The sequence below is a fragment of the Bos javanicus genome, chromosome 7, assembly GCF_032452875.1.
Source record: "Bos javanicus breed banteng chromosome 7, ARS-OSU_banteng_1.0, whole genome shotgun sequence".
NCBI classification, from domain to species: domain Eukaryota; kingdom Metazoa; phylum Chordata; class Mammalia; order Artiodactyla; family Bovidae; genus Bos; species Bos javanicus.
Window position 1 is genome coordinate 43,152,708 of NC_083874.1, and position 131,150 is coordinate 43,283,857.

The window sequence follows — 131,150 nt, forward strand, 5'->3', positions numbered from 1 at the left end:
CTGGAACCCCAGGGAAGTCCCTCTGCATTTCTTTCTATCCAGGGCCAGTAGTGAGCTGGCCAAGGTGGGGGTGGTTGGTGAGGGGAGCAGGAGTAGATGTAGGCCAGGGGTGGGGGGTGCTTACCCAGAGGAGGGTGGGAGGGCTGTGGTGAGGGGAGGAGGTGGACCTCAGCTTTGGTGCCATGCCATGCATTCATCCACTAAATGTTTATCATCCCGGGGCCAGGCACGAGGGATAGAACAGAGCACCGGACACATCCGTTATGCTCCTGGGTCATAAGGAAATGGGCCCCCTGCCCCTGTGGCGCAGGACAGGTCCCTGCAACACAAGTGCCAGAGGAGGATCCAGGCAGGTGGACCAGGCCCTGCCTTGCCCCAGCCTGACCTCCCAGCTATAAACCACAGCCAGCTCTGAGCACTGATGTCACCTGTGCTGGGACTTCCTGAACCTTCACCTTGGATCTGCCTGGACCCACAGGGAAATTCCAAGCCAGGCGGGGACCAGCTGACTCATGTCCAGGCTCCAGTGGCATGCAAGTGGCCAGGTTCCTGAGGGGCATCGGGGGCATTTGGATCACTCTGTGGGATCTGCCCCCAGGCTTAGGGAGAAGCCAGACTCCCCAGCCTCAGCTCAGGAGTCCCCATCAGAACCTGCTGGGTGAAGCCAGGAAGCTGGGTTACAAAGGGTGAGAATTTGGGGGTATCAGAGCTGTTCTCCAAGTGGGATACTGAGCTGGTCATTTGATATCCCCAGGGCTGTACAAATGACCAGCCAAGAGGATGGAGCTCCAGTAGCAGAGCATGAGGTTACTACCTCCTGGGTTCAAATCCCAGCTCTGCTAGTGGCTCTGGGACCCCAGGCAGGTTACTTAACCTCCACGTGCCTCAGTTTCTCCACCTGTAAAATGGAAAAATCACAGTACCTCCTTTGGAGGGTTTTTGTGAGAATTTGGTGAGGATCACTGTGAGCTTGGGGACGTTATGGTAAAAATGTTTTAAAAAAACATTCACCACAACACAATTCATAACAGAAGTGGAAACAACCCCATGTACTTCAGTTAATGTAGTCACGTACAGATGTGAGAGCTGAACCATAAAGAAGGCTGAGCACCAAAGAATTGATGCTTTTGAACTATGTTGCTGGAGAAGACTCCTGAAAGTCCCTTGGACTGCAAAGAGATCAAATCAGTCGATCCTAAAGAAAGTCAACCCTGAATATTCATTGGAAGGACTGATGCTGAAGCTGAAGCTCCAACACTTTGGCCACCTGATGCGAAGAGCTGACTCGTTGGAAAAGACCCTGGTGCTAGGAAAGATTGAAGGCAGGAGGAGAAGGGGATGACAGAGAATGAGATGGTTGGATGGCATCACCAACTCAATGGACATGAATTTGAGCAAACTCCAGGAGATGGTGAAAAGGACAGAGAAGCCTGGTGTGCTGCAGTCCATGGGGTCGCAAAGAGTTGGACACGACTGAACAAGAATAACGTCAACTTCAGTTAATGGGTGGACACACACACCAGTCCCTCCACACACAGGAACATCATTCATCATGAAAAGGGATGAAGCCCTGACACTCCGTACCACATGGATGGACCCCAAGAACATGATGCTCAGTGACAGAAGCAGACAGACAGACACACAGGGTGTGATTCCACTGATGGGAAACATCCAGAACAGGAAGATCCACAGACACAGAGAGTGGGTTCCTGGTTGTCAGGGGCTAGGGAGGGGGTGAAGATGACTGCTTATTGGGGATTCGATGTTTTAAAGGGGTGATGACCATGTTTTGAAATTAGAGGTGGTGGTTGTACAAGGTAAATGTACTAAACGCCACGGGACTGTACATTTTAAAATGGTCCATTGTGGACTTCCCTGGTGGTTAAAAGTCCACCTGCCAATCAAGGGACACAGGTTCAATATCCCTGGTCAGGGAAAATCTCATAAGCTAAGGGACAAATATGCCCATGTGCTACAACTATTGATGCGCAAGTGCCCTACCTGTGCTCATGAACAAGAGAAGCCCGCATACCCCAACTAGAGAGTAGCCCCTGCTTGCCACAACTAGACAAAGTCTGGGCACAGAGTAGCCAAAATAAATAAGCAATAATACTAAAACAGTTAATTGTATGTCATGTGAATTTCACCAGACTAACGAAAGAGAAAGCAAAAGGCAATCAACCCTGTAATCAAAGGGGTGACAGATGTCACAATCAAGTTGTCATGAAATCCTAAAGTTGCATTCAGATCCCAGGAAGGCCTCCAAAAGAAACAGGTTTCAGACACACTGGAGAAATTCCATGACCACTGACCGTGATCTTCAGTGTGGACAGCAGGGACCCTTGTTGTAATGGGCTGGGATAGCTCCTCACCCTGTGGTCTTCCTCCCCAAGCCCATCACCCTGGTCTAACCTTGAGAACAACATCATGTATGCTAAGTTGCTTTCTGTCGTGTCTGACTCTGTGCAACTCTATGGATTGTAGCCCACCAGGTTCCTCTGTCCATGAGATTCTTCCGGCAGGAATACTGGAGTGGGTTGCCATGCCCTCCTTCAGGGGATAGTCCCGACCCAGGGATCAAACCCACATCTCTTACATCTACTTGCATTGGCAGATGGGTTCTTTACCACTAGCGCTGCCTGTGAAGGTCTGAGAACAATACTGGAAAAAATCAAGTGACATTCTACAAGATATCCCACCAGTCTCCCTTCAAAGCTGTCCAGTTATCAAAAACAAGGAAAATCTGGACTTCCCTGGTGGTCCAGTGGTTAAGGCTCCACACTTCTAACGCGGGCGCACAGGTTCGACATCTGCTCAGGGGAACAAAGGTCCCAAATACCCTGTAATGCAGCCATAATAAATAAATAAATAAGTAAAAACAAGGTAAGTCTGAAAAACTGTCACAACCCAGAGATGTAATAACTAAATGTCATGTGGGATCCTGATGGGGAGTCTTGGGGCAGAAAAAGGACCTTAGGGAAAAACTAAAGAAATATTTTTTTTGAAGTGAGAAATTTAGTCGCTCACAATATAATGACATGCTCTACACTCATGGAAGATGTTAACGTCAGGACAAAATGGGTGCCAGAAGACGAGAACTCCCTGTACCATTCCCTGCAACTTTAGATTTCTAAACATATTAAAAATGATCAAAGTATAAAACCTGATCCATCCTCCCACGCCACCCCATGGGATGAAGCCCACCTTGGCTGGACGCCTGCAGCTTCCATTGCCAAAACCCCCTGCATGAGTCTTCCCTCCAAGTTTGGTTAGAATATTTTGGTTGCAAGTGATAGAAACTGCAACTGAAACTGGCAGTTTTTTTTTTTTTTTTCCTCTTTTAAATGGGAATTTTGGGCTTGTGGAACTGAAAGGTCCAGGGATAGATTTAACTCAGAGTTCTCCCCCTTAGCACAGCTGACATTTGGGACTAGATGGTTCTTTGTGTTTTACAGCTGTCCTGGGCACTATGGGGTATGGACAGCATCCCTGCTCCCTACCCACCCGATGCCAGGAGCCCCACAGTCTTGACAACCACAGATGCCCCAGTATCCCTGGGAGCAGGACTCCCTCTGATCCAGCTGGTTTCAGACTCAGCTGGATCCAGGACCCTCAAATAGTGTCACAAAGATTTGTCCACCTCTCCATCTCTCAATTCTGCCATCTTTGCTCTTGGTTTTTTTCCTCAAGTCTCCCCACCTTGGGACAAAGATGGTAGCAGCAGCCCTTGACTAAATCCCCACATGAGCTTAACAGCCCCAGCAAAAGGTCAGCACCTCTTCTGCAAGAGAAGCAGCAAAAGTCCCAGGGAAGGTTTTGATTGGCCCAACTTTAGTCACATGTCCTTGTTGAATCAGTCTCTGTGGCCAGGTAAGGGAAAGCCCTCATTGGCCAAACTGGGATCACATGATTGTATGGAGTCAGTCAATGGGGTTAGAACCCCATGATGTCAGCCAATGGGGTATATGGAGTCAGCCAATGGGGTGAGTACACTGTGGACTGGATTGGAAGCAGGGGGAGTAGCCCTGGGCAGTAGAGTCTCCTGCTGGGCAAGGTTGGTCTGTCATCCCACTGTGGGCTTTAGCAGGGCAGCATTAATAAATGAGTGAGTGGTATACTGCTGCTGCTGCTGCTAAGTCGCTTCAGTCGTGTCCGACTCTGTGCAACCCCATAGACGACAGCCCACCAGGCTCCCCCGTCCCTGGGATTCTCCAGGCAAGAATAATGGAGTGGGTTGCCATTTCCTTCTCCAATGCATGAAAGTGAAAAGTGAAAGTGAAGTTGCTCAGTCATGTCCGACTCCTAGTGACCCCGTGGACCGCAGCCCACCAGGCTCCTCCATCCATGGGATTTTCCAGGCAAGAGTACTGGAGTAGGGTGCCATTGCCTTCTCCAGTAGTGCTCAGTAAATGCATGCTGGATGTAAAGTAGTGAGTGGATGGACAAATGGCAGAAGCTGGGGTTATCACCACATGTGGCCTGTATTAGTTAGCAGCTGCCATGTAACAAATTTCCCCAAACAATAGAGGCTTAAAACAACACACACATTGATTATGTGGCCCTCCAAGGGCCAGTGGAGCTGGGTCCTTTGCATAGGCTGCATCACTGGTGTTGACCAGGGATCAGAGCTCATTGGGAGGCTTGACTGGGGAGGGGGTCACTTTCCAGCCCCCTCACATTGTTGCAGGATTTATACTCTTGCTGCTTTAGGACTGAGGACCCTTTTCTTGCTAGGTGTTGACTGGAGGCTGCCCTCAGCCACACGTGGGCTCCTCCAACTCGGATACTCACATTGTCAAACCCACAGGGAGGGGATATAGGTCTGACCATGCATGGCATGATGTCACCTTGTCCACAGTCTGTTGGCCCCACCCTCTCAAGGGAAGTGGCCAGCAGGAGGTAGGATCTGGGTCACATTAGGGTCTGTCATCCACACAGCCTCCAGGTTCAGCAGCGGAAACATCAGCCTTGTGTAGCTCAGAGCTTGAGTGTCAGAGTGACATCGCCTGGAGGGACATCCATAGATCCCGGCCCATGAGCCCGGGCCAACTGCCGTCCGTGTGTATGAGGACTGCATCACCCTATGAGTGATGTCTACGTTTCAAAGTAGGTGAAAAAAATGAAGGAGACTTCTTTCGTGACACATGAAAATGACATGAAATTCACATGTTGGTGTCCACCAGTAAAGTTTCCCTGGCAAAGATGTATACCTCCCACTAAGCATCTGTTGTGACTGCTTCCATGACATGATGGACAGAGGTGGACAATCAAGAGAGTCCAGCAAGTCACAAAGCTGAAAATGTTTGTTCTCAGGCCCTTGACACAAAGGGCTGGCTGAGCCCTGCTCTACGTGGTCCTATGTTCCTGGCTTTTGAACTGTGGTGGACAAGACTCTTGAGTCTCTTGGACAGCAAGGAGATCAAACCAGTCAATCCTAAAGGAAATCAACACTGAATACTCATTGGAAGGACAGATACTAAAGCTGAAGCTCTAATACTTTGGCTACCTGATGCAAAGAACTGACTCATTGGAAAAGACTCTGATGCTAGGAAAAACTGAAGGCAGGAGGAGAAGGGGACAACAAAGAATGAGATGGTTGGATGGCCACTGATTCAACAGACATGAGTTTGAACAAACTCCAGGAGATAGTGAAGGACAGGGAAGCCTGGTGTGCTCTAGTCCATGGGGACACAGAGAATCAGACATGACTAAGCAACTGAACGATGATGATGCCCCTGACAAAGGATGCTGTAATCTCTCTTAGCCCAGAAATCTCCTCTCTCAAATGGGGTGGTGAGAGGAAGGAAGGACCTTGGCCACCAGGCCAGCAAGAGGTGACCTTTGGGTGATGATCACTGTCGCTCTTCGGGTGGCCTGGGGCAGGGGCATCCACAGGCAGCAGGTGGGAAACGCAGCCACATTCTGCACATTCTAATGGTCTTAGAACCATAGCACAACCTTGTGAGATCATCTCAAATGGGGCAACAGGACCCTGCAGCCTGCATTGATGGGGGCAGCAAGTGTATATCAGGTGTAGGGGCTTAGCCAGGGAGGTCAGGGGACATGAAGCCGCAACTGGAATGAGTGAAAGAGGGAGTGGTGTGGACACTTGCAGGGAAGGGGCAAGAGCAAAGGCCCTGGGGTGAGGTAGAAGTTGGTCTGATGACTGGAGATGAAAAGACAATGTGGCTGGAGCAAAATGACCCCTAGCCAGGGCCACACCTGAGCACACAGAGCTGGCGGGGCCCTCTCCACCTCCAGTCCAGCTTCCCCCAAGCCTCACTGACCCCAGTTGCAGAATGGTGGCCAGAGCCCAGTGATGTCCTGGAATTTCAGGTCTGTGCTGGCCTGACTGTGTGCCAAGCTGGCTACCACATCTCTGGCTCCCCAGGCCAAACTGAGCAACGGAATGGGCCAATGGTCCGGGGCTGGGGGATGCTGACAATGTCCCTGCTCTCTGATTCTGGTAAGTTCTCTCCCAGAGCCTCCACCCTACCATGCAGGCCAAGAGGGATCAATGTGAGGCTGTGGGTGTCAGGGAGAGGAGAGTCCTGGGCACAGTTGGGGATGAATATCCAGTGACCCCCGCCTGTTAGGACCCCGCTTTCACGGGGCTAGCCACCTGCCTTGCCCCTTCCTTGGTGATTCCACAGTCATCCAGGAACCCTGGGTCCCAGTGAGTGGCCCATTGCACAGGTGAGCCTGCCAAGGCCCAAAGGAGGTATGAGACCCCAGAGCTGGGGCTGGGAACTGGGGTCCTGAGTGAGCAGGAGCAGGCATGGATAGTGTGGCTAGCACTGGGCAGGCTTTCTCCCCCTTGTCACCCTGATCGCCCATTCATCCACTCAGGGTTTCTGGTGCCCAAGCGTCTGAGTAGATGCTAGCCCTGATGACCCAGTCCGACCTGCTCATGCATAAACATGTAAACAAAGTGTAGCTGATGCCGCTCACATTTCAATTTATAACTTTGTACTCCCCTCCCCCATTCTTTTCTGTGGTTTGGTGGGTTTTTTTGTTCTTTGTGTGTTTTGTTTTGTTTTTTTGCTTGAAACCCGGTTGTTTTTCCTGTTAAGTTTCCCACAGTCTAGAACTTGCTGATGTGTTTCCCTGTGATGAGTTAAATTTTCAAAGATGTAGTTCATCCCCTTGTTTCAAAACTCGAGAGTCAAAAGTCCACCAAGAGGGCAGCTGCAGGGAGAGACTCCTACAGCTCCTCAAAATGTTGAACAGAATCACCACCTGACCTAGAAGTTCTTTTCCCAGGTGTGAGTCCCAAGCCCTGCAAGCAGAGACTTGACCAATTACCCTTTGTGTGGGACTGTTCCTGGTAGTGAGTTCACAATGGTCAAAGTTACAAGGAACCCAAGTGTCTATCGATGGATGACGGATGAACAAACATGGTCCATACACACAGTGAAATGTTACTCAGCCTTAAAAAGGAAGGAGGTTCTGACGCCTGCTACAACAGGGATGAATCCTGAGGACGTGATGCTCAGTGAGAGAAGCCAGACACAGAAGGACACACACTGTCTGATTCCAGTCACAGGAGGTCCCTAGAGGAGTCAGATCCACAGAGACAGGAAGTAGATGGTGGGGCCAGGGACTGGGGGAGGGGACAGGGAGTCAGTGTTTCACAGGGACAGAGCCTCAATTTGGGAAGATGAGAAAGTTCTGGAGATGATGGTGGGGATGGTTGCAAGACAATGTGAATGTGCTTAATGCCACTGAGCTGTGCACTCAAAAATGGCTGAGATGGTGAATTTTATGTTATGTAGATTTTTACCACAAAAAGGTATGCCCCCCTCATAAAACTCAGCATCTTCACCATAGAGATGTCCATTTTTACCATAAAGGCTTCCATCTTCACCATAGAGACTTCCATCTTCACCACAAAGACTTATATCTTCACCATAGAGAGTTCCATCTCTACCATAAAGACTTCCTATGAGTGGAATCACAAACTGTGTGTCTGTCCTTCTGTGTCCACTTCTCCCATTGAACTTTGTGTTCTCAGGGTCTGTCCATGTGGTAGCGAGAGTCATGGCTTCTGTCCTTTTCATGGCTGGGGATGATCATGGATATACCACGTGGTGTGAATGGACCACATTGTGTCTGTCCATCATCCATCGATGGACACTCAGTTGCTTGCACTTTTTGGCTGTTTTAAGTCATGCTGCTGTGAACACCAGCTTACCGATATCTCTTCAGGTCCCTGCTTTCGACTCTTTTGGTTCTATACCCAGGAGTGGGATTGCTGGGTCATGTGGTAATTCTATGTTTAATTGTTTTGAGGAAACTTCTGACTGCTTTCCACAGTGCTTGCACCCTTTTACATTCCCATGAGCTGTGCACAAGGCTTCCAAAAAATTTCTCCACATCCCCACCAATGCCTGTTATTTCTGGCTTTCCTTTTTCTTCATAGCCATTCTAAGGAGCATGAGGTATGAGTTTCCCAACTCTTCGCTGTGGAGTACTTCAGACACATGGGAGAGGAAAAGGTAGACTGACCCCTCCATCCCCCTATCTAGCTTCAACCAGTATCGACTCCAGATGAGTCTTGTGTTCCCTCTAGTCCACCCTTGGATTATTTTTTTCCAACCTTTTATTATGAATATTTTCAAGTGTGGAGAAGAATTGAAAGGATTTTGTGGTTAAAAACACAAAACCTACTTCCTACGACTAACGCTTTATTTAGCACATAACTGAACATTCATCCTTTCCTCTATGTGGCTGCATGTTTGTGCACGCATATGTTAATGTGCCACCTATCTGAATGGTAAAGCCAAAACCAAAAAAAGTAGACAAAACCAACTGCTGGCAAGGAGGCAGAACCACCGGGCCCCTCAGATGTTGTTGGCCAGTGGAATGCAGCCACTTTGGGAGATGGATCAAGGGTTCTCAAAATGGGAAATCCAGAATTGCCAGGTGATTCAGCTGTTCCACTCTTGGGTGTTATCCCAAGAGAAATAAAGTCTTCTGTACACCAAAAAAGCTGTGCACATGTATTCACAGCAGCAGGATTTGTAATCGCAGAAAACTGAAGACAGCCCAGATGGTCCTCAACTGGTGCATGGATGGAAAAAAACAACAACACAGAATGTCCATATGAACGGACATCATCCAGACCTAACACGGAGCCAGTGGTCACAACATATGCATCTCAGACGAATTCTGTGGGTGAATGAAGGAAGCCAGGATCATACTTTCCTACTCCATTGCATGGTACCTCAGAGAAGACCAAGTTATGAGGCCAAACTCAATGCGTGCTTGGGGAGGGCTAGGGGTGGAGGGAGGTGACTACAGGGGGCAAAGGGGACCTTTTGGGGTGATGAAAATATTTTATTTCCTGATTATGGTGGTGATTACACAACTATATCCTTTTGTCAAAATTCATAGAACTGTGCACTTAAAAAGGGTGAATTTTTCTGTAATAAATAATTCTCAGAAACTTGCATATGAGCTTTCTGGGTCTGCCATAACAAATGGCCTTTAAACAACAAAACTGTACACAGTCATACTGTGCAGGCCAGACTTCAGAGGTCAAGGTGACAGCAGTGTTGGAGGCTCCAGGGCAGGGGCCTTCCTGCCTCTTCTGGGGGCTGTAGGTACCCTGGCTTGTGGCCGCACTTCTCCAGTCTCTGCCTCCATCTTCACATGGCTTCTCTCTGGCAGTCAGATCTCCCCTGTATGATTTTTATAAGGACAACTGTCATTGGCTTTAGTGCCCACCTAAGTAACCCAGAGCTGACTATGGCTCAGATCATGAACACCTCATTGCCAAATTCAGACTTAAAATTGAAGAAAGTAAGGAAAACCACTAGACTATTCAGGTATGACCTAAATCAAATCGCTTATGATTATACAGTGGGAGTGAGAAATAGATTTAAGGGACTAGATCTGATAGACAGAGTGCCTGATGAACTATGGACTGAGGTTCGTGACATTGTACAGGAGACAGGGATCAAGACCATCCCCAAGAAAAAGAAATGCAAAAAAGCAAAATGGCTGTCTGAGGAGGCCTTACAAATAGCTGTGAAAAGGAGAGAAGTGAAAAGCAAAGGAGAAAAGGAAAGATATACCCATTTGAATGCAGAGTTCCACAAAATAGCAAGGAGAGATAAGAAAGCCTTCCTCAGTAATCAGTGCAAAGAAATAGAGGAAAACAATAGAATGGGAAAGACTAAAGATCTCTTCAAGAAAATTAGAGATACCAAGGGAACACTTCATGCAAATATAGGCTCGATAAAGGACAGAAATGGTATGGACCTAACAGAAGCAGAAGATATTAAGAAGAGGTGGCAAGAATACACAGAAGAACTGTACAAAAAAGATCTTCATGACCCAGATAATCACAATGGTATGATGACTCACCTAGAGCCAGACATCCTGGAATGTGAAGTCAAGTGCCTTAGGAAGCATCACTATCAACAAAGCTAGTGGAGGTGATGGAATTCCAGTTGAGCTATTTCAAATCCTAAAAGATGATGCTGTGAAAGTGCTGCACTTAATATGCCAGCAAATTTGGAAAACTCAGCAGTGGCCACAAGACTGGAAAAGGTCAGTTTTCATTCCAATCTCAAAGAAAGGCAATGCCAAAGAATGCTCAAACTGCTGCACAATTGCACTCATCTCACACGCTAGTAAAGTAATGCTCAAAATTCTCCAAGCCAGGCTTCAGCAGTATGTGAACTGTGAACTTCCTGATGTTCAAGCTGGTTTTAGAAAAAGCAGAGGAACCAGAGTTCAAATTGCCAACATCTGCTGGATCATCGAAAAAGCAAGAGAATTCCAGAAAAACATCTATTTCTGCTTTATTGAGTATGCCAAAGCCTTTGACTGTGTGGATCACAATAAACTGTGGAAAATTCTGAAAGAGATGGGAATACCAGACCACCTGATCTGCCTCTTGAGAAATTTGTATGCAGGTTAGGAAGCAACAGTTAGAACTGGACATGGAACAACAGACTGGTTCCAAACAGGAAAAGGAGTTCGTCAAGGCTGTATATTGTCACCCTGTTTATTTAACTTATATGCAGAGTACATCATGAGAAACGCTGGACTGGAAGAAACACAAGCTGGAATCAAGATTGCCGGGAGAAATATCAATAACCTCAGATATGCAGATGACACCACCCTTATGGCAGAAAGTGAAGAGGAACTCAAAAGCCTCTTGATGAAAGTGAAAGTGGAGAGTGAAAACGTTGGCTTAAAGCTCAACATTCAAAAAACAAAGATCATGGCATCCGGTCCCATCACTTCATGGGAAATAGATGGGGAAACAGTGGAAACAGTGTCAGACTTTATTTTTCTGGGCTCTAAAATCACTGCACATGGTGACTGCAGCCATGAAATTAAAAGACGCTTACTCCTTGGAAGGAAAGTTATGACCAACCTAGATAGCATATTCAAAAGCAGAGACATTACTTTGCCAACAAAGGTTCGTCTAGTCAAGGCTATGGTTTTTCCTGTGGTCATGTATGGATGTGAGAGTTGGACTGTGAAGAAGGCTGAGCGCCGAAGAATTGATGCTTTTGAACTGTGGTGTTGGGGAAGACTCTTGAGAGTCCCTTGGGCTGCAAGGAGATCCAACCAGTCCATTCTAAAGGAGATCAGCCCTGGGATTTCTTTGGAAGGAATGATGCTAAAGCTGAAACTCCAGTACTTTGGCCACCTCATGTGAAGAGTTGACTCATTGGAAAAGACTGTGATGCTGGGAGGGATTGGGGGCAAGAGGAGAAGGGGATGACAGAGGATGAGATGGCTGGATGGCATCACTGACTCGATGGATGTGAGTCTGAGTGAACTCCAGGAGTTGGTGATGGACAGGGAGGCCTGGTGTGCTTTGGTTCATGGGGTCGCAAAGAGTCGGACACGACTGAGCGACTGATCTGATCTGATCTACTCCTTGAAAGGAAAGTTATGACCAACCTAGACAGCATATTAAAAAGCAGAGACATTACTTTGCCAACAAAGGTCCGTCTAGTCAAGGCTATGATTTTTCCAGTAGTCATGTATGGATGAGAGAGCTGAACTATACAGAAAGCTGAGCACCGAAGAATTGATGCTTTTGAACTGTGATGTTGGACAAGGCTCTTGCAAGTCCCTTGGACTGCAAGAAGATCCAACCAATCCATCCTAAAGGAGATCAGTCCTGAGTGTTCATTGGAAGGACTGATGTTGAAGTTGAAACTCCAATACTGTGGCCACCTGATGTGAAGAGCTAACTCATTTGAAAAGACCCTGATTCTGGGAAAGATTGAAGGCAGGAGGAGAAAGGGACGGCACAGGATGAGATGGTCAGATGGCATCACTGACTCAGTGGACATGAGTTTCAGTAAACTCCGGGAGTTGGTGATGGACAGGGAGGCCTGGCATGCTGTAGTCCATGGGGTTGCAAAGAGTGAAACATGACTGAGTGACTGAACTGCACTGAAGTAACCCAGGCTGACCTCAAGATCCTTATCTTGATGACCACTGCAGAGACCCCCTACTTCCAATTGAGGTCCCATTCACAGGTTCTGGGGATCTGGACAGGAACATTTCTTTGGGGAGCTTCCACTCAACATGTTACATTTTACTTAAAAATGAAAACAGTAGTGACAGGACTTCCCTGCTGGTCCAGTGGCTAAGACTCCATTCTCCCAGTGCAGGGGGCCTGGGTTCGATCCTTGGTCAGGGAACTAGATCCCACATGCCACAACTAAGCATTCACATGCTGCAACTAAAGATCTTATATACAACAGCTAAGACCCGGTGCAGCCAAATAAATAAATATTTTTAAACACACACACAAAACAGTAGTGGCCACATCAGAACACTTTCTTCCAAATCCTTGGGCCTAAACAGCACACCCAGGAACATTTTGAAGGAAAACCCTGGACATTATGTCCTTTTATCTGTAGATAATTCAATGTGTATCTCTAAAGCTCTGATTGCCAACTGGGGGTGTGGGGTGGTCCTGCCCCACAGGGGTCACTGAGCCACCTCTGGGGGCATCTGCAGTTGTCACCACTGGGGACTCTCTTGGCATGCAGTGGATGTTGGCATGCATACTCACACACACACATACACACAGAGATACTCATACACACACACACACATGCACAGAAGCTCATACATATACACATATACATACACAGATGCTCACACAGAGACGCTCACACACAGACAAATGCTCACATATACAACATGCACACACACACACAGAAGGTCACACACACATACACACACAAATACATGCTCATACCACTCCAGGCCAGCCTCAGCCATGATCCTTACCTGCCCCCTGGTGGCCACACTAGCCCAGGCTGAGCCATCCCCTAACCAATGCCTGCTGGATTCCTGGTGGGGACTGACCTTGATTTTGGAAGGACCCCTCGGACTCCCAGCATTCCCTGGTGGCTCAGATGGTAAAAGCATCTGACTAAGACATTACTTTGTCAACAAAGGTCCATCTAGTCAAGGCTATGGTTTTCCCTGTGGTCATGTATGGATGTGAGAGTTGGACTGTGAAGAAGGCTGAGCTCTGAAGAATTGATGCTTTTGAACTGTGGTGTTGGAGAAGACTCTTGAGAGTCCCTTGGACTGCAAGGAGATCCAACCAGTCCATTCTGAAGGACATCAGCCCTGGGATTTCTTTGGAAGGAATGATGCTAAAGCTGAAACTCCAGTACTTTGGCCACCTCATGCGAAGAGCTGACTCATTGGAAAAGACTCTAATGCTGGGAGGGATTGGGGGCAGGAGGAGAAGGGGATGACAGAGGATGAGATGGCTGGATGGCATCACTGACTCAATGGACGTGAGTCTGAGTGAACTCCGGGAGTTGGTGATGGACTGGGAGGCCTGGTGTGCTGCAATTCACGGGGTCGCAAAGAGTCAGACATGCCTGAGTGACTGAACTGAACTGAACAATGGGGGAGACCTGGGTTCAATCCCTGGGTTGGGAAGATCCCCTGGAGAAGGAAATGGCAACTCACTCCAGTATTCTTGCCTGGAGAATCACATGGACAGAGGAGCCTGGCGGGCCGTCACGAAGAGTTGGACACGACTGAGCAACTTCACTTCACTTTCTCTGACTCCCAGTGGCCTCATTTCTCAAGTGGGGACCTCAGCTGGGCCCCTGGAAAAGGGGTGGCCCTGGGGCCAAGAGCTTAACATTTAAGAGACGCACCAACTGGGAGGAGACCCAAGGTGGGGCAGTCAGCCAAGAGAAGGGCCAGAAGGACGTCTGCCTCCTCGGTTCTCAAGGAGGGGGTAAGAGGGGACTTGGCATCAGAGGGAAGCAAGGGGGTCAGCCAGAGGAGTGCGAAGGAGCAGACGGGTCTGGGGATCAGCTGTGCATGCGTGTCTGTGAGAATTGTAGCGGGGCGGGAGAAATGATAGAGGTGTGAGGGATGGGGTAGGCAGAGGGGATGACTGAGCCCTAGAGGGGTCTGAGTATAACCTGCCTCTCCCTGTAAGCTACAGCTCTCCATTTATAATCTGAGGCCACCCATGTTTGCCCTGGAGTCCTCCACCTGTAACCAGGGCCCCCTGCTATGACCTGGGGCTCCGATCTATAACCAGGTGTTCCCCACTTGTACCTTAGCTCCCCCAGCTATTACCTGGTGCCCCTACTTATAACCTGGGGTCTCCACCTCAATCCTGGGGCCCCTCACTTTTAACATGAGCCTATAACCTTGGGTCTCCCAGTATAACCTGGGGCCCCCATCTATAACCTGAAACCTCCCACCTGTAACCTGGGGCTCTGTACCTATAATCTGGGACTCCCATCTATAACCCTGGACCCCTTGCTATAACCTGGGCCCCCAACCTGTAACCTAGAGCCTCCACATGTAACCTGGGGACCCCACCTAGAAATGGGCCTCTCAGTGATAACTTGAAACCCAACCCTGGGACCTCCAACCTATAACCCAGAGTCCTTAGTAGAACCTGAAGAATGGTGAGGGTGAGAGCATGCCGTAAAAGCTGTTTTTCCCCAGGGTTACGGAAGGAAAGTTATGACCAACCTAGATAGCATATTGAAAAGCAGAGACATTACTTTGCCAACAAAGGTCCGTCTAGTCAAGGCTATGGTTTTCCAGTAGTCATGTATGGATGTGAAAGTTGGACTGTGAAGAAAGCTGAGCGCCGAAGAATTGATGCTTTTGAACTGTGGTGTTGGAGAAGACTCTTGAGAGTCCCTTGGACTGCAAGGAGATCCAACCAGTCCATTCTAAAGGAGATCAGCCCTGGGTGTTCCTTGGAAGGAATGATGCTAAAGCTGAAACTCCAGTACTTTGGCCACCTCATGCGAAGAGCTGACTCATTGGAAAAGACTGTGATGCTGGGAGGGATTGGGGGTTAGGAGGAGAAGGGGACGACAGAGGATGAGATGGCTGGATGGCATCACTGACTTGATGGATGTGAGTTTGAGTGAACTCCGGGAGTTGGTGATGGACAGGGAGGCCTGGCGTGCTGCGATTCATGGGGTCGCAAAGAGTCGGACACGACTGAGCAACTGAACTGAAATGAACTGATAAAGTAATAGCACACCTCACTTCCAATGGCCTCTTATATTTCATGACATACGGTACTCCTACTCCTCACTCAGAGGAATGGGAAGCCCCGCCTACATCAGCAGCCATACACCCCCACGACTCCCATCCCCACCCCAGACACTGACAGCCAGGAATCCACTCTCCTGTCTCTGTGGACTTGCCTGTTCTGGATGTTTTCCATCAATGGAATCACACACTATGTGATTCCTTCCGTTTGGCTTCTCTCACTGAGCATCAAGTTCTCAAGTTCATCCATGTGTGTCAATGCCTCTGTCCTTTTCATGCTGAATAATATTCCAGTATGTGGACATGCCATGATGAGTTTGTCCATCATCTGTTGCTGGATATGTGGGTTGTTTCCACTTTTTGACTATTGTGAATTGTGCTGCTGTAAACATCCGTGTACAGGTTCTTATGTGGATGTATGTTTCTTTCTCTTGAGCAGAAATCTCAGGTTGGAATTAAAGGGTCATATGGTGATTCAGTGTTAACCTTTCTTTCTTTTTTTTTTTTTTTTGTTTCATTCACAAAGTGTATTATGACCTTTTATTCCTGCTAAGTCACTTCAGTCGTGTCTGACTCTATGCGACTCCACAGACGGCAGCCCATCAGGCTCCCCCGTCCTTGGGATTCTCCAGGCAAGAACACTGGAGTGGGTTTAGTGTTAACCTTTCAACTGGTTTTCCAACCTGGCTATACCATCTATATGAAAGTTCCAGTTTCTTCACATCCTTGCTGATACTCCATTGAAAAAAAATCATAACCATCATAGTGGGTATGAAGTGGTTTTGTTGTTGTTTAGTTACTCAGTTGTATCAGACTCTTGCAACCCCATGAACTGTAGCCCACGAGGCTCCTCTGTCCATGGGATTTCCCAGGCAAGCATACTGGAGTGGTTTGTCATTTCCTTCTCCAATGAAGTGTTACTTTTATATTATTTTATTTATTTTTTTGTTTGCGCCCTGTGGCTTGTAGAATGTTAGTTCCCCAAACAGGGGTTGAACCTGGGCCCAGGCAGTGAAAGCACCCAGTCCTAACCACTGGGCCACTGGGGAATTCCCTGAAGTGGTTAATTTTAATAATATATTTCTTTTAACCTAATATATCCAAAATTTATCATTTCACTATGCGATTAATATTGAGTGCTTTCATATTACAGTTATTAATAAGATATATACATATATTGTTGTTGTTGTTTAGTCGCTAAATTGTGTCTGACTCTTTTGTGACCCCATGGACTGTAGCCTGCCAGCCTCCTCTGTCCATGGGATTTCCCAGGAGAGAACACTGGAGCAGGTTGCCATTTAATCCTCCAGGGGATCTTCCTGACTCAGGGATTGAACCTGCATCTCCTGCATTGGCGGGTAGATTCTTTACCGCTGAGCCACCAGGAAGCCCCATACGTAAATATCATACATACTTTTTTTCCCTTCACATTAGGCCTTCAAAATCCAGTGTGTAGTGCTTCCCTGGTGGTCCAGTGGTTAAGAGTCTGCCTTGCAACGCAAAGACACCAGTTCAGTCTCTGGTCTGGGAAGCTCCCATATGCCAAGGAGCAGCTAAACCCACGCATCGCAACTACTGAACCTATACTCTAAAGCTCGTGCTCTGCAGCAAGAGAAGCCACTGAAGTGAGAAGTGCATGCACCACAACGAAGAGTCGCCTCCACTCACAACTAGAGAAAGCCCGAGCATAGCAACAAAGATCCAGCGCAATAAAAAATAAATACATTATATGTATATATATATACATGTATATATATATGTGTGTGTGTGTATGTATATATAAATCCAGTGTGTATTACACTCATAACACATCTCAGTTCCAGCAGCCACATTACAGGAGCTTAACAGACACATGTGGCCAGTGGCTGTTGTACTGAATGACACAGCTCAAATTGCTGAGGACACAGTAGTGGCCAAGACATATCCAGCCTCAGCCCCAGAGAGTTTCCAGTGCAGTTCCAGAGACTAAAGAAATATGGGAAAAGAAATATATAAATAATTTCTGCTGGTGACAAGTGTTAAGAAGAAAACTAAACTTGAAAAGGGCTACATTCGAGGGAATGACCAGGAGGACTTCTTGGAGGAGGTCACATCTGAGCCAAGATTTCACCTTCATGTACTCTTTCTGCAATGGTCACCAAACATTTCCTATGTCCTTCCATATGTCCTGCACATCAGGAGAGTGGGATGCCAAGATTATCAAATACCCCCAGATTCTAAGAAAGTTGGGCATAAGTCAGCAGTTAAAAACAGAAAATACCAAAAGGAATTTGAGTTGGGCAGTGTTGCCTCTTCTTCGTTTTCTGCAAGATTGTTTAGAACCAATGTCATTTCTTCTTAAAATTTTTTATTATTAAAAATTTTTTGGGGGTGCCCTGGGTCTTCATTGTTGTTTGTGGGCTTTCTCTAGTTGCATCAGAGTGGGGGCTTCTCATTGCTGGGGGCTTCCCATATTGCAGAGCAGAGGCTCTAAAGTGCTGGCTCAGTTTTTGTGGCACAGGGGGTAAGCTGCCCTGATGCATGTGGCATCTTCCTGGACCAGGGATTGAACTGGTGTCTCCTGTATTGGCAGGCAGATTCTCAATTAACCACTGGACCAGCAGAGAAGTCCTTCCTAAAAAGTTTGATGGAAATTCATGAATGAAAACATCTGGGCCTTAATTGTCTTTGTTGAAAGGTTTTTCCCTACAGATTTAATTTCTCTAAAAGATATAATACTATGCAGATTATCTATTTCTTCTTCATTGAGTTTTCATTTTAGTGCCTTTTCAGGTGTTGGTCTATTTCCTATTGAATTTTGGGCATAGAGTTGTTCCTATATCTAATGCTTTTAGGTCACCTAGTTTTCTTGGTTAATCTTGCCAGAGTTTTATCAGTTGTTTTGATCCTTTCAATGAATAGTCTTTTGGCTTCATCAATTTTCCCTGTTTTTTTTTTCTATTCTGTTTCATTGGTTTCTGCTCTGCTCTTTATGATTAAGGAAAAGGAATTTGGGGCTAATCTACATGTTCTAATTAGGGCTGGCTTGTATGTTGGTGTGACTTGTGGTCCCCCCATCCCCAAAGCCACAGCAATCTGCCTTCTGTGGGTCATTTGAGAATCTGATGAAAGTCCTAGATGTCCCCAAGAACACACACAAGGACACACTCAATTTCACACATAGATTTAGGCAGTCCACAGGTGTCAGGCTCAGAACTCGCAGCCTAGAGCCCGAATCTGACAGTGTCAGCTCCCATCGTTCCCACTCAAGACAAGCAGTTTGCTCTGGCAAAATAATCAAGTGATAAAAAACAGAAAGGTAGAAAAAACCCACAGGCCTGGAGGAATTTTCAATTTCATCAAGCCCTAGTATTTTGCCATCTCTGTATTTTTCATCCAAAGCACTTTGCTGGCACCATGCCAGCTGAGTACTGCGTTTTACCCCGTGAGATTCTTTAGGGTAGAGATGGTCCAGCGCACTTCTCGCCCCGTCTGGCCTGAGAGATGCTTAATAAAGGCTTTCTGCCTTCAATTGGCCACTTTCGGCTACTTTTTGACCCTTGACCTCGCTTCAAAAGAGATTTCGGGGGACAGGCCCTAGCAGGCGCCCACCAGCATCTGTGAGCCGTATCCGGGACAGCCAGGGCTGTGCTCAGACACCCTCCCTCCCACGACTCCCGGTTCCGAGGCGACCCTCGGCCTTCGCGAACTCCAACCCCAGCCTTCAACCCCTCCCAGGTCAACGCCACGGCCTCACCTCCCCGTACTTGCTTCCCGCCCCCTCCACTTGACGGGCGTGTCCGCGGACCAATGAGCGAGCAGTAACCACCCCTGGGGCGGGGCCGAACGAGAACCAATCCCCGCTCCGGGGCCCGCCTGGGTCCAGATGGCCCAATGGGCGGTGGCGGCAGGGTTCGCTGAGGGGACGGGGCTGGTAGGCTCGGCCAACGGGCGTGCACGTCGGCGCCGCGAGGGGCGGGCCCGCGGCGGGCGTGCGGCGGAGAGGCGGTGCAGGGCGGGGGAGGAGGTAAACAAGATGGCGGCGGCGTGTCGGGCGCGGAAGGGGGAGGAGGCCCGGGGCGCCCGCGACTGAGGCGGGGCGCGGCGGTAGCGGCGGCGGGCGCCGGCCGGCAGAGCGGCCGCTTTGCATGGGCTGGGCCCCCGCGCCGCCCCGCCTGCTCCACGCGCGCGGCGGCCGCGGCGCGATACGCGCCGCCCGGGCCCCGGCAACTCCGGGAACCCCGGTCCGGGGCCTGCGGCCTGCGCCGCCTCGGCTGCCCGGAGCCCCGCGCGCCCCGCTGTCCGCGACCGACGGCGTTCGGGCGGAGAGCGAGCGCGGGCTGCCGTTTGGGGCGAGGCGCCCGCCGGGCCCGCGCGGTCGCTGGGTGTCCCGGGCCGGTGTGCGGGCGCCCGGGCGACGGCTGGTTTGGACGAGCCTTGCTCCTTGCAGCCGGCGGGCCCCGGGCAGCCCCGGCGCTGGCGGGAGCCGGCCGAGCTGGACGAAGGTGCCCCGCGCGCTCCGGATACGCACCTGCCGGCGTCCCGGGCGCCCCGGACGGCGGGAGACGCCCCCGAGCTGCGCGCCCTGCTCCCGGCAAAGCTCACCTGTCCAGCTCTGGAAGCCCCAGAGCTGGCCTGCGCGGGACCCCGGGCGCGCGCCATGGCCCGCTGGTAATGGACGGCGCGGAGAAGACTCGGCCCGGCCGCGTCCGTGTTCGTTCGAGGGTCTAAAGTCCCTGGAGGATGACCTAGCACTTCCCGGCCCCACCGGCCTCCCGAGGGCCCCCGTGGACGCGCCTGCCCGCCCCGAAGCTCCGAGGTCGGGCGGCCCCCAAACTTGGGACGCTGCGCACGCCCGGCTGCCCGGGCTCTGGACCAGCCGCGCCTTTTGAACTTACGTTCAGTACAATCGTTTCTTTTCCAAGAGGGTTTTCCTTTGTTGTTTTTTTTCTTTTTCTCTTATTTTTTCGATTTTGTTGACTTTGAATTTTGGAGAAGGGAATTTTGAGGCGGGGCGGGGAGGGAGAAACAAAAGGAAGAACCGCTCCCCGCGAAGTTCACAAAGGGGATAAGGGACCGCCGGCCGGAGTCGGAGGCCTGGAGTTCAGGATGGAGGTGGCGGACCCGCAGCAACTGGGCATGTTTACAGAGGGCGAGCTGATGTCGGTGGGGATGGACACATTCATCCACCGGATCGACTCCACCGAGGTCATCTACCAGCCCCGCCGCAAGCGGGCCAAGCTCATCGGAAAGTACCTGATGGGGGACCTGCTGGGGGAGGGGTCGTACGGCAAGGTGAAGGAGGTGCTGGACTCGGAGACACTGTGCAGAAGAGCCGTCAAAATTCTCAAGAAGAAGAAGTTGCGGAGGATCCCTAACGGGGAGGCCAACGTGAAGAAGTAAGTCCGGGCTTCCTGGGTGGGGACGCGCGCCGCTGGGCGGCCCCCTTCTTCCCCCTTCCCTCCCTTCCTCTTCCCTTCTCTTCTCGGTTATTTTCTTCCGTCCTCCGTTTCCTTAAACACCCGAGTCGACCAGCCAGGGAGAGTCGTGGGCAACTCTTTGGGGAACTTTAGTGAAGTCAGGATCGCTCGTTGCGTCCTGCTCTCAGCCGCGGCGGGGCCCTCCTCGGAAGGGGGCGCCCCTCTCCCTCTGTGCCCTCTTAGCTGTCCGGAGGGCTCAGGTACCCGGCGGAGGCGGCCAGCGTTGGTTTGGCTTCGGAAAACCAAAAGCAGTTGGGTTCGGAAAGGGCTCTGCCTGCCGCCAGCAGGTTTCGTCCCAGCGTGAGGCTGTTACTAGGGCCGGGACACGCCATTTGTTTACCTTGTTGGAGGGGGACGCTGCGGTTGCCAAAAATAATTGTTTGCACCGGTTTATCAGTCTGCAGAGGGGAACTTGGCCTTTTCTCACTCGCCTGGGATGTGCCACAGGACACATCCACGACTTGCAGGCTCGGTGGCTCCTGAGAAGTGGGGGTCGGCTTGTGTCCAGGCGAACTTTTTACACAGATTTTTTTCAGGCGCTTATCTGGCCATAGGCATCCCCAAGGCGGTGGGAGCCCTGCCTCCGTCCTTTATGCTAGTTCTGGGAGGGGACACCCTCTCCTTATCTCTGCTGCCTGGGGATCCCACCCTACCCCAGCCCAAGGCTTTATCTAACGGGCCAGGCGGCAGGACTGGCTGGTGACCTTGGCCGGTCCCGGGAGTGCTGCTCCCTGATCACTCTCACCCCTCCCCCCAGCCCCCCTGCTCTCCGGGCAGTTTGACAGTGAGCGCCCAGCTGCTTTTGTCTGCTGTGGGACACCTGGAGAGCAGGGCAGTGGGGCCAGACCGGTTGCAGACCGTGCCCCAGCCATGGACCCCCAGCAACGGCAGGACCAGGCGTCCCAGAGCCAGCCCAGCCAGTTCTCTGTGCACATCTGCCACCTGCATGGTGAGGGTTAGGCAGGGGCCACCAGTGTCCTGGGTGAGACAGGCCAGGTGACAGTGGGTGCCAGTGCCCTCCTGCAGGCTAAGTTAGGCCACACTTCTGATCCAATCCCCACTCCCTGTTTCTCTGAGTCACCTTTTCTTCTTAATCCAGAAGTGTGTGGGGAAGAGGTGACCCTCGGGCTACCAGTTGGCCACCACTGTGGTTTGAGGGCCAGTGGGCTTCTGGATGCTGCTGGCAGAAAGGGAACCCCCCCACACACACATTCTCTCCAGGGCTGGTCCTTGTCCTCCTGGCTCCTCTTAGGCCTCATTCCTTGGTCTGTCCCAGGAGTGGGGTGCTGGACTCTTCCAGCCTGGACAAGCCCTCCTGGATGGAGTTGGCGCAGGTCGCCCTAGTGTCTGGTGCCTTATGCTCTGCTGCATCCCAAGCTGGGAGGGGCCAGGCTCATTTCCAGCACCAATTGATGTTTGGTTAGGGCCACCCCAGCCACTGCTGGCCATCCCGGGGGCTTCAGAGAAAGTGGGGCACCCGGAACATCTGCAGATGCCCCACCCTGAGATGAGGGAGAGGTGTCAGGTGGGTGAGTGCCCAGTTCTTCCAAAGGGTGATGCACACCTGAGGTAGCCCCTCCCCATCTGCAAATGTATGTGCCCAAGGTCAAGTTACAGGGCGATCACCACCCAGAGATTCCCTCCTGCTTGGCCATCCGACGGAAGATCACGGCTCCCAGTTCTGGTTTCCTGAGCCATCAGCTGTGGTCTCTGGAACTGTGAAGACAGTGTCCATTGGAGGAAGCCTTGGGGAGACTGAGCCTGGGGAGGCAGGGTGGTTGGCATCCACAGCGGCCTGGGGGTTGCTGTGAGGTGCCACAGCTGCAGGGTCGGGCCCTTTTGTCCGTCTCAGCCCCAGAGGCACAGGTCTTCCCCTCTCAGAGCTCAGCTCTGGCCCCGTGCCGGCTGGCCACCTGTGGGCTGGTGCTGGGAGGGCCTGCTGGGTATGTGCCTTCAGGTTAGAACCCCCGTGCCTCCTTCCTGAATGTCATGAGGGCGAGCCCTGCTCTGAGTGCCCTGTTCCCTTGTCCTGAATCCTGACGATATGTGCTGGACTGCTCTGTGCGGGCATTCAAGCAGGGCCCCAAGATCCAGGCTTCTGGGTCAGCCTTGCTGGCAGGCAGCTACAAAGAAGAAAAAAGGCTCCTTTGTCTTGGAGAGACTTAATAAACTCAACTCCAGACTCTTCTCATGGAGTGAAGTGTCCAGAACTTTCCAGACAAGCCTCAGGAGTCCCGCAGCTCCAGTTGGGATGGACGCATTCCTTACGAAATGCAGTGTGTGACAGAGGAAGTCTCCCCTCCTGTGACTCCTCCCAGGAGGGCTGCTGTGGTTTGTGCTTGTCCCTCTTTGTTCTTTTTTTTATGTGTGTAAGTCTCTCAGTCATGTCTGACTCTGCAACCTTATGGACTGTAGCCTGCCAGGCTCCTCTGTTCGTGGGTTTTCTACTGGAGGGTATTGCCATGCCCTTCTCCAGGATCTTCCCGACCCAGGGATGGAACCTGGACCCCCTGCATTGGGAGCTTGGACTCTTAGCCACTGGACTGCCAGGGAAGTCATGCTAACTTGTTCTTGTTGTAAAATAGGAACATTCAGAAAAGCATCAAGAAGTGAAAAAGAAAGCAGTTGTCATTTTAACACTGACACCTTTGAACTTCTCTTTACCAATCCAAGGACTTTTGAATGAAAAGGGTCATTTTCCATATAAGTTGTATCTGCTTGTTTTTCCGGTCAGCCACAGAGGCCATGCTGGTGCCTCCCTGGCTGGGAGCAGCCCTGGGGCTTCATGCCTGTACAGATGGTGGGTACACACCCCTCTGCCCTGACCCCTGGGAGGGCAGATGGGCTCAGCTCACAGGATTCTCACCTGTCACAAGGTCCTATTCTTTGTGAGCTTTTCCATCAGCTGTTGAGAAGCAGGGACAGTCTCCATGCTCCCGCCCCACGTTCCCTCTGTGAGAGGGCAGCTCAGGGCCTGTGCCTGCTGTGTGCCTGATGCATGTGCTCGGTGAGCTGTGCAGAGCCGGGACTGGCAACTTGGGGCCCTGCCAGCCTCCTTCTTTATCAGTGTTCCTGGTGCTCCTGCCTTGCGTCCTGGCCCAAGTGCCCAGTGCCAGTCTCCAGGCCAGCAGTGGTGACTGGTGGGCTCTTGGACCCGAGAGTGAGTACTTGGGATTGTAGCTTAGCCTGGACTTTCCTGGCCCTCGTTCCCATCCCAAGTGGCCTCTGCCAGGTCCTGGCATCTGCTGGTACCCCCACTATCCAGGTATTGGTAAAGCTTCCTCCCTGAGGCCACCTGTCATCACTAGGGCACAGCTGCTCCTTGAGGCACCCAGGATCTCATTGCACGTCCTGACTTAGGGGTGACTATATGCAATGGAGCCCAGGGGCCATAGGGACAGCCCAGGCTAGAGCATGGGGGACGCTGGCCCCTCACCCAGAAGCCTGTTGGAAGTCACAGCCCAGTCGCCCATCATCATGTGTCTACTACACAGCTGGAGGTGGCATGTTCTCTGAACAGCTTTAGTGAGACACGTTTTACATGATTTGAAACTCAGCTGTGAGCAGGTAACTCAGGGTCAGGTACTTTCCTGGAGAGTGCGACCACAACCTATCTCTAGTTCTGGAACAGCCCATGTCCGAAAAGGAAGCCCCATCCCTGTCATCAGTTACCCCTGCTCCCCCTCGCAGCCCCTGACAACCAGGAACCCACTCTCTGTGGATCGGCATGTTCTGGACGTTTCCCATCAGTGTAATCACACGCTATGTGTTCTGTGTCTGCTCCTCTCGTGTTCTCAGGTGCATCCACATGATATCGAGTGTCAGAGCTTCTGATGCTGCCCGTGTGTGTGGGGGGATGTGTATCTGACCCCATCAGTGGATGTGTGGGTCATCCCCTCCTGATGCCCGTGGGGGTGTTGTGTGGACGTGTGTATCCATCCTTAGCAGTAGACGTGTGGGTTATCTACTCCTGTTGCCCCTGTGTGTGGACATGTGTATCCATCCCCATCAGTGGATGCATGGGTCATCCCCTGTTGATGCCCATTAGGAATTGTGGTGCTTGGCAGTTGTGCGAGCACGTGTTGTGTTGAACTTCACTTTTCTTGAGTTTCTCCTCATTTTCGTCTCTTGCCCCTCGCCACATGATTGAAAGCATCAGCAGAAGGACCAAGGGGTGAGGGGGTCTTGCTCAGTGTCCCTCGGCCAGAGCAGCCATCACCCCTTCCTTGCTCTCTGTGGACCCGTCAGCATCTAGAGGGAACGAGGTGGCCGGTCCCGGGGCCCTGAGGTGGGTTGCCATGGGGGCAGCTGCACTCTTCTGTGAACTCCAGTGCTTTAGGACCCGGCTCTTTCATTGCCCTCCCCTTGTGGGCGGTCAGCGAGCCCACCCCAGCTCCACTCTGCTCCCAGCACCACAGGCAGGTCCCTGCGATGCCCGCCCTGAGCAACTGCGGCTGGACCGGAAGGCTTGCTTCCTCTCATTTCACTTCCTGCATCCTGGCTGAGCGCCCGGCTTTCCTCTTTCTTTAAATAATGTTTTTCTTTTTCTCTGGCCAGTGGTGCTATTCCTAGGTGACAAGAACATCTCGGCCCCTGCAGTGCATGTTTCAGGGATCCTCCTGCATCCCCTCACCCACTCGGAGTGTGTGTGCTGTCTCCGCTGCAGTCCTGGCCTTGTGGGCGTGCAATTCTCTTCTCATAGAGTTTGACACCGTGACCCCTTCCCTGGTGGTGTTGCCCCTTCCTTGGTGTTGACATCGGGCTCACTCACTTCTCAGGAGGCTGATGGGGATGGTCACCTGAGCTGTCCCTATGCCTCAGGAGTTTGGTCTGCACTGGGCCCTGTGTCCCATCCCCGCCCCAGCCTGCGGGCTCTCTATTGAGTTTGCCGCCATGTGCCACTTTCCCCTCTGGGCTGCAAATCCCGTCCCCATGGTGGGTGCCCTTGCTGGCCAGTTACCTTAGCAGACATCAAACACTGAGGGAGCTGCCCCAGGACCCCTCCCTGGGGCCCTCTCTCCTGGCACCTCTGCAAGGAGCTGCTTTGTACTCCGACCAGGCAGCACGCGGCAGAGACCCCAGAGGCCTCGTCACTACTGTCAGGACAAAGGCTTCCATTTGGGCGGCCTGGGGTGTCCACCTCTCCGTCGGATAGAAGGGGTGGAGAACTTAAAGGCAGGGGAGGGGCCCTGAGTCACCACAGTTGAGCTCTGGCCCTGGGGAGCCGGCAGCAGGCTGGGAGTCAGAGCTATGAGATGATGGGGGAAGGAAGCCTGGGAGCACAGGGCCACTGCCAAGGAGTGCTGGTGGGCCTGGAGCGTCTGAGGGGACCCCCAGGACAGGGTGCCCACGGACCCAGTGCCTGGCCCACAGCAGCCTGGGAAGGCCTGTTGCAGGAGTGAGTGGGACCTGCTGGTCCACAGTGGGCCCAAGCTGGGCAGGCTGAGGGAGGCCCTGCCAGAGGCAGGCTGGGGAGTCTGCTCCCACCCACCAGGACTCACCATACTGCCTTGTCCCCAGGGACACCCAGAGATACTGGGAGACATCGTGGTGGTTGTGTCACGATGTAGGGGGACTCCTCACATCAGAGTCTGCTCCCCACGTACCCACAGAGCCCGCACAGCCAGGTGGAGCTGCAGTGTGTGTGGTCCCTGCTCACCCTGGTGGCCAGATGATGTGAACCCGGGGCTCAGCCTCTGAGTCACCTCCCCCTGCTTCAGTTCAGAGGAGAATTTAGATGTGCATCCTCTTGGCCTAGAGGGGACCCTGGGCAGGGACGGAGCAGCCAGTGGGCTTGCAAGAAGCCACTGTGAAGCTGTGTTTCCTCCTGCAAGTGGAGGGCCTCCTGCGCACTGGCTCTAGGAAGTGGGGGCTCTGAGTGCCGGGCCATGATCCGCGTGGAAGGAGGACCTCCACTATGAGGGCCCAGGATCGTGCACTGGTCTGTGAGGGTGGGGTGTGGGTTTTCTGGAATAGGCGACCTTTTCATGAAATGTGGACAGTGGGAAGGGTGGGAGCTGAGTCTCAAGAGGGCGGGCCCTCACCTGCCCTGATGTTCTTATGTATCACGCATGGGCTTCCTGGTGAGGACTTTACAAAACCTTTATTGAGGTATTACTCACATATCATGCAGTTTCGTGGCACTTGGTATCTTTTTAGTAATGGTCATCTCTGTGTAGGTCCAGGACATTCCATCACCCCAAAAAGAAGCCCTGTCTCCTCTGTCACTCTATCCCCTCCCCAGCCCCTGACAACCAGGAACCCACTCTCTGTGTCTGTGGATCAGCCTGTTCTGGACGTTTCCCATCAGTGGGATCACACCCTGCGTGTCCTGTGTCTGCTTCTCTCACTGAGCATCGTGTTCTCAGGGCCCGTCTAAGTGGTAGCAAGTATCAGGGCTTCTCTCCTTTTCAGGGCTGAGGGATGCTCCTGGGTGTGGAGGGACACTGTGTCCACCCTTGGGCTTCCATGCCATGGATGGTGCTGCCATGAGCACATGTGCACATGTCGCATGTTCTCAGTCCTCCAAGGCACATACCCTGAGTGAAGGTGCTGGGTCAGTTGGTGACTGTTCGGTGTTCTTCGAAGCCGCCTCACAGACCTCCGACTTTTCCCCCTTTACTACCACCGGCTCCTGCAGAGAATCCTCAGGAGCTGCACTGGCAACGGGGTGGGGGTGGGGGTGGAGAGGGCTGTCTCTGGAGTCCCAGCTCCCACACCCCTTGTGCTGCCCCTGTGCGCCCTTGCTGTGGTCTCCATGCATCTTCAGTCCAAGTGTTGGACGTTCCTGGTCTTGTTGCTGTGTTGAAGCCCTGCTGGGCTCTGGCAGACCTGGCACCCTCCATGCGGTGCCCTCCACATGTTGGGTGTGCCCGGGCTGCCGGGACTCGACTGACCACCCGTCCTCTCTCCAGGGAGATCCAGCTGCTGAGGAGGCTGCGGCACAGGAACGTCATCCAGCTAGTGGATGTGCTGTACAACGAGGAGAAGCAGAAGATATATCCTGCAGGGGGTGGGGAGCTGGGCATGTCCCCACGGGTGGGTGGGCATATTGGCAGTCTGCTTGGCCTTCCCCTCTCCTCTTGAGCTGCGACTCCCAGAGGCCAGGTCTAGGGGCCTGGGGTCCTGCTGAGGGGTCTATCTCTGACCTTTTAGATGCAGAATTACTGGGCTTTTCACAAAGAGGTGTGGCTGGGGGGCCTCGACCTGACCCTGGCTCCCACCCTTTCTCACTCCCTCCCCACCCCCCCACTACTCCAGCCTTCTCTTCCCCAGGGCCCCCATGGGCCTCTATCCCTCACTCCCCTTGGGGGCGAGGCTTAAGCTCCTCCTTGGGATGGAACAACCAGGGGCCTTCATGCTGGGCTGTGTGGCCTGAGCCCGGAGGCGGCACAGAGCTCCACAGGAAGGCACTGGAGGATCTGTGGAGAGGTGGGGATCCACTGCAATGCCCATGATCCCTCCCAAGTGCTCCTACTCACTCCTCTGGTGCAGCCCCACCCCCAGCACTTGTCTGTGTCCCAGGGCCCGTCCTGTCCAGAGCGGGGTGCTTGCTGCGTATTTTCCTTAGCACAGCCCACGTACATGGTGATGGAGTACTGCGTGTGTGGCATGCAGGAGATGCTGGACAGTGTGCCAGAGAAGCGCTTCCCTGTGTGCCAGGCCCATGGGTGAGTGAGCTCGAGCCCCGCCACTGCCCCCGCCCCTGCAGGTCACTCAGGGCCAGGGCCTTAAGGGACCTGGTCCTGTGTTCAGAGAGGTTATTCTGAGCACGAGTGAGATGGAAGTTCAAGTGTGTTTTAAAACTCAGGGCTTTGGCGCCCAGTTTGCGACTGTGTACCCTGGCTGCTGTGCATGCCCTGTGACAGCCCACTGGCTCCTCTCTGCACACACACTGCCCTGCATGCCCGTTGCCTGAGGCTGTGAGGCCTCCTGGTGCTGGGGGAGCCCCTGACTGGGCCTCACTGCCCCAAGGCCAACTTCTCCTGGAGAGTCAGCCCCCAGTTGCTTGGAGGACCAGCTGGCCTGTGGTAGGAGGGGACGGGGGGCAGGGGCGGTGAGCAGCATGGCTCTTTCCAGGCCAGAGACTAGGGTGACAGCACAGCCCAGGTGGCTGGCCCTGGGTGGTGGTCACAGAGCTGTGCCCGCAGGTATTTCTGCCAGCTGGTGGACGGCCTGGAATACCTGCACAGCCAGGGCATCGTGCACAAGGATATCAAGCCCGGCAACTTGCTGCTCACCACTGGTGGCACGCTCAAGATCTCTGACCTGGGTGTGGCTGAGGTGCGTAGGGGGGCCCGGGGCGGACGGGGGACGGGGCACGGGGTCCAGTCCCTGGGGCCATTTCCTAAGGGCTACCTGGCGCTGCCACAGGCACTGCACCCGTTTGCTGAGGATGACACGTGCCGGACCAGCCAGGGCTCTCCAGCATTCCAGCCACCTGAGATTGCCAATGGCCTGGACACCTTCTCTGGCTTCAAGGTGGACATCTGGTCAGCTGGAGTCACGCTGTAAGTGCCCTGGGCCTGGTGCCTTTAGCCCAGGGTCCCTCTAACTCACCCAACCCAGCCCCAGGCACTCGGTTCAGACTCCAGGCCTTCACGACCTGCCCCTCCTGGCAGGTCCCCTATGTCTGGGGAGGCCACGGTCAGGAGGCCTGTGGGGAGGGGCACATGCACTGGGACCAGTTGTCTTCTTGCCCACCTCGGCCTTGTGCTGGTGTTCCCCTGCGCGAGTCACCCATCACTGTTCGGGCGAGGCTTTCTGTCCTGACTCCTGGGCCTGAGTTCTTAAAGATACCACAAGTCGCCAGTGATGCTTGGCTCCCACCCAGACTGCCTTGCATCTATTCCTCTATAAGCCCGGCAGCAGCGAGGGGGCCTGTGTTCTCCCGCCCAAGGCGAGTTGGTGCTGCAGCCCCGTGAGGCAGCCAATGGTCTGGGCAAAGAGGCATCCGTTTTATTCCACTGAGAGCTCACTGACAGATGTCCCCTGACCCATCCTGTTAGAGCGCGCAGTCCAGTGGCTTTCCGTGTCTTCACAGTGAGCCAGCAGCACTGTGTGTTCCAGACCATCATCCTCACGTCCGATCCCTGCAGGGGGTGGGGTGTGTGTGTGTGTAGTGGGGGTGGGGGAGTGTGGCAGAGGCTCCAGGGCCACAGGGCAGGCTCTGACTGGTCTGTCCTCCTGGGTCACAGCTACAACATCACAACAGGCCTGTACCCATTCGAGGGCGACAACATCTACAAGCTGTTTGAGAACATCGGGAAGGGGGACTACACCATACCGGGGGACTGTGGGCCCCCACTCTCAGACCTGCTCAGAGGTGAGGCCTTCAGGGTGAATGCTAGGCTGCAGGTGTGGGGGCTCCCGAAGGTCTTCCATAGACCACTGGCTTCTTGAGAGCTGAGCCATCTCTGTGCTGCAGCCGCCTGCACCACCCCCCCCGCCATGGGAGGTGGGCACAGCCTAGCCAGGCTTGGAGAGCAGCCCGAGTGGAGCATGGGAGGGGTCGCTGGCTCCTTTGGGCTCTGCCACCTGCCCTGGGTCTTGGTTCCACCCTGTCCTGATTACCCATCCCTAGGGGAAGTAACAGTGAGTGGGGGGGTCTCCTGCAGGACCTCTTTCTGCTGCAGTTCCCAGGATGCTCAGCAGGTGGCACTGCCCCCCCCCCCCACAGGAGCCTGACCCAAGGTGGCCCCCATAAAGCCACACCAGCATCCTGGGGTTTGGCTGAAGTTAGTGTTTTATGTTTTTGTACACCACACGTGGCTTATGGGATCCTACTCCCTGACCAGGGATTGCACCCAGGTCCACAGCAGTGAAAGCACAGAGTCTTCACTCCTGGACTGGCAGGGAGCTCCCTGGTGAAGTTAGTTTTGATGATACAGCACATCCAGGATATCGCCTGTGTGACTGGTACCGTCCTAGGTCCTCTGCCCGCAATCCCGGGGCCTTGTGTAACTGACCTGACGTTCGGCTTGTGCCGGACACCTAATCCGTGCTTTAGCCTGTATGTGGCCTACAGATGAACAAGCAGCTTCACAGTCCTGCGTGGCTCCGGAGCCTCCTGATGACGGAGTCACGCCAGTTCTCTGGTTGTTAGTGAAGGTGAAGTGAAGCTGAGCAGCTGCAGTTCAAGTGCTCTGCAGTGGTGCAACCCAGTCCCGCCCTCCGCATCAGGGTCACCCTGGCAGACAGGCACTGGGCTCCCGCCCTCCCAGGGTGTTGTTGGAATGTGGGAGGTGGCAGCCCCACAGACTCAGACCTGGCCCTCCCTGCCCAAGTGTTCCTTGAAGGCTCACAGCCCAACCCCCCACCACACACCCCCAGCCTCCCCCAGCTCTAGCAAGGACTGATGTTTTAGACCTTCCTTCATCGAGGACTGATGGGTTGGAATTCTCTCAGTTTTAAGCTTTCTTTGCTCCAGTGACACAGATGATGACCTGTTATTGCCTTCACACTCATAAAACACTTGAAACAGTCCCAAGTTAGGGGGACTTCCCTGCTGGTCCTGTGGTTACAACTGCAAGTTCCCAATGCAGGGGGCCCTGGCTCGATGTCTGGTCAGTGAACTAGATCTCATGCCTCACCTAAGACCCAGTGCAACGAAATAAATAAGAAGCAGCCCCAAGTCTGGCTGATGAGATGGCGGAGGGTCTTGGTTGTCCCTGTCCCCCAGGTCCAGGCAGTGTCCTGTCCTCTCTGCCTGGGCCTGCCTAGAGGTCTTGCCTAGCTGGGTGGCGAGCCTCCTGCCCACAGGTCTCTGGAACACCACCCCAGCCCTGCCTTTGCTCTCCCACAACAGGGCTGTGACCATGATCTTTCCTCTTCTGCACCACTCAGGCTCAGCTCTGAGTGCCAGCATCCCAGAGTTACACTTTTCTGAGAACAGAGCCACCTGCGGGGGGCGGTGGTTGGGGGGGGGGCGGGCAGACAGGGACTGTGGGCTCTGCACCCCTGTAGCCCTGCCACCTCAGGGCAGCCCAGCAAGACCTATGGGCTGCCTTGCCCATTCTGCATGTCCGGGTTCCAGGCAAAGACCTTCACACAGGTTCTAGAGTGTGTCCCCCTGGAGGCCCCTGGTTCTCCTGCTGCCGCCTTGGGGATTTGGGGTTCCGGCAGGAATTGCCAGTCACCGGCTTTGCTGGCCAGAGCCGGGTGGGCACTGCAGGGTCGACCCCTGTGCTTTGTCTTCCTGGGACGTGTGGACAGGTTCAGGATCCCTGGGGTGGGCTCTTGTCCTGTGTTCCAGCCTGCTCCGGTCTCCTTCCTGACCTCGCTTTGCAGCGGGGGCGGGGCTCCGCTCACATGCGCCACGCCCTCCGCCCCCACCCCTCCCAGGCAGGGGCGGGGCCTCTGCCCGCGCTGACCCCGCCCCCGGCTGGTCTCCTGGCAGGGATGCTGGAGTATGAGCCGGCCAAGCGGTTCTCCATACAGCAGATCCGGCAGCACAGGTGAGTCCCTGGCCCGGCTGGGTGCTGGAGGGGGAGGGTCAGGTGCAGGGGTCTTGCCGGCTCAGTCTTTCCTGTTGGCCCCACCCTTCTCCATCTCTGCACGCCACGTAGTTCTCTGTGGGAATTGAGGGTGGTCCCGTGTGGGGAGCCATCCTGGACACCCTGATGCCCTGCTCCCACAGCTGGTTCCGGAAGAAGCACCCACCAGCTGAGCAGCCGGTGCCCATCCCGCCCAGCGCGGACTGCAAGGACCGGTGGCGGGGCATGACAGTGATGCCCTACCTGGAGGACCTGCACGGCTGTGCTGACGACGTGGACGACGAGCTCTTCGACATTGAGGACGACGTCATCTACACTCAGGACTTCACAGTGCCGGGTGAGCCCCGATCGAGGGGAGGGCCGGGGGCTCTGCCCAAGGGTCCAGTGGCCCTCTTGGCGCCAGTGCCCTGCTGATGCCTGGCCTTCTTCCCCAGGTGGCGAGGAGGCGTCTGAGGCAGGGCTTAGAGAGAGAGGCCCACGGGAGAGCCCGTGCTCAGAACTTTCTGGAGAGGAAGCTGAGGCCAGGGCCTTGGAGGAGCTCCAGGCAGAGCCCAGGCCCTAGTGTAGCACCGCCCTGCCCGCACCCTGTGCACTGCGGGCTCTCGCTGACCCTGCCCAGGGTGTGAGGGAGGCTGGGCCACTGCCCCGCCACCGCGTCCGCGGTTCTGTGCTGCCCCAGGGCTGGTTCCACTGGCTCCGCATAAAGGTCTGCCTGCATCGCACGTGAGGTCCTGCTTGCCTCCTTCTGGCTCGTCGGCCAGGACTTAGGTGTTGTCTGTAGAAAGAGCCTGTGTGCAGGGTGGCCTGTGGGCACGGACCCAAACTCCCAGGACATGTCAGGCCTCTGGTGCGCATGGTGGCTGGCTGTAGCCATTTCCCACTGGGGTCTTGGGGTCAGGTCAGAGACCCTGTGCTGGGAAACTCGGCCACAGCCCAGTCCAAAGTCAGGCCTCCTGGACCTCTGTTCCTGGCAGGATAGGATCAAGGTGTTCTTTTGGGAGGCACTGGGGCTCTGGGACAGGTGTCTGGCTGGCTGAGTGTGGACCCTGCTGGGCCCCCCCAAGCCCCGCTGGGCACTGACTACACGCTGTCCCTTAAGGCCTATGCCAGAGGCCTGGGCTACTTTTCCTTGGTGTGGAATGTTTGTTCAAGAGCAGTTGTCTGGGCCCAAGCTAGACCCCTAGTCCAGAAATGTCCGTACTCCAGATGGGGGACAAGCCTGCACCGGGATCAGGCAGCTGCCCCTTGCCGAACTGCCCTAGGCCAACGGCAGGCTGTGTTGGGGCTGCTCCAGTCCCGTCTTATGATCTGCTCAGTCCTATCTCATGATCTGCTCACCAGGGTCTCCCTGGTTTGTCCCTCGTCCTGCCACCCACCCTGAGGGGTTTTGCTTGGGCCAGTGCCCTTGGTGCCTTGAGGGCAAGTGGAGCAGATTCCTTACCTGCCGGCCAACCCCCAGCTCTGGTTGCTGTGCTGGAGGCTGAACCCTGGTGGTCTGAGCAGCATTGTGGTACTCGGCGCCCTGGCACTCCCGTCCCCCATTAGAGCAGGCTCCTGACACCCGCCCACCCTGCCATGCTCTTGAGTTCTGACCTGAGTTGCTGCCTGTACACATGCCTAGGGGGCTTCCAGTAAGGTCCAGAGGCCGAGTCAGGCCCCACATGCCGCTGGTGGAAACTCATTCCTGTATGAGGACCAGACTGGCTCGAGGCAGCTGTGGTGGTTTCCTGGTATCCACGGGAGGAGGGTGTGCTGTGGTCAGCATGGGCTCCTGCACCCCTCCCTCCCCCACCGCTCAGCAGGCACGAAGCAGGGCCCCAGGAACCAGTGAGGGCTGGCAGGCCGTGCAGGAAGGCATGGGGTATGGGAGGCGCCCGAACCTGCCTCTGTGTTCTTTTGTGCCTGGCATGGAGAACCAGGGTGGGCTGTTTCGAGAGAGACATCAAGTCTGGACGCCTGGCTTGAGTACAGCCACTTGTGTTCCACAGGGCCCAGTGGGCTCTGGCCTTCACCCAGGTGAGAGAGCTAAGGCTCGGGCCCCAGGCCTCTGGTCCTCCACCACATTCCCACTCACCTGAGTGCGGAGCCCCTCTCACAGCTGAACGGGCAGGTGAGCGTGGGCTGGGCCTGACTCTGGTCGGTTGGTTCGAAGGCCCGCCCTCCCGCTCCCTGGATGAGGCCCTGTGGCAGGTCAGATGGGACAGGTGGTGGGGGCCCTGGGTTCAGGCAGGAATGATGCAGAGTGTGTGTGCTTTGGGATCCCCAGTCAGCACACCCTGGCCCTCTCCTCTTAAGGTCAGGTTCTGGAGGAGGAGGCTGGGCGGAGCGCACAGAACCGGGTCCTTCCCAAGGCTGTGTGCGTGAATGGCACCGACACCACCCAGCTGAATACCAGGTCGAGGGCAGAGCGCCGGGCCAGCGCCGCCTCCAACCCTGCCCGCAAGGCCTGCTCGGCCAGCAGCAAGATCCGCCGGCTGTCGGCCTGCAAACAGCAATGAGGGTGGCTGCCCGCAGGTAGGATGGGACCGGGACCAGAGGGGTCAGGGGGGTGGGGCACATTGTGGACACTACTGTCTTGGTTTGTGTCACTGTTCCTGGGGTCTGGGTTGCAGTTGAAGGAAGTCACTTTCTGCAGAACACTGGCTACTTGGTGTAAGGCGGGGGCTTGGAGGGGTGTGTGTGCAGGAGGAGGGCCCCTCAAGCTGACAGGCTGTTTTGCAGACCCGAGGGGCTTGCCTCCTGTCCAGCCCAGGGCTGCTCCTGGCATTGGAGGAGTTTGGGGGGTGGGGTAGTGCAGGGGGCTGTGCTCTGACTGAGGCTGTCATTTCTCCCTGTTCCCTCCTCCCAGCCCTGACCACCCAGTCCACAAAGGGCGTTTTGGGTGGGCCTCACAGGTGCTTGCACACTCATTGCCACTCAGGATATGAGCAGTGGGGTGGAGGCCTGAGAGTCCAGCCCCTGTCCATCCATGCCCCCTCTCCCTGGGAGCTGCCCCTGAAACGGCCCCCACAGAACTTACCTGCCAGTATCAGAACCGGTCAGGTAGGGTAGAAGCTCTTTGCAGGGAGGCCTGGATCTGTGGCACAAGGGCCCTGCTTAATCCCACCAGGCGACCAGAGATTCCTGGGGTGGGCCCTTGAGGCAGCGCAGCTCTCCCTGGCCAGTGGAGGTGTCTGACAGCACTGTGTGACTAGGTCTCCATTTCCCCACCCTCTGGAGGGATCCAGGGAGAGCATGCTGCCTGTGACACAGGACCTTGCTTGGCCCAGAAGTGACCCACCTGTGTCCTGGTCTTAGTCCGTCCCCAGGAGCCTGGCCTGGTCCTGCTCAGTCTTCCCATCGACAGCTGGCCTGCTGCTCACCGCCCAGGAAGGCTGCCACAGCGCCCTCTGTGCTGACTGCTCCTCTGGAAGCCAGAGGGTCCTGGAGGGCTGTGGCTGGGGGACAGCAGGGACTGGAATCTGGCCCTCCCTCGGTAGCCGGTGGACACAACCTCCTGCTGACTGCAATCCTGTGCTGAGCCCCTTCCCCCAGCTAGGGGAGGAGGGAGAGGGCCCGGCGTGGCCCCATGCCAGCCTTCGCCATGCACTTTACGTTGAGACTACTGGTTCTCGTCCACCCCAACTCCTCTTTTTACTCTGCCACTGGTTAGCACCTCCCACACCTGGTGATGTGTTCATATCAACCACAGCCGCAGCGGGATGGGCATGATGTGCAGGCCTGCTGACCCAGATGCATGCCCATGCCCAAGGGAACCAGGCGGCCTCCTTGTGTTTGTTGTTTGGTTGGTTCCTTTTTATTTTTATTTTTTAAACAAAAAATAAAACAGGTGGATTTGAGCTGTGGTTGTGAGGGATGTTTGGGAACTATGGGTGGCAGCATGCTGTCAGGGGATCTGAGCCTGAGCCTGGGTCCCTTTGTGGGTCCCACAGTGGAGGGGCTGGCCGGGCTACCTGCTGGAGACCTGGGCCTCCTAAGCATATTTGCTTCTAGCCATGCTGGATCTCTCTGCTCTCAGCGGGAGCCCGGCCTCCCCAAATTTCCACAGGCCCTTCTGCTCAGCCCAGGGCCCACAGCTTCACAGCATCGTGGCTAGGGGGTGCCTCATCCCCTTATCCCCAAGATGTCTGCGCTCTCGGGTCCCCAGAAACAACCCAGAGCAAGCAAGAGTATGCAGTAAATATTTATAATCAACCAGAAAACAGAACACAAATTCCATCACTGGATGGTACACAGACTGCAGGAAGCTTCGAAAGGAGGGGCGGGGCAGGGCGACTCGGCCGCTGGCGAGGGCTGCCCCATCTTTTGGCAATAAATAAAGCTTGGGAAACTTGAAACCTTGACCATTTGGGTTTTATGTCTCAAACACTGGTGAGTCCTGGCGGCTCTTTGGACGGAGCGGTTACGGGGCGTGCGGCCCGCTCAACATGCGGAGGGCGGGTGTGGGGTGCAGACACGGGGAAGGAGCGAGGTGGAAGGCGTGTGCAGGGCTGGGGGCGGCGGCAGCGGTTATTGCTCGGGGGTGTGTGGGGGGGGTGCGGACTGCCGCGAGCACTCGCCGCGGTGAGGTAAACGGCTTCGAAGGGTTGGTGGCTGCGGCCTTGAGCTAACCTCCTAGCCAGGGACGGCTCAATCAAGAGATTGAGCTTTGACGCCCTGCGGTCCCTGCGCTTGTGTCTTGGCGCAAATCGTGGCGCGTGCGCTTCGAGCGAATCTCGAGGCTTCATTGGTCTCTGGAAGAGGCGCTGTGCGCATGCGTATTGCGCGGTAGGCCCGTATCACACCGTCTGGATGCAAGCCCTGCGCATGCGCTTTCCGTATCTATGTGCCAGAGACGCAGCGCCGCGCACTTGGCAACCCCCGTCAACACCCCGAGGCCACAGTCTGGGGCCAAGGGAAGTTGAGTGTGGCCCTCGGGACCCCAAGGTTAGAATCCCCCACACTCCCTCTAGTCGACTCTACCAAGTGCCTGGAGGGGACTGTGCGTGCGCTCGTTGGGGCGCCTGGGGAACCGCGCTGGTGCTCCAGGCCCGCGGTCCCAGCGCAGGCGCGCCGGGGCGTCGCACCCCAGGTATTTTCGGCACCGGGGCCCCGCCGGTGCCGAATAAGCTGACGAGGTGGGCACGGGGCGCAGGCTTAGACCGGGCTGTGGTCAGGGGACGTGGGCGCGGCCGTGGCCAACGCAGGGGCCACGGCGACCGGCTGGGCCAGCCGCGGTGGGAAGAGCCTGTCGTCGAGGCTGGCCGCCAGCTTGTCCAGCAGCGCACCCGGGGTCCCAGCGCACAGGCCGGACCCCGGGCATCCACCACCGGGCTCCTCCTCGATGACAGGGATGGAGGACGTGGCCGGGTCATCACCTGCTCTGCCGTCGGGCGGGCAGTCGACACTGTCTCCGCGGCGCAGGGGTGCGCGCGCGAGGCGGGGGGCACCAGATTGGGCCGTGGATGGGGTGGGGGGCGCAGCGCGTGCTCCAGGGTCGCTGTGCTGCCGGCCCCGCTGCTGCCACTGCTTGCGTGCATGAGGGTGCGGGTGCGCGCGCGCCCTATGGCGTGCTGTGGCAGACAGGGCGTCGTCGAAGTGCGGGTCGTGGCGTAGAAACTCGTGGAACAGCGCGTCTGTCTTCTCATCGATGCTGTAGTCGCGGCGCGGAGCGCGGCGAGGCCAGGCACGCGGGCTGCGGGGACGGACGGGTGTCTCTGGTGCGGGGCTCTCGAAGCTGCAGCCCACGGTGGCCTCGCGGCCTGCACTCGTAAAGGAGGAGCGCTTCTCGGGCGCGCTAGGGGGCCCATCATCCCCCGCACCGCGGCCTTCAATGCTGGCATAGCCGCTGTCCATCTGCAGCAGCTTGCGTGGTCCGCCCGTCTCTCCATCCGCCGGCCGCGGCATGGGTGTGGGTGGCGGCGAGGGCGGTGGAAAGACGGGTGCGGCGCCCCCGGAGCCCGAGCCCGAGCTGTCGCCACTGCGCACCGAGTCACGGTCGTTGCCGCTGCTGCTGTGGTCTGAAGAGGCAGCCGCGTGCAGCTCGAGCGAGGCGCGCAAACTCCAGATATCGCGGTAGATGGTCGGGGCCTGCTCGAGCCCCGCGTCTCGCTCTCCATCTGAGTCTTGTAGCTGTTCAGGCCCCGCGATGATGCCACGCTCTAGGGGGGACTCAGGGCTCGCTCCACCTGCGGCGCCCACCTCCTCGGCTGCCTCTAGCCTACAAACCAGGCCGCAGTCAGGAGGCTGCATTGGCCCCCCTTCTTCCCCCCGCCCCGCGTCCCCTCCCCGCCCCCTCCTGACCACCCTGCTTCTCGGTCCAGGACGATGGGCACAGATGGGAACCCTTTAGGCTTGGCCGGGCTGTGGAAGATGATGTTTCTGAGTGCTGCCTGTCCACTTTGGCCTGGATGCTCTTGGGTTAACCCAGAGCCGTCCTGGCGCCTGCCAGTTCAACCAGGGTCTTACAGGAGAGATGGGAGGGAGGTTCAAGAGGGAGGGGATATATGTATAACACGTATATCTATGGCTGACTCATGCCGATGTATGGCAGAAACCAACACGATTTGTAAAGCGATTATCCTTCAATTAAAAACAAATAAAATGTTAAAAGAAAATGTGACCAGGGCATCTGCTGGTAGTGCAGGGGGTTGGCCCCTCGCCCTGAAAGAGTTAAGGTTCTTCTCAGGAAATGCCTTCTTACTAAGAACTTCGTGTACCAAAGGGTTGCTGGGGTTGGATTGGACCAAGTGGAGTCCACCTGAGCCCGGACACCTGGGTGACCCCTCCAGGGGCCCCCACCACAGATTGACAGGGACCCAGGAGGAAGATAACACATAGAAAGTGTTGTGATCTCCCTGACCAGGAAGCACCCAGGACTTGGAAGCCTGCCCTGCTCCTTGGGTCCAGTTGTCCATCCTGCTGACAGGGGCCCAGAGTTTCCTGGGAGTTGCCCTTAGGCTGAGGGAGAGGGTGGCACCCCCAGAAGTGGTGATAACAGTTTCTGAGTAGCAGCTGTCCAGCCCCAGGAGCACCAGCAAGCGGGAAGTACCCTGGGTCCACAGCAGAGACCTTCACGCCCTAGGCTTCAGCAGGATGCAGGGGCCCCACCCATCCCTCAACCCTTGCCCATTCTCCCCCACTTCCCTTCTGCAGCCCATGCTGGAGAGATGGCCCCAGTGAGGCAGCCTCCAGGAAGACTGTGGAGCCAGAGGGACTCGACCGCCCGTCCTCGGGGCCACCTATGGGGGATGGGATGGGGCAGGGGCCCACAGGTCCACCCCAGCACCTCTATCTACTGAAAAATACCTGCCGAGACTGGGGGGCGGGCTGGTGGGGCTGGCCAGAAAGGGGCGGGGGCTTGGGAAGACCATGGTGTCACCCGCGCTGGCAATGTACTGGATGAAGTCCACGTGGGGGGCATCCCCTTCCTCCTGCTCCATGCTCTCACTGGCTGCCCGCTGCCGCTGGAAGTGGTGTCGCTTGGGGGAGCCTGTGTAAAGGAAAACCGACCACCTGCCTAAGCCCCTCCTGGCACCAGGCCCACTGCCCACATCTGAGCCAGGCCAGCAGACACCAGCCTGGACCAGGTGAGTGTCCATCCCACCCTGTGGTGCAGCTGGGAAACGAAGGTGCTGAGGGCCGGAAGACCAGGACCAAGCCCAGCGGCCAGGGTGGGCATGCGTGGAGGTGCCAAGGCAGCAGGCAGGTGTGGCCAGAGCAAGGACTTGTCCTGGTCATCAAGTAAGACACGGCCTGGCTGAAGGGTGAAGGTAGGGCCAAGTAAGGGACAGGGGAGGGGGAGAGGTGATGCTCTCTCCTGCCAGCTCCAGATCCCACCTCACTGGTGGGCCAGGGAAACTGGTGGTAGAGCCTCAGGGGTGGGGATGGTAGTAACCCAGCAGACAGGTTCTGCGTGCTTCTTGTGTGCATTTGCCTGTAATCACCTCTGGAATTACAGGCTCCACCTAGGCTCCCAGTGGGGCAGCAGGACAAGCCCTCCCCTCCCCTTCCCGGCCAGGAGCACTCAACCAGAAATCAGCCCTCCCTCGCCCCATGGCGACGGAGCCTGGCTCCAACAAGGTGCTGTCCCTAATCCCCTCACCCTGCCTCTCCTGGCACTGGGACCCAGGGCAGTAAGTGCCCTAGCAGCCTGGCCCTCCTGAGCTCCAGTGAGCAGCATTGGTCCCAGGAGTTGGTGCCACACCCGCCACCGCCACCCCCGACCTGCATGGCCCCTGGGTTGAGGTTTTAGAAGCCCTGTGTCCAGGGCACCATGAGGAGGGGTCTGCAGCATCAAAGGCTCACCACCTGTGGTTGTAAATAAAGTTTTACTGGCACACAGCCATACCATAGTACATGTCATCTAGCTGACTACAGCGCCAGAAACACTGTACGAGGCCTCAAGGGAGAAGCTCACTGTTGTCCGCTCTAGCTGGACAAGCCCTGGCTTTACTGGCTCACTGTGTGCAGCCCCGGTCATCCTCCTGACCAGCTTGTGGGCCAGATGCCCACTAGTGAGCAGATGATGCTGGCCAGTCTGGGGTGGGGACTGGGGACCACCTCCCCACCCCCCCCACGACGGTGCAGAGCCACCTGCTGCTCCACATCCCCCTGGGCCTCACTCCCCACCAGCGGCTGCAGCTCACCTCTTGTGTCCAGACTGGATGCCCGCTGGCTGGGCTCCAGTTTCCATTTCTTGACCTTGAAATAGGGGCTGGCCCCGTCCAGGCTAGCATGGCGCCTCAGGCGGGTGAAGAACTGCAGGACGGGGCCTGCCCCAGAGCCTGGGCCCGCCTCCCCAGGCCCTGCTGCAGCCCCCTGCACACCAGGCTTGGCGCTCCTGGCCCCAGTGTCCAGCTGTGAGAGAAGAGAGATGCTCTGAGATCCGCTAACCCCTCCCTGCTGCCCGAGTGCCCGCCTGGCTTGGGCCACTTGTCACTCACTTGGAGTGCAGAGGAAGAGCAGAGAGCTGGGGCTGGGTGGGGGCCACGCTAAACCAGGGGGGGCTGGGCCTCTCCCCAACCCCCAGACCTTGCCTGAGAGGCTCTCCAGGCAAAGGCCAGCTCTGTCTTGCCCAGCCCAGAACAGGACAGGGTAGGGGGTGTCCTGTCCCACAGCCTGGGATGGTCCTGACCATGCTCTCTCCAGCTGCTGGACAATCCTGGAGGAGGTGAGCCAAATGCACGTGGGCCCCATGTATAACCTGACCCTCTTCCTCCCGGGGCGGGGACCAGGTAGAGGCCCATAGGCTGACCCATGCTGGAGAGGGGCAGAGGACGGAGCTGGGGAGGCCTCACCGAGCTGCCTTCCCCGGAGTCACTGGAGGCCGAGGGGCTGATCCCGAAGTTGGCAGGGCCCACGGCCGAGTTGTAGGGGTCACCTGGCAGGGCGGAGCTGGGGCCCACGGAGCGGCCGGTGAGGGCCTTCCCCGGGGGCTGTGGGACAGAGCCAGGGGGGAGGAGGAAGCAGTGACAGGTCAAAGAGCATGGGTGGGTGAGGGGGCGTGCTGGACCCCCACCCACTGGACCTGGCCAGGCCCCACTTCCCAGTCTGAGGTGAGGGGCACAGCTGGGGGAGGGTGTGGGTGGGCAAGGTGGTGCCTGCTGGGTGGGGGTGGGGTTGGGGTCCCACCCCTGAGCTCCGGGCCACCTGCCACCTGACTCACCTGGAATATGGCAAGGCTGGCCTTGGGGACAACCGTGGAGTGTGGTGTGGCAGTTGCACTGGCCTCACCAGAGTCACACTCGTGAATGGTGACGATCTTGAGGGGCGGCAGGTGCAGGTGGGTGAGGCGGGCATTCTTCAGGTGGTGGAAGTCCCCCTCCGTCAGGGTGTACCTGCGCCCAGCGCGCCTGCCTGTCACCTTGGGCAAGCCGGGCCCCCACACACACTCCAGTGCCCTCTCCAGCCCCGCTGTCACTGCCCACCAGGTGCTGGGGAGGGCGGGGGCGGCAAGGCGAGTTCCCAGGTTAGCCGCTGCACTGGCCCTCCTTACCGGCGGCCCTTGTCCTGCGCCTTCCGACTCTGCTCAAACAGGGCTGCTTCATTGAAGGACACCCGGCGGCCGGTGGAGCTGGTGGACAAGAAGCGCTGGGTCTCGGTGTCCTGACCCTCCGGATCCTCCCCCCTGAACTCGGGGTCTGCGAGGAGAGCCAAGAGAGGGTGGGCCACGAGTGGGCCGGCAGGCGACTAGGGAGGGGAGTGGTTGGGAAGGGAGCACAGAGGGCCCGGCTAACCACCAGGGGCGGGGCAGGGTGGGAGGGTGGACGGGCACTCACTCATCCGCTCACACACTCACTCACGCAGCACGCGCCTGTGAGCACCTACGCGTGGGCTTAAGGAAACAGAGATGAGTCGGAATCGAGCCGCGCCCAGTCTGGTGGGGGAGACAGACAGACACAGATGGTCAGGCGGCCCAAGGGGGGCGGCTGCGGGGTGGCCAGGTGTGGGCAGACAGGCTGGGACAGGGCCTGGAAGGGAGCCTCACCTTGGGTGGGGTGGGCACCGTTGTCCAGGTAGGTGGTGGTGGTCTTCTCTGCTTCCTCTGGGGCTCTGGGGAGTGCAGCGAGAGAGCACAGTGGGCCTGAGGACCCAGATTGGCTGCCCTCCCTGGGGCCCCAGCAGGGCTCCCAACAGGCAGCATCCCGAGCTCACAGGAGCCTGGGCACTGTCCTTTAGAAGTACGCCTGCATGCCTGCACCTGCTCTTAGGGGAGCTCTCACGCTGACCTGTCCCAGTTCCCCGAGGGGGTGGGGGAGAGGGGACTGCGCACCTGTGGAGGCGTCGGTGCGCCTCCCAGCAGCGCCTGCAGAGCAGAAGCGCACCCGACAGCACCGCGAGGGCGCCCCCGACAAAGAGCGCCATCACCACCATCAGCAGCAGATAGCTGTCCAGGATTGGGCCAGGCTCTGCCTGCGGGGCCAGCAGGTCAGGGGTCAGGGCCAGTGGGCATGACCTCTGGCAGCCCCGTCCCCCCCTTTCCCCCCATCCCTCACTCACTGTAGGGCGATCCGTGGCGTTGTCCCACGTCGTGGTCAGGGCAACCGTGGCGGTGGTGGTGGCAGCGGCGGCCGTGGCCATGGTGGCCGTGGGCTGCATGATGAGGCTAGGAGGAGGGGTGGGGGGCGGAGGCAGGGCCTGCTCAGCTCCAGCTCCCGCGTTCCCTCTCCCGTCTTCCTTCCCGGGAGCGGGAGCAGGGGCCCACACAGGGCGGTGACTCACAGAGTGGTGGTGCTGGGGGAGCCACGAGGCAGCCCCCACCGGCTCAGATCAGACCTCCATGTCCCCATCTTTGTAAAGGAGGAGGCGCGTGCGTACCAATAGCCAGCTTCCCCAGCCGGTGGGGCCAGCCCGGCAAGGTGGCGCAGGCCGGGAGCCCTGCCCAGGAGAGGGGAAACTGAGACCCGAATCAGCTCACTACCGCCAGACCCCAGGGTTCTGGGGTCCGGCCTGCCCCATCCGGGGAGAGGGAGGGGCTGCCTCGGCCCCAGGAGACGGCTTCCAAAATAGCCGGGACTCGGACCATCCGCGGGGCTGTCCAGCCAGGGGAGGGGGCGGAGAGGCCGAGCCCTGGGATCCCCAGGTCACGACTCCAGGAGGTTCAGGACTCACTCCGCCCAGCGCTAGTGGGAGTGACAAGGCCAAAGGAGGCGCATCTGTTCCCAACCCTCAAGAATCTGGTTCCCATGGTGACTGAGCTAGCAGGCCGAGATGGGGGGGGGGGGAGGGGGAGGCGGGTTGCCAGGGAGCATTGGGGAGGGGAGGGGGCGCGGGGGAGGGAGGCCTCCTACTGGGGCGGCTGGAGCCAGCCCGGGGCGGCAAGATGGCTGCTGCCGCCGCCGCCCGCCGGTGCCGGCCGCTCGCGTGCCCCCGCCGCACCCTTCCCTGCCGGAGCCGGCCGGCTCCACGTCTGCCTGACGCTGGGGGCACCGAGATAGGAAGGGTCTCAGATCTCAGCAGAGGGACTGCCTGGACGTTGCACCTGACCGCCCTCCCCAATGCGCCCTCCCGGTGGGAAGGACCGGCGGCTGCACTCTGGATTGTCAGGGAACGGAGTCTGGGGCAAGGATGACCAGCAGCTCTGAGTGGGCACTGCGCGCGGCCCCTGCCCACAGGAATGGGAGACTGTGCACAGGTTCCAGCGCCCCCAATCCATCGGGGTTTTCACCCAACTGGACGAAGGGAGGCGGGGACCGAGGCCCATAGCAGGGGAGGGGCCTGGCAAAAGCCAGGTGTCCTCGGCACTTCGGGTCAGAGGCTGGTCGCGGGTCCCCTGCATCCATGGGGGAGGGGGCCCCTCTATGTAGGTCGGGAAATGAGTTCAGGCTAGAGGAGGAGGTGGCAGAGGCACAGAGACGTTGACAGGAGACCAGGAAAGACAGTAGGAGGCCCAGGGGTAAGGGAGGTGGGCTTCTAGGGGGCAGTCGGGGACGTGAACCTAGGGCGAAGGTTGGCCACAGGCCACCCTTAAGACCCGCGGGGTCTCGGCTCCGGATCGGGCTCACCATTGCGCCCACCCCCGCGTCCCCAACCGGCCCCGGAGATGGGGATGGCGAGAAGTGAGATGCAGATAACCGACTTTGGGCTTGTCTCAATCTCGGGCTAAGCCAGGGGGCGGAAATGCCACGGCTCTGGCCGAATCTCTCAAGGGGAAACAGGCTGCGGTGGGCGTGGGCGAGGGTCCCTATCACCGGCGCTGAAGTTCTGGTGCAGAGCGCTAAAGATTGGCCCCCACGCCGACCACGGCTCCTCCGCTCTCAGCCTCCGGCCTCGCCGCCTGGCGGGCAAGGGCCGGAGATCTCTAGCCAGAGCTAGCCGTGCGGCCTCGCCCTGCCCCCCGCCCGACCCAGTGCAACCCCAGGCCCGCACGCGCCTACCTCAGCGCCGGGGTGCGCGGCCCATGGGCGGCGGGCAGGCGGCTGCGCGGCGCTCCCGGCTGGCTCCGGCGCCCGGTAGCGGCGGTAGCAGCAGGAGGAGAATTTATGAATGGAGAGCGCGGCGCGCGGGGGAGGTAGGCGCGAGAGGAGGGGCTGCACACGTGATCGCGTTGGCTGCTAGCCAGCTCCGACCAGCTCGGTGCCGCCCGGTCCCCGGCCGGCCGCCCCAACCGCACTCGCCACCGCGTCTCGCTCGCTTGCTCCGCGCCGGCCGTCGCCTCTCCTTCCCTTCCGGAGGGGGCGGGGGGCGGAGCCTACGCTCCCGGGCGCCCCCTCCCCACGCGGAGCCGCCCTCTCCAGAGGCAGCTGAATCTCCGTTCCAGGTCCACGGCGCACGATTCCTCGACCTCAGGGGAAGGGGGAATCAAAGGAGTGTTGGTCCTGGGGCGCAGGACTCCCCCCAGCCCAGTATCCTGGGGGTGCACAGACTCCCCGTCGATGGCTTTCCCAATTTGGGAGCCTATTGGGTGCACAGCCAGGGAGCTCCGGGGCACGTGTCCATCTTTCTTCCCTTGTGTGGGCTGCACTGTCAGGCTCGCCTTGTTAAGACTGGCAGAGATAATGGAACCCAACATATTGTGAGTGCCACCAAACAAGACTACCCTGCTGAAACTCCATGTCAGGTCAGCCCCAAAGCTGCTCTTTCTCAGACAGCTATGCATCATCCTTCTAGATGCTAAGGTCATCAACTACCACCAGCCTGGCTGGGGTCCCATCCGTTTGCCCGGACTTATGTTCAATACAGCTCAATGGCTCCGCTTTCCTGTGCAGTGAAAGTGGAAGGATCATTCCAACCTCAGGGCCTCTGTCCCGGAAGCTGCCAGGCCTGAACGGCTTGCTCCCTGCCTTGCTTCCTTCAGCTCTTACTCTCACCCCATGCTCCCATGCCCTGCTACACTTGGCTTCTCTTCGAGGCCCTGCATGTCGTGCCTGCTACTTGTTCCTGTGTGTTGTGTCCCTGCTCACCTCTGCCTCCTGACCTCCCAGAGCAGGAGTTCATTTGTGTTGGGTCCCTGAGCATATCCCCGGGGGGAGCACAATGGAGGGAACACGCGTGTTCAGTGCATGAAAGGGGGACACTGCCAAAGGAGGACAAGGGGCAGTCAGGGGAACAACTACCTAGGAAGGCTGGCTCTGGGCACGTGTGAAATGCATGTGCGAAGTCCATGAGGTCCCAGAGTGTGTGGGCTGAAGATGAACATGCCCGAGGAGCAGGGGGAAGCCAGTTTGTGGTTCCCAGGACGGGAGTGATACTGTCCCTCTTGGCTGTGCGTAGACGAGGCACTGTGGTGAGGCCAGGAAGGAGCGGTGAGGCCATCCAAGCCAGTAATGGCTGCAGTGGCGGAGCTGGGTGGAGGAACCTTGTTGACCGGTCCAGCAGAGAATTCCAGGATAACCCCAGGTTTGGGACCTGGATAACAGGTAGCCCCGTCCCCTTGGCTACCCTGGAAGGGGAATTAGAGACCAGTCCAGTGGATGGGTTTGAGGCGCGGATTAGAATAGGCCTCCATTCCAGTAGGATCCAGGGCTCCGAGAGGCGCGTGGACAGGACGCACCCCTAAGAAATCAGAGTACAGGTTCCCTCTGCGAACATCCACCTAGGGCTAGGATGCTCAACGCACCCTAGGAGCCCTTAACAGCGCTGGTCTAGAGGGTCTGGCGGGGGTCTGGGCCCCAGGCCTCGGGCCTCCCTGGTGTGGGAGCCTCTTTTGGACACAGCACCTGCGCAGCCACGGGCCCAGGTGTGACACCTCTCCCCTGCGCTCTGCATCCGTCCGCTCCTCAGCCAAGGCTCTTCCCGATGTAAATCCCAGCCCCGCGGAGCCCTACTTCGCGTTTTCCCGGAGCCCAAGGTGGGGGCAAGGACCCAACCCCTGGAGACGCCCTGCCGGGGCGCGGGGGCGGAGCAGTGACGTCAGCGCCGCGAGCGAGGCGGCGCGGGCAGCGGTGACGGCAGCGCAGCCCTGGGCCGCCCGCGCGCACGCGCCCCTGCGTCAGCAGCGCACGGGGGCGGTGGCCGGGCGGGGCCGCGGGGAGCGCACCTCTGGGCGCAGTGCGCCCTCTGCCGGCGCCCTTAGGGTTACAGCCAAGAGGTTCCCGCTGGACGTTTGCCGGGAGCGGGACACTCTACCTGGGATGCCGCCCTGGTTCGCCGCCTGCACCTCCCACAGTCACAGCCTCTTCTATCCGGCCGTCGCCCCTTTGTTATTTTTATGTATTTGTTACCTCCTAACGTACTGCACAACTTATAAACTATGTTGCGCGCGTGCTAAGTCTCTTCAGTCGAGTCCGACTCTTTGCGACCCTATGGACTGTAGTCCACTAGGTTATTCTGTCCACGGGATTCTCTCGGCGAGAATACTGGGACTGGTTGTCATGCCCTCCTCCAGGGGATCTTCCCCACCCGCGTTTCCTGCATTGGCAGGCAGGTTCTTTACCACTGTTGCCACCTCGGACGCTCATATATTACGTTAATGTCTGTTAAACGCCCCCACCACCCCAAACCAGAGCAGGAATCTCGCTATTTCCTTGATGTCTCCCCAGCGCCTGACATCCAACGAGCGTCCCCCAAATCTTGAATTAAGTGTTTCCGTAACTTCTCCGCGCTGGCTTCTGGTCCTCAGGGTGCAGAGCCATGTAACCGATCTCCCTCACTGTACCACCGGGCTAGGAGCTCTCGCCGGAAGGAAACTACAATCCCTAGCATGCCACGCGCCCAAGTGCTGCCTCGTCTGCAGCAGCGCGCGCAGCGCGCCGGGAGTCGTAGTTCGCGCGTGCGCTCTCGCCAGGCTCCTTCTCCCAGAAGTCCTCTCGCGTCGTCCTCCTCGCCCTCCAGGCCGCTCCCGTTTAACAGGAGTGAGCTCGCCTCTGCGTCGCCTTCCGCTGTCCGCCAGCCGTCATGCTCCCCTCCGCGTTGCTCCGCCGTCCGGGTTTGGGCCGCCTCGTTCGCCAGGTCCGCCTCTACGCCGAGGCTGCCGCTGCTCAGGCCCCTGCCGCGGGTCCGGGACAGATGTCCTTCACCTTCGCCTCACCCACGCAGGTTCGGACGTCCGCGTTGCCCGGGACCCCATTCTGGACCCCTCCCCCATGTGGCCCAGGATCCGAGCCCCCAGTCCTCAGGTCGGCGACTCCCACTCCAGACCCGCGCCCCTCCTCCGTGTGATCCTGGATGCGAACTCCCAACCCTCAAGTCGGAGACCCCCGTTCCAGACCCTCTCCCCTCCTCCATGTGGTCCGGGATCCGAGCCCCCAACCTTCGGGTCGGAGACCACCCGCATTCTGGACCTATGGTCTGGGATCCGAGCCCCCAGTTCTCGGGTCGCCTCCCCTCAGCCCCTATTTCGGCATGCATTCGTCTTCGCGAGGTTCAGAACCTGAGCCCCTTGGCCCTTCTGCCGAATTCAGTGTCTCCTCCCCTGGCGGCTCGCTGGTGGTGTTTTAACCGTATCTGCTTCCGCGAAAGCTAGGGTGTCTGGATTTCGTCCTCAAGTAGAGGAAGGTGCTGTACCCCTCCAAAACATTGGCCGCAGCGGAGCCGCCTGTGCCCCCCTCCCCCGCCCCGCACCTGTCACTCCTGTTCTAGTTGTTTAACTACAGAGGACACCGACTGCTGGGCCTCGAGGGACTGGCCTTAGGTGACCCTTTCATCACGTGTGTTCTCTAGGTGTTCTTCAACGGCGCCAACGTCCGCCAGGTGGACGTGCCCACGCAGACCGGCGCCTTTGGCATCCTTGCAGCCCACGTGCCCACTTTGCAGGTCCTGCGGCCAGGCCTAGTTGTGGTCCACGCTGAGGATGGCACCACCTCCAAATACTTCGGTGAGTCGAGTGGGCACACAGATAGTAGGGGACGCACGTCTCAGCAGAGTGTTTTCAGTCCTGTTTTCAGGTGGCAGCTTGAGAAAGGGCGCCAGGGACATAGACCATCCCCATACGGGCAGTAGTCTAATTGTGGTTTGGGATGTAACTGCTCAGCAGTTGGGACTGACAGACTGGGGAAAGAGACCTAAGAGTGCTTGCCTGGCAGGTGCCTTTTGGAGAAGGGGTCCTTGGTTCTGTAAAGGTCTTTCACAGCATGGCTCCTGTCCAGCACTGGAATTCAGCTGGGGATCACCCCAACCTTAGCTCAGCTGCCGGGCAAAGAGAGGGGTCTCTGTCTCCGTGTCCAGCCCCCAGCGGATACACTTGTTGGCTGCCTGTCCACTTGTGTGCTGGGGCCTTTCAACCCTGGAGCCAGGTTGTAGGGTCAGCCTCCCAGCCTCACAGGGGCTGTGGGGCTGACTCTCAAGCTCCCTCTTCCTGCAGTGAGTAGCGGCTCTGTCACAGTGAATGCTGACTCCTCCGTGCAGTTACTGGCTGAGGAAGCTGTCACCTTGGACATGCTGGATCTGGGGGTGAGTGTCCTGGGGGAAGCAGGGGTTTGGTGGGAACAGGTGCCGGGCTGGGGTCCCTGCTCAGCCCTCACCCACCCCCACCCCCTGCAGGCAGCCAAAGCGAACCTGGAGAAGGCACAGTCGGAGCTGTTGGGGGCAGCGGACGAGGCCACTCGGGCTGAGATCCAAATCCGCATCGAGGCCAACGAGGCCTTGGTGAAGGCTCTGGAGTAGGCGGTGCCTGCCTCACACTGGTCCAGCTGGGAGACCTGGCCGGAGCTGGGCAAGGGTGGCCTGGCATGAAGACCCAGCTCCCCATGGGTGCAGGCTGACAGGGAGCGGGCCTGCGGGAAGCTGTCCTGTTAATAAGCCACTAGGGGGCAGCACAGTGCCAGTTTCTGCCCAGAGCGCCCCTTGGGGCCCTGCCCCTTTACGCTAAATAAACCCAGGTAAACAAGCCAGCTCTGGCAGGTTGGGTGGCTGGGGGCAAGCTGGGACACTTGCCCTGCCCGCGAGGAATGCTGTCCCCCTGGGGGGGTCTCCTGCCATCTGCACCACTGCTCTGCCCCTGCAGTGTCTGCTGCAGAGACCGCTGCTCCTAGCCACCGCCAGCAGCCTGCCCCCTGCCCAGCCCATATTAAAGACCTAGGATCCAACTTGTTTATGCTGATTTTATCCTGCTTGGTGGTGGGCTCCGGATTCAGTCCAGCGTCTCGCTGGCTTCCTGTGTCTGCCCACTGAGGCGGGGTGCTGAATGCTAGCTTCAGCTTTCCTGGGGCCGCAGGCTGTGTCCTGAAACATCCTGAGTGTCTGCAGTAAGCTGGGGGGGGGGGTGGGGACACTGCTAGTAAAACCAGGCTGGGTTCTGGTCTTCACCCCGAGAGGGTGGGGACAGGCAAAGGTCACCAAGCTGGGGCTGGGGATGGTGGGCAGGGGTGTGGTTTGCCACTTGTGGGCTGGGCCTGGGCTGCCCAGCGGACAGCAGGGCTCCACCAGGTTCCAGACTGACGTGTGCCCCGTGGGCACCCCGCCCTAGCTGCCCTGGGAAGGGGCTGGCTCTGCCTGCTCCCATGGAGGCCCCGCCCTGTGTTCGCCTGGCCTGTGGGTGGCCCCAGCTGGCCAGGCGCCCAGTCCCTGGTGGTGTTGGCACCTCCGTGGCACCCCGGCCCCTGGAATGGCCCCAGATGGGTGGGGTGGCTGGGCGGGGGCGGTCCTGGCACCTGGAAGCTTCAGTGCTATCCCACCTCCTTCAGCCAGTCATTCCTTTTTTTGCAACCGAGGGGTGTCCTGGAACTGGCTTTAGGTGGCCGGCAGGAGTCGCCTTGCCCCCTTCCTGGCCCTGGGTCCAAGCAGAGCGGGCAGGGGATTCCAGGGGAGTGAATGTGTGGGAGAGCTCGGGCCTCCCTGTGTGTCACTGGCAGCCAGAAGGTGACAGGCCACTCCAGGGCTCTTCATTGGTACGGATGGGCTGCGCGGTCTTGTGTCATGGTCCCGTGCGAATGACTGTCCCACGGCTGTTTCTGAGGCTTGGTGTCCCGGGAGCTGCCATGCCAGCTTGCAGCTCTGAAGAGGGTGTTTGTCCAGGCTTGATCCTTCTGGGCAGGTGAAGCCCAAGCAGCCGGCCCCCACTTGCCCAAGAACCCCCAGCTCAGATAAAGCTGGAACTGCTGTGGGGGCTCAGGTGCAGCCCCCCCCCCCCCCAAAGGCTTAGGGCACAGATTTTCCGACTTCTGGCCAGCTCCTTATCTGGTCTATAAATAAGAGTGAGGACACGGCAGGGGGCCTGCGGAAGGAGACCATCACCGACCACTGAAGCAGCGGCCCTGACACCAGGTAACCTGCCCCCGGCATTCTGGGACTGGGACACAGCTGGGCCCCACAGTGCAGAGCAGGCCCCCTGAGGGATGGGCAAGGCTTGGATCCTGGCCTGGGGACCCCTGTGCAGATAGACTGCAGGGATGGCCAGCACAGGCCAGGTCTTGTCCTGGGGTCAGGGCACCCAGGGTGGGAGTGGTCACAGGGCCAGGAACCAGGGACCATGACCCCCTACTGAGAGTGCAGGCTAGGTGGTGCCCAAGGGCTCATCTCCTTCCCAGGAAGGGATGCCCTCATATCTGGAGTGTGCTCGCAACCTGGGACCAGCAGCCAGGTGAGAGGGGTCTTCTGAGAAGGAGAGCCTGAAGCAGGCTGATCTGGCATGTTTATCAACTTGGACTTGCAAAGCCAGGCAGGGGCTGGTCCCCTCCTGTGTGTGTGACCTTCACGAGCCCCATGCCAGGACCAGCCCACTCCCCTGCAGGCAGAGGAACCCAGCCAGGTGAGATGAGAGACCCACCTGAGGTCTCCACAACACCCCCACCCAGTGCCACCTGCTCACTTGAGGGTTCCACCTGGCCTGCCCGCCCTGGAGTCCCACTGTGCTCAGATGCTGCGGCTTCAGAGCCCACGTCCCCGATGCTGCCTCCCTGCTCTCCCTGAATGTAGGCCAACGGCCTGGTCCCACACCTGACCTTGGGGCCCTCTTTCAAGCCTCTTGTGCTTGTCGTGGACTTGCTCCTCCCTGGAGCTCTTCTGTCTCTGGCAAGCTCTTGTCCATCCCTCAGGCCCAGGCCTGATCCTGTGGGACTGGGAGTGTCTGGGTGTGCCTGTGACAGGGTGGGGGGCAGAGGCTGGGGGGCCTTGGGTGGGAGCAGGATGAGGACTGGCTCCATCCTAGAAAGGAGCACAGCCCTGGGAGGGGCCCCAGGGCAAGGGTGGAGGTGGAGGTGGTTGGGTGAGATAAAGGGAGGCACAGATAAGTGGATGGGGGTGGCCTGGGGTCCCCCTCCTCTGGACAGAGAGGGCCCTGCCCTCAGTCAGGGTCACCCTTAGAAAGCCTCCTACACGAGGCAGCCTGCAAGGACAAAGCTGCAGACAAACCAATGGCTGTATGCCCTTGGTTTCATCACCTGTAAGATGGGTAGGGTGAGTACACCCACAGCCAAGGCTGGACACCAGCAGGTGAGCTAACCTAATGGGCTGATGTCGATCGCCAGGCTTAGGTGAGGGCCCTGTATCCCTGGGGTTCTGGAGAGACCTGCTGTATTTTACTCCATACCACAGGATCTCATAAAGGTCACTGCCCTCCAGAGTCACAAAGCCCAGCAGGTAATGACGGATGCACAGGGCAGGCCTGGAGCTGGTGAATCGCTCCATAAATACCCTCTGAGGTCACCGTTAAGGGATGCAGGAGGCCAGGGCAGCTGGCTGGGGCACCCCCACTGCAGGCAGGTGACTCGGGCCTGTTTTCCTGGACGCAGGCCGCTGACTCAGGCACCCTTTCCCGTTCCCCAATGCTGGCGCCCCCAGGCGGAAACACCGGGCCTGGGGTAGCAGGAAAGGGGCGGGGCAACAAATCCAGCCGTGCACCCCAAAACCCTATGGCGGGGGCCGGAGTGCGGGTGCCCTCAGTCGTCAGCGCTGCCGACCGTGACCCTTGATTCGTAGCATTCAAGGAGGGCTACACCCCGCCCCCCACCCCGCTTCCCCCCGTTTAAAAGGGCGAAGCTTAGGGGGCGTGTGGCCCAGGCCGGACGGTGCCCCAGGGCCTGGCCGACAGGCAGGGGCGGGGGCCAGCCTGCGTCACCGCCCGCCCGGCCCCCCGCCCCCTGGCCACCTAAACTCCACCCCGAGGGAAGGCGGTGCGGATAAAGGCTCGGGGGCCGCCCGCTTAGCCCCAGACCGGCTCCGCCACCGCGTACTCGTCCCGGACGTGGGTACACTCAGGACAGTTGGGACCTCGGACGGGCCGCTCCCGGTGAGTGGGGGGCGGGACCTCACTGGCCGAAGAAGAGGGTTCTCACTCTAGGCTCTTAAGGGTGCCCTACTTTTCTTTGTTCTTTGAGCAGGCAGGGTTCAAGGTGTCTCCAACCCTGGGGAGCCCCTTGGGAACCGGAATGGGAAGGACTCGGCGCTGCCGGCAGAGCCCAGTCTGGACCTCTGCCCCCGCCCCGCCCCCGGGGCACTCCCACTCCCCGTGAGTGACCTTGAGTTAGTTTCCGTTCTGGCCTCTGTTTCCCCGACTGTGTAGCCCCAGTCTACTGACACAGAGGCTTAACGCTCTTAGGCTCCCTTAACGCCCGCAGTCCCGTCTGACTGCCCCCTACCCCGGGCTGCATCGGCGCCCCCTGCCCGGGTCTCTGGGCAGCGCTCCCGGGCGGGGCCGGCAGAGGGCGCGCCAGCGCTGCTGACTCACCGCAGCCCCGAGCGGCGCGCGCGGGCGCAGCCGGGGACGCCGCGTCACGTCACGGCTCGGGCGGGCGCGACTCGGGAAGCGGGCCCGGCCCGCGGGACGGGGGTGGGACGCGAGGTGGCACAGGCGCGGGAGGGGCCGTCCGGCAGCGGCCACGTCACCGGAGTGCAGGCCCCGCCCGCAGCTCCACCCCGTGCAGGGGCTTCAAACTTCTCGGGAAAGTGGGCGCCGCAGGCAGACCCTGCCGCGAGTCCTTCAGCGGGGACCCAGCCATGAGGCGCGGGGATCGCGTCCCGCTTCCGCTTGCAGCGGTTTCCCGGACGGGCACAGGGGGAGGCCCCGGCTTCCTACTCTTCCAGCTTTGGGCCGCCGCCTTATCCCACGGCAAACCACCCCAACCCGGGGTCCCGGGCCCCGAGCGCCCCGCCGCCCGCCCTTTGTTGAGGGTCCCGGCCTTATGAATGGCTGCGGCGGGGCGGGGCGCGGGTGGGGGCGGGCCGGAGCGGCGCCGGCCCCGCCCCCGCCGCACTCCGCTTGGCCGCCGGGTCGGGGGCGGGGAGAGGGGCGGGCCCGCGCGGCCACGTGGGGCGGTGCCTCGGCGGCTCCCATTGGCCGGACCGCGCTGCCGACTGGGCTTTCGGCGCACGCTGATTGGTCGGCGCGGGCCGGCGGAGTAAGTAGTGAATGGGAGGGGGCGGCGGCCCCGCCCCTCGGAACGTTGATACATTATAACTTTTTTTTCTGTTACTTTCACCCCCAGATCCTCTGGCGGCGGCGGCGGCGACGGCTGTTGCTAAGGGAGGGGACGCGAGGGGAAGCACGGCCCGAGTAGCAGACATCCTTGAGCGTGGCTGGGTGAGCGGCGCCCCCTTCTCTGGGACCCTTCCCCGAGCCCGCCGCCCTGGAAAGGAGTTGGGAGTGTAGTCCCCACCTAGGAAGGCGCCCCGGCGAGCCGACGCGACCTCGGAGCTCCACTCGGATTTCTGATTCCTGATTCGCTTTCCACTCCTGGGAGCTTCTCCAAAGGGACGCTCGGTGCCCTCCGCTTCCAGGGACGCAGAGGAAACCAGTTTGGGATCTCTTCCCCCAACCCGCCCTGCCCGGAGGCGCGGCGAGAATTGGCGGCGCCCCGCGGACCCCAGCCCCTCAGCGCGGGCCGGGGATGGAGCCGCAGCCCGGCGGCGCCCGGAGCTGCCGGCGCGGGGCCCCCGGCGGCGCCTGCGAGCTGAGCCCGACGGCCGAGACGGCGCCCATGAGCCTGGCCATCCACAGCACGACAGGCACCCGCTACGAGCTGTCGGTGCCCCCCGACGAGACGGTGGAGGGGCTGCGCAAGCGGCTGTCCCAGCGCCTCAAAGTGCCCAAGGAGCGCCTGGCGCTGCTCCACAAAGACACGTAGGTACCGCGCGCCCCCAGCCCCCGCGCCGCCCCCTCGGGCCCCGGCCCCGGGGCGGGAACAAAGAGCGCGCCGCTCGGGGAAGGAAGGGGGCGGCCAGACGGGGTACGGGGGCGCGCCGCGCGCTCACGGGCGCCCTCTGCTCGGCCTGCGTGTCTCGGCCCCCTCCCCCGCCCGGGGTCGCTGCACAAAGGCGGTTGCGAGGGCGCCTCGGGTCGGGCTTAGGCGGCGTCCCCCACGGGAAGGCAGGAGGCCCGGAAGGAGTAGGGGTCCCAGCTGCGGGGGTGGGGGGCTCTGCGGGGGCCTCCTCTGCCTGCGACCTGCCGGCTTCCGCATCTGTTCAGCGGCCCCCTTTGCGTCTGGCTGTTTCACCCCCCACTCGCGTCTCTCTGCCCCCCTTTGTTCTCGCCACCGAGCGCTCTCCGCAGTCTACCCCTCCCCCCTGCCATTTAAATCGCCTCCAGGCCGGGGAGCCCTCCCTCCGCGGGCCTCCGGGGACACGCAATGTCCATCCCCAGCGGAGGGGCCCGGTGGGGGAGGGGAGGGTGGGGGAGGGTCTCCTTTGTCTGAGCGGCGGCGGCTTGCGCCTGGGAGGGAGGGAGGGAGGAGGGGAGCCCGCCCGGCAAAGCCCCGAAAGGCTAAGCGCTTGGCCCGCAGGGACAGCCCAGGCCCGGGTGGTTGAATTACAAGGGGGCGGCCCCGGGGTGGGGGGAGTGTGCCAAGGGGCGCGCTGTGCCTGGATGGTGAAAAAGTGCTTTGCTGAGGCGCAACTGGAGTGTCCCAGTCCAGAACTGGGGTTCCTTGGAATAAGGGGTTTGAACTGCCAGCATGGGACTCCCAGGGTCTGACCTCCACCCTCCACACAAACTCGGGGCCCTAGATCTGGAAACCAGGAAGGGGTGGGGGCGATGGACTCCTGTCTCTACCACATAAGCATAGCCCTCCCCCGAGGACTCTGCTTCCGAGTCCCTGCCTTGTCTCGGCGGCGGCATAGCCTCACCCTCTTCCTTCCTCCCCCCCTCAGCCGGCTCAGTTCGGGGAAGCTGCAGGAGTTCGGCGTGGGGGATGGCAGCAAGCTGACGCTCGTGCCCACCGTGGAGGCGGGCCTCATGGTAAATGGCTGGGGCAGCGAGCCCCGAAGCCCCGCGTTAGCAGGCAGCCCTCTCCCCTGCGAGCACACCCCCCAGCACTGACACGGAACCCCGTCCCTGCAGGGCTGCCCACCCCACCCCACCCCACCCCACTCCTCCTCAGGGCCCATCCTCAAGGTCTCCTCTTCTTCCTTCCTCTCTCTGTAGTCTCAGGCCTCCAGGCCAGAACAATCTGTGATGCAGGCCCTGGAGAGCTTGACAGAGACCCAGGTAAGATGCGCGCCAGCGCCCTCCCCACCCCTGGGGGCAACCGGTGGAGTGCCCGGCCACTCCGGAGAGCTTTGGGGTTGTTTGTGCTCCCAGGAGGCCTGTGGGAAGGGGAGGGGACGCGCCGCTCCGCCTTCGTGCCAGCTTGGCCTGGTCACCCAGCTTCCTCTTCCTCCTCCCCGCCCCCCCAGCACTCTCCACCTGACCTTGAGAGTCTTCTCTCCCACGGTGGCCTCCATGGGGGAGGGGGCCCAGCTTTCACAAGCCTGCCTGCGGGGTGACCTTGGCCCATGCTCTCACACCACTCCCACACACCCGGGCCTGCGTCCCCAGCCCCACCGGCTTTGCCGTGGAGCTCCCCCTGCCCAGACTGCGGTTTCCCCAGAGCAACATTTCTGATAGGAGGGTGGTTCTGGGTGACATTCCTTCCGCCTTCTGTGACCCCATTGTGAGGGGTGGGGAGTCACCCCTACTCCTCCTTCCTCTGGCCTTTGTTCTCTGCCCCAAAAGGGGGAGGGGGTGGGGGCGCCCAGCCCTGGGGCCAGCACAGCCCAGACAGGATGTTAGGAAAATATTTAGTAAGCGCGGGAGGGCGATGAGGAGGAAGGCTGGGGCTGGCCCACACAGGGTTCCCGGTTTTGTTGCAGCTTTTTTTTTTTTTCCCTCCTTTCCTCATTTTTCTGGCAGTGGGGCCCTCCTCCCAGGAGGGTGACACAGGCCTCAGCTATCCGCCTGCTGCCAGGGTGGGGGTGGCAAGTCCTCGGCCTCCCTGGCTGGGCTGGCCCCCGGCCTCAGAACCTGCTCAGCGGCTTCCCTTCCTCCTGCCCCGAGGCCCTCGCCCCCTCCCCGGCGTGCTGCGTCCTGCCCTTGCCAGCCGGCTAGCACAGGGGAGGAGAAGGGGCCCTGGGAGCTGGGTGGTCCGCCACTGGGAGGGGCAGAGGAGTTGGGGGAGAGCCGGGAGCCAGCTGGGGGTGTGCTTTCTGGGGCAGATGTGACCTGAGCTCCCTGCTCCTGGGGAGGGGGGCGGTGCTGTGGTTGGCAGGGGGCCCCTGGGGCGTGTTGGGTTCACATCCGCCCCAGGGTGCCTGCGTCAGGAGGGAGTCGGGGAGGCGCTGGGGCTGGGCGGAGTGACTGGGCTCCCAGCACTGCTTCCCTGCCTGGCACCAAGTCATGCCTGCCCCTTCGCCCTCCCCTGGGAGGAAGTTGCAGGGTGGAGTTGGGGGGGGCAGCCACTCTTACAAAGCCACCCAGGCCCTTTCTGCAAAGGGCATCTCTGGGGCTGGGGAGGGCACATGCAGAAGGGGCTGCGGGGAGTGGGGAGTGCACTTTGTCCGCCTCCTTTGCCTCCTCCCCATGGCCCCCAAAGTAGGGAAGGTTACACCAGCCGCTGCCAGCAGAGAGCAGGGAGGAGGAGGTGGTTCTGAGTCATCCCAGCCTGTGTCATTTCTCAGAAACCTCCACCCCCCCCACAATCCCGGCCCCTGGGGAGAGCGCAGTGCTGGCGGGCCCCCAAAGGAGGGGTCCAGTGCAGATGGGGGGATCTTACAGGCTCCTCACCTGCTCCAAAGGGGTTGCCAGGTTGGAGATTCATGTTTGCATGGGCTGTATTGAGGCCTTGGGGGACTAAGGCCACAGAGTGAATGGTCAGGGCCCCCCCACTGCCAGCAGAGGCAACGCCTCCCCCTCAGCCTCAGCCCCGCCCAGGACAGATAAATATTTATCTTGAGAAAGCAAAGGTTAGGACAAGAATTTGTCCAGGAATTCCACCCACTCGCTGTCCGAGTAGTAGCTTAGCTGGGAGGGGGCCTGAGCCTAGCCCCTGCAGTGTGCACAGGCAGAGAGAGGGTGAGGAGAGGTGTGAGCTGGGGGTTGTTTGAGAGCAGAGATGCCGTCTGGGCCCCGCCCCCTCTGGCTCGGTTTCCCCTTGAAAGAACCAAGTTGGCCAGGGTGGGCCAGGCCCCCGTCTTATCTGCCTCTGTCCCGCCTCTGTCCCCCCACAGCCCCCAGCGGCTCCCGACCTGGGCCGGGCTGGCGGAGGCGGCTTCCGGAAATACCGATTCATTTTATTTAAGCATCCGTGGCACCGACAGGGACCCCAGAACCCACAGAGGGGCGGCGAGAGGCCCCAGGTCACACAGCGTGGGGGGCCGGGCCGGGCCGGGCTGGGGACACTGCGGGCTGGGGCCCTAGGCTTGACGGGCCTCTCTCTGCAGGTCAGTGACTTCTTGTCAGGACGCTCGCCGCTGACCCTGGCGCTGCGTGTGGGGGACCACATGATGTTTGTCCAGTTGCAGCTCGCAGCCCAGCATGCCCCGCTGCAGCACCGCCACGTGCTGGCTGCTGCTGCTGCCGCCACCCGCGGGGACCCCAGCATGACCACCACCCCTGTGTCCTCTCCCTGCCGGCCAGTGTCCAGTGCTGCCCGTGTCCCCCCAGTGCCCACCAGCCCTGCCCCCGCATCTTCACCTGTCACAGCCGGCTCTTTCCGCTCCCATTCAGCCTCTACCACCTGCCCCGAGGTGAGTCTGGGGAAGGGTGCAGCGGGAGGACAGCAGACCCCCAGATATGTCTTCTGTATCCAGAATCCCATAGTTGTCCCCACAACCTGGTCTTGCATGGTATGGTGGGTGATATCCTGGCCCTGAACCCTAAGGGTTACCCTCACACCCCAAGCTCATGTGCCCTCCTTCCCCATCAGCAGATGGACTGTTCCCCCGCTGCCAGCACTGGTGCCAGCCCCACATCCCCGACTGGGAGCAGCCCCACCTCCCGCTCCCGCAAACCTGGCGCAGTCATCGAGAGCTTCGTGAACCACGCCCCGGGGGTCTTCTCAGGGACCTTCTCTGGTAGGTGTCAGAATGTCCCCATGAGCGGTAACACACACACTAGGCATGAGACGCTCCCCGGGGTGGCCACGTACATGCCTGGCTATACGGCCAGCCACAGGTCCACTAATGGGGGTGCAAGTGCCCAAGTCAGCCAGGGGTGCCCTATGTACACGTGGAACCCCGCACTGCCAAGGCCACACATCCACCACTGCAGTGTCCTCATCCGTGTCTCCCCACAGGCACACTGCACCCCAACTGCCAGGACAGCAGTGGGCGGCCGAGGCGGGACATCGGGACCATCCTGCAGATCCTCAATGACCTCCTAAGCGCCACACGGCACTACCAGGGCATGCCCCCATCACTCACACAGCTGCGTTGCCACGCCCAGTGCACCCCAGACCTCGGCCCCAAAACTACCTCCTGTGAGAAGCTGGCGGCCGCGGCCCCGGCCTCCCTGAGCCAGGCCCGCTTGTGCAAGCCCCCGGGTAAGTGTCCCCCTTGCATCCCCCCTCCATGGGTCTCTCAAGGCTCCTCTGTGTGCTTCTTCCAGCAGCTGAGCCCCCGGTGGTGGGGAGGGGGTCGCCAGCTGCAGCTCGCCCTGCTCTGTAGGCGCCTGTAGAGAAGGGAGTGTGTGTGTTGGGGCACACAGTGTCTTTGTGCCCTCCAGAGGGGGCTCCATCCACACTTCCTCCTCACCCCCCTCGGGCACCTTATCCAGATGGTGGGTGAAGCCACTGTGAATGGCCCAGTCAGCCTGAGGGAGGGAGGGGGTTAGCTTCTCCTCCTGCTCAAAGGCAGCTTGTGCCCCCCTGCCCCCACAAAACCTGGTTATTCCGGACACATTCTGAGTCCTTCGGAATTGTGAAGTGGGCCCCCGAGCCCAGGTCCTGAAGGGGAAACAGACACAGCCTGAGCAGCTAATGTTTATGACAGCTGAGTCACTAAGGGCTGTCTTGGGCCAGCCCTGCCCTCGTGGAGCTGACATCCCCAGTTGACGGAAAGTTCAGTAGATATTCTTGTCTAGCTCCCTCGTTGGAGGGAGTGTCTTGGGTTGGGCTTGATATCCAGGGGCAGCTACTGGGGGTCCTCACATTTGGTTGGGACTCTGGCCTCCAAGGGACCCTCAGGGTCATGCCCACTGCATCCTCTGCAGGGGACCGGCTGCGGCAGACGGAGAACCGAGCCACCCGCTGTAAGGTGGAGCGCCTTCAGCTGCTGCTCCAGCAGAAACGGCTCCGCAGAAAGGCCCGGCGTGATGCCCGCGGTCCCTACCACTGGCCGCCCAGCCGCAAGGCCGGCCGCAGCGACAGCACTGGCAGTGGGGGAGGTGGCAGCCCCAGCGAGGCGGCCGGCTTGGGCCTTGACTTCGAGGACTCCGTCTGGAAGCCAGAAGTGAACCCCGACATCAAATCAGAGTTTGTGGTGGCCTAGGAACCCTGTCCCTCACCCCAGCCCTGGGTGGCCGCCAGCGTGGCCTCACACGGGAGGGCAGGCTGTCTGTCGGTGCAGCAAGAGGCTCCCCCCTCCCGGTTCCGTGTCCTTCTGGTGGTTTTTTTTTTTTTTTTTTTTCTTTTTCTTTTTTAAAATTTCAATTCCTACCATGGTTTTCCGAACTCTCCATGGACTTGGGTTCCTGCCTCCTTGATTCGGCTCACACTCCCGCCCCTTCCTCCATTGCCTCATCCTTCTCCCGACCTGCACTGAGTCCCTCCCGCCCACCTTCCCAAGCTCCAAATATGTAGCAGTCTTTCCAGATGGTTGAGAGAGAGCGGAGACAAGGAAGCCGCCCCCCCCTTCCGTTCTGCCGTCCTCCCCACTCCTTTCAGGTTTAAGTCAAAAACGTAGATGCCTCATTATGCACTTTACAGACAGGGGAGGGGGCCGCAGAGAGGAGAGCCCCCACCGCAAACCCTGGCTCTGAAACCACCGGGCGAGGAACCCCGCGGTCAGGTGCGCGTCAACCGCGACCAAGCCCATGACGGCCAAGGATTGCTTCTTTTCTTCCATGTTCGAACTCTTGTTCCTGATTTCCTTTTCCATGTACCTTTTTCCTGGAAAAGAAAAGAAAAGCCGTTTCAGGGGAGAGGCTGGCCAGAGCCTGCCTTGGGGTGCGGGCTGGGGTGTGGGACCCTTTCCTGCCAGGAAAGGAAAGAGGGGGGAGCCTGCCGCCAGCCTTCGCCGCCGTCCACGCACTGTGCGTTTTCTCCCACCCCACCCCGTTTTTCTGCGCTTGGGGTATTTATAGACTATTAATTTTCTGACTGAGCCAATAGTGGTTGGGAATCTCTTGAAAAATAGGGAGAGAAATGGCTGGGGAGAGGGGCGGGGATGATGCCCCACCCCCAGCCCTTCCTCCCCACCCAACCTGAGGGATCTGGGCCTGTGGACTGTGTCTGGGGGGCCCTTCGGCAGCCAGGAGGGGCGGGGGTGCTGAGCTGTGAAACCCCCGCTAGGGGCAAAGCTGTGTAGCATTAACCCCCCGTGGGGGGGGTTCGCTGCTGGTCTAATTTGGACCCCCCCCACTCACGCCCCTGCCCCAGGGGCATCCCCAGGACAGAGGGGCAGACCTCCCCACTACTGGGGCCATTTCAATGGGGGTGGAGTTATTTTTTCATTCACTTATTTTTTACTGATAATGGAGACGTTTGGGCCCTGCCCCCCACCTGTCAGTCTTGTCCTGGCCCCGCCCCTCTGCTGCGCAACACTCCCCCCACCCTCTGCCTGCCCCTCCTTGTTAGAAGAACCCCAGGTCCTCACCCTACCCCAGGTTATGTGTTTAAAGTTAATGGTTTCAGATGTGAACATCTTGTGTTAACTGTAGCTCTGTACATTTTTTGTGGGGGGGGGGGTGGGAGGGTGGGGGGGGTCAGAGGGGAGGGGTCAAGGATTTTGTTTTTATTTTCATTTTTCAAAAAAAAAGAAAAAGGGGCGGGTTTGTTTTTGAAACGCTGTCTTGGATATCTATTTAATGTGTGTTCTGATGGTTATTTTTTTTTTTTTTTTAACGATTTTTAAATAACGTATGTGCCTCCGCTGGTCTGAGGGTGGAGGCCCCAGGCAGGAACTGTCCACCCTTTCTGCCCTTGGGAGGGCCCCTCCCCAGAAAGCATTACCCATCTTCGGGGAGGAGGGGTCGGGCTGTGGGGTGTCCCAGCACCTTGCGGGAGTTTCCTGTATGAAAACATGAAATTGGAAAAGAAGCCTACGCAAACACCGTGACTTCAAGGAATAAACAGAAAATGAAACACAAGTGTACGTCCGGCCTGCTCGCCTGGAGGGTAGAGTGGTTACTGAAGGGGTTCTGAGTATGAGAGAGGGTGGTCTTTCCCAGGAGGGCCACCAGGTCAGATGCTGGGGTAGCCCACCACCCCGGAGAGTGGAAGGGCTGCGGGGAGAGGGGTGCGTCCCATAACAGTTCCCACACCCCCTCCCCGCCCTGGGTTGAGGGTGGGCAGGAAGCTGTCTGGCAAGGGAGGGAGGGGCCGGCCACTTCCCGGTACCCAAGGCCGGAAGTCCTGCAGGGTGTGGGCACGGGGCTGCCCGAGGGCTGTGTGCCCTGGGTGGGGCCTCAGTTCTAAGTGGGCTGCAGGCGAGCCCAGAGACTCAGTCTCCAGGGAGACCTGGCCACACACGAGGCCACGGGTTCCCCAGGCACAGAAAGAGGGAAGTAGTTACATCCGCCCGCCCACGCAAAGGGGGGGGGGGTGGGCAGCCTGAGGACCCCTGGCCCAAGCTCCACCCCTAGGGGGGTGGTGCCAGGCCTCCAGGACACCCATCGCGCCCAGAGTCCAGCCAGGGCCTAGGGCAGGTACTCAAGGCCCTTCAGTTTGGCTCCACCCTGACCCTTAATGGACTCCTTTCGGCTTGCCAGGCCTTGCATTCCAGCTTTCCCCAGCCCTGACCATTGCGATCAAGTTTCCAGGCCTTTGCTCGGGTTGTGCCCTACCCAGGAACACTCCCATCCCAGCTCCCCACCTCTGGCTGGGAACTTCCCTAGTCTGCGTCTTGCACCGCTGCCCACCTGGGGCTCCCTGAGGGCCGGGCCAGGTGGCAAGTCCCACCTTCATCCACTTTGGGGTTGGACAGAGACACACCATAATATACTGAAGGTCGTTTTACATGTATTTCCTCACTTAGCACCGTCACCTAAGAGAATTAATTATCCTCCCACTTGGTAGATGAGAAAACCCAGGCTCAAAGAGAAATACCATTTGGTCCAGAGCACTGGCGGTGTTTGTTAAATTAGTGACCACCGTCCCTAGGCTCATTTCCTGTAGCCAAGACCCAGCCCTCCTAAGCCCCAGTTCCAGGAGCCCCACCCAGGGGGAAGGGAACAGGTGCAGTCCAGGAGTGTCCTGGGAGTACTTGCTAAGGCCCTTCTGCCCCTCCTGCTACCCAGTCACCCCCAAATCATTGCACAACCAGGCCGGGAAGGTAGTATGCCCGGATCCGCCTTATCCCTTCAGATCTTAAGGTCAAAAGCACAAACTTCCCCTCTGGTTCGGAGAACCAACCACAAGGTGGAGGTGAGAATGGGACAGTTAAGGTCGAAAACCCTGCCCACGCAGCCGGACCCCCGGAGGTTAGGGCTGTGAACCAGATGGCCACTGCAGGGCTGGGTAGGGGATAAGGAAGGAGGGTGTAGATCAAAGCACCTGCTGAATCACAGGAGTTGTGTCTGCACGGTGCAGGGCGGGGGGCACTTGGTCCACTGCTGGGTACTCTTCAGGGCGCTGTCTGGTGCCTAGCCCTGGGGTCCGAGGGTCACAGCCCTACCCGGGAGTCCTAGAACCCCACCCCGGGTTGGGGCTGTGGCCCTTGGTCCCTTCCCGCTGTGCGGGCCTGAAACGCACACGCCTGAGAGGGGGCGAGGACAGAGAGGTGCCCAGCCGAAGGGGTGCAGCGACCTGAGAGGCGGCGGGTCAGGCCACGTGGTCGTGGGCACACAGAAAGGTAAATTGAGGCCCAGTGTAGGCAGGGGCTGCGGAATCACAGGAGGCGGGGACGGCCCTGCACCAACCAACCCCTCCTCCCAGGGAGGAAAAAGTTGAATGGGAGGGGGCGGCCCCCGGAAGCCCGCAGGGATGGAAACGCGGCTTCCATGGCAACGCGCCGCGAACCGGGCCTGACGTCACTGTGAGGCGGGTGCCCCGCCCGCCCCCGTCCTAGCGCTGAGAGGCTCAGGCCCCGCCTACTCTTGGGACGCCTCATTGGCGGCCACCTCATCGCTGGTCTGCTCGCACCAATAGCCGCGCGGGATTGCTGCCCGGAGGCGGGACTGCGGCGTGGCCAGGCGGAGTGCGCAGGCGCGGAGCGGGGGCGTCCGCCCAACCTCCTCCCCCCCCGCCGCCCAACCTCCTTTTCCCACTGGCCGCACGTCCGCAATTTGGGGGCGGGAGGCGCGCCAAGGGGTCTGACTACCGATGCAGCTTTGAGACGGAAGAGGGGGCGTACCTGAGGGTGCCGCACGTGGACCCCCGCACGGGCGCGATCGCGTGCACCCGCCTTTCAAGGCCGGGCATTGTCTGTTGTCTCTTCCCCATGACCCTGTGTGCACGAGCTCCAGGCTAGGGGAGCGCAGGGCGGGGAGCGGGAGAAGGGCAGTTGGGCTGAGGCTCTGCCAAAAGAATAGGAGTTTGCCAACTACAGGAAAAGGGAAATGGTGCCCCTTGTTGGGAGCACGGCGTGCGCAGATGTCTGAAGACGTGAATGCGGGTGCATTTTGGAAACATCTGAAAGTCAGTTTGGGGGACCTAAAACAAAAGGCGACGGCAAGGACCCAACAGGAATGATTCCTCAAATCTGGCTTGGGGGCGATGAGATGGGGACCCCAAGGAGGAGGAGCAGGTGGAAGGAGCAGAGGCCGGAACATCCCAGGAGGTGTCTGGTCTGGACGCTCTGCTTAGACAAGCCTGGGAAGGGACAGATGAGGCATTGTCTGAAGGGGGCCTTTGGTTCACAGTGCGATGTCTTCAAGGGGGCTGCAGGGAGTTTGGAGGTTAGGGACCCAGGAGGGGTCATGGCGGCAGGAAGGCCTCGTCGCTGCCTGGCTATGCCTCAGTTTTGCTGTGACCAGTAGTCCACTCAGAGAAGGCAGCGATCAGTATAAACAGGGTGGCCTTTGCCAGGTCGGGATGATGTGACCCAAAACCTCTGGTCCGAGGTTACCCCTGGGGCTAGCTGGGGCGGACAGAGAGCCCCAACACTTAGATGGGGGTTGGCACTGGACGTGTGGACAGGTGTGGCTGCCAAGGTGTGGAGTCCAGACAGAGGCCTGGATCCAGGTGCTGGCTCACAGATGGGCCGTGCTTCTGGGGTGATGAGGCAGCTGTAGGCGGGCAAGAGAAGGTCACTGGGGTCACGTCTTTTTGTTCAATGCCAGAGTCCCCTGCGCGTGGCCAAATGGGTAACTGGGGCTAGCTGCACGGTTTTGAAATGCCAAAGGACGCGGCATTGGGGTGGCTTGGGAGGAAGGCTGGGAGAAGCCAGGTCCCTGGGGAGGTGAGGGTGAGTGGTGCCCCGCTGGGGCCAGCGCCAGCACCCCCAGCACCGGGCGTGTGCCCCAGCACAGCCACCCCCGCCCAGGCCTGGCGGGAACGCCCTCCTCTCCAGGCACCTTGGGAATGGGAGTTGCCAAGCTACAGCCAAGGGTGCTAGGACTCAACTCAGGAGTCTCCCCTCCAGCCCCACCCACGGCCGCCCCCACCGGGCAGGGCAGAGGACAAGGAGCCTCCGGTGTCACTCGAGACGGGTGAGCCGCCCAGCTCGCAGGTGTGGGCGGGGCCGCTGTCACCTGGGGCCCTTTCCCGACTGGAGATGGCCCCCAGCCCTGGCCTGCTGCCTCGTTTCCCCTCACCCACGTATGCCCCTCCCCCTCCTCCCTTTGAGTTCTCCTTTCCTGTGTCTTCCTGTTCCCCTTTCTTTCCGCCTTTCTTGGTTTCTGGGTCTGTCCGTATTTCTGTCGGAGTCACCATCTCTAGGCTGTCTCCCTCTATTTTCGTTCAGTCTCGGCCTTACCGGCTCCTCCTCCCGACCCCTCCCCCGCTTGTTCCCCCTCTTGGGGCCCCCTCCCTCACCCCCGGCGTACATTCCAGCCTCCGCCCCCGCCTCGCCGCCCCTCTCTGGAGCCAGCTGCTGCAGTGGTGGGTTCTCGAGATGCTGCGGGTAGGCTTGAGCTGAAGTCAGAGGTCGGGAGCCGGCGGGGGCTGGAGAGGGCACCCCCTAACTCCTCTGGAATGTGGGCTGGTCCGGCCCCACGGGGTCGGGGGAAGGAGGTCGTGCGCCCACAGGCGGAGACGGCTGGCTACATCTGCCTTGCGCATGGCCCACACTCCGAACGCTACCCACGGGCCTCGCAGAGAATCAACCCAACCCCGGACGCCCACGCAGGGCCCCTTACTGCCACCAGACCCAGACCAACCCGCCTCCCCGTCCCACACGCGCGCTGCACCCGCTCTGCAGTCCACGGAGAAGCTCATCTCGCCTGCAGCACAGGGACCCCCATACGCAACGCCCCCCACAGTCCCAAACCCGCCCCAACCTACACTTTTGGGTACCACAACCTCAGTCAACTGTGTGACCCTCAGAACCCGCTCTCACCCAGGGCCAAGACCTCCCTGACAAAAACCGCAGCATTGAAGGTCACATCAGGCAGCCCAAAATCAGACCCTCAGAGACGCTGCTCAGCGGAGGCAGCACTGAAAGCCGGGGCGCCCCAGCCACAGACACTGCCTACGCGCCCTTCCTCCTGCAGGCCCAGCAGAGCAAAGCGGCCACTAGGGTGGGCAGGTGCAGGAGCGTAGGTGCACCCTCAGAAAAAGTGGAGCTTCCTCCTGCACGGCGGACCATGCCCTGAGCAGCCTAAGACCCAGAGGAAGAAAAACGGCCCTAGGAGCCACTCCAGGGTGAGGCCTGGTTGCCTCGCTATGACCCGTGCTGACGCGGGGAAGTGCTGCTGTTGCACCCATTCTCAGCTGAAGCACCCCAGACGCTGCCTGCCCTCACAGCTGGGCACCCAGGCAGTCGCTGACCCTTGAAGGAGGGACAAGGATGGGCGGCAGGCAGGACAAGTCCTGTGGGCACCTGTGTCTCCCAGCTTGGGTGTGGGGGTGGGGATGTGGAGGCTGCTATGTACGTCTGCTTGGACACACAGGCCACAGAGGTGTCTTTCCTGAGCCCTTGGCAGCTGCCCCAGGAGGGCGGGCTCTCTCCCTGGTTGCCACTCCCAATGTTGCCGTGGAAACTCAACAGTCCCAGTCAGGGGTCCTTTGGCCCCTCTGCCTGTCTGCAGTGAACCTGTATATAGGACCAAGGTCAAGGGAGTCGACTGGGCTTCAGTGGGACAACTCCTCCTGCCTCTGCAGTGGGGCTGTAGACCACACAGTCCTGCCCCAGTCTCAGAAACCTAGGGGGTTGCCTCCCCAGCATCCCTACCCAGGGAAGCTTTGGGGTTTCCATGAGCATGCAGTGGCTGCACCAGGCCTGCATTTCACACACACTTGATATATCTCATGCATGAATGCATGTATTGGTGTGGGCCTCCAGGTGTCCCCTGGGTCCCTTCACAGTCTGCCTGCAGTTGGTGGGGGTTGTAGTCACTAGCATGGTCCAGGAGCTGCCTGACCTTTGTATTCCTGGGACGAGGGACTGGGGCAGGAGCAGAAGAGAGGCAGCCATCACATTCCTGGGCCATGTGTCACAGGGAGCTCCACCCAGGTGCCCACCACGAACCCCTCCACCAGGAAGCCCCCTCTTAGGAACAGAAGGGAAACAGAAGCCAGGCTGCAGTCAGCTGACTCCTGTACTCATCATGGGCAGCCACCTGGGCTTCCTAGGGATCTCACATGTGCCCCCTACGCATGCAGGTGGGAAATGAGGGGCAGTTAACCTCTTCTTGCGGGCTTCTGGCCTTCTTCCTGTCACCCTCCTCTGCCCTAGAGGCCCTGGTTGCTGCTGACACAGCACACGGCTTGTGCCCACCCCAGGGTCATGAGTCAAGACACACCACCAGCCATGGGCACATATGATCTGGGAGTTTTGGTCCCCTGAGTCACGCACACCCAGCCCTTCTGGGCTGATTCCACATCCTGGTTTTGCACATACTTTGGGGTCCGTGCACAACCCCTGTTCTTGCACATAGAAAATGACCATGCAAACATGTTTCCATGTGTGCACACGCATGCACACACCTCCATGCCACTTTGTAAATACACATACACGTGAGTTCTGTGCACACACTTCCACACCTATGTGCACGGGCACACAGCGCCACTTTCATGCTCACACAGGCATGGTCCTCAGATCCTGTTTCTCCATCTCTGCACCCACGGGTCCCCTGCCCAGAGGCACACATGTGCACCACACCTGGCAACATACATTCATCCAGTCCCCACTTCTCCCTCCCTGGCTCTGGGCCCCAGGGATCTGGGCCAGGCTGGCGGGCTGGAGTTTCTGCCCGGACCGTCCCACTTCCGCGCCCCCGCCGGGCGGCCGCCAGCCAGGTGCACCGGCTCGGCCCCCGCCTGGTCGGCCGAGAGGGGGCGGTAATTACGCGGCCCCGGGGTCTCTCACTCTCCACGTGCCTTTCATCCCGGCCACGCCCGACCGGAGCCCAGACGCTCATTACCGCCTCCCGCCCGGTCATTAGCTGGGGTCGGGGGAGGACCCGGCGTCCGGCGGGCCCGACCCAGCGGGGAGGCCTGGGGGTTCGGTGCGGGAGTGCATCGGCCACGCCCCCGCCTTCGTGGCAACGCGAGTGGGTGAGGTGCCCTGCCCGGAGGAAGCCGGGTGGTCCTCGCCGGGCGCCTGTGGAGGGGCGTCTTGTGAGTACGTAGAAGTAGACCTTCGGCCTAATCCCCGTCCCGCCGGGCAGGCGGCAAGCCGCGCATCTCGGCCACGAATAGCAGCTTCGCCCCCGCCCAAGGCTATTTTAAGCCCCCTCTCCCCGACCACCCCAAGCGCTCGGGCGGAGAAGTGGGGGGGCCTGAGGGCGGGACGGGAACCCCACCCCCCAACGCCAGTGCTCCTGGCAGTCAGCTGGACAGCGAGGCGGGCCCGGGAGCCCCGGGCCAGGCTGACAACGAGGCCGCAGCGCCCCCTTGTGTCCTCGGCTAGAACGTGGAGCAGGGCCGAGGCAGGAAGGAAGGTGGTCCTAGCCCCCTACGACCACCCTCCCCACCCCACCCTCCCCATCCCGCCGCTCACGGGGACAAACAGTCCTTGTAACACACTGAGTCACAGGGACACGCCGGCAACCAGGTACGGATACAGGAATCACACCTGAGACGCAAGCACACACTTCCCACACTGTGCCCGGGGCAGGCGCACCTGAGGACAGGTATCCACAGGTATAGGACCACACTGCGATGGTAACCCGGGACAGTCGTGGGTACTTACTCAGCCCTGTACCAAGCAACAGCCTCGTAGTTAGTACACGCTGAATAACTGCTGGTGGAAAAATGAATGAACCAAGGTACTTCATAAAACCAGGAGAAGGCAGATTAGGAACCACAGAAGAGTGGGGGCGGGGGGCAAAGAGTGATGAGGGTCCCGTGTGATTCCGTCGCCTAGGCTGGGGCCAGGAGCCACCGACCTGACTTTGCTTGGGGAGCAGATCAGAACGCCGGTGGAGGCGGGGATTACTCTCCGGCTGGGCATGCCCGGCCCTCCGGCCCCACCATGGGCGCGGCGGGAGGGGGAGCTGAGCGATGAGTTCCTCTGCTCCTTTTAATAACCGCCCTGCGTGAGTGGCTGACGCAGCAGCTCCTGATGCTGCTGCTGACAGTTGTATGGTGGGGGCTGTGGTGTGGGGGACGAGGTGCAGAGAGACGGCTGCCAGGAGTCATGAACTACTGCCTGAGCCTGGGAGGTGTCTCAGCGACCTTGTCACAGGAGACAGTGTCCATGCCTCCGTCCCTACTGCGTCAGCTAGACCAACCTGAGTGTGGGACCGAGTGTGGGGCTTAGGGAGGACTGGAGCTTGTCTAGTATGTGTGTGAGGTCTCTCTTCTCAGATTCCCTCTTTTTTTTTTTTTTTAACCTCAATTTGAGGCAGATGGGATCCTAGTTCTCAGACCAGGGATTGAACCTGCACTCCTTGCATAAGAAGTGGGGAGTCCTAACCACTGGACCAGTAAGGAAGTCCCTCAAATCCCTCTAACTTTTAGCAGAATGTCTGCCTTTGAAGACCGTCTGGAGCCCAGGAGTATTACCAGAGGTCTGGGGAGGCAGAGGTCTGCACTAGCTTCTTGCACCCCATGGAAGAGTCCAGGGCCACAGAAGGTACTGTGAGCCAAGGCCTGGGCAGGGGGAAAGGGATGACCTCAAGAGGAGAAACTGGGAACAGCCTTGGGGGTGAATATCTCTGCAATAGCAGAGGTCTTGGGACCCCCAGACAGGATAAAGATTCATGGGGAGGAGCCAAGTGGCACGCCCCTGGCATAGGCAGTGAGTGGGTTCTAGGTGCAAAACAGTGTGCTTTGAGGAAAGGGGAGGGGGCTAGGGCACACAGTGAAGTTGGGGGCTGAGCTGAATGTTGGGGTGCAGTGCAGACTCCAGGGCTGGGCACAGAGCCCAGCTCTGTGGGTTTGAGAGCCCAAGTCAAGGTCAGCCTGCAATCTAGAGCTAGGATGCACAAAAATGTCTGGCCGGCTGACTGTAGGGTATGGGTGCCACCTACCAGACCTGGTGAAGTCAGGGTTGGGGTGGGAATTAGGTGTGGATGCAGTCTGGAATTTGTAAAGAAACAAAGTTGGGAAGCTGGAAGAGAATACTGGGGTCGTGGAGAATACGGGGGTCCACATAAATGGAGTTTTCTCAGTGTTAGGGTTTGGGCGGGCTTGGGGGCTGACCACATGAAGTTGTGTATTCAGGAGAGTTGAGGTTCTAGGACTTCTGGGTTGTCCGTTAGGTTGGCAAGTTTATAAGGACTGATGCCAGGATTCAGATGAAGGTGGGGTGTCTGAGAACTGGATCCCGGCTGGTTCTGGGGACCTAAGTGAGGTTGGTTAGTCGGTAATTGCTGGAGCACCGCAAAACTAGGGGTTTCAGCCACCCCAAGAAGGTTCCCAGGAAATGCTCTGGCACCATCCGCCAGAGCCCCTTTGTTCTCCGCCACAGGCCAGGGGGCTGGCATGCGGAAGTAGGCCCGCTCCGCCCCGCCGCGAGCCTGCCCCGCCCCCCACTCACGGACTGGGGGGTGCGGACCCGGCGCGTCCCTGTGCACAGCGCCCACGCGCGGGAGGGGGCGGGACCGCCACAGGCCCGGCCCCCCAGCTCATGAATATGAGGCACAGCCACGGTCTCCAGGGCCTGGGATTGGCCGGTGCAGCGCGGGGAGGAGAGCTCAGGGGCGGGGCCTGGGAGCGAAGTATATAAGGCCAGGCGCACAGCGCCCCCCTCCTCACTCGCGCGTTAGGAGGCTCTGGTCGTTTTGCTCTCCTGTCTTCCCGCCTGCGCCAGGGACCTGCCCAACTCAGTGGTGAGGGCCCTGGCGGCACCGGCTCCACGGGCCCGGGGCGGCGGGCGGCCTGCGGCTAGATGGACGAGGCGGGGCGGCGGCGGCACGCCCTTGGGCGGGGGCGGTGCCAGGGCGGGCACCCCGTGGTGGGTGGAGGCGGGTGGAGTCCGCCCCGCCAGCGGCGAGGGGCAGCGTAGACTGGGTAGAGTCGTGGTCGGACGGCATTCCCTGTGGGCCAGGCCTGCCGCGAGCGTGACATCTCCGTAAAATGGCGGCCGCGAGCGCGAGACAGCGCCTATCGAAATGGCGGGAGCGCCGATACCCGGATGGTGTGGCGCAGGACGCGCGCGGGGGCGCATGCGCATGTTGGGCGTGGCCGGGCCAGGGCTCCTCCCCGCCTTCCTATTGGTGTTCTGCGAGGGCAACACAGCCCCGGTGCTAGCCACGGCTTAAGTTTGGGTCCTAGTTTCGCGGCTGCAGGTCGCCTTCTGGCTTGTTTCTGGCCCCTCAGCGGAAGCCTGTGTTCCATAAAGGGTCAATCTAAGCACCGCCCCACAATCCCGCCCTGCGTTGGCATCCCAGCGCAGAACCCCCCGCGCCCCCTGCCACTCCCTGCACAGTACCCTCCAGTGGACCGAGCACTTTGCCATGATGGTCTAGTTAGGACTTAATCCTCCGGTGTTTGCAAAGTGCGGAAGCCAGGCTGCACTCAGCCCGTGGCAATGGTGGTCGATGCCCTCTTTAAGGGTCCAGTGTTAAACCTCCTGTGAGGCTGTTAACTAGCCTGGAGTTTTGGGGCCCCATGGTCAAGTAGCACTGAGGAGCGAGGCAGAACCGTGGTGTGGACCCAGCTCTCGGAGCTCCGGGTTTTGACTGAGAGGGGTGGACTTGCCCCACGTACAGAGTAGAGGCAAGGGGCCCGAGTGATAAAGGAATTAAGGGCTTGTTTGAGATGAAGTACTGGGTGTGGGCTTGGGACGGTTAAAGGGCAGCAAAATAATTTCTCACGGTTTCCCCCATGAGCATATGTTACTTGTATAAAGTAAAATAGGGAGGGGTGAGTTTGGAAGCTCCTGCCCGACCTCAGAGTATTTCATTGGTGTTTGCCTCAGGCCACCATGGCATCAGATGAGGGCAAGCTTTTCGTCGGAGGGCTGAGTTTTGACACCAATGAGCAGTCACTGGAGCAGGTCTTCTCAAAGTATGGACAGATCTCTGAAGGTGAGACTGGTGCCAGAGGAGGTGGCTGAGCAGGGCTGCATACAGGGAGGGCGGGGTCCTGACCTCAGACCTCTCTACTGCACAGTGGTGGTCGTGAAAGACAGGGAGACCCAGCGATCCAGGGGCTTTGGGTTTGTCACCTTTGAAAACATCGACGATGCCAAGGACGCCATGATGGCTATGAATGGGAAGGTGAGGGGTGGCCACTTTGGGGTCCGGAGGGTCTGGGCTGCAGACCTAGGGCGGGAGGTACAGAGGCTTACCGTGTTCACTCTTGGTCTCCAGTCTGTGGATGGGCGGCAGATCCGGGTGGACCAGGCAGGCAAGTCATCTGATAACCGATCCCGTGGATACCGCGGTGGCTCTGCTGGAGGCCGGGGCTTCTTCCGTGGGGGCCGGGGCCGGGGCCGTGGTTTCTCCAGAGGTGAGTGCCACCTGTGGGGATGAGGTGGGGGGCATTGCTGCAGGAGCTCACACTTTTCCTTCTGTGCCCTCTGTAGGAGGTGGGGACCGTGGCTATGGGGGCAGCAGGTTCGAGTCCAGGAGTGGGGGCTATGGAGGCTCCAGAGACTACTACAGCAGGTGGGGGCAGCGGTCCTGCAGAGGGTGGGGGCTGGTGGAAACCCCCTGAGGTGCCCTTCATGCCCATCTATGTCCTTTGTGCAGCCGGAGTCAGGGTGGCGGGTACGACCGGAGCTCTGGCGGGTCCTACAGAGATAGCTACGACAGTTATGGTAAGTGGCGCTCCAAGGGCTGGTGGTGGGAGTTCAGTGCGCCTCAGTGCACTCTGCCAGCCTCGATCAGAGCTGGTTACTCTGCTGACCCTGTAAGGGACAAGATTGTCCTCTCATGTCTCGGTGCCAGCAGCCACTTCTGACCAAGGAGAAAAGGGAGATCCAGGGCTTCCGAGCAGAGTGGGCAGGCAGCGTCCGTGCGTGTGGGCCACGGCCACCCTCGGCTATGGGGGGGTTGGTTGCTCCTGAGGCTGCAGGGCTGGGCCCCGAGGGCCGGGCCAGGCGTGGACTGCTGCCTCTTGCCGTCTGCTTCTGCGCCTTTACACTGTGCCTGCTTCTTGTTCTCAGCTACACACAACGAGTAAAAATCCTTCCTGATCGGGATCGTCCTTCCAATGGCTGTGTGTTTAAGGACTTGGGGAGCGCCGCTGCATCGTTAGTGTGTAGTGACCACGCCTCCTTGTGCCCACTTCTGTAGTCTTGTTGGTTCTGATCTTGTCAAACACAGCCTGACTGCTTCTGACCCCCAAATGGCCTCACTGCTGCCCTTTGCTTTTTAAGGAAGTGCTTTCTGTTTTTAAGGGTTTTTAAATCGTTTGGAAACGCACTTCTGGTTTTACTTTTAACCTTTTTACCACTAGCCAAGAGATTTTTTAGAAAATAACTGGGGGTTATTTTGTTTTTGGTTGTGTTGCTATTTTCGTTTCTTTTCAGCGGGGTCAACCCCGTGAGGTTGCTCTTTTTTGAGGTTGAACGAACTCTGGATCCGCTCTCTTTGTCGGAAGCTGAGCAAGCTGTGGCTTTTTTCCAACTTGGTGTAACATTTCTGAGTGTAGCGTGGTCAGACTGTGCAGGAGGCAGTGGAGGTGCCCGGGCTGCCCGCCTGTCCTGGGCGACCCACAGTCCCCAAGAGGTTCTTGACAATGTGTGTTTATATTGTCCTTTTTTACTGGAAGTCATACACATATGCCATCACTGTTGTATTTGAAGTGGTTGAGGAATCCTTGTATGCCGTTTTCTTTGGCTTCACGAAGCTGATTAAAAGACTGTCTGAATGAACCTCGCTCTGAGCATCTCCCTTTGATCGCACCACACGCGTCCTGCTGCCAGCTTGAGGCAGGCAGAGTAGAGCAGAGCTGGCAGCTAGAGGACTAGGGCTGCCATCCTGCCTGCAGCTCCCAGGGCTAGAGGAGGAAGGTAGAGCCAGTGATGCTGGCTGGGCCCCTGTGACCACTGACTGCCCCCACCCAGTTAGGCGAGCAGGTGGGTGATGGGAGTGGGCTCTCGGACTGCAGGACAGCCCCGGGATTCTTCTGGCCGTGGCAGCTGGAGGGCTCGATGGGCGGGCAGCCTAGCAGGGACAGTGGACATGGGGGCGCCCAACGCTGACCCTGAGCCCCTTAATCTAGAATCAGGCCAGAGAGCGAGCGGATGCAGACAGTGTCCCTGGGTGACCACAGACTGACTGGCTCATTAGCTAGCTCTGCTGTTGCTTTACAAGTTCTGAGCATTCTCTGCTAGCCTATGGAAGCTGCAGCCCCTCGGAGGACAGAAGTGTTGTGCGCCCAACAGAACCCTCTGAGACGCAAGCCGCTCCCTGGGCTAGCTCATATGTGGAGATAGTCCTGTCACCGAGGTAACTCCTTTTGCTCGTCCGCATTCCTCTTCTCTCGGGCGCTCATATGAAAGCCATATTACCCGGGGAATGTTCCTTTGACTTTTTTGTTTTTCTATTTTTTTTCCTTTTTTTTTTTTTTAAATAAAAACAAGGTGGAACCAAAGGCAGGCCCCGGCCATTTGCCCTTCCCCACCTGCAGCCAGGTGAGCAGCCTGGGCAGTTGAGTTTCACCAGTAGGTTCCACCCGCTAGTAGGATTGGAGACCACCAAACGCCCTGCCTTTTGGAATTTTTTGTTCATCAATTGACTGTCTTTTCCAGACCTCTTTAAGTCACACTCATAACTAGTTCTCTATGGTGTCTGCTGCTGCCATGACATTTTTCCCAGAGCTTGTGCCGTTTTCTAAGCAGCTCCGTCCCAAATAGGTGGCTGGCTCTGCTTAAGAGTGGAAGGTAGCCTGGCCCACCTGAAAGGCTCAGGCCTGCCCATGGTGGGGCCTCAGGTTGGCCCCGATGACTAGCTTGAGACCCTCCCAGGAGCTGTGGATTGTTCTGGGGGGAGGCAGGGAGGGGAGCTCAGCTCTGCCAGGGGTAAGGGCTAACATTCGTTTGCTTTGGCAGGTTGAATGGAAGTCAGTGTGACCCGGAGGAAGTGTGGCCTGAGAACAGTGTTGACCTGGGGTCCCTGTCCCAGGAGGGACTCTACCCAGGATCGAGCCAGAGGCACGGATGCCTGCCCTCGCAGCCCGTCGCCTGTAAGTGCTTCCCGGGGCGGGAGGCATGTGGCCCTTTGGCCCAGGCCCTTGCAGTGGGTTCTCCCCTCCTGGCAGCGTGATCCACTGGGGACAGCATCTTCACTTCTTGCCGGAGTAGCCCTTGTGCTCCCCCCAATCCCTCCTGTCTTTCCAGCAGATGTTTTACTGGCAAGGTTGGGGCACGGGGTTCAAGGTGCTCCAGGAGGACAGGCCTGTGGTGCTGGCATGGCGGTGTGTCCTCACCGGCGATGTGACAAGAAAGCGTGGAAGTCACGTTTGAATAAAGGGATGGTGTGTCCACCCACAAATCTTGAGTCTTGTTTGGGGTGTGGTGTGGAGGGCGGACACTGATCCTGCAGGGGTGGTCCAGATGGAAGGGGCGGGGAGGAGAGTCCACTGGAGAAAACCCTTTTCGGCCTCTGTTCTGGGCATGAGCTGGAATCAAACCAGGAAGACCAGCTTGGCAGCTCATTGCCGCCTTGGGCAGTTCTCCTGGGACTGTTCTCTCAGGGTCTGAGAGGGTGTGGCAAGCCTGAGCAGAGGAGGAGGTAGTCCCTGGGGCCCCCCATCCCAGGGGGAAGGCACCTCTCCCAGAGCCCAGGCTGAGGTCTTGGCAGTGACTGTGGACATCTTCATCTTTGCAGCCCATGGGGCTGGCCTTGCTCCCAAGCTGCTTGCTTTCTGCCCCAGTCTTGGGGTACAGAACCTTAGGGTTGAGCCCTGGTTCCACTGCCTCGGGTTCTGGGCTGGTTGTGTCAACTCTGAGCAGGGTGTGGCCCTGTGAGGTCCAGGTCACTGGCTTAACGCCCTCTTCTCCCACGGGATGTGTTTGGTCTCTTCTGGTCCCCCCGCCCCCAAAGGCAGGATGTGCAGGTTCGGGGCCTGGATGTCTCCTCCACGGGAGAATCAGGCCCAGTGTGCTACTGCGCAGGTGTCACCGTAGCCCAGGGTGAGTTGGGTGGGGACGCAAGTGTTCCCAGGGCCCAGGTGGGAGGGAGGCCCGCCGGGTTCGGTCGCACCTGCCTCCGCATCAAAGTCCCTGACATTGGTGGGTGTTCCCGATAACCCGTCCCCGGCGTGGTGGGCGGGGCGGGCGCGGTGCTCACGCTCCTGTCGGGGTACAGGACTGAGGCTCTGAGCTCTCGGGGGCAGGCTGAGCGAGGAGCCGGCGCGCTCGGGACGCGGGGAAACTTAGGGGCCCAGATGAAGTGAGGTGCACGGCCGGGGGCGTGGCTAGGCGTTTCCGGCTACGAGGCCAGCCCCTGAATCCCATTGGCTGACACTGCCCCGCGCCATTGAATGACAGCCCCTAAGAGGGGGCGGGGCGCAACTAGCGTTTCCGCCGGGCCATGGGGCCGCGCTTGCTACCGCCGCGGCTCCTGCTGCTGTCGGCGCTCTTGCTGCCGCCACTGCTGTACGGAGCCGAGGATACGCCCCCGTCACCACAGGCCACGTTGTCGCCGCCGCCGCCCGTCGTGACGAACGGGAGCCAGCCGGGTGCACCGCACAACAACACACACCTGTGGCCACTGGGCTCGCCGGGCTCGCCGCTGCTGCGCTCTCTCTACGTGGTCACGGGCCTCATCGTCCTGGCCGCGCTCTACTTCCTCATCCGGGCATTCAGGTGCGTCAGGCCCACGCCGCCGCCGCCCGGGCGCAGCCAATCCTCGCGCGCCTCGCGCCCCCACGTGCTTAGGCTCCTGAAGCCTAGTGCGCCAGCGTCACGTGGGTGGGTGCGGTAAGAAAATCACGTGATGCACTATTATTTTTCTGAGTTTGGGTGCTGCTGCTAGTTTTCTAGAGGGAGCCACGGAGGCGGGAGGTTGTGGGTTGTGTAGGGCACCGGGAGTCTCCGGAACACTATGCGGCTCCGCCAGCCTGGCGACGAGCGTTGCGGCCACCAATCCAATTTGCGTCTGCGAGCTGGGGCTGGCCGCAACGTTCGCTGTGGTTGACGTTCACAGCCCGGCCGGTGCCAGACCGGAGCCTGCCCCTGCTCTTTGCTGCTCCTGTTCAGTCCAGGGCTGGCCATGATTATCAGTGTCTAGGTTCTGCCCTTGCTCCCCCAAGAGTTGAGGACCTTTTTGCTTTTCCCGCCTACAATACGGGAGACCTGGTTTCGATCCCTGAGTTGGGAAGATCCCCTGGAGAAGGGAAAGGCAACCCACTCCAGTATTCTTGCCTGGAGAATCCCTTGGACAGAGGAGCCTGGCAGGCTACAGTCCATGGGGTCGCAAAGAGTCAGACACACTGAAGCGACTTCACTTTCTTTCACTTTGGTTTTCCCGAGGCATACCCCCTGCCTGGTGCAGGCCCTTTGCCCCCTCCTCGGGCCCCTGATCTCCGCATTTGGCTTCCTCTCTGGGGTTGATCTCCAGAGAGCCTGTGTCCCACAGAGTTGACCATGTTCAGGCGCTCTCAACGGGCATTTTCTGTCTTCCTCGAACACTGCTGTGGGTGCACAACGCTTGTCTCCATGTCAGTGCACGCTGTATCCATCGTAGAGGCCTCATAGAGACCTCGCGGTTTTCCTGGTGGTGGTCAGGAGCCAGAGCTTCTGTCTGAGACAGCTCTCCACTTGATGTTTCTGGCAAACCCTAATACTTTTTCTGAGACTCAGTCTTTTTATATGTATAGTGGGATAACAACATCCCCCCCACCCCGCCCCCACCAAGGGTCCTAGCTCCGGGGCCTGCCAAGGGAGATGTCCATCCACCTTTTGTTATTGACATAAGAGCAATTGATAATTGTTGTGACCATTGTGAGAAGAAATGCAATTAGGCCGGGAAAGTACACTGCAAGGCTTTGGGAATCATGGAGAGGAGGATTATGGGAAAAGGTGGGAAGCTGGACAGGGGGTCAGCAGCTTCATGGAGAGGTCGTGAGAGAGTCACTGAGTGAGCCTGGGCCTGCTTTCAGATTGAAAAAGCCACAGCGGAGGAGATACGGGCTCCTGGCCAACACCGAGGACCCCACCGAGATGACCTCGATGGACAGTGACGAGGAGACAGTCTTTGAGACAAGGAACCTGAGATGGTAGGGTAGCACTCTACACACTTTCAGGGGCTCCTTGGGTGGGTAGAGGGTGGGATCAGCAGGAAGAGAGTCAGGTGGACCACCTGTGCCTGTGCTCAGTGTAGTCAGCACCCAGCAGCAGGGGTGGGCCTGGAGTGAGCACTGCTTTGCCGTCACAGGCTGCGTGGCCTCATCTGAGGCCCCTGTCTCACCGTTTCAGTTTCCCATTTCTTTAACATGGGAACCAGCTGCATGGCTGGAGTAGGTGAGCACTTCCTCTGTGCCTGACACTGAAGGCCAAGATCAGTGTCAGAGATAGAGGATGCCTGCCAGGTGCTACCAAAGCTGGGGGATGGGTCTGAGACTGCCTCTCCACCGCCCAGCCCTAGGAAGAGTGTCCCAGGCACAGGGAGCAGCAGAGACAGAAAGGGGGCTGACAACTGAGGTGACCCAGGGGCTCTGGGCTCAGGGCCAGCGGCCGCCTGAGCGGGATTGATGGCCCCTTTAACCCCAGCATGTTGCGGGCTCAGTCCCCGAAGCTTGGAGACCGTAGGACAATTCTGACTTTCCGGCCCCCCTCCCACACGTAGAGGGAGGCGTGGGTATGGTCGCGAATCCCTCTGGTGTCTGCATTTCCTGGCTAGGGCACCTACTCCCTTTCCTCCCAGGTCTGGAGCCTGCAGGCTGGGGGCGGGGGCTGGGATGTTAGAGGGCTCAGCACTCAGCCTCAAACACAGCTGAATGGGGGCAGAGCGGGGTGGGCTTACCCACATTTCTCACCACCTTCTACCCCTCCTTTCCAGATGTTTGGTTCAGGAAGGCAGCATTTCCAGTGGCCCTGGGGGAAGGACGAAAGGCAGGGGCCCTCCCAGTGCTTGGAACACCCCGCCCGGACCAGAGAGCATGTGTGGGCCCTCCCGGCCCACTGGAAGCCAACTCAGCCCTCCCTGCAGACAGGGCTGCCCAGGTTACCGGGTGGAAGCCAGAGGGGCACTGGCAGCCCTATGCAGGACTCTGAGGCCCCTGGCCATGATGTGACTTATACCAGTCACCCTCCCTGGTGGGAATGCGGCAGCCCCAGGCTGAGGCCTGGAAGGTGGGCAGGCTGGGTGTCCTGTCTGGGGGCACCGTTCCTCTGGGGCGGGGACAATAAAGGCAGCAGTGCTTTTGTAGCCGGTACCCAATTCCACAGCGGGCCAGACCCAGTGCCCCTGGCTCACGGGTGGGGCAGGGGGCAGCAGATCTGGGTCCATGTCAGCCTGTTCTCCCACCTGTGACCATCTGGATCATCCCTAACTGTTTAGAGGGTCCCATGCAGAATCCCACAAAGGAGGGGGAAAGATGGAGGAGACCTGCCCCCACCTGCCTGGAAGAAGACCCTGCCACTAGTTATCTCTAGGCTTAGTAAAGGAGAACTCCTATTCGTCCACCAAACTGCTTAAGGGCTCCCCTTCCAGGCCAGCTTCAGCCCAGGGCCCCTCAAGGGCAGTGTCCTCTGCTTCACCACACACTACTACTCCAGGGCCATTTCTCACAGAGCCCCAGGCTGCAGCATCCAGGTCTGGAGCCAGCCAAGGCTCCCCGTGCCTACTCTGCCTCTCTATTTTCAGCCTCCAGTGAAATCACTGGTGAACTTGATCCCCCATCCCAGGCAATCTGTGCTGGCACTCAGGCCTCTGTCCTGGCCTCCCGAGTCCCACGGAGACACTTGAATTCCACAGCGTGTGGCTCAGTGCCCATCCTGGCCACCTCAGTCCCATATTTGGATCTTGAACCCCTTTCAGGCACCTGAGTCCCATCAGGGCAACTGATCCCCATTCTGGGCACCTGAACCCCTTAGGGGTACCTCAGTCCCCATCCTGATCATCTGGGATTCATCCTGGCACCTGATCTCATGGGGGTGTTTCAGTCCCCATCTTGGCCATCTGAGGCCCATACTGGTCACCTGAGTCCCATTGGAGTACCTTGGTTCCCATCTTTTGTGATGGGCTTGATGAGTTCCTCTGTGGGCCTTGTTTCTAAGCAGAGTCTGGCTCTGGCCTATTCCCCCCTGGACCCTATAAATTTGGTTGTGGGAAGCAGGACCAGTGTGGCTGGCCTGTAGCTCTCTGCCCAGCCTGAAGTTACCCTCAGGCCTCTGGCTGAAAGCATGGAGGCCACATTGTTAGAAGGAGCTGTCATCAGAGGGGGCTGCCACCAGGTGGCAGCCTTGTGCTGCACAGTCTACCCAGGTGTGGCCTGAGCCAAACTGTACAGGTGGGGAAATAGGTTCGGCTGGGGGCCCTGTTTCTCACACCTCAACTCCACCTTGTTGCCATGTCCACCATGGGATGGTCTGAGCTTGCTGCCCATTCAAGCCTCGTCAGCCCCTCTGGCCAGTCTCCCTCAGACCTGCTGACCCTTCCTGCCCAGCCTGAGCCTGGGTTCCTGAAGAAACACCATCTCTGTCACAGTCAGCTGGTCCCCCCTCCCTCCAGCTGGGGTCCTTTGCCTTGGCCCCCAGTTGACTTTCTTCTCTGTTGGCAGTATCTCCCATCATGCCCCAAGGCTGTTCACAATTCCTCTTCCCTTTCTGATGTGCTACTGCCACCTCCAGGAGGTCTTCCCTGACTGCCTACTACCATTCTTTGGGAGAGCCCTGTACGGAGTGGCCAGCAGGTCCCCAGTAGCCAGGGAAGGTTGAGGAACTGAGGCCACAGTCCCAGGGAGGTACTGAGATGACATCCCCGAACCCAACCCCCCTGCGCTCTCCCCATCTGTTCACCCTGTGGGTCTTTCCACACATCTCTGCTTTTTTGTCTCTGCGTCTCTGTCTTTATTTGATTCTGAAGCCTTGCTCACCTCCCTATTGGTGTCTCTCACCATCTGCACTGCCTCTCCCTTGGCCCCCCTCCATTTCCGTCTGTCCCTCTCTGTCACTCGGGCTCTCTCTGTGCCTGACTCACTGGGACACACTTTTAACAGGCACGCAGACACCGTCCACGGCCCCCCCACCCTGTGATCTGCGCCCCTTTCCCACAGCTCTGAGCGATTTCTCCAGCTTCAAAAGGCACATTAATTACTCTAATGAGGTCAGGAGAGACCCCACGCTCTGCCATCCGGAGCTGGGAACACACCGCATGCCCCCCCAGCCCCGTGCCTCCTGCCCGTCCCCCTCGGGTGAGAAGGGGAGCCCCGCCCGCTACCTGGCCCCTGCGCCTGTTAGCGCAGTCAGCGCCCGCACCAGTCCCCCCCCCCCCGCCCCCCGCATTAGTGTCGAGTAATTGGCAGCCCCCACCAAGGTTAATGCACTATTAGCAGGAAGTTCTCTGAGGCTAAAAGCCGGGAGAGGGGCCTGTCAGCGCGAGATGAAAGGCCCTGGGGCCCGGCAGGCTGGAGGGACGTGTATGCGTGCGTGTACGTGTGCATGCCGGATCGGGAGGCCTTCCAGCACCTTCCTCCACCTTGTGCACTCATGCATGGGCATAGGCATGACACACAGCCACGGGGACACGCGACATGGCAGCCACGCATGCGGGATGCACACAGAGGACACAAGCCCACACTCGCGCACGGGTGTCGCCCTCGAGGCCCCTCCCACCACGTCCGTCCCCTCCTCTCGCCACCAGGGGAGTGCCCACTGTCACGCCCACTGTCACTGTCCCTTGGCCTGCTGGGGCCACGTGGGAGTCTCTGGCTTTTGGGTGGCTCACTGTGCGCAAGACACCCCGCCCCCAACTTCCTATCCCCATCTGGGGTATGGGGCCAGGTAGGGGCGGGGGAGACTGGACACCTTGGGCTCAGAAAGTGGGTACCCAGTGGTCAAGGCCAGGCATCTTCCCTGGAGAGCGGGCGTCTTCCCTGGAGAGCGGGCTCCTCTGCCAGCTCTGACGTGGGTCTCCCTCCGACGTGGCCCCAGGACCCAACAGGGCCGCCATCTGCTCACCTGGGGTCAGCAGGCAAGGGAGTTGTGCCCTCTGGATGTTCTGGGACCTCTCCCCTGACCCCCGATTCTTCCGGTGGGACTCAGGGCCCCCTATCTCCTGCTCCCTGGGCTGTCCGAGCCACCACCTCCCTCCTCCTGGCAGCCCTTCATGTCCGGGTGCCCACCGAGGCGTGGCTCCGCCCACAGCCGTGTTGCCTGTGGAGCAGCTGTTTAGATGTAACTTCGCTGAAAGTAAGTGATGTCTGAAACTCTGCTCCTTATCCTGTTGTCACATGTTCTGTGCCCAGTACTCACATGGAGCTGCTGGTGGTGCCTGTGTCCTTGTGGGAAGTTCTTTTGGACAGCAATAGTCTAGTCCCCAGACTGGCAGGTGGCCCTGGGAGGAGGGGTCTGTGTCCTGGGCCCTGAGACTGGGACGGTGGACGGTGGGTAGGGAGGAGGTGGGGAGGGGGGAGGAGGAGGGAGGGACACTGCAGGGGAGGCGCCTGGTTGCGGGGGTTACAGGGATGTTAGATGTGGGCTGAGGTTTCGGGGCCTGATTGGACACTGGACACAAGGGTGGGAATTTTAATTGATCAGCAAGAGAAAGGGACAGGTGTGTTTGTTTATTCTTAGTAACAGCCTGGGGAGCTCTCCTTGAGACCTCTCCCACATGCCAGCAGATGCCTGCTTCCCACTGCCCGTGGGGACACACACCACACCCCGCTCTGACCTGGGTCTGTGGAGCACCAGACCTACCAAGGCCCCCACCCTCCCAGCAACCCCTTCCTGCCTCCTGAAAAACTCTTGAGCCGAAGCAGGTGATGTATTTGATCTACTTTTTTCTGTAATGAGAAATTCCTCCACGCATATTTTTAGCTTTCTCCAAGGCACTGAGGCCTTTGAAGGTTGAGGGTGCCCTGGACACTGATCCCCAGCCCTGGCGATTCTGCCGATGGGCTGGAGTACCACAGGTCATGGATGCTGGGTGGTGGGCACTGGACTTGGGATCAGTGGGCAGGTGATGGGGGCTGGGTGATGTGCTGGGGGAGGTGGGCAGTGGGTGAGCAGGGGTGGGTGCTGGGTCAGGCTAGTGGGTGCTGGGCTGGGAATAGTGGGTAGTGGGTGATTGGTCACAGTTGTTGGGCAGCAGGCGGTGGGTGGTGGACCAGAGCTGATGGGCACAGGCTAGGGGCAGGTCTGTGCCTGGCTCAGTTGAGACCCTCCCAGAGTCTGAGGCAGACCTTCAAGCCTGGGAGAGGAGACCACTGTGAACAGGGATAGACCCCCAGAAAAGACCCTGTCCTGGGTCTGAAGCTGAGGCTGACAGTCAGCTCTCAGTGACATCTGTCCCTGATTGAACCTTGAACTAAGACTGACCCCTGTCCCCAGAGTGAGTCTGACCTCTGACCCTTGACTCCATGACCCCCTGACCTCAGCTTACCTCCTGATGGCTGGTCTGGAGGCCAGGATGGCCACGCACTCTGGAAGGGGACAGAGCCTCCTGGGCACCCACAGCGGTCCCCACCAGGCAGGGGTCCCCAAGGGCAGCTGGGCAGCTGTGCCTGCGGCCCTGTCCCCGCCTCGCCTGGGGCCAGGCCGTGGAGCTGCCCTGCCCTCCCCTCCCTGGGCCCCCTCCTCCAGGAGCGGCCAGCGGGCACAGGGAGGTTGAATGGGGGACGTGCGCTTTGTTCCTGTCCCCGCTCGGGCTCTGACCTTGAGAGAGAGACGAGAACAGAAGGAAAACGGAGCTTCTGCTCAAATCCTCTCAGCAGCGGCGGTAGCTCCCGCCTCGGTGGCCCCTGCATGCAAATGAGTCGACCCATCCCGGCCTTAGGCAGGGCATCCCCTTGCCCGCTGTGCCCTTCCGACACCCCCACCCCTGCAGGTCCAAGTCCTGCTGGGTGTGACAGAGGAGACCACCCACCCTTGAGGTCTCATGACATGGGAGGGGGCTCTCGTCCCAGGGCAGTGAGAGCTTCCAGGCGGTCCCCTTTGGCAGCCAGCCCTGGCCACCTGGGCTCATGGCCCCTGTCCCTGGGCTTAGGCCCCACGCCTCCCTGAGTGGCCACCCCATCACTCCCCAGAGAGCCAGACCAGCCAGCCTGGGCCAAGCCTGGCCTATGTGGCTGGAGCCCCAGACTCAGGCTCCAGTGGTCCAGACGGACTGTTTGGAGGGCTTGCCAGGTGAGCCTGGGCCAGTTCTGGTCCTCTTTCAACCTCTGGGCCTGCCCCGGCCATTGCCGGGGGCGGGAGGTGGGGGCATGTTCCTACCTTCCTGTGTGGAGCCCTCTAGGCCAGGCCTGGGACTTCAGACTCTGGCAGCTACAGTCAATGGACAAGATCCAGAAGCCAGAACACCCCAAACAGATGGGCAGAGTTCCCTGGAAGGCAGAGGACAGACAACCTTGCGGGTAGGGCTGGAGGTGAGGAGGGCTGAAACACAGGGAGGACAGGCCTTGAAGGAAGAACTGAAATTTAACAGGAGGAAAGGGGAAGGCCTCTCAGGGAGCGGCCTGAGCAAAGAGGGCTAAGTTCTGGAGGCGAATGCTCAGGGAACACCTGGCACATGCCCCCAGCACATCCGAAATGCATTTACCCTCCCCACCTGGCTGTGGTGAAGCTCTGTCCGCTCTAGTGAGTTTTATGCAAGGAGTTCTGATAATGCCTCACGCATGACCTTTCAGCTCTAGGCGCCCAGACTGCTCCAGGCCAGGCCTGGAAAAGAGAAACAAGTCCAGAGAGGTAGAACCTGGCCGGGCACTGCTGACACTTTCCAGCCAGCACTTGGTGACAGTGTACCTTCAGAAACTCAGAGTCTGGTGAGGGAGAATAAGAGCAGAAACGAAGAACAGGACCCAAGTTCCTGGCCCACAGTCAGCTTCCTCCCAACCAATTTGCTCCCCACACCCAGGAGTGGTCACTTTGAGTGCCCCAAATGGGTCAAGCACTCTAGCCCTCTGCTCCACCCTCTTGCCAGACACCCTTCCTGCCCTTTTCCCTGGTTAGACTCCCTGTCCTCCCACCTCCTGCTGGCCTGGACCCCAGTCTGGGCTCCTGGGTATACTGGGCACCTGCTATGCCTGGTACCTTTCGTGGCTGAGGTCAGGATTTCTGTTTTCTTTCCTAGACAGGAGACAGACTCAGTGAGAATTGACCACCCCGGTGAGGGGTGTGCGTGTCGGGGGTCCTGCAGGGAGGCAGCAGCGGCCGCTGACTTCCCATTTTGGGCAGTGAGACTGCAAAACCCTTCACCAGGCTGGACAGGGTGGCTTGGTGTTGGGGGAGCCTAGGTTAGAATTCTGAGGTCCGGGTTTGAGTGTGGGAGGGCACAGGGCGGTGAACCATTTCTGGGTCTTCTGTTCCTTTGGCCTGTTGACTCTGCAGACCAGATTGCTGGCTTGAATGGAGGTGGTTGAGAACAATCCGAACCCTGGGTCCAGCCCCCATGATAAGGAATGTGCACTCAGGGCCCCACAGAGTTGGGGTGACAGGGGGCAGGACCTGGGGCAGAGGGTACAAGCAGCCCGACCGGCGGAGGCCTCCAGGACGGTCTGGGCGGGGCAGGGGGATGGGGAGGTGGGGGCGCGGTTGGGGCTGCAGCCCCCGCGTGGCCGGGGCACGGCAGGAGGGGGCGCCCGCGGCCCTCCCGGCGTTCGGGCGGGACAAAGGCCGGAGCCCCGGCCCCTCCCCAGCGGGTGCGGTGGTGACGGCCCGCGCTCTTAGTGTCCGCGCTGCCGGGCAGGCGCCCGGGGCGACCCCGGCGCCCCGCCCGCCGCCGCCTGACTTCTCGGCGCCCGAGGTCGCGCGCGCTCAGGCGGGGGTGGCCGGGGATCTCCAAGCGCCGGCGCGCCCTCCTCCCGCCCGCCCCGCGCCCGCCCGCTCGGCGGCGGCGGAGGAGGCGGAGACGGCTGGCAGGCGGCGGCCAGGCGAGCGCGGCGGCCGGACCGGGGCCATGGCGCCCGCGCAGCGCCCGCTGCTGCCGCTGCTGCTGCTGCTGCTGCCGCTGCCGCCGCCGCCCTTCGCGCACGGCGAGGACGCCGCCCGCGCCAACTCGGACCGGTACGCCGTCTACTGGAACCGCAGCAACCCCAGGTGAGTGCGGCCGCGGGCGAGGACCGCGCGCCGGGAGACCCCGGACTCCCCCACCCCAGCCTGGCCTCCCACCCCGGGCTCGGGGCGCCCCTGCGCGCTGCCCTCAGTAGTGGGGACGCCCGCTTCCCACGGGAGCCTCCAGGGAGTTCCGGCCACCGGAGTTTGGGGGACTCACTCTGCGTGCATCTCCCCTCGGGGCGCCCCTCCGCCTACAGGTTTGGGAGACTTGGCGCCCTGCATGCCTCGGAGCGCCGCCGGCCCAGGAGTTTGGGGATCCCCTCTGGCACCCTCAGAAGCCGTTTGTCCCTGAATTCCCTCCCCTTTCTTGGGGGACCCAATGCTCAGGTCTCTCCGGGGACCTCCGCTAGCTTTAGAGTTGGTGGGAATGCCCAGGAATCTTGTCACTGAGCCGCGCCCAAAGGTGAGGGACTGAGGTGGGGGACCGTGGCCCCGCAAGGGAGGGTTCCTCAGGCGTGTTCTGTCGGAGGCTCCCCAGATGAACTTGGGGAAGTTGGAATGTCCCTCTCGGTGGACCAGTGTCCACATTTGCTTCAGGGGGGTCCCTGGTCCGGGGTCTCAAAGGGACGGAGAGACTGAGGCACAGAGGAGGCTCGGGGTCTGTCCCCAGAGTCCTGATCAGGCGGTGTTCTCCGCTGTCCTCCTCTCACTGACTGGGAAACTGAGGTATGGAAGGGCCAAGCAGCTGGCTCAAGGTCACGGTGAGGGGAGCAGATCTGGGGCTAGGACCCAGGTGCCCCACCCGCCTGCCTGCAGACCTCCTCTAGGTCGGGTACTGAGTACAGTCTGGGGGCAGCGGGAGCCCCTGCTACTCCAGCAAGAAAAGTTTGCTGGGGACTGACCACATCCTGGTCAGCAGTGGAAGCCTCGGACCATCTGGGGTCTGGGAAGAGGGAGTGGGCTGAGGGGTCCCATGGGAGATGGGATCTAGGGTCCTACAGCTCCTGGTTCCCCCCACCGTCAGGGTCACGGTCATATCCAGGCCAGCTGGGCTGCACGTGGGGGCAGGGGCGCCGGCCTCCCCGCCCCCTGATCCTCTGCCTGCAGTCACTTTCTTTCGGTTTTCAAGAGCCAGCCGAACTGCCTGCCTTCCAAGCCAGCAGTACCCCGCCATCCCTTCGCCGTCCCCTGCTGTCCTCGGTCCTCCTGCAGAAAGTTGCATAAACGACTGTCTTTGAGGCCAGCCCTGGGACCAGGGCAGCCTGTGTCCCAGGTCGGGGCAGGGAGCCCATGCGGACACCCCCCTCATTTGCCTGGCTGTGGGGTCAGCCCCAGGAATGAGGGCAGAGATCCGGGGTCGACGAGGGACGGCCAGGCTGCTGTGGAGCGGGTTCCCTGCACCACCCGCCCCACTGGTCACATGTGGGTTTGATTATGGTTCTTCCCTGCGGCCAAGCAGGGAGCCCAGCGGGCAGCGCTTCCCCGGCCCAAGTTTTTGGTTTCAGTCTCAGAATCCCGTCCCAGCATGGCCTGTCCTTTGTTCTAGCAAATGCCAGACCCGCCAGGAGCTTCCAACGGGGACAGAAGGGGGTTGCGGAGGAGCCCGGCCGCTGCCCCACCTGCCACAGGGCTGCAGGCGGGATGCCGGCTGGGAAGGAGGCAGCCCCTGAGGCCGGCTCTGTCCAGCCGCTCAGCTGCCTCCTGTTGCTGACCCAACAGCTCTCTCTGACCAGCGCCCGAAGGGACAGCCTCACTGTCCAGCACAGACCCTGGCGGTCAGGACTGGCCTCTCCTCTGCGTCCTCCTGCTTGGGGTGTCCTGGGTGGGAGGTGACCTCCCCTACTTCCTGCAGCGGGGCCTGGGGTCCCAGGAACCCTCCGCCTGGGAAGCCCGGTTGGGTCAAGAATCAGGGCTCTGTTCACCGCCATGGTTGGGGATCTCTGCTGAAGGGTGGCCTCCTTGGGAGGTTGGGTATCCTGGGGTGTCTGGAGCAGAATCTGTGTCCAGTGACTGGGTGAGTGCCGGGCACAGGAGAAGGTTGCTGCCCAGCCTCAGGCTCTGAGGGCACCCGGAATGGACATTTTCTGAGGGTGCCCAGTTGCAGGGGCAGCTGCCAGGATGCAGGGAGAGGTGTGAAGTAGGCGGGTGGGCCTGATATGGGAGGCAGTGCCTCGAGCAGAGATGAGAGACAGGCCTGTGTGGGGACAGGCGAGAATGGGGTCGAAACAGGGAGACTGGTGGTGGCGGCCAGCAGAGGAGCCAGGAAACGCAGGGACAGGCTGTGCAGAGAGAGAGGGGGGCACACACAAAAGGCACCGTGCGTTGGGAAGGGGACCGAGCCAGGGCTGGGCCGCCTCGGGTGGGGTACTGTCAGGCAGCAGAGGAGCCACGGGGATGCATGCGGGCTGGTGGAGGACCACCAGGCCCAGGCAGTGCTGCAGTAAGGCTGGCCACCCTCGCCTGGCTGGCCTGTACCTGCGCCGAGGTAATGAGTGTGTGGCTGTGTTTCCCCAATTGCGTTCTCCTGCTGTGCCGTGGATTTCCTGTGCACACGAGGCTGGCCGACGCTGCCAGGGAGCCCCGCACCCACCTCCACCACCGCTGAAGGGTGGAGACTGGGTCCAGCCACGGACCCCTGCACCCTCACTGGCCAGCTGTTCAGCCGTTTATCCGTCCTGTCCCCGCCTGAGCTGGGCACTGTGGGTCTGGCTGTCGGGTGTCTCTGGGCCTGTCTGTGGCCAGACTGGACTGGGCCGGGCATCCTGGTGGGCTGCTTCTGGGGCTGCGGGGGTGCAGGGACACCTCGGAGGCTCGCTGGGCTGCAGGGCACGTATGCCCTGTAGCTGCGTGTTCTTTCCCATGCTGTTTGGGGGTCCCAAGGCCTGGGAGGTGCACAGCTGTGTGCATGGAGCACACACACTGCCCACCCCCACTGCCACACAGATACTGAAGTGCCTATGTGTGTTTGGCAGCCCTGGCCCTGTGTTGTCTGCACACGTTTCCGCATATGTGTGCCTGGAGAACACATGTGTGCAGGGTGCATGCATGTTTGCAGCAGTGTGTCTGGATGTGGAGTGTGCGTGTGTATCTGTGCATGCAGATCAACACCTGGGGAGAAGGTGTGTCTGTATGTGGGGTGCACGTGTGTCTTTGGAATGTCTTCATGGCGCGCACACATGTCTGTGTGTACGGCCTGGCTCTGGGGGCCCCGGTGCGGGGGCTGACAGCCCACACCAGAGGGGGGTGGTCACAGCTTGCCCTCCGTGCCCACCTGACCACTCCTCCACCCCCTCCTCCAGCCCAGGTGGGTCCCTGCTGGGGGTATGTGTCCGGGTCCTGTGGGCTGGGCTCCTGGCTGCCCATGGTGCAGAGGGGCCATCGATATTCAGAGCTGGCACCGGCAGGGACCCTCCTGTCCCTGAGTCCTCCACCTGGTTGGAAGTCTGCAGCCTGGGTGGACCCAGTGGTGCAGACCCTGACTGGGGTCCTGATTGCCCTTGGGTGTGGGCAGCGGCCACGTTCCCGTCTCAAATGACCAGGGGGAAGATAGTGACTAGGACTACGTCCTCCCTGTGGGGGTGTCAGGCACCCCTGGTGCCTGCCAGCCATGCCCAGGCTTCCAGAGAACCGGCTTTGAAGGGGGTGATGCCATATTTTGCCGCATGAGGCTTTTTTGTTTTGTTTGAAAGAAGCTCATCCACTCGACTTCAGGGGGACTTGGAGAGTGAGGACCCATGGACCCAGGAGTCTTGGGGTCTGAGGGTGTGGTCTGGGGGGCCATGGAGGGCTGGAGCTTGGACTTGGGGATCTGGGAAGCCCTTGGGCTAGTGGCTTGGCTGCTTAGAGCCCCTGCGTTGTGTTTCCTCTGTGAAGTGGGGTGGCAGGCTGTGCCCCTCTGCGGACGGCAGCAGGGCGGGCCCCGGTGTGGACGGGCGAGGCATGGATGTGACCTCAAGGGACCAGAGGCCCCCAACGGGGACAGGAAATGGAGGCCATTCCTCCCTGCAGAGAAGCAGGGAGGCTCCAGGCCGGCCCACAGTGTATCTGCAGTAGCGGCGAGGTTCAGGTGGTTATGCAGCAGGGGGAACCGCAGTGCTGGGGTAGGGACCAGTTCTGAGGTGCCCCCACCTGCTGGTAGCCTGGGCTCTGAGGCTGGGATCCACAGGCTCCCTTTCCCCAGCCTTGGTCTCTCCCCACGGTGGACAACTGCCTCTCACCCCCACCCTGGGCAGCTCAGCGTACAGAGGAGGAAACTGAGGCAGCAGCCAAGCTCACGACTGGGGGAAGGGGAGGGACTGGCCTCTAGCCTACCTGGGAGCTGGGCCCGGGGAAGGGGCAGCCATCTCTGACCTCAGGGGCCCTCAGCAGATGTCCCCTGAGGGTCATGGGTCCCTCGAGGCCGCAGGTGCAGAGGTAGCTGACCTTGGGATGCGCAGGTGTGTGAACGGGGGGTCTGGGAGTCAGGGTTCCTGCAGGTTCAATGGCTTGTTCTGCAGCCCCTGAGCCAAGCCCAATGCAGGGTCCTGCCTCGGCAGCAGGTCCCCTCCCCTCACCAAGGCACCCAGCACGGACCAGCCTCAACCCCCATCCCCCTGGCATTGCTTTGGGGAAATTGTCTGTGGTGGACAGTTCCAAAAGGAGGGCTCGACTGTGTCCCCTGCCCAGTGGGCCAGGCAAGGAAGGGCACGGCCACCTTTGTGCTGCCCCATTGCAGACACACAGCTGAGAGCTTGGAGCACACAATCCAGATTCCGAGCTCTGCGGGCTGGCCCCGGTGGGGGCTCACCCCCATACCCACTCCCATGCGGGGTCTTGACTTCGAGGGGCTCTGTTTGCCACCCTGGCCACGCACCCCCTCATCTCGCCTGTCCACTTCATGGGTCAGGCTCCCCATTATGCCCCCGTTTCATGAACCCAGGGAAAGTGATTTACCCATGGTCAGGAGGAAGTTATGTCCAGTGGGGGGACCCCCTCTGAGAGGCATGCAGGTCTGGGGCTGGCTGAGGAGTGCGGGGACACCATACACACGGTGGGGGCTGAGGAGGGCGGGGTGACCCAGGCAGGCATGCCCCGTGGACTGGGCACCCGGGCCTCCTCCTGCCTGAGACCAAGGCCCGGTGGGGTGTGGGCTGACCCTGCGGCCCTTCCCTCACCTTCCCCACCCACCCCGCCCCATTTGTTTCACCTCCTGCTTCCCATGGTGGGGCCCGTGCCTCAGTTTACCCTGTACCCACAAGGCCATAATCGTCCTTTCTCAGCTGATGCTGCACTATCGTGAGGCCATGATTTTCTTTCCTTTTTCTTGAAAGCCTTTTCTTATATATTTATTGGGCTGTGCCAGGTCTTGGTTGCAGCACGCGGGATCTTCGAGCTTCTTTGTGAGATTTAGTTCCCTGACCAGGGATGGAACCCAGGCCCCCTGCATTGGGAGCATGGAGTCTTAGCCACTGGATCCCCAGGGAAGTCCTGAGGCCCTAATTTTCAGTGAGGTTCCAGCCTTGGCCTTTGGAGGCTCTGCTGTCCATTTGGGCAGGCCTGGGTGTCTCTTTGCTGGGGTCTTCATTGGCATCTCTGAGCCCTTTAGTAGGAGCTGTGAAATGGCTCAGACCAGGGAGAAAAGAGACAGAGAGTCGGAGAGTGAAGGGGACACACTCCCCCGCCTGCCCACCCCTGCCTCAGTTTCCAGGTTGGGAAGGCAGCCCAGCACCCCACTCCCATTTCGGGTGAGACTCCTAATTAGTTTCTGTGCTGTTAGCATCTAATGACTTGACTGTCGCCTGACTGGAGCTAATTAGCTGCAGGCCGGGTGGTTGCCAGAGGAAGGGGTGGTAGGTGGGGTTGGAGTGGCTGCCTGCAGGGTGGACATTGGCAGGGGGCAGGCAGGGTGAACCACTGGGGGTGAAGGTGTAGAAGTTGGGGGCGGGAAGTTCTGAAGCCTCGGGGAGCCCTGTGTCTGGGAACCATCCCAAGTCAGTCATTAACCCCTTAGTGAGAATTTCGATCTGTATCTACTGCTCCCAGGGATCATTTGCATATCAGGCCTTGGCACTGGTGGAGGAAATGAAGGCTTTGTCTTGCTCTCACCAGGTTCGGCTTGGGGTGGGGTCCATCTCCCCTCCATTGATGCCACCCTGAGCAGGGGCAAGGTGCCAGCTTGGAACTGGGAATGCCAATACAAGGCCATGGCTATTTTAGAGCAGGGAAGGGAGAAAAATGTCCATTTTGGCTCCCAGAGCTCAGGTGTGGGGATAGGTGGGTGGGGCTTCTCCTGGGATCCACCTGCCTGGGGGTCCCGGTTTCCCCACCTTGAGGCAGCTTTCTGCTCCCCATGACTCTATCACCTCAAAGACCTTGAGCGTTTGGCCTTTGACCTACTAACAAACATGTATTGAGCACCACTGTATACTGGGCTCATGCTGGCCACCAAGCAAGGTACAGAGAAGGAGGCTGACCCCCGGAAGGCAGACAGTGTAACGGTATAAATACAATGATGTCCAAAAGATATGAGTTGGGGAAAGTACGGAAAGGCTTGTCAGGCCGAGGGAACAGTGTGTGCAACGGCCCTGGGACAGGAACAGGAGCAGCCCCGAGGCTGGCATGGCTGGAAGGGAGTGAGCTGGGGAAGTCAGGGGGTGATGAGGTTGTGGGTGGGGGCCATATGAGGCCCCATGAGCCTGGGAGGACTGTGGATTTTGTTCTGAGTGATGGGGAGCCAATAGAAGGCTTTGAGCCAGTGGATGGCGAGGTCTGATGGATACCCAGAAAAGTGAGTCCTGGATTTTGGGGGGCCCGAGTGGGACCTGGATGTCCAGCCTCTGACCCAGCAAAGCAGGTTTGGCCACAGATATTCTAATGAAGGTGAGCTGGGGGGACCTGATGGTGCTGGTGTCAAGAGGGGAGGAAGGCCAGCATGATGGGGAAAGACAGGCAGGAGAAAGGGGAGACAATGCAGCCCACCTTTTCTCCGGAAGTGCCCTGCGTGGAGTCACGTCCTCTTCCAGACTGAACGGACATCCCTGGCATCAAGCCAGGGACAAGAGGGAAAACTGAGGCTCAGAGGCCAGGACCAGGACTCCCCAACCTCTGCCTATGGCTCCCCGTCACAGCCTCCCCTGCAGGGCCTGCTGGGGTGAGGGTGGGTCCCTGGGCGGCTGCTGGGCCGTGGCTGTCATCGATCGGTTGATCAATTGGGCTTTCAATGGGGCCAGGAAGGAGTGAAAATGACTTTTCAAAAAGCCTGGAGCAGCGTCTGCATCGATCGTGCCCAAGGGGCCGGAGGACGCGGCTGGTCAATGAGACGCCTGTGCCTGGCCAGCCGCAAAGCAGCCCATGGGATGGGCAGGCTCCTAGCCCCACTCAGGGCTGCCCTGTGTCTATGGGGTGCTTGCTGTGTGCACAGCTGAAGTTCTCCCATCCGCCTCAGGGACCATCTCCATGACAGAGTTGGAAACTGAGTCTTTGAGAAGAGAAGGGAAGACCCAGCTGGGCTCCATCCTGGGTTGGAACCAGATGAGGTTTCTTGGCCCCCAGTGGACCTGCACTGCCAGACACATTTATTCTGCAAAGGCCTTCCCACCTCTGCGGGAGGGAGTGGGCACCCTATTCCTGGGTGAACCCAGTGCAGCAGGGAAGGGCTGGGATTTAATCCACTCCCCCTACTTCCCAACCTGAAATTCTCTGAACTTTGACTTCAGCCACAGACTTGATATCATCATCCGGGGGCCCTCCTGACGGGTGGGGAAACTGAGGCACCATTGGCCAGTCCCCTGCTTGCCTTCTTCCCAGCTCAAGGGTCCCCGGAGCCCTCACCCCTGCCTGACACGGTCTCGGGGTGGTGGGGGGCCAGCCAATGCCATGTGATCATCCAGCCACCCCTTCAGGTGCCGGCTGTGCCAGTTAGTGCTCCTGGTATGGGGGCCGCCTTGCTCCCTTCCGTGGTACGGGGCAGCTGGCACGTGGGCATGCACAGAGGCAGCGGCGGGGCCGGGGCCCCAGTGGCCTCGCCCTCCCTCACTGCTGCCGCCCCTCATCAGGCCTCAGTTTCCCTGCTGGTGTGAGGAGGGAGGAGGTGGGGGAGCTTGCCCCCAACCCTCCGCTGCCAGGCCTTTTATGTGCTAATAATCCCCTCTTGGGAGGCTCCCTTGTCCCCCCTCGGTCCAGGCCGCGTTTACATGACTGGGACCCGGGGGACTGCGTCCTGGAGATCTAAAGGCTCCTGGCGCTGTAGCCGGAGGCATTGATGGAAGGGGAGCGCCCTGTCCCTCGCTCAGCTGACCTCCGTCCTTGCCTGATGAGGCTGGGTCAAGGGGGCCCCCAGGGAAAGGGGTATAGGCTCTATGACAGCTGAGGAGACCTCCAGGGCCAAGGCTGGGGGCAGAGCTGGTGAGCTAAGGTGTCAGGGGTGGGGAATCAGGGAGTTGTGGGGTAGCTGCCAGATTTTGGAGGCTCTGGAGGGAGGATGAAAAATGTCACTCAGGGTGGAAGGGTTGGGGCTGAGGGGGGTCAAACCCAGGGCACCCCTGAGTTGGACTGAGGGATGAGGGTGTCTGAGCATCCTTCATGTCAAGCCCCCCACCCCCACCCCAGGGATACAGGAGAGGGGCCAAGCCTGTCTCAGAGAGGCAGGGATCATTGACCTGTGTCCCAGGTACCCTGGGTCTTCTTGGCAGGCAGATCTGCAGAAGGAAAACAGGAGGTTATCTCTGGGGATGGCATGGAGGGCTGCCTGGAGGAGGGGGCATTGAAGTCAAGCAGTTAAAGCCTTTGGAGTGGGACTTCCTGGTGGGGGGGGAGATATCTTGTGCCACGCCTGTTGTGGCTGAAGGGCCCAGATGTGGATTCTGCAGGGAATTGAGGGTCTGGGGGGCTGTGAGTCACAGGGCACCTGCTTGGGTGCATGTGGTTACCCAGAATGCCTGGGGGCAGGCCCTCGTCCCTGGGATAAACCTCATGGTGGGCCTGGGGCTCAGGGCTAGTCTGGGTCTCCAGGCACCTGCTCTGGCCTTGGTGTGGCAAGGTTGTTGTGCCAGGCAGGGGACCATGGGCTCAGACCCTGGCACCTGACTGTAGGCAGGGTGTCCCCCCCACCCCCCACCCCACAACCCCTCACCCTTCCCCCATCTCCGACCTACCTTTTTCCTCTGCACTGACCCATCACCCACACACCCTCCCACGGCTCCCCATCCCCCTGTGCTGACCAGTGACCCCTCCCCATTTACCTTTTCGCTGACTCTGCGCTTGCCTCCTGCACTGACCCATCAACTCCACACCCTCCCCGGGCTCCCCATCCCCAGGCCCTGCCCCTTCCCTGCGCTGACCAATGACCCCTCCCCATTTACCCCATCTGTTAACTTTCCCTTTTCTCCTGCACTAACCCCTCACCCTACTCCCGGCCCCTGCTCCGCATCCCTGAGCCCTCCTCCCCCGCGCTGACTGCCAGCCCCGCCCTCAGGTTCCACGCGGGCGCGGCAGACGACGGCGGCGGCTACACCGTAGAGGTGAGCATCAACGACTACCTGGACATTTACTGCCCGCACTACGGGGCACCGCTGCCACCGGCCGAGCGCATGGAGCACTATGTGCTGTACATGGTCAACGGCGAAGGCCACGCCTCCTGCGACCACAGGCAGCGCGGCTTCAAGCGCTGGGAGTGCAACCGGCCCGCGGCGCCCGGGGGCCCGCTCAAGTTCTCCGAGAAGTTCCAGCTCTTCACGCCCTTCTCTCTGGGCTTCGAGTTCCGCCCGGGCCACGAGTACTACTACATCTGTGAGTGGGGGCGGGCTCCCTCCTCCTCCCCCTCGTCTCCCTTCCCCTCCTCCTCCCTCCTTCCTCCTCTCTTCTCTGCCGGGGCCTCTGGTCTCCATCCTCGCGCCCTCGGCCTGCAGGTCAGCCTCTGGGCTACTGAGCCAGTGGCCCCACGGTCAGTTCGTCTTACCCTGAGACCAGGGGGGCCCACCCCATGTTGCACTGAAGCCAGAAACTAGGCCTGCCTAGTCTGGTCGGGGAGGAGGGATGGAGGACACACCGTGAACCGGGCAGGCATCTCCCAGGCCTACCCCGTCCCTTCCCCTCGCACCAGATTCCCAGAGGAGTGTGGAGGCGGTTCAAGGTCGGAGGCAGCCTTGGTCCAGGTCCACTTGGCATTCATGCTGTGCTGTAGGCCTGGGGGAGTCGAGCGGGTAAACTGTCCCCTCCTCTGCTGGGGTTAGGGGCTCCCGAGGGCCCCCTTCTTCCTCCTCCCCACCAAATGCCAAGGGCAGGGCCTGGCTTGGCGGAGTGTGCCCAGAGTTCAAGTTCCCAGTAGCCAGGCCTCAGCAGCCCCTAGTCTCTGAGAATCTGAGAACAGGAGGGTCCCCCATAGTCCCTGCCAAGATGGGGGCCCAGGAAATCCACCTGGGCCCAAGGCGCTGGCTCTGAGGGGTTGTGCGGCCCCATTTCTCAGCATCCTGGAGACTGATGGGGAGCAGGTGGGGAGGCCCCCCTACCCCCCAACCCAACCCCCGCCCTGGGCTTCCGGGAGGGACCCAGCGCCTCACCACCCTGGTTCCCGCTGAGTCAAATTAAACTCTACGAGGCTCCATTTCCTCCTTTCTCTGCTCTATTTGGATTTTTTCCTTTTAATTCAAGGAAGAAGAGGGTGGGGGAGGGGAAGAAGGTGTTTAAATTAAGTCCCTGTAATGTAAGAAAAATTACATTTTTCTTTCCGAGATGGGAGTTTCATAAAGATAATTATTGTAATTATTCGTCCTATCTCTGTGACGAATGTTATTTTTATTACGTGCTTTTTATCTTCATCTCCCAGCACGAGGGACTTCTTGGGGGCAGGCAGAGGTGACGGCCACAAAGAGGACCGGCCAAGAACAAAGGCGGGGATGGGCCTGGCCGCAGCCATGTGGGTGCCTGCACCTGTTCACCTGTGTGAAGCCCACCACCCACATAGCCCGAGGCCTCCCTCCCTGTCCCCAGCCTGGCCCCCAAGCCCCTCTCTCCTGACTCATGGCCAGTGCTATTGGACCTCCCCTGTCCCCAAAGTGGACCAAGAAGCAGGGAACCCTATGGTGGAATTTTAGGTGTGAGGACTCAATGCACTTCAACCTCCTTGTGACCCCGGGGCCTTGTGGGTCACTGTCCAAGGGAGGCCGGATGCTGCTTCCTTCCCAGGCCTAGTGGGCTCAGGCAGTCACCCAGTTGGGGCTTCTCTGGTGACATAGTGATAAATAAATCTGACTGCCAATACAGGAGACGCAAGAGATGTGGGTTCGATCCCTGAGTCGGGAAGGTCCCCTGGAAGAGGGCATGACAACCCACTCCAGTATTCCTGCCTGGAGAATCCCATGGACAGAGGAGCCTGGTGGGCTGCAGTCCATGGGATCACAAAGAGTGGGACACGACTGAGTGTGCATGCACACCAAAGCACCTACCTTGGGCCACATGAGGCCTAGATAGGGGGTGACTTGCCAACATCGCAGATCCCTGACAGCAGGGATTTGATCTCAAGTCAATCATTTGTTTGTGGGGTTTTTTTGCTATTTGATTTTGTTTTGTTTTGGTTTTGGCTGTGTGGCATGTGGGATCTTAGTTCTCTGATGAAGGATCAAACTCCTGGACTGCCAGGGGATTCCCTTTATTTGCTTATTGAAAACACACACTTTTATTCATCACCTTTGAACCTTGTCCTGTGCTGCCCTGGGGTAAGATGGAGTCAGACATAGACACCCCACCCCCATCTCTGGGGTTAGGAGTCAGCGAAGTGAGGGGCAAGGGCAGCATGCAAGAAGACTTCTGGGAATTCATGGGCATTATGTCTGGGCCTTTGATGTATGATGAGGGGTTTTATGTATGGATTCCCCTACCTGGGGTCAGGCTTGGGTCACGGGCATGGGGAAGGAGATGCAGTCCCAAGAGGTCCCAGGCACCAACAGTCCCCTGCCCTACTAATCCCCAGCCCCTCTCTTCCAGCTGCCACACCGCCCAATGCTGTGGACCGACCCTGCCTGCGACTGAAGGTTTATGTGAGGCCAACCAGTAAGTGCTTGGGGGTCAATGGGGTCCTCAACTTATAGAACCCACTGAGTGGTCGGTGGAATCAGGAAGGAGGTGGTGACAGCGTACCCTAGGGAGTCCCACAATTTCACCAATGGCTGGGACAGGCCCTGCAAATGGGGCCATGTCAGACCTTCAAGAATGAAGTTTCAGTTTTTCCCTGGTGGGCTAGTGGTTAAGAATCCTCCTGCCAGTGCAGAGGGTGTGGGTTCGATCCCTAGCATGCTATGGAGCAGCTAAGCCTGTGCACCACAACTATTGAAGCCTATGTCCCTAGAGCCCGTGCTCGGCAGCAAGAGAAGGAGCCAAAATGAGAAGCCCACATGCCGCAATGAAGAATAGCCCCCGCCTACTGCAACTAGAGAAAGCCTGTGTGCAGCAATGAAGACCCAGTGCAACCAAAAACAAATAAATTTAAGAAAGAATGAAGGTTGAAGTCTGCAGCTGGGCCTCCCTGAGGCTGAAGCCCTCTTTACCCAGAGTGGGCTTCAGGAAAGTTCTCTAGAATATCCATGTTCTGAGCTCTTGAAACATCGTGATGCTCAGAGGGAAGGGGGATTCCCATGGCCTCACCACTTTACCCAACTCCAGGCACATTTATTGGGCTCCTGCTGGTTGCCACACTCTGTATTGGAGGCGTTGCCCCAGAGGTACAGGGACATAGATCCCTTAGAGCAGGGTCATGATCTCAGGCCAATCATCTGGTTACACTGTTTTTTAATTTTTGCTGTTTGATTTTATTTTGTTTTTGGCTGCACTGTGCACCGTGTGCAGTCATAGTTCCCCAATCAAGGATCAAACCCGTGGCCTCTGCAGGGAAAGCCTGGAGTCCTAACCACTCCAGGGAAGTCCTGAAACTGAGATGTTTAACAACACTGGGTATTGAGGTCTAGGAAGCAGGGTGGGGGTGGGTGGGCCTGCCACTGACCACCCTGTCTCTTTGTCCCCCTACAGACGAGACCCTGTATGAGGCCCCCGAGCCCATCTTCACCAGCAATAACTCCTGCAGTGGCCTGGGCAGCTGCCAGCTCTTCCTCAGCACTGTCCCCGTGCTGTGGACCCTCCTGGGCTCCTAGCCCGCCAGAGGACGCTGGCTCCACCTCGATGGCCCGCCTCTGAGACCAAATAGAGACGCCGCTCCTCCCGCCGCTGGTGCTGCTCTGTGAGGCAGGGCTGTCCACACGTCCCAGGCTGGCCAGGGCGGGGGCAGCCGAGGCCCCCCCAACCCGTGCCCGAGAGGCTGGTTGTCCACCCAGCTCGTGGCCACGCCGTCTTGTCTGGAGGCCCTGGTGAACCAGGGGACCTCTTGGCAATGTTGGATTTTTGTTTTGTTTTGTTTTGAGTGTATTTTTCATGGTTGGATCGGAAAGACTTGAGTTTCTAATTTAATTTATTCCTTGCTGTCGCCTGTGACTTTGGGAAGGAAACAGAATGGATGGATGGGGCAGGGGTTCCCGGCCCACTGGGAGAAGGGGAACCAGGGACCCCTGGCCTGGTCATTCCATTTGTTGGTCCTGGCTGGAGGTGACCGTGGAGTGGACCCCCAGGTGCCCTGGGACAGGCTGGCCTGAGGCAGAAGGGGCAGGCAGGTAGTGAGTTCCCCTGACTCTGGTCCATGGGCCCTCAGACCCCCATCAACCCAGCTCTCCCCTCCTCTCTCCCGGTCATTGTCTCCCAGAGCAGAAACCACGAGGTTTCACTGGAGGTCGCCATGGAGCCCTGGTCCTGGGAATCATAGCATCCTAGTATCTTAGCGATGTCTTAGGCCCCCTCATCCCCTCAGCCTCACACAGTCACCCCAGAGGCAGAGAAGACATTACATTTCTGTAAATAGAGCCAGCAAGTATATACTGTGATTTATTTTTACTGTATTCCTGAGGATGGACTGGAATGTTTCTTTTTTTCCTCACCCCTTCATGTTGGGGGGAGGGTCTTTTATTTTGGCGGGGGGGTGGGGTAGACTTTTTAGTGTAGAAGCTGCACTTCGCAATAAGCTCCTTTGTCTGTCAGACCCCCTTTCCTCTCCTCTATGACTAATGTTTGTAAGAAAAAAGGAAAACAGGACAAAACAAAACTGGGGGGAGGGGGGTGTTGAACATCACCACCCAAACAAGAAACCCCCTCCGGAAGACACTTTAATGAAGTAAACAGCTCATTTATACAGATTTCATATTTCTACCCGCCTTTCCTGATCTGTGTTTTATATATATTATATATAAATATATATGGTGCGTGGCCGCTGGGAGCCGGCTCAGGCACGCCGGCGGTGCGGGGGCTTTTGTAGGGGTCATGGGCGGGCGGCCTTGCCACGCCTGGAGCTGGCGACAGGGCCTCCCCAACTCCGTCACAATCAACTTTGGATTCTGTATTTTTTTATAATAAAATGAGCGTAAGCATCCAGGGTGTGTATTTGTATTTGGGGCCTGCCAGTCCTTGTTGGAGGGGTGGTTTGAGCTTGTAATTTGGGCTTGGGTCTGAGATCTGCTGGGGAGCCGTGTCTGCAGACCGTAGGGCTGATGGCGAATCTTTGCTTCTGGGTGTGTGTCGTTTGGGTGCAGGGCCCTGGCATGAGCATTTGTGGGGTGCTGTGCCTTTTTTCATCTCCCTGGGAAATGGAAACAAATCCCTTCTCCCTGGGGCAGCTATGGGGAGGCTGGGAAGAGGCGGGGCTGCCTTTGAGTACACTGCTGCTGCTGCTGCTGCTAAGTCGCTTCAGTAGTGTCCGACTCTGTGCGACCCCAGAGACAGCAGCCCACCAGGCTCCCCCATCCCTGGATTCTCCAGGCAAGAACACTGGGGTGGGTTGCCATTTCCTTCTCCAATGCATGAAAGTGAAAAGTGAAAGTGAAGTCGCTCATTCATGTCTGACTCTTAGCAACCCCATAGACTGCAGCCTACCAGGCTCCTCCGTCCATGGGATTTTCCAGGCAAGAGTACTGGAGTGGGGTGCCATTGCCTTCTCCGTTGAGTACACAGCAGGGGCTTATTAAGTATCCACCACCTGATGCACCTGAGCAGATTGGAACCCCCAGACCCCAGGGCCAGTCGTTTCCCGTACCCTTCATCCATGCTGGGGGGCAGTCCCCAGGTTCTATGACAGGTCTCTTAGGATCCTACCAAGTTCTATGTGTGGTGGTCCACTGCCTAAGACTCTGAGCTCCCAATGTAGGGGGCTCGGGTTCGATCCTGATCAGGGAACTAGATCTGACATGCCACAGCTAAAGATCCTGAATGCTGCAGTGAAGACTGAAGATCTCTCATGCCACAACTAAGACCTGGTGCAGCCAAACAATAAAACAATGAAAAAAAAAGTTCCATGTCATCTTGGTCACCAGGCTCTGCCAAAGTGTGACTCAGTGTCCCCAGTGACTCCAGGCCAGCGTGGAGGTTTGTCTGTCATCTTGAATCCCCTCCCAGCTTCCAGGCAGCATGTATCAGAGGGTTCTGGAGTCCCAGGGGCCTTCACCCCAGCCTGGCCCAGGAGAGGCACAGAGTGGGGCTGAGGGAGGGGGCCTCGGGGCTGCTCCTCGCCTCAGTGCCACCCGAGGGGACTGTAGCATCCCCGGCACAATGAGTGGAGTGGGAAGGCTCTGGGCTAATTAATTCGGCCGTGCTGGGTCCGGCGACGGGGGCTGCCTCTTAATGAGGCCAGCAAGCGACACAAAGATCCCTGTGTGCGCCCCACCCGCCCTGCCCAGCATCAGGGGACGCAGGGTGGCCACTGTGCAGAGTGCCACGGAGGGAGAGCCGAGGGACCCCTGCACTCCGAGGCTTCCTTTGCCCACCCTTCCCAAGACCCCTCACCCAAACACCCCAACTCGACCACAGGGCTGGAGGGAACTGGTGAGAGAGGGTTAAATGCAAGGATTGTGGGGCAGAATCGTAGCAGCTCATTTTGATTTTGTTACTAAAAAATTTGAGATATAATTGACATACCACACAAGCCATCCGTTTCAAGTACAATTCCACAATTTCTATTCATTTACAGGGTTGAGCAACCATCACTACTGATTCCAGAACATTCCATCACCCCCCAAAAAAACCCACTCCTGCCCCAGCCCCTGACAACCAGGAACCTACTGTGTCTGTGGATTGGCCTGGATGTTTCCCATTAGTGGAATCACACCCTGTGTGTCCTTCTGTGTTTGCTTCTGTCACTGAGCATAGTGTTCTCAGGGACCATACATATGGTAGTGGGTGTCAGGGCTTCTGTCCTTTTCAGGGCTGAGTAATATTCCAGTCCATGGAAGGGTGATGTTCTGTCCATCCACCAGCTTATAGACATTTGGGTTGTTTGCTTTTAGCTATTATGAGGCTTTTATTTTTGAGACAAAGTTTTAACACAAAAGGTGACCTGGGATGGGTAAGTACTAAGAGCTCTGTTCACACATTGGAGTCTTTGCACATGTTCCCTCAGCAGACCACACCTGGCTCTCTCCCTGACCCCCTTTAAATATGTCCCATGTCCCCTCTCAACCTCCCTGGTCAAGCAGTCCTCACCCCGCAGCCCCTGCTGTCAAATCTCTGATATTTTTACTTGTCCATCCATCTTCCCTATGGGCTGAGAGTCCCCAGAGGGGAGGAGGACTGGTCCACAGTTGTGTCTCCCCTGGGACTTGTCACCTGCCATGGGCACAGACATACATACACACATATGCAGAGAAACCACACAGCCTTGCCCACCTGTGCGCCCCCTGTTTGGACAGGTGCTTGCATTTGGGGCCTAGGTCTCTCAGGAACCAGGCCATCCATCACTGGCCACTGGTAATGGCCTTGAAAGCCCACACCAAGGTGCAGGGTGGCCCCCACTCCGGGGGCTGCACTGGGCACAGCAGGTACCCCAGGCAGCCATGGGTATGCGGGTCCCGTGTGTACCTGGTGGTTGCCCACGGAAAGAGGGTTGGGAGGCGGGGTGGGAGAACCCTGAGGTTCCCCTCACATCATGACTGTCACTCTTGGGTGGAGCTGGGCTTCCTGATTGGGTACCTCTTTGATTTGTGGACATCTTGGTTTGGGGGGTCAATGCCCACAGTCACAGGACGTCACCGCAGCCCCTCCCCTCTGGGTCACTGTGTCCCCATCTAGTCTGAGAAGAAGCCCCAGGCCACGTCTTGGGCCCCAGCTCTGGGACCATGACAGAAGGGGCTCGTACATTGCCCTCCAGACTGATGGGGACCACCTGGCTTTCAGGGGGTCTGATCAAGTCCCTTGACCACAGGCACGCAGTGGGTCATATTGGAGGAAAGGCCACTGTTCCAGAGGCCCTGGGCTCACTGCCCCTCTCCAGATGCCTCCACCCCCTCCTCCCTCCTGACACCTGCTCCCTCAGGGACCCTCCGACATGATGCCCCACTGTCTACGTTTCCCGCATCAGTGTCAGCATCCCCAGCGAGCATTCAGTGAACGCCTCCTGTGTGCAGTCAGTGCTGAGCCCTCCCTCAGTCTGTGGGGTCAGGGCGAGGACGTTGAGTCCTGCCCGGGTGGTCCCTGGGCCCCATATTTGGGGGCATATGGGCCATGAGAGGAGGCCACAGTGATGGGCACCCTGGACCTGGTTGCAGGTGGCCATGCAGACAAATAAAAAGTGAGTTCATAGCCTGGGAGCCCCCAAGGAGCCATAAACCACCACAAGATGACACACAAGCTGGAAATTAAGAGGCTGCAGCTGGGCTAGTGAGGCCGGTGGGGCTGAGATAGGCAGTTGTGGTGGGCGGGAGCCAAGAGACCCTCCCACCCTCAATTTCCCATCCAGGCTTGCAGGCGATGGCCCTTATTGGACCTATGCTGGAGATGATCACTAGGGCTGTGGTTAGGTGTGGACAGGGGCAAGACAGTTGGAGAGGGGAGGGAAGGGCTCAAATGTGGGGCTCAGGGCAGGTGCAGGACAGGGACAGATTGCTGGAGATTCAGGCACTTCTTTGCGTGGTCTTATGGGAGGCTGGGAGGGAGGGGGCAGGGCAAAGAGATGGGTAGGGGGGTGGTGCACAGGGGGCTCTGGGGCAGGACTGGAGGCCAGGATGGAGGAGTGAACTCTGGGTGGGGTCTGCTGAGCCTGAGGCCTCAGCTTCCCTCCAGGGAGGTGTTCAGGAGGCCATTGACCCTCCCTGTCTCCTCCCTGCACTATCGCCTGCTGCAGGAGAACTGTACCCCAGCCATCCTCTCCTCGCTCTGGGGAGCCAGCTGGGAACCTCGTTGTGGAGGCAGGGAGGTTGGGGGCCAGACCCCTCCCTCTGAGGCCAGAGAGAGACTCTCCCAGAGGGCTGCCCGCCCGACAGCCCCTGACTTGCCCCATTGATCCCGAAACAGAGACTGAGGCCCAGAGGTGATCTATGGGCCCTAATGGACGATGCAGTCCTTGGGGAAGGGGATGGACGAGTGGTGGAGGAGACCCCTCTCCTGTGTAGAGGGGGAAACTGAGGCTCCACAGGTCAATAAAGGTGGATCCAGGGTGAGCCCCAGGCCTCCCTGGGGCCAGGAGTTGGATCTGGGTGACTCGACCAGTTCCAGCCCCTCTGTGCACAGACGGTGCGCAGAGAGGCAGAGGGAGTGGGGAGGCTACTGTCTATGGCACTCCCAGAGTTTCTGGTCCACCGGGCCTCCCTCCTCCGCGGCTTCCCTGATTCAGGGGTCCTCACTGACCTGTTGAGGCGGCGGTAGAGTGGTGGGGGGTACTGAGGCAGCCTCCGGGCGTTGTCCCAACCCCACGTTGTCCCAACTTCCTCCGACGCGAGGAAGAAGAGGCAAGAGGCGGTGCTGGGCCCCGGGGACCCTAGGGCGGGTTGGAGTGGGGGCTGGAGAGCCAGCAGCTCGCCTCACAAAGTTTGCGGCTCTAAGTGCTGAAAAGCCTCCTGCAGCCCCTGGGATCCGCGGGCGGGCGAGGGGGACGGCAGTGGGGACTGAGGCTGGGGGCGCCCCCACGGGAAAAGGCCTTGACCCTAGAATAGGAGTGGCATCCGGGCACCCCACCCCACGCCGCAGAACCCAAGGTCCCGGCTCCCGCACCCCTTCCTCTGCTCCAATTCCTGCGTGGCTCCCCAACACTTAGGACAGGGCCCCACCCCTCCAGTGAGGCCCCGCCCACTGCGCGCCGCCGCCCAGGCGGGTCCCCCATCCCACCCGCGCCACGGTCCCCTGCTCGCCTTCGCTTGCGAAACGACGTCACTTCTTCCTCGAAGACCCCACTCTGGGCCTCAGTTTCCGTGTTTACGAAGTGGGGGCATGAGCTCCGGTGTTAGGGGTGGGGGAGGACGGGCAGGCATGGTCGAGTAGTCGGCTTCCCCAGGACTCAGTTTACCCAGGTGTGCGAAGTGGTGCAAGGCCTGGGTCCCAGCCCCCCATTCAGCCTCGCTCTCCACTGGGACCCCCCCACTCCCCGCTGGGCCTCAGTTGACCTCCCTACTAGTAGAAGAGACCCAGCTGAGACCCATTTTACAGATGAGACGCCGAGGCCGGAGGAGGGGGCTCCACAGCTGGGACCTGGCCGTCAGCGAGGGGTGGATAAGGAGGGAGGCAGCCAGAGGCTCAGGCGGGTCCGGAGTCTTTATTATGGGCAGAACCCTCCGCAGCGGCTCTGCTAGGGCGCCTGAGCGGGCGGGGCGCGGCGGCAGGACCGGCGTTGGGAGTCCTCCTTAAGCTGCAAAAATGAGAGCCTGCTATTACCCTGCTGCGGGGGGCACGCCGAAAGGGCCCTCCCTCTGCGCTGCTGCCTCCGCGCCGCCCGGCAGGCGCTCCAGAGTTATGGTTTGCAATATCCTGCTCCCCTCCCGGCCGAGTGTTAATGACGGAGCGCCGCCCCCGGCCCCGCGCACCCGGGGGTCTTTATTAACATCATGCATCATGCCTGCAGCCCCTCTGATGTTAGAGACGTCCGGTGGCCAGGAGGGGAAACTGAGGCACAGAGAGGTTAGTGCCCCACCTGGCCGAGGGCATAGCTGTAGGCATCAGACAGACTGGGGTTTCATTATAGCGGCCTCTGCTATCCACCATACCTGAGTCATCGCTCTTCTCAGAACCTGTTTGCTGGCCCAGAAAATGGTGCTATAGTGGCACATGGTGGGGCCTCTGCCTGGGGGTGGGGGTGGGGGGTTCTTTTATTTTTTAAGTCTATTTTTTTATTCCTTTATTTATTTGGCTGTGCCGGGTCCCAGCAGAGGCATGCAGGACCCTTTACTTGAGGGAGTGGGACAGAGGATGAGATGATTGGATGGCATCATCAACACAATGGACATGAGTTTGAGCAAACTCCAGGAGATAATGGACAGGGGAGTCTGGTGTGCTACGGTCCATGGGTTTGCAAAGAATTGGACACCACTGAGCAACTGAACAACAACATGGGATCTACCTCCCCAACCAGGGATAGAACCTGGGCCCCCTGTATCAAGAGTGTGGAGTCTTAACCAGTCTTCCCTGAAACACCAGGGAAGTTCCCTGCCTGGAGGATTCTCCATGACCCAAATGGCCCCATAAAGGCAGGACTTCCGGTTCTCCCCCACCCCCGGTGGCCCCAGCATCTGGCACAATGTCAGCCAGCCCCCACTGAACATTTGTTGAATGACTTACTGAATGTGTTTGGTGCATGGACTCCAACTTGAGTGCTTCTGCTTACCAGCAAGGCTGGCGGTGCTGGCCTCCTTCTCTGGCGCTGGTTCCTCAGGGAAGGCCTGGGTGTGGGGAGGTAGTGGGGAATAGCCTCTCTCAGACGAGGGGGGCAGAGGGGGCACCACAGGAGTCAGCCCTGCTGGCTGGCAGATCTTTAAATTAAAATACATATATACACCAGATAAATAACCCAGCCCACATCCTGGTGACAGGCGGAATTAAGTCGCCCGGTTGGGGACCCTGCAGCAGTGGCTGGGGTGGGGGTTGGGGAGGCCTTGCTGGCTTCTTGCCCCTGGACCACCCTTCATTCTATTGGGGAGCATCCCAGCACCCTGGAGCCTGCTGGGGACCTGGGGGGACTTTAGTGGTCAGAGAGCAAAATCTGGGTCTGAGACCTGAATTCTGAGCCCCAGGGTGTGTGTCCAGGACCTGGTCCTACTAGATGAGACACCCCCCCACCCACCCAGTCCGTGGCACTGGACGTGGGGCTGGGACACAACAGGTTTGAATCCTGGTTGGGCCCTTCCCCTCCCGGAGGTAACAATCCTGGTAACCCCCCACCCAGTCAGGTTGGCTGCGAGAGAGACCCCCTCTGAGTTCAGGGGGAGGCCCCTGTGGGGCCCACATGGCTGAGGGGTGCTCCCGGGCCCCATCCCTCTGCCTGAGCGCAGCCCGGAGGGCCAAAGGGGCGGAAAGGGAGTTTTCAATTAAGGAGCAGCTAATCACCCAGCAAGGGCCGTTCTGGGGCCCAGTAAATCTATTATGAAAAGCCTCTAAATGTATGTAAAACCGGCCTCCACAATCCTGGGATTAGGCCTCCTGGAGGGGAAACCGAGGCGCAGGCTGGCTGGTGGATTAGTGGAGTGAGGCCCTTGGAGGGTTGGGGGAAGCTGTCCCTAGGGGTGGGCAGAGGGGGAGCAATCTCCCTCTGTGGAAGCCAGGACCTGTGTTCAGCAAGGGTCTGAGGCCCAGATAGACCCGGAGTGAAGGTAAAGATTCTGCCTGCAATTCAGGAGACGCAGGTTTGATCCCTGGGTCTGGAAGATCCCCTGGAGGAGGGCATGGCTACCCACTCTAGTATTCTTGCCTAGAGAATCCCCATGGACAGAGGAATCTGGTGGGCTAGAGCCTATGGGGTCGCAAAGAGTCGGACACAACTTAGCAACTAAACAACAATTCCTTTGTGCCTTTATTGAGCACCTGCAGTTTGCCAAGCCCAGTGCTGAGGGCAGAGTGAACAAGAAGGAGGGACCCTGGGGCCTGGGCAGCTTGGGGTCTGTGTGCGTGCATATGTGCTCAGTTGTGTCCGACTCTTTGCAACCCCATGGACTGCAGCCCACCAGGCTCCTCTGTCCATGGGATTTTCCATGCAAGAATACTGGAGTGGGTTGCCATTTCCTTCGCCAGTGGATCTTCCCAACCTAGGGATCGAACCTGCATCTCTTGTGGCTCATGCACTGGCAGGTGGGTTTTTTACCACTAGCGCCACCTGGGCAGCTTGGGATCTGGTGGGAGATAGATGTCCACTGGACGAAGGATGAATCCATGAAGAAGTTGCCGCAGGTGGAGGCAGTGAAGGCTGGAGCCCAGGAAGGGCTGAGGTTGGCGTGGGAGGAGCCCAGCAGACAAGAATCTCGTCTCTCCTTCTGAGGGGGCAACAAGAGAGCCCTGTGAGGTTTTTAGCCCAACTGGCCCCTGTCTCCCTCCCAGCATCCTTTGTGGAACACTGACCCTCAAAGGCCACCTCCCTCTGGGGCTCAGTTTCCCCAGCGTGGTCCCCGCATTCCCGCTGACCCCATCTGACCTTCATGCTCCATGAGTCTGCTAATTATTCTTGGCCCAGCTGCTTCCTCCTCTCCTCCTGAGGTCATTGATCCCTTCCTACGGAATCCCTTCCAGGCACCCAGGTGCGAGCGGAGGAGGAGGAGGCGCGCCCTGCCGAGCGGCCTGAGCACATGGCAGCTAGCCGTGTCTACCAGCCTTGGCAGCAGCCAGTGGGGCCTTCTCTGGGCCCCTGGCCTGGCTTTGGTCCAGCCACCTGTGTGTACCTGCCTCCCAGGTGCTGGGAAATGAACAGGAGGCCCGTAGTTCCCATGACTCAGCTGGGTTCAGGCCCCAAAATTCCCCCAGGTCACTGGCGAGGCTGTGTAGCCAGCGGGGATGGGGAGGCCTTGGTGAGGCTGGCCTGGGGTCTGGGCCTCGATGGGCTGCCAGCCCTCGATGTGTGATATAAGAGGTCGTGTGTGCTCCCGTGACTCAGTTTCCCCAAGTTGTCATCAACGAAGGCTTGAGGCTGTTCCCAGCACTAGGGGGTGTGGGGGGGGCCCCAGGTGCCCCCCCCATCGGCCTGGCCGTCAGTCAGGCCCGCGGGGCCCCTTCAAGTCGTCACGGCCCAGCAGTGGTCGCGGGAGGGATTATTCCGGCCTGTCCAGGATGGACTCAAGTGGAACCGACGCTGACGAGCGGAACGCGCCCCTGCGGGCCAGGCCTGCCTGCCTTTGTCCGCCGCCAGCCCCGCCTGCCTGCCTTCACAGACACCGCCTCCAGCACTGCACAGCACAGCCTCCAGCCTGGTGCTCAGCTGTGGCCCCCACCAGGCGAGGCCGGCACAAAATTCCACTGGGCCTTTGGCAGAGCAGCTTCTGGCCTGGAGCCCTGGCTGAGCCCCTCCCCAGCCTCAGTTTCTCCATCTGTAGCATGGGTGTGTCCGCCGTGGCGGCCCGCGGGTAATCTAAGGATTGATGGGGCCGTGTGGGCAGAAGCCGGGGGCGGGGGCAGAACCTTCCCTGAGCTGCTGCAGTTTTCCCAGGGGTGCTTGGCCCGGCCCTCCGCCCGGTCCCACCACCGAGCCTTTGTCCAGGAAATTTGAGGTGGCAGGGAGAACGGATCTGCTGGAGGCCTGAAAGGAGCCGAGGCAAATGCTGTTGACCCCTGACCCCGGCCCCCTAATCCCAGGGTTGAGGCCCTCACGGGGAGGGGCCCTGAGAGATGGGCCCGGGTGTGACCCTCGCCCTAGGCGCCAGGGGGGGCTTCCGGGTCAGGGTCATAGGGGCTTTGGAGAACACATTAGTCCCCTTGGCCACGTGTCCGGTCACCACCCTGCAGAGGCCTGCAGAAGAAACTGAGGGCCGGCAGAGCTGTCAGCAGCCCCAAGGCCCTGCCACGTCCCGGCTGGTGACCAGAGGCCAGCAGCTACCCTTTTTGAGCCTGAAAACGGGAAGGTCTAGAAAGGCTGGGAGTCTTGGAGGACGGCTCACAGCCATGCTGGGTGTCCCAACTCTCAAGTGACTCTGTGGGTCAGTGCACCCCTCCGGGCTGAGGGATGGCTAAGAAGGTACAGGGCCCTGGTGTCCCCTCTGGGAAGGCCCCCGCAGACCCTGGCCTGGAGTGAGGGAGGGGCTTTCTGATTGGACTGCCCTCCTCTGATCTAGATCCCTCCATTGCTCCCACTCAAGACGGTTTTCCCCACGTAGACAAAGGCTGCAGAAACAGTGATGAAAGCTTTGGCCGTCAAGCTCTATGGCCTGGCTTCTCATCTCAGTTCCTCCTCCCCAGGTGTGAGTCCATGGGCAAGCTGCCTTCTTCTCTGGCCCTCCCCCGGTGGCCAGGGCTGTTGTGAAGATAAAATGAGGAAACACAGTAGTCAGGCTGAGCCCAGTGCTGGGCATACAGCTGGAACTCAATAGATGCAGCTCTGGATGGTGCTGGACTTTAGCCCTGGCTTTGGTCCTGACCTAGGGCCACCGTGCATGAGCGTTCTGCCTCTCTCTGCTTCTACTGGCCCGGCAGGGCTGGCTGAGGAGAGACTGAGACAATTAATAAGCAGATGCTTGCTAAATGCCCGAGGAAGAATGGGGTGAAGGGATGAGGGGAGGCGGGTGTCCTGGCTTCTGGCAGCTGCGGCAACTTAGACTGCCAGCTCCTTGGAGGCCCCCTCTAGGAGCCTGCACTGAAGATTAAACGATTCCCCACCACTGGCTGGCTGCGATGCGTTCACACGCTCGGGCGCCCCTGCACTCCCCGGCGGCCGCGTGTCTGTTCCACCCTGCCGAGCTGTTCCCCACGATCAATTTCAATTTGGCCTGGTCTCTGCCTCTGCAGCCTGGCCCTCCTTGGGGGCTGGGGCTGGGGAAGGGGAGGTGGTGGCTTCCTCAGCCTGCCCACCCTCAGGTCCCAGCACCTGTGTCTGGTGCCAGTTGCTGCCCCCTTTCTGGGCCTTAGTTTCCTGAAAATAATGAAATGGGGAGGGGAAGGCAGCCTGGGGTCAGGCCTGTTTCATCTGACCTCCTGCATTTCTTGAGTGCCAACTGTGTGCCAGATCCTATGTGGGATGCTGGGAACATGGTGGGAACCAAGGTAGACAAAATTGACATGGGCTTAGTCAGGGCAAGTTAATTGGGCCTGGAGGTGTTGGGGGGAGGGTTGGGGTAGCACATGCAAAGGCCCTGAGGCAGCTGGAGGAACATAGGGAAGGCCTGTGTGGCAGGAGCAAGTTAGGAGATTGGGCAGGGGAAGCATGGAGGAGCCCAGTGACAGTATTACTCAATGTTAATCAACAGCATTTATTTAGTGCCAACTGTTTGCCTCATCTCCCTGGACCTCACAACTACCTTTTATGTGCTCAGTCGTGTCTGACTCTTTTGCCACCCCATGGACCGTAGCCTACCAGGCTCCTCTGTCCATTGGATTTCTCGGGCCAGAATATTGGAGTGACCCGATTTCCTCCATTGCCATTTCCTCCTCCATGGGATCTTCCCCATATCTCCTGTGTCTTCTACTCTGCAGTAAGATTCTTTACCACTGAGCACTTGGGGGAAGATTGAAAATTGAAGCCAAAGAGGGGGCCTCTGGCCAGGGTTATCATCTAGCAGAGCTGGGGTTTGGTCCCCACTCAGATATATTCCAGGGTCCCAGGCAGGACGGTGGTAGGGCCCGTCACTCCCTCTGCAGTGCACTGTCAGCCACCATACTGCACCCCCCCCAATCCAGGCACCCCTCTCCCCCGCCTCCCCGCCACTATTCGGGGGCTCCAGGCCCCTTTCAATTTCTGGGGTAAGGAAGGACATAAATTGGGTCCAGAGTCCCTGGAGTTTGACTTGAATTCACCTGTCCTTCTGGGTGACCTTGGGTCACGCCTGTCCCTTTTGTGCCTCCGTTTCCCACCTTGTAACAAGGGACTGTGGGAGACTCTTTGCTCTCAGACTAAGGTGGAGGAGGGTATGAAGCTCCCCTCTCCTGGCTTTGAACACACCCTGCAGCCCTGCTCAGGCCTGGACCTGCCCTGTGCACCTGGCGGGGGGTGATCCCCCCACCCCCACCGCTGTACGCCCCAGGGAGTGGGTACCCCCGGCCCCAGCCCGAGTGGTGCGCCTGGTCCCCGCGCGCATGCCCAGTTGTGCGTCCTCCCTGGGGCCCGACCCAGGCTGTGTGCCCAGCGGCCCCGTGCCCTCCCTGGGCCCCACGCGGCTCCGGCTCCGGCCGCCGCTAGGTGGAGCGAGGAGGCCAGCGGAGACGCCGCGCGGGAGGACGCGCTCCGGAGCGCGGAATCCCGGGACGGCTCCGCGCTCAAGCCCCTTGCCCTGAAGACAGGGAAGCGCGCCGCCCCCGGGCGGGACAGCTTGGGAGGGGTGCGCGTGGGGAGCGGGAGGGGCGGGTCCGGAGCGCTCGGTGAGGTCCCACCACCGACCCGACCTTGACCCCCGACTCCTGACTTGGCTGCCTCCTGCGGATGCTGGTGTCCGGGGAGGTTGAGGCTGCCTTCCTCCAGCGTGCAGGGGCATTCGAGAATCCTTTTGGGTCAGGTCCTCAGGACCCGCTTCCCATCCCCAGGCAAGGACTCAGTGTCAGGGCAGACAGGTGGACTTCTCTGAGGAAGTGGCCTTGCAGCTGACCTGGAGCCTGAGGGATCCTGAGCAGGCTGAGCGTTCTGCAGCAGGCGGGCAGCTTCCCCTGACCCCAAGGTGGGCTGCAGGCCACCCCTATTCCAGACCTTCCTATGCCATAGGAGGGGGGTGATGCACTTTAGTTTTGTGCAGAGGGTACTGGGGAGCCATGGGGGGTGAGAGTAGGAGAGTGGTATATGTAAGTTACTTTGTTTCCCAGCTCCCAGCACGGGCAGGGGTAAGGGCCCAGGTGGGCCAGGGGGAGGCTGGGGGTTCCAGGGCCTGGGCAGGGACGGAGCAGGAAGGCTCAAGATGTGGATGGCCTGAGTGGGCTCAGGTGTTATCCCCGGCCCTAGGCTGTCCTCTGCCTCCCAGAACCTCAGGGCTGGATCCATCCCCAACAGGAACCCCCAGCCTACCCCCACCCCCTCACCCCCGCTCTCTCCTGCCTGCACCAGCTCCATCTGCCCTCTGAGGAGTGGCTTCTAGCTGCATTCTCTTGGAAGACCCATCTCTCAGAAAAGGAAACTGAGGCAAAGAGGGTTTGGTCACTCACAGCACATCTGGGGCTCCCTCTGTGTAATTGGAGCTTCCCAGGTGGCTCAGTGGTAAAGAATCTGCCTGCAATGCCGGAGATGCAAGAGACATGAATTTGATTCCTGGGTCAGGAAGATCCCCTGGAGGAGGGCATGGCAACCCACTCCAGTATTCTTGCCTGGAGAATCCCATGGAGAGAGGAGCCTGGCAGGCCACAGTCCGTGGGGTTGCAAAGAGTAGGACATGACTGAGCCACTGAGCTGTGTAATTAGCACGTGTGGGTTTCCTTTTCTGCAATTAGCACATGTGGTTCTCCTTTTGTACAGTTAGCACATGTGGCTCCCCTTTTGTGTAATTAGCACATACAGGGCTCCCTCTGTGTAATTAGCACATGTGGCTTCCCTTTTGTACAATTAACACATATGGGCCCCCTTTTGTATAGTTAGCACATGTGGCTCCCCTTTTGTGTAATTAGCACATGCAGGGCTCCCTCTGTGTAATTAGCACATGTGAGATTCCCCTCTGTACAATGGTCACATCTGGGGTGCATCTGTGCAATTAGTGCCTTGTGGTCCTCATGACCCCTTCTATGTCATGAGCACACCTGGGTCCCCACTGTGGTATGATTAGCCCATCTGTGTCCTGGACCACAGAAAGGCCACATTTCCCTGGCACCCCTGCTTGTTTCCATTGTGTGGAGGGGATCCCCCAAAACAATGCTTCGTTCCCCCCTGCACACCAGCTGCTCTGGGGGCAGCCCTGGGGTCCCAGCATTGTCGAGCTGCCCTGCTCTACCCTGAATCACGTCCCCAGCCGCTTTCCTACACAGGTTCGTGCACCAAGAGCCAGAAATTTGACACCCACCTTCTCCCCATAGGCCACCTCTCTTCCTTGCTCCCTGCCCCCAGCCATCCTGTTCTGTTTGTCTCTGCCTCAGGGCCCTTGCACAGATGTTCCCTTCCTGTGTGTGACAACCCTGGGCCAGCCAGGCAAAAAGCACCTACCCCCAGACATACCCTTCCCCACGTGCCGACGCCATTCTCACTTTCAGTCCAACAATATTTATTAAAAATGAGGTGGGGGTTGTGTTCCTCTCCCTTCAGAAAGTCACTGTCAAGTTCAGGAGACAAACATGCTTGAAAAAGGGTTACCTCATACACTGACAGAGTGAGAGGTATGTTCTTACCCAGAAGAACTATAATTGCGCACACCACGTAGTTCACCTGTTCAAAGTGGGCAGTTCAGTGTTCTCAACTCTATTCACTCTGTTGTGCAACCACGACGTCTAATTCCAGAACATTCTATTTCCTTCAAAAGAGACCCTGTCTCCATCACCGTCACCCGCATCTCCTCCCCCAGCCCCTGACAACCAGGAACCCACTCTCTGTGTCTGTGGATCTGCCTGTTCTGGACGTTTCCCACTAGTGGAATCACACCCTGTGTCCTTCTGTGTCTGCTTCCCTCACTGAGCATCGTGTTCTCCGGGTCCGTCCATGCGGTAGTGAGTGTCAGGGCTTCATCCCCTTTTCATGGCTGAGTGATGCTCCCGTGCATGGATGTTCCCATTTCATCCTGTCCTTTTCTCCACGTTAGTCAAGGTCCTGAAGAGATCCATGTCCCAATATCATATGTAGGCCACTGGAACTGGCCCTTCCTCCCTGTGGCCAGCACTTCCAGGCTGGGGTCCCACAGGGATCCACAATTTTCCCCAACCCCCCCAACTGTTCCCCTCTAGTACAACACACATGGAATCAGTGTGCTTCCCTCATGCAGCACTCTGTTCTGGGCGAAGCCGGACGCTCCCTGCTTCCCGGGGCAACCAGGGCACTTGTAAAAATCCCCAAATCAGACCGTTACCCTCCTCTGCCTAAATCTGTGGCTCCCGACTGCCCTTGGGGTTAATCCGGATTCCGGGGCATGGCTGGACACCCCTGGTGCCATAGGGTGGGGCCGCATCATCCTCAGGAGGGTCCTGGCTCAGATGGGAAGGGAAGGGGGGCGAAGGCTGGGTGCGTGAGATTGGCCCCATTTCCAGGTAATGAGACGGAGGTTTGAGTGGTATGGTGTAAGTCGGGACTCCAGAGAGTGGGGTCTCAGCTACCCTAGGTGATGTCAGCTGAACCCCTAGATATGCGGACCCTATTAGCCGCCCAGCATCCCTACCCGGAAGGAATGGCCTTTGTGGGCAGTTCAGTGTCCGGCTGTGGCTTCCGGGACGGTGAGGTGGGGATGGTGCTTGTCAGAGACCCTCAGACCTGCGGGAGCACCACCAGCCTAGTGAGGGTCCCCAGGGCCCCCAGATGGCCCACTGTCCCTCTGCCCCCACCCTAATGGGATTGAGACTTTTGAAGTTAATAGGAAACCAGGAGGCTCCCACGTAGAGAATAGACGAGAGGGCTTAGAGGGGCCTTTGTGAGCCAGGCCCGCAGTGATGAAAGTACCGTGAAATCCACGGTGTCACCGATGCCCCGTGACCATGACAGGCTCCTTTACTGGAAGAAAAGAAGGGAAAATTCCTCAAATAGTTATATGTGTGCATGTGAACATACATGTACGTACGTGCAGTGGCAGCAGCCCTGGTAGGCCTGAGGTGCCATCTCAGCAGAGCGCTCACCCCTGGGGCCTCTACGTCAGGCAGGATGGTCCAAGATACTGGGGACTTTTAGCAACCAGGAGTTCCCAATTTTCAGGCTTGGCCTGAGTCAGAGGCCATTTGTCACCCAGGGCAGGGAGCCCTGCTCACAGCTTATTGCTCTCTGCTTGCATGCCTCTGGAGATGGGAAGATCGCTACCTTACAAATCTTCCAGACAACACCTCCTTGCATGTGGACCTGGTTGAGGGTGAAGTTATGCCTTACCTGGGGGTGGACATCCAAATTCAGGGAGAACAGGGACACAGGACAGAAGGGAGTGCCATAGTTTCAACATTATTGAGATACTAATATATCTTACTATTTTTTGGGGGGGGGTCTTTATTCTTTGTCTGTGTTGGGTCTTTGTTGCTGCACATGGGCTTTTTCTAGTTGCGATGAGCGGGGACTACTCTTTGTTTCAGTGCTCAGGCCTCTCATTTCAGTGGCTTCTCTTGTTGCAGAGCATGGGCTCTAGAGTGCGGGCTCAGTAGCTGCAGGACACAGACTTAGTTGTCCCACGGCATGTGGGGTCTTCCTGGACCAGGAATTGAACCCATATCCCCTGTATGGGCAGGTGGATTCTTATCCACTGGACCACCAGGGAAGTCCGAGATACTCACATATCCTACAGCTCATTCATTTACAGTGTACAGCTCATTTGTTTTACTCTATTTACAAGGTTATGTGTCCATGGACACAATCAATTCTAGAACATTTTCATCCTTCCCAAAAGAAGTCCTCTCCCCATCAGCAGTCACCCCCACCGCCTCCCCAGCCCCTGACAACCAGAAACCCACTCTCTGTGTCTGTGCATCGGCCTGTTCTGGACGTCTCCCTTCAGTGGACCCACACCCTGTGTGTCCTTCTGTGTCTGCTTCCCTCACTGAGCATTGTGTTCTCAGGGTCCATCCACATGGTAGCCAGTGCCACAGCTTTACCACTTTCCAGGCTGCGTGGTATTCCTGGGTGTGGAAGGACACATGTGTTTATGTGTCACCATTGAGGAGCTCGGGCCATTTCCCCTCCCTTGGAGTTGATGGAGAGAATACTGTTCTTTTGAAAACCCTTAACCATTCTAGGCCTTGTGTGTTAAACCCTCACACAAGGTCAAGGCCCCCTGAGGCCAAAAATAAAGTACTGTCCCAACCCAGTGAGGGCATCTGCAGCTCCAGGGGAAAACCTCCGTGGGGTCAAGGGTATGGACCCTGAGTCTCTTCAGGTGACCCCACCCTGACCCTGGTGTCTGCAGCTGCCAAAGGGCTCTAACAGCACTGTGTGTCACAACCTGGGGACAGCATCTGTGTCCGTACCTGCTTTCACTTAAAGGTGGCTCGCACGCTCCTATAGATGGGAGTCTCACTGCTGCTGTGACTGGAGGGCAGGCCGAGCATGGGGAGGGGGTCTCCCCGTGTCCATGACCCCTCCATTTTCTGTTCAGATTCCCAGGAGGGCGACTTTCTGCCTGTGGTCCCCAACCTCCAAGGGGGTGGTCCCAGAGGAGCATGTTCGTACCTGCTGTGCAGAAGTGGGGAAGGAAGGCATGGGGGTGGGGTCCCTGAGCCCACCCTGGGGGTGGATCCACCTGTTGCCTGCAGCCCAGTGAGGGCACTAAATCCTCCTTGTCCACTGGCTGGGCCGTCCCTGGACCTGCCCCACTCTGCCCATTATGCCAGGCAACCTGCACCCAACAGTCCCCAGGGAGGAGGGGGGCTGCATAAGTCCCTGCCCTCATCCACCTCCAAGTGCATCCATCTCCTTTCCTTAAAGGAGGTCCTGGAGACCGAGTGGAGACTGTGTGGGGCAGAGGCCAGAGAGGTCACGGGGGCCAATGGCCACACGGGGGTTCGGAGACACAGAGACAGAGAGACTCAGGAGCAGCCGGGGCCAGGTTGAGGTTTCCAGGCTGGGAGCTTCATTCTCAGCTCCCAACCCCCAAACCCCACGCCCTGACTGACCATGATCTGTTCTGTGGCCTCAGGTGGGAGGCCACCTGACTCCTCTGAGTCTGAGATCAAGGGTGAGCTGGTGCTGCCAGGTCAGGGCTCCTAGGAATTCAGGGGCCGCTTCATGGCCACTCCCAGTGTCTGGAAGCTTTGGGGTGGCCCCATCTGAGTGCCTGCTGAATGCCAGCCACAGCCTCAGGGACTGGGGAAAGTGCTGGCACACCTTTGGGCTCTGCCAGGCCTGAGTACCCCAGGCCCCTAGGAAGAGCTGCTGGGCCTGATCTTGGAGCTGAGGGGGGACCCTCTTCTGTTTTTTTTTTTTTTTTTTTTGGCTGCACCATTCAGCATTTTTGTTCCCAAACTGGGGATTTTTGAAATATAATTAATTAATTTTTGGCTGTGCTGGGTCTTCATTGCTGTGTGGGCTTTTCTCTAGTTGCGTTGAGTGGGGTTACTCTCTAGTTCAGGAGTGCAGGCTCTTCACTGTGGTGGCTTCTCTTGTTGCAAAGCACAGGCTCTAGAGTGCATGCTCAGTAGTTGTGGTACGCAGGCTTAGGTGCTCTGAGGCATGTAGGATCTTCCCAGACCAGGGATCGAACCTGTGTCCCCTGCATTGCAAGGCATTCTTAGCCATTGGACCACCAGGGAAGCCCCTGAAATGAAATTTTAGAGGATGATAAACTAGGGACTTCCCTGGTAGTCCAGTGGTTAGAACTCTGTGCCTCCCTTGCAGGTAGGTGTGGGCTTGATCCCTGTTTGGGGAACTAGGATTCCACACGCTATGTGGCACAAGCCAAAAAAAAAAAAAAAAGATAATAAAATAATGAAGACAGAGCAGTCCTGTCCTCAGGGAGCCTGTCTCTTTCAGCCCCAGTCTCTCCCTGTCCGTCTCAACAAGCTCCAAGGGAAGGGGCAGGAGGCCTTCCCAAAGGAGGTGTCATCTGAGCTGAGACCTGAAAGGAGAGGAGTGTCTTGAGGTGAGTTGGGCAGAAGGCATGAGAAGAGCAAAGGCCCTGAGGTGGGGGCGCAGCTGGGTGTGTCTGTGGGTCTACTGGGTGGCAGGTGTGGCTGGAGTGAGGGGCTAGGGGAGGGAGAGGTTGGCACAGGCGGCCAGTGAGGGCTTGGGGAGGGTTCCAGGGAGGAGTTTGCTTCCTCCCCCAACTCTCTGAGGTCCCTGGGCAGCCGTGGCAGAGTTTGGAGCAGGGGAGGGACATGATCTGGTAGTAGCCCATCAGGAGAACCAGGCACAGAGGGCTGCCTGGAGGCAGTGGAAAGAGCCCTGGGCAGAAATCCTACCAAAAGGAACTTGGGTGGTGGCTCCTGTGCCCGGTGGCGAGGGTACTGGTGCCCACAGCCACTCTCTGAGAAGAGGGGCCCAGCCGCCCTTCCAGCCCTCAGCTGTTGTCTGAACTCTGAGGGAGCACCAGGCCCAGCAAGAACCCAGGGCCTTGACCAGCTGCAGCAGGGGCAGCTCCTCCCCATCCTGGGCAGGTGAGGGGGGCCTGGTTTGCAGAGGAGACAGCATGTCCCTGTGGCTGGCACAGCAGTGTCTCTGCTAGAGGAACTGCCCCTTATGGCCCCTGGAATGGCCAGCCGGTCACCTCCACCTGCTAGTTCCTGCAGGATTCAGTTTAGTGGCTTAGTCACGTCAGACTTTTTGTGACCACATGGACTGTAGCCCGCCAGGCTCCTCTGTCCATGGGATTGTCCAGGCAAGAATACTGGAATGGATTGCCATTTTCTGCTCCAGGGGATCTTCCTAACCCAGGGTCTGAACCTTCATCTCCTGTGTCTCCTGCATTGGCATGTGAGTTCTTTACCACTGAGCCACCAGGGAAGCCCAGCGTCCAGTATACAAATGAAAAAACTGAGGCTGGGGCTCTGACCTTGGCTGGACTGCATCTTAGGCCCTGTCCTGGTTCCCAGGCCCTCCCTGGCCCAGGACGCTGTTCCCTCCTGGAACACCCAGATTAAAATTCTCAGGCTGTGCATGCCAGCAGAGAATCCATAATGCATTGTTTAGACAGATGCCTTTAAACTGCTCTGTGACAGGGGGTTGGGGGAACGGCGGGGAGGGGGGCTGAATTGGGAGGGTCACCCTTTTCTCCTGCACAAAGGTCAGCTGCAGACTGTTGCCAAGGCAACGGCTAGCTTAAAGTGGAGGCTTAAGGAGAACAGACACTCCCCCCCGAAGTACCCAGTGCGAGGGGCCTGGTCGTAGGCTCTGGGGGTGGGGGGTGGGGTCCAGAGTCCAGGGAGGTACAGAGTGGGGGCCCTGGGAGGAACGTGGGGAACCAGGGGCAGATCTCAGCCCTGCCCCTGCTGGGTCTGGGGCCCGCTGAGACCCCCGAGCCTTGGTGTTCTCAGTGGTGAAGTGGGAACAACAGGACCCCTGGCCCAGTTGGTGGTGGAGTCATCTCCTGGGCCCTCCAGTGGCTCTGATGCAGCCAGTGGGACCTGGGGCTTAGAGGGCATCCCCGTCTCCTGGGGGTATGTCCCATCCTGAGCAGTGCCCCAGAGGATGAGCTGAAGCATGGGAGAGGCCAGGGTTCTCCTTCCCTGATTCCCGAGCTCAGGGCAGGAACCCTGCCAGCCCTCTGGGTCTGAACAAGACCCAAGGCTCAAATTTGCAAACCCGAGGGCAGTGATCTCCATGGAGAAACCATCCCCCACCCCGCCCAAGAGGGATGATGGGGCCTGAGACCCTTGGGTAGCAGCCACTTCTGACCCTGTGGGCTTCCAGGTCCTTCAGAGCCAGCAGGAGCAGACGTGAGCAGCCCTCAGCTTGGGGGCCACATCTGTGGCTGACATTACTGTTTGGCTGTTACATAAAAACAGCCTGTCTGCACAGACGTCTCTCCCAGAGAGAACTTTGAACTAAGGTGTGCGCCTCCTCGTAGGCTACAGTCTTTCATGACAGCTTTAGTTAGCAGTGACCATGTCTGACTCCTGCGATACAAGGGATGGAATTAGGAAGGCAACCTTTTCGTTGAGATGAACTTCACACAACATAAAATTAACTGTTTTCAGGCAAATACTTTTGTAGAATTTTGTACATTCACAGGGTTAGGGTTACTAACCATCACTTCTATCTGATTCCAGATCACCCCATCCCCCCAAAAGGAAGATTGTCCCCATCAGCAGTCACCTCCTACTCTCTCCCCAGCCCCTGATAACCAGGAACCCACTCTCTGTGTCCGTGGATCAGCCTGTTCTGGATGTTTCCCACCAGTTTAATCACACCCTGTGTGTCCTTCTGTGTCTGCCTCCTCACTGAGCGTCATGTTCTCAGGGTCTGTCCATGTGGTAGCGAGTGTCAGGGCTTCTCTCCTTTTCTGGCTGAGGGATGTTCCCGTGTTTGGAGGGACAGAGGCACCTTTATGAAAACCTGTGCTGAATCAGGCTCTACATGCTGATGGCACCCACCACCTAGGTGGGTCAGAGCTGCCCCAGGGGAGCAGGAGGGCCCAGGACAGTACGCACGGCCACAGGGCCCAGGGCCCCTGCCCAAGTTTATTCTGGGGTGCTGGCCCCAGCCGGAGCTTGGGGGTCAGCAGGTGGATTAAAGGGGTCCACAGCAGGTTCTCATGTGTTTGATGAGTATGTATATACTGTGTGATAGGCACTGCTCCGGGCACGGGGAAAGTAAGGCTCCAGCTTCCCTCGTAGGCTCTGGGGGAGGGTCCATCCTGCCTCTTGGAGCTTTTGGGGGCTCCAAGCATCCTGGGCTTGTGGTCCCATCACCCCAGTCACTGTCTCCATTGACACGTGGCCTCTTCTGTCTCATGAGGAAGCTTGTCAGTGGACTTGGACCACCCTAATCACTTGGGGCTTCCCAGGTGGCTCAGCACTAAAGAATCTGCCTACCAATGCAAGAAATACAGGTTGGATCCCTGGGTCTGGAAGATCCCCTGGAGGAGGAAGTGGCAACCCACTCCAGTATTCTTGCCTGGGAAATCCCATGGACAGAGAAGCCTGGCGGGCTATAGTCCACCGGATCTCAAAAGAATTGGACTTAACAATTGAACAACAGCAAATCAGAGAAGGATCCCAGGGCCTTGATTGGCTGTAGTGGGGGCGTCTCTACTTGGGGAATTGCTCTTTATAGGCCTGGCCAGCTGTTCATCTCCTCTTCTCTTTTCTCTAGATCCTTAACTTAAAAAAATACGGACTGTGTGGACCAGAGAGTCAGGTTGGGGGGCATTCAACTCCAATTCTAAAGTCAGAGTCACCCCCACCACGTGGGTCAGGACACCAGGAGGCCTTGATCCTCTAGCAAAGCAGTGGGCCCTCCCATCTGGGACCTGGGGGGTTGAGTACCAGCAGCTTCTTCATTTCCATATTTTAAAACCATGTGATAAGATACACATAACATTAAACCTATCACTTCAACCATGTTTAAGTGCATAGCTTGGTGGCGTTAAGCATATTCACACTGTTGTGCAACAAGCCCCCCATCATCTCCAGAACTTTTTCATCTTCCCAAATGGAAGCTCTGTCCCCATGAAACACTAGCTCCCTCTCCCTTCCCCTACTCCGGCCCCACCATCTACTTCCTGTCTCTGGATCTGACTCCTCCAGAGACCTCCTGTGAGTGGAATCAGATGGTTTATGTCCGTGTGTCCTTCCGTGTCTGGCTTCTTTCACTGAGCATCATGTCCTCAAGGTTCGGCCACAGTGTAGGAGGTGTCAGAACCTCCTTTTTTAAGGCTGAGTAATATTTCAGTGTGTGAATGGACCATCATTCATGGATGGACATGGGTTGTTTCCACCTCTTGGTTACCATGAATCACAGTGCTGTAGACATGGGTATGCAAATATCTTTTCGAGACCCTGCTTTCAATTGGGCAAATACGCAAAGGTGACCCAGAAGTGGGATAACTGGGTCGCATATGCATCTATGTTTAATTTGGAGGGAGGGAGCGCTGCTAACCTGTTTTGCACAACAGCTGCCAGTGTTGGGCTCCATCAGCCGTGCACCACCCCTCAGCCAGCCTGGCTGCCCAGCACTGTGGCAGAGATGCCACGTTTGATTACTGAGTTTTTACCTGCTATTTTCATAATAAATACAGATTTGGGGCACCCTCTGTAGGGGAACCTGTTTGGAGACACACCTGCTTGGGGGCTCCCTGTCAGGCGAAGCTCCAAGGCAGTACTTTGGAGGGTGCACACCATGCCTAGACAGCATATTAAAAAGCAGAGACATCACTTTGCTGACAAAGGTCCTTCTAGTCAAAGCTGCAGTTTTGCCAGTAGTCATGTACAAATGTGAGGGTTGGACCATAAAGAAAGCTGAGCACTGAAGAACTGATGCTTTGGAACTGTGGTGTTGGAAAAGACTCTTGAGAGTCCTTTGGACTGAAAGGAGATCAAACCAGTCAATCCTAAAGGAAGTCAACCCTGAATATTCACTGGAAGGACTGATGCTGCAGCTGAAGCTCTAGTACTTTGGCCGCCTGATGCAAACAGCCGACTCATTGGCAAAGACCTGAGTGCTGGGAAAGATTGAAGGCAGGAGGAGAAGGGAACAACAGAGGACGAGATGGTTGGCTGGCATCACTGACTCAAGGGACCTAAGTTTGAGCAAACTCTGGGAGATAGTGAAGAACAGGGAAGCCAGGGGTGCTGCAGTCCGTGGGGTCGTGAAGAGTTGGACACAAGTGACTGAGCAACAACAACACCACGCACTGCAGCCATTCAGCATCCTCTGGCTCTCGCCCAGTGTATGGTTTTCTGGGGGCAGCTTTAGCAAATGACCACAAATTGAATGGCTTCGAATGACAGGATTGATTCCCTCCCAGTTCTGGAGGCCAGAAGGCAAAGGTCCAGGTGTGGGCAGGACCGTGTGGCCCCTTGAGGCTCCAGGGGAGGGTGCTTTGGGCCTCTTCTAGGGTCTGGCAGCTTCCTGATAATCCTGGGCCTACCTCGGTTTGAAGCTGCAACACCCTGATGTCTGCCTCCACTCTCACGCGGTCTCTCCATGTGCATCTGTGTCCCAATGTTCTTCCTACGTGGACACCAGCCATGGCATCAGGGCCACCTTCATCCATTGTGATTTCATCTTAACTTGATCATGTCTACAAAGACCTGATTTCCAAATAAGCCCTGGATACCAGCTTCTGAGACGGGACATGGACCTATCTTTTGGGAGCATACACAGCAACCCACAATACTGAGGGATGAGAAAACCCACCTTTATAGATTAGAACTGACTCTGCTGCTGCTGCTGCTAAGTCACTTCAGTCGTGTCCAACTCTGTGTGACCCCATGGACGGCAGCCCACCAGGCTCCTCTGTCCATGGGATTTTCCAGGGAAGAGTACTGGAGTGGGATGCCATCGCCTTCTCCAAGAACTGACTCTAAGTTTGTGTAAATTTCATGTCAATGCCCTTGGGCGGGAGGAATCAAGCAGATTCTTATATGACAGTAAGATCTGGCCAGAGGAGCCTGGGGATGTGAGAACTCTGAAACATGAAATGAAACATGAAATCCTAGATGAGATTCAGGAGCAGAAAGAAGATATCAGTGGAAAAATGTGTGAAATCGAAGAAAGGCTGGTTTCCTTGTTAGGGAACTCCCCCTCCTGTCAGAGGTTCCCATGGGGAGCTGGGTGTCAGGAACCCAACAGGCTGACTTTACAACTTTTCTGAGAATCTCAAATTATTCCACAATAGACAGCTCACTTGAGAAAGACATCCTTGGATCGTCTATAGATCCATAAAGTCCTAGAAGAAATTTCAGATAAGTTTCTTTTTAGTTTTGAGATGAGGGAATCCTTTTAAAATTTGCTCTAAATGCCAGAAACCATCAAGAAAACAAACAAACCCTTCAGGGACTTCCCTGGCAGTCCAGGGTGGTTAAGACTCCATGTTTCTACTGCAGGGGGCTCAGATTCCATACCTGGTCAGGGAACTAAGATCCCAAGTGATGCTTGGTATGGCCAAAATAAAAGAAAAAAAACCTTCAACTATCAGATCATTGAAAAGTTTACAACAAATTATATACAGGTAAACATTGGGACACACAATTAATATCATTAATGTAAAAAACTCTGCTGTGAATCAACAAAGACTGGCAACCCAGGAAAAAAAATGGGCAAAGTCGGTGAAAATGCAGTTCTCCATGCGAGAGATGTTCAGCTCAACAGCCAAAGAAATCACTGAAAAGAGATGTCTTTTTCATTTTTTTCTGTGTTTTTTTGGACAAGGCTGAATGACTGATAGAGATTTAAATTGGTTACACTCTATACATCCTTCATGTATTATATATATTGGTTAAAAAAAAACAATTTTTTTAACCAATGGTCTGAATCATCTATTTTTAAAGATTTAATGCATGCTCAGTGAAATAAGTCAGAGAAAGGCAAATACTATTTGATCTCAGTGCCAATGTAGAATCTGAAACAAAAACCAAGCTCACAGATGCAGAAAGCCAATGAGTGGTAGATAGAGGGGGTGTTCAGGGGAATTGGTTGAAGGTGAAGGGGTTCAGAAAGTACATTATTCCAGTTGCGAGACTGGTAACTTACAGCTTGGTTACTATAATCAACAGTGCAGCCTATATTTGAAAATTGCTAACAGTGATCTTTAAAGTTCTCATCAGGAGAAAAAATAATTTGTAACTTGGTGTGAAAGGATGTGAACCTATCATGGTGATCATTTCTTAATATACACAAATATGGAATCATTCTGTATACCCTCAATTAGCACAATGTTATATGTCAATTATATCTCAATTTAGCAAACAAAAAAAAAGGCAACATAAAAAATGTTTAAGGGCAGTTGGGGTGGGGGCATGTGGCTCCTCATATCAACACCAGCTTGGGTCCTGGGCTCAGTGGTTCTACTTCTGGAAAAACGTTGTCTGAAAGCCGCAGCAGTCGGGGGCAGCGAGTATCCAGGGCTGTGTCCCCACCAGTGACCTGCACGTTCATCGCCAGGGATCCTAAGGATTCACTCCCTTCTGTATGGAGGGGTCCCCAGCAGCCACTGTAAACAAGCGCGCCTGGCTGTGAGGGACGCTGTCCTTGATATGCTGGTGTCAAACTCGCCAAACAGCACGTAAAACATGGGACGCGCCCCAGCCATCGCTGCATTTATCCCTGGCGTTCGTCCCAGAGAAGTGGACACTCACGCTCTGCTCACGGTCTGTGTGAGAACATGCAGGGCAGCTTATTTTCAAACCCCCCTAGTGGGAACCAACCCAGATGCCCTCAACTGGTGACTGGCCACACTGGCTGGTACGTGTGCACCACAGAATGTTCCTATGCACAACGTAGGAACCAGCCACAGGGACGGGCAACACAGTGTGGGTAACACGGCTGCCGTGTGGAGCTCTGAGGGCTCTGAGCTGCACGGTTGCATCTACAGAACAATCTCAAGATGAGAAAAGACGGAGAATGGACTTGGGACTGGGGGACGGGTGGGGCGGGGGTTACAGGAATCTGCACGGGAGATAAGTGATACAACCAATTCATACAACCTATATACAATGGATACAAAGAAGTCTGCATCCACCCAGCCTTATGTAGCATCTTAGTATCAGATGCCTGGTTTTGACTGTGGAAGGAAGCTAGGTGATGGGTATTTGGGCCTCTCCGTGCTGTCTCCACATCTTCATGTGATTTTGTAATTATCTCCAAATAAACAGTAAGAAAAAAAATAACAGCATAAAAAAATACGATCCTGTTTGTGTGAAAGCACAGACTCCCTAACAGGGTGTTCCCGGGATGGTGATGTCCGTGCAATCTAGGGGAATGTCTCCTTTCTCCCTTTTCTGAACGCTCACAGAGTTTTTCCACAGGAGGTATATTTTTTTTACCATACTAAAAAAGAAAAAAAAAGACGGAGGAGGGTTCAGGATGGGGAACACATGTATACCTGTGGCGGATTCATGTTAATATAAATGCAAAACCAATACAATATTGTAAAGTTAAAAAATAAAATAAAATATTTTTTAAAAAAAGAAAAAAAAAGAGCAGTTTTTCATTTTTTGGAAAAGATGCGCCTGTGTTCTGGCGAGCCTCCGTGTGTGTGTCATGTCCTTGGTGCCCGAATGGATGAATGGGAGCTGCATTACATGTGGTCCCCGCAGACGCGACAGTGTGATTTAACACTTGTCACGGCTTCCTGAGGAGGGTCACGCAAGGGCAGCGGTAACCCTGGTCCGACAGGGAATTAGTGTCAGCCCCGGGCTGGGGTGCGAGACTGGCCGCCCGACTCCTGCCCTTTCCCTGGCGGGCCGGCGACCCCCAAGTCTCCCTGTGGCTCTCTCTCCTCCTGGCCATGACAATGGGGCACCGGCATCGTAGAAAGCATGGAGAACACTGAAAATAGTTCTAGACCAAGCCACAAACTCTCACTCGAAGGTCTTCACCCAGAACCCACCCTGGCACCGAGGAGTGTATACCCCCCTGCCCCTCCCCTCCCGGGTCCGTGTGTGTGTGTGTGTGTGTGTGTGTGTGTGTGTGTCCGAGCGCCTGTGTGTCTGTGCTCATCCACTTTTCCTCTCCTGATTAGGGGTATTTTGCCTGCTGATTTGTAACTTGTTTACCCGCTAACAACGTCTCCGGAGCTACCACGGCACTTCTCTCATGAGGATGGTGCTGGGACAGAAGTTTTGGCGGCTGCAACCATCCTCCTTCAGGTCCAGACAGTGGTTTCATGTTTGCTGGGACTTCTCCCAGGAGGCAGCCCCCTCGCCCCCCTCCTCCAGGGATCTGAACAGATGTCCCCTGATCGCCCTCCAGGAGGACAGCTCAGGTCCACACGCCCGCTGGCCATGGAGAACAGGAGAGACCGGGCAGGCGAGGCTGATTTAAAAAGCCCCAGAGGTAGGTGGTTACTCTAACATGGGTGGGATTACAGGTGATGCTCGGCCTCTTCCTCCCCCCAGGTATTTTTAGTGGTCTTGTATCTTCTGACACCTGCTGCCTTGTCTCTGGTCTGCTTTTCTCTCTGGAGTCTTTGTTTCCTTCCCTCTGGCCAGACGGAGCTCTTTCATACAGCCTGGGAGTGTGGTGATGGTGAACAGTGTGGTTTGGGGGTGACGGGACAGTCTCTCCTTTCTTGATGGCCCCGGACCCAACAGGGGCCGATGGCCTGCCTTTGGAAGTGGATAGGATGAAGAGTTGGGGTGTCCAGGTTGGCTGTCCACCTGGTCCCCTGCTCAGGAAGCCTCACTCAGGTAGGACCTGGGGACCTTCACCCCAGTCCCTTGCCTACTCCTTCAGGCAGGAAATTTCTGTGTCTTCTTTTGAGATTCCTATCCCCCATTTGGCTCTAGGTGGAATACTTCTTTCTTTTTACCCTTCTGGAAAATTTCCTGCAGATTATATTCAATTCTCCTTAAACACCCTCTACACATTCACCCCCAGCCACCAGGCAGAGCCCCCCAGATCTGATGCAGACTGGAGAACAGGCTGGTGTCTGGAGGGGGCCAGAAAGGACCCGCTACAGCTCAGCTTGTCGTATGACCGGGGCAAGACCCAGGCCTCGGCGCCCGACCCCAGGCACAATGCTGTGCGGGGCCCACCCTCAGCAGGACCCCAGGCGTCCTGGAGGGGGTTGGGGTGGGCGAGGAGGGGAGGTGGGGGCACAATGGGCCCCTGAACCCTCCCCCGGGGTCCGGTTCTCCTGAAATCAGATGGACACGGCTGTGGAAAGCTGAGGCTTGTGGTGCGGCGAGGCGCTGGACGCACAATGAGGGCTGTCGTCCCGAGTTTTCTGCCATCTTCATGGCCACCATGGAAAGCGGGGGCCAAGGGCCCTTCCAGGCCGACTGTCTTTGTCCCCTTTCTGTGCTTTCCTTGGGGGAGACAATAGGGACACTTCGCTTCCACCCTCTGGACAAGTCGGGTGACAGCTCTCGGTCCATAGCGGTCACGGTCGGACTCTTGCCATGGGGCACTTGGGGGAGGAGTGGGAGTGGGGGTGGGGTGGCTGGCTCTGTGGGTACTGACACATCCCTAGCCAGCAAAGTCCTGACCTGGGAAAAGCGTGTTTCCTGCGGGGACACGGGGTCTCCCTCCGAGGCCAGCTAGGGGAAGGTGTGGGCAGTGACTAGCTAGGAGGGGCTGGAAGCCAGGTGGACTTGGGCTGAGGGTAGGGACTGGAAATACAGGTGATTATCTGACTCCTACAGATCAGGGGCTCCTTCGGGTGAGCAGGTGGGAGGGGGGCTCTGGAGCCCCCAACCCAGCCCAGGCCAGCACCTCGGAGCTGCCTGGTGCAGAATTATAGAACGGCGCTGAGAGGCAATGAGCACAGACCCAACTTCTACGATGGTTGGAGACCAAAGACTCAGGCAGCAATAAACTAAGCGTCTCCTTTTTTTATAAAATAAGAAGCCCGCTGCCCCCCATCAGCCAGTCCCGAAAGTCCCTGGGATTGGCACATTTCCGACCAGAGCCTCTGGTTCTCGGACAGAACCCTTGGTGGGCGTTTCGCCCTGGAGGTGCCGCTGCTATCCTTCCCCTAACCTCCAGAGTGGCCATGGCATGGGGATCACAGCTCCTGGTGTCGGTGGTCCTGGCCTCCCTGCTAAAAACCTGTAATGGTTACACAGAGTCGGGTTCCATGAATAAAACACGAGGCCAGCCTGGCGCTTCCTCTCCCACGGTGAATGTATAATCAGAGCAAACTGCAGTGGCTGTGGCAGTGCATGGGGGCCGCGCCCCAGCGACAATCATTGATTCATACCCAGTGGCTGATGGCCTGCTGGTCGGTGGGTTATCCTCGCTCTGGTGCGTCTGCCAGGACCAGGGCTCTGAGGTGTGTGTTAGGTACCTGGGGAGCCCTCAGGGCCAGGCAGCACCCTCTTCCTCAGGGTGCCTGTTTCATGGAACTGGGATTGTGGGTCAGGGGAGGAGGGGAGAAGCTGGCAAACAGAGTCGATTTCTCAACTGAGATATGGTGGCTGTTCCCCCCGGGGGGAGTTAGGGCGGAAGTCCCCGTCTCTGTGAAGCCCTGGGTGGGGTGTCACAGCCCCACCTGTGGAGAATGTCCTCCAGCCGGCAAAGTGGGCCCTGTCGGATGCCTGGGCTTATGGGACAAATTCCTCCCTGAAGTGGTCCCCTGAAGTTTTTTTTATTTTTCCCATTGATGTGAAATTTGCATAAAATGAAAGTAATCATTTTAAAGTGAACAATTGTGTTTAG

The 131,150-nt window shown here is 58.5% G+C and overlaps 7 protein-coding genes and 1 long non-coding RNA gene across 26 annotated transcripts; 6 read left to right on the plus strand and 2 right to left on the minus strand.

Annotated features, from left to right (window-relative positions):
• The first annotated feature begins 19,982 nt into the window (after positions 1 to 19,982).
• Positions 19,983 to 36,837, plus strand: STK11 (serine/threonine kinase 11). 7 transcript variants are annotated; one of them, XM_061423308.1, is made up of 10 exons: positions 19,983 to 20,924; positions 27,920 to 28,003; positions 28,586 to 28,675; positions 29,156 to 29,288; positions 29,379 to 29,515; positions 30,203 to 30,330; positions 32,404 to 32,461; positions 32,644 to 32,837; positions 34,801 to 35,014; positions 35,728 to 35,814. In XM_061423308.1, the coding sequence occupies exons 1-10, from the start codon at positions 20,635 to 20,637 to the stop codon at positions 35,795 to 35,797; spliced, it is 1,398 nt and encodes a 465-aa protein (XP_061279292.1). In that variant the 5' UTR covers positions 19,983 to 20,634; the 3' UTR covers positions 35,798 to 35,814. The 7 variants fall into 7 exon arrangements, with proteins under 7 accessions (XP_061279292.1, XP_061279294.1, XP_061279298.1 ...); XM_061423310.1 differs by having other exon boundaries at positions 19,989 to 20,924; positions 35,720 to 35,808; XM_061423307.1 differs by having other exon boundaries at positions 19,992 to 20,924; positions 35,798 to 36,837.
• Positions 36,671 to 45,441, minus strand: CBARP (CACN subunit beta associated regulatory protein). Of its 4 annotated transcripts, none has more exons than XM_061423305.1 (10): positions 45,358 to 45,441; positions 43,481 to 43,586; positions 43,254 to 43,393; positions 42,969 to 43,033; positions 42,477 to 42,621; positions 42,147 to 42,318; positions 41,779 to 41,916; positions 41,128 to 41,338; positions 39,788 to 39,971; positions 36,671 to 38,699 (listed from the first exon to the last, which is right to left on the minus strand). In XM_061423305.1, exons 2-10 carry the CDS (start codon positions 43,577 to 43,579, stop codon positions 37,637 to 37,639), a joined length of 2,217 nt encoding a protein of 738 aa, XP_061279289.1. In that variant the 5' UTR covers positions 43,580 to 43,586; positions 45,358 to 45,441; the 3' UTR covers positions 36,671 to 37,636. The 4 variants fall into 4 exon arrangements, with proteins under 4 accessions (XP_061279289.1, XP_061279288.1, XP_061279287.1 ...); XM_061423304.1 differs by lacking the exons at positions 43,254 to 43,393; positions 45,358 to 45,441 and adding exons at positions 42,784 to 42,857; positions 43,703 to 44,191; XM_061423303.1 differs by lacking the exon at positions 45,358 to 45,441 and adding an exon at positions 43,703 to 44,190.
• A 2,745-nt stretch (positions 45,442 to 48,186) lies between these two features.
• Positions 48,187 to 50,445, plus strand: ATP5F1D (ATP synthase F1 subunit delta). The gene is made up of 4 exons (XM_061423328.1): positions 48,187 to 48,457; positions 49,082 to 49,235; positions 49,722 to 49,810; positions 49,901 to 50,445. Exons 1-4 carry the CDS (start codon positions 48,317 to 48,319, stop codon positions 50,021 to 50,023), a joined length of 507 nt encoding a protein of 168 aa, XP_061279312.1. The 5' UTR covers positions 48,187 to 48,316; the 3' UTR covers positions 50,024 to 50,445.
• Positions 50,446 to 53,470: 3,025 nt separating this feature from the next.
• On the plus strand, positions 53,471 to 62,852 carry MIDN (midnolin). Of its 6 annotated transcripts, XM_061423317.1 has the most exons (10): positions 53,475 to 53,585; positions 53,677 to 53,804; positions 54,781 to 55,415; positions 56,441 to 56,528; positions 56,715 to 56,777; positions 58,775 to 58,903; positions 58,988 to 59,293; positions 59,473 to 59,620; positions 59,842 to 60,087; positions 60,756 to 62,852. In XM_061423317.1, the coding sequence occupies exons 3-10, from the start codon at positions 55,183 to 55,185 to the stop codon at positions 61,031 to 61,033; spliced, it is 1,491 nt and encodes a 496-aa protein (XP_061279301.1). In that variant the 5' UTR covers positions 53,475 to 53,585; positions 53,677 to 53,804; positions 54,781 to 55,182; the 3' UTR covers positions 61,034 to 62,852. The 6 variants fall into 6 exon arrangements, with proteins under 6 accessions (XP_061279302.1, XP_061279299.1, XP_061279305.1 ...); XM_061423318.1 differs by having other exon boundaries at positions 53,471 to 53,804; positions 59,476 to 59,620; XM_061423315.1 differs by having other exon boundaries at positions 53,474 to 53,804.
• Positions 61,596 to 64,949, minus strand: LOC133251198 (uncharacterized). Its single transcript, XR_009737536.1, has 2 exons — positions 64,258 to 64,949; positions 61,596 to 61,653 (listed from the first exon to the last, which is right to left on the minus strand). It is a non-coding gene; the product is annotated as an uncharacterized LOC133251198 (long non-coding RNA).
• A 6,998-nt stretch (positions 64,950 to 71,947) lies between these two features.
• On the plus strand, positions 71,948 to 76,752 carry CIRBP (cold inducible RNA binding protein). 5 transcript variants are annotated; one of them, XM_061423323.1, is made up of 9 exons: positions 71,948 to 72,080; positions 73,172 to 73,280; positions 73,366 to 73,472; positions 73,566 to 73,704; positions 73,781 to 73,862; positions 73,947 to 74,014; positions 75,536 to 75,650; positions 76,253 to 76,386; positions 76,541 to 76,752. In XM_061423323.1, exons 2-9 carry the CDS (start codon positions 73,178 to 73,180, stop codon positions 76,735 to 76,737), a joined length of 945 nt encoding a protein of 314 aa, XP_061279307.1. In that variant the 5' UTR covers positions 71,948 to 72,080; positions 73,172 to 73,177; the 3' UTR covers positions 76,738 to 76,752. The 5 variants fall into 5 exon arrangements, with proteins under 5 accessions (XP_061279307.1, XP_061279308.1, XP_061279311.1 ...); XM_061423324.1 differs by having other exon boundaries at positions 76,544 to 76,752; XM_061423327.1 differs by lacking the exon at positions 75,536 to 75,650 and having other exon boundaries at positions 76,253 to 76,694.
• A 100-nt stretch (positions 76,753 to 76,852) lies between these two features.
• On the plus strand, positions 76,853 to 80,573 carry FAM174C (family with sequence similarity 174 member C). The gene is made up of 3 exons (XM_061423330.1): positions 76,853 to 78,010; positions 79,306 to 79,422; positions 80,205 to 80,573. Coding segments are annotated over exons 1-3 (393 nt in total). The 5' UTR covers positions 76,853 to 77,735; the 3' UTR covers positions 80,206 to 80,573.
• Positions 80,574 to 83,792: 3,219 nt separating this feature from the next.
• On the plus strand, positions 83,793 to 101,798 carry EFNA2 (ephrin A2). Its single transcript, XM_061423322.1, has 4 exons — positions 83,793 to 87,400; positions 96,810 to 97,123; positions 99,317 to 99,382; positions 100,355 to 101,798. Exons 1-4 carry the CDS (start codon positions 86,754 to 86,756, stop codon positions 100,474 to 100,476), a joined length of 1,149 nt encoding a protein of 382 aa, XP_061279306.1. The 5' UTR covers positions 83,793 to 86,753; the 3' UTR covers positions 100,477 to 101,798.
• The last annotated feature ends 29,352 nt before the right edge of the window (positions 101,799 to 131,150 follow it).

Bases quoted from the DNA above. Each gene is read 5' to 3' on its own strand.
- STK11 (XM_061423307.1), top strand. From the start codon at position 20,635: ATGGAGGTGGCGGACCCGCAGCAACTGGGCATGTTTACAGAGGGCGAG. The intron at 29,516-30,202 runs GTAAGTGCCCTG...CCTGGGTCACAG, and splicing joins TGGTCAGCTGGAGTCACGCT to CTACAACATCACAACAGGCC. The intron at 30,331-32,403 runs GTGAGGCCTTCA...GTCTCCTGGCAG, and splicing joins ACTCTCAGACCTGCTCAGAG to GGATGCTGGAGTATGAGCCG.
- CBARP (XM_061423303.1), bottom strand. From the start codon at position 43,770: ATGGGGACATGGAGGTCTGATCTGAGCCGGTGGGGGCTGCCTCGTGGC. The intron at 43,394-43,480 runs GTGAGTGAGGGA...CTGGCCCCGCAG, and splicing joins ACGCCACGGATCGCCCTACA to GCAGAGCCTGGCCCAATCCT. The intron at 41,339-41,778 runs GTGAGGCCTCCC...CTTCTCTCACAG, and splicing joins ACTCCGGGGAAGGCAGCTCG to CTGGACACTGGGGCCAGGAG.
- ATP5F1D (XM_061423328.1), top strand. From the start codon at position 48,317: ATGCTCCCCTCCGCGTTGCTCCGCCGTCCGGGTTTGGGCCGCCTCGTT. The intron at 49,236-49,721 runs GTGAGTCGAGTG...CTCTTCCTGCAG, and splicing joins CACCACCTCCAAATACTTCG to TGAGTAGCGGCTCTGTCACA. The intron at 49,811-49,900 runs GTGAGTGTCCTG...CACCCCCTGCAG, and splicing joins TGGACATGCTGGATCTGGGG to GCAGCCAAAGCGAACCTGGA.
- MIDN (XM_061423315.1), top strand. From the start codon at position 55,183: ATGGAGCCGCAGCCCGGCGGCGCCCGGAGCTGCCGGCGCGGGGCCCCC. The intron at 56,529-56,714 runs GTAAATGGCTGG...CTCTCTCTGTAG, and splicing joins CCGTGGAGGCGGGCCTCATG to TCTCAGGCCTCCAGGCCAGA. The intron at 56,778-58,774 runs GTAAGATGCGCG...GTCCCCCCACAG, and splicing joins AGAGCTTGACAGAGACCCAG to CCCCCAGCGGCTCCCGACCT.
- CIRBP (XM_061423323.1), top strand. From the start codon at position 73,178: ATGGCATCAGATGAGGGCAAGCTTTTCGTCGGAGGGCTGAGTTTTGAC. The intron at 73,473-73,565 runs GTGAGGGGTGGC...CTTGGTCTCCAG, and splicing joins TGATGGCTATGAATGGGAAG to TCTGTGGATGGGCGGCAGAT. The intron at 75,651-76,252 runs GTAACTCCTTTT...TTGCTTTGGCAG, and splicing joins GAGATAGTCCTGTCACCGAG to GTTGAATGGAAGTCAGTGTG.
- FAM174C (XM_061423330.1), top strand. From the start codon at position 77,736: ATGGGGCCGCGCTTGCTACCGCCGCGGCTCCTGCTGCTGTCGGCGCTC. The intron at 78,011-79,305 runs GTGCGTCAGGCC...GCCTGCTTTCAG, and splicing joins TTCCTCATCCGGGCATTCAG to ATTGAAAAAGCCACAGCGGA.
- EFNA2 (XM_061423322.1), top strand. From the start codon at position 86,754: ATGATAAGGAATGTGCACTCAGGGCCCCACAGAGTTGGGGTGACAGGG. The intron at 87,401-96,809 runs GTGAGTGCGGCC...CCCCGCCCTCAG, and splicing joins TGGAACCGCAGCAACCCCAG to GTTCCACGCGGGCGCGGCAG. The intron at 97,124-99,316 runs GTGAGTGGGGGC...CCTCTCTTCCAG, and splicing joins CCACGAGTACTACTACATCT to CTGCCACACCGCCCAATGCT.